Genomic DNA, 144,179 nt, shown 5'->3' on the forward strand with positions numbered 1-144,179 from the left:
CGTGCTTCCGCAAGGAGACAGTGGTATGGCGGTGAGAGCCAATATATGGGCGTGACCAGCGTAAGTCAAGAGGCTTGACTTATTCAATGCAAAATGCATTCCTGCGTACGTGTTTACTTTCCTGGAGGGCTGATCATTGGGGCAGAAGCAGCAGCCAGCCCTCAGGCGTGCAGAGACGCCTATCTGAATTAGAACCACTAGGCACTCAACCATTTAACGGACGGTAAACTGGCTTCGAATCCTTTTTCATCTGAAAACTGTTGGAATCTTTTTGAGCAGCTGCCATCGCATGGATATTGATTTACCTTGTTAAACGTGTGTCCTGAGCCCCATCATAATGGTTACACTGCACCTTGGAAGTAAGTTTTCTGTGAGTTGCATACAAACGCACGAGAATGCGCTCGTCAATTTACTGTGTTAAGCTGTTCGTTCCGGTTTTGAGAGCGCATCGAGAATTGTCTCATGCGTATGTAAATTCTCTCAATTCTCTTGCTAACTGCAACTGGCGAACAGTTGCCATACTTGTTGATGGTGCGTAATTCACGGAAGCTTCCTGTGTTATGTTATTCTTTTAGTAATCCGTGTTCTTGAGAGTTTTGTCTCAAAATTTTCCTCCCTGGTTTGAATTTTATGACTTGTCCATGCTGTGAAGCTGATCTGTATATGCGGAATCAAACTGTCATGTGCGGGACATTTGTACAGTATTTTTTTTTTCATAAAACACGCTTATGTAATAGTGACTGTAGGAAATGTTAAAGCAGTACTACATGACTAAAATAGGAAACATTCTTTATTTTTCTTGCTGTAAATTACTATCTTGTACTTCTATATATGCTTCAAGAGATCCATTTTACAGATGTCACGTGCAGGACATTACACGAAGTACAAAATGCACATGTCAAGAGTAAATAAAAAATTCTGCTAATCGAAAAATCTTACTGAAATAATACATTTTTTTCCTAAGAATTTGGAGCGTCTCACATCATATAAACAAAATACTGCTAAAATTTGTGAGTCTTGGAAATTAGAAGAAAAAAAGAAAACAATTTATTTCTGTTCCATTTCTGTGGAACAGACATAAGACTGTGGGACAGACATGTATGTGAAGGGATCAGTTAAGTATATTCCAAGACCAAACATGTATAGTTTATGCAATATGTGTGATCTAGTGACGCAGAAGGTCCTAGAATAGGGTTTGGTAAACAGATTTTATAAAAATACCGACATAAACAAAATGCAAAATTTAAAATTAACAATTTTAAGGTTTTTAGGTTCAGTTTAACATGAAGTGAAAGTAGATAATATAAACAGTGGCAATTAAATAAATTCCACGAAGTGGAAGTGTCCACTGTTGTTTACAGTTTCTGGTATTGTAATTTTCTTCATAATTTCATTATGATTGCAATAAATCCAGTCAGGGTGAAATGGCCACTTGAAGGTTCAAATGGTTCAAATGGCTCTGAGCACTATGGGACTCAACTGCTGAGGTCATTAGTCCCCGAGAACTTAGAACTAGTTAAACCTAACTAACCTAAGGACATCACACACATCCATGCCCGAGGCAGGATTCGAACCTGCGACCGTAGCGGTCTCGCGGTTCCTGACTGCAGCGCCAGAACCGCGCGGCCACTTCGGCCGGCCGCCACTTGAAGGTAGCTGGGCCAGGTTTGTAAATAACTGGTATCTTAATACCCTCAGAATCAGTTTTACAAATCTCTCCAAAATATTTGTCCATTGTATGCCACAATTACCCAGTCACCAACTGAACAACTCTCATGTTGATTGCACTTCCAGGAGTAAATTTCATTGCAGTCTAAGGAACTCTTTTTACGTATTATTCCTTCTTCATTTATTTTAGTCACATGAGACTGTGACATTCCTGTAATTTCAGGAAAATTTTTCCAATGATTCCCTAGTTGAGTGTTTTCCTTATTTGTCTCCTGATCCACATGGAGTATGGTACTATTTTTGCAAACATTGTTTGTTGCTTCCTCTTCTTGGGCCATGCTCTTCTGGCGTACTAGACGCCTAAAATTTCCACCAACTCCATCTACAACACCTCTCCATTTGAAGTGGCAAAATATTGCCAAGTAAATATTGCCAAGTAAATTCTTGGAATGCTTTGCAAACAAAAACATCAAGGTGTGTAGCCGTGAATCGATTTTTAACTTCAGAAGATTGGCCATCATTCCAGATTATCACCACCTGAGAATCAGATTCAAGTTGATCTTCACATATTGTATCATACAGTGTATTCATACATACAGATATTGTGTCTTTGTCCTTCTGTGTGGCATTTGAACGTCTGGAATAAGTTTTACACTTTCCCTTACAGTAAGTAGCTGCAGTAAATAAAAGAACACTTCTTCTAGATCAAAATGCACTCAGAATGTCATTTAGATACTTGCAGGAGTAGCAAAATATACATGAAGGATTATTTGGTATTCTTTAATCCCTTTCAGATCGTGCAAGTTGTATGCGTTCAATGTTCACGTGATTCAGCATTATAAGAATGTGTTCTATGAACAATTCAAACAATTCGTCCAGACATCATTCCTTAACGCTTGAGATTTTCACTCTGCAGCGGAGTGTGCGCTGATATGAAACTTCCTGGCCGATTAAAATTGTGTGCCGGACCGAGACTCTAACTTGGTATCTCTGCCTTTCGCGGGCAAGTGCTCTACCAACTGAGTTACTCTGCAATATCCTTTCTTCCCGTAGTGCTAGTTCTGCAAGGTTTGTAGACGAGCTTCTGTGAAGTTTGGAAGGTAGGAGGCGAGGTACTGGCATACTTGAGGCTATGAGGACAGGACGTGAGTCGTGCTTGGGTAGCTCAGTTGGTAGAGCACTTGCCCGCGAAAGACAAAGGTACCGAGTTCGAGTCTCGGTCCGGCACACAGTTTTAGTCTGCCAGTAAGTTTCACCCTTCCCTACAGTGGAGCTGAAACATCCCAGTATCATCTTTTCTCCGTTCTTTCCAAGCTATTACTTCTTCAGGCTCAGTTGGAGCCACAAGTTTACTCCCAGAACTACATGAGGGACATTTATTTTGCCAACAACCAGAATTTAAAGTAGACTCACACAAATGGGATTTCCAGGAGTCGTCACCATAGTGGTATTGCAGACTTCAAAACTAAATTCGCATGAATTTTTCGCTTAAATTGATCAGAATGAAGAGGCTTCAAAAGAAGAACATTCTGTGATCCCAAGGAGCAAAAGTTTGAAAAGCCTAAATGTAAATCTGGAGTACATTGGTCCTTAAAGATCTGGAAGGCCTCTTGCATAAGTATTATCAAATAACACTACTGCAAATTTCGTTTCTTTCCATTTAACCAAACACACATACTATGTTTCATCTCTGGACATTTGTATACAATATCATGGCAAAAGAAGAGTCCGGCAACTTGGGAATAATCTTTATTGCGATTACAGGATATTTTATTGTGCTTTTCATTTGCAAGGGCCAGGCCAACTTTCTTTGCCAGTCCTTCAACTACAGTTACCTTTCTCTGAAGGGATGTGGGAAGAGTGTGGACAGATCATGACCAAGCCTAGCCGAATGTCTGACGATATCGGTATGGTGATATAGTTGGCGTTAGGATGGTCAGAAGTATAGCATTCCTCTTTTTTACACTCTGAAGGCGCTTTCGATCTTGCTCCTTCTTACAATGGCCCTGGAGTTCCAGTTCTGTCTTAGGTTGTTTTTCATTTATCTTTTTCTTCTTCTTTCTGAAACTGGATTTTCTTTTTTACGATGACTTTTAATTTTCCTCATCCTGGCTGCGCTGGTTGATCTGACATTTCTGTCAGAGCGTAAACCAAATTATGCTTTCGAACATATTAAAATTTAGGAATTTATTTAAGCTAAATATAGATAGGAGTAATTTCATACCCTCATAGCACTATCTAAGTAAATTTAGTATCCCTTACGTACATTCTTATGCATACAGTGTCGCATGTGGGACAAACGTAAAATTAAGGTATACTTATGACTGTAGTTTACACATAACTAAACTACTGCTGTCATAAGTCAGTACTTCCACTACTGTCTTAGGAAAGAGGGCAATCCTTATTTTCAACTTTTTCCTCCAGAAGCAATTTGAAGCATAACTTTATTTTTGTTACGTGCTAGACAGCTTGTGTAATTGAACTCAAAATCATATGGTAATAACCTATAGATATATCCATAAAAGAGGCATGCTGCGTATATTAATATTTACCATATTCAGAAAGTAGAACCATTTTCAGTGTGTCACACCCCAGGTGTGGAGCTGTAACACTTGGAGGTATATTAGTTCAATGCACACAACTCATCTGATTGGTAGCCATCTTTAACCTAATGCTTTCAATCGATAAAATGAATACTTCCTTAAGTACTATGTAGGGCACTACTGCTGCTATATTACTCTTCAATACAGTTCGTAGCACTCAAAAACATTTTTTTTTTAAATACACATATGTTTATTGCTTTTCATGTAATCACCCATCTGCGTGCCTGTGTACTTTATTAATATAATTTCGGATGTTGTAGGGGTATAGCATTATTATTACTATTGTACAAATATGGTTACGAAGCTCAGAACGGGACCTCTGTGTACAGACCTATGGCCTGCTATCAGGGCTCATTTGACAACTAATTCAAAACAAAGAGCCCCATGATGTAATATTTTATTTCTGAATACAGCGACTAATAAACTTAGCTGTTTCCATTCGTTAAAGTAGCTGGCCACCTAATTCAATTTGCGTGCTTCTATGGTAATGTTTGAATGTTTGAGCCACTTTTTGGGAGAGCTCGACCCTTTGTGATATTGCCGCCGTTTCCTGTTGTGGTCTATTGTGGTGCTTCCCTCTGCTGCCCCAGTGAGCGAAAGTTAATTTAAGGATTTTTTATGTATTTACTCTTACTGACCTTTCAATGATGATAACTATATTTATTTTAAAAATTGATTATAAAGAATTTGGTTTTATTTTTAAAATATTAAATTTGCTTGTTGCCAAGACCTTTTGCTTGATTTCTTAGTTTGTTTCCAGAATACGTTATGCTTAACTACTGTATCTGGGTTGTAAAATCCCAACGTCGTGCATTACTTACTCTATTTTTGTTTATTATCGCTCTATGGTGCTTTATCTAAACGTAATTGTACATGGGATTTGATTGCTCCTCGTTCTGGTTAAAAAAAACTAAAATAAACTTTTCTAATACCGCTGTCACGAGGTTTTCAGTGTCTACCTAATAACTGACTGTTCTCAGTGAATTCCGACTTACAACTATTTTCCTTACTCTCAGTGAGCCTCCCCTGTATTCCAGTCTGGCGTACTCTGTATGTAAAGCATAATTCTGTGGCACATCACTTGCTGCAAACTTTTAATTGGCCATCAGGATTGTTTTTTAAGTCATTATTCATTAATTTGTCAGAATAGTTTGGTTATGCATGTTTTTCAATGTTTCTGTTATCCATTAAGGTTGTTATTAAGCCTGTATTTTGCTGTATGCTTGAATTACAGTAGCTAAATGTCCTTGTAAATTACTTTCTCAGTGTAGAATTATAATTAGAATTTATAATTATGTATGATAATAATAATTTATAATTATATGTAATAATTAAAATTATAATCATCATTTATTTTGCCTTACACGCTGTTTTCTCAGGAAGAGTGGCTTTTCTGACCTTACGGATGATAATGGAAGCAAGGCTAAAGGAAAGCCAAGACACGTTCATAGGATATGTCGACCTAGACAAAACGTTCGCCAATGTCAAATGGTGAAAGATGTGCGAAACTACGAGGAAAATAGGGGAATCTATAGAGAGAGACAGGTTATATACAAAATTTACAAGAGCGAAAGATGAAGAAAGAAATGATCGCATTAAAAAAGGTTAAGACATCGCACCGAAGGACCAATGTTGGAAGTAAATGAAAGGTTCAAGAGTGGAATTAAAATTCATTGTGAAATAAGATCTGTGATAGGATACACTGATGACAGCGACGGGGCGGTAAATAAGAAGGACTGCGGTTGAAGCGTTTTCACATGAAATGTGCATATACAAATGTTGGTTAAAATGTTATTGCAAATTTTTGGATCTCACATAAGTCTCAGGGGATGATTGTCACACTTGGTGCATTAGTAAACTATTTCACACAGGTATAGTTTTTGCTAGGGAACAAGAATTAGACGATCATTATACTAAAATCAGTTTTTCACGACACAGTTCAATCACTGTTTATTGGAGCTTTACTTTTCTTTCACACAATAAAATTAGCACTGGTGAGACGGTTTATAGTTTTACTTTAATAATAATTTGACTCCGAGCCCCCAATAGCAGTAATGTAGGCTCCTATAAACGAAAACTACTCAGTCAGTTCGAACATAAACACAAGTCCCACTGTCCTCTTTGTTCTAACAGTTTTGGCGCGAAATCACAGTTGGCCACATGTTCACTTACGACGAAGTATACCTCGTAAATCGTACTCACCCCCCCCCCCCCCCTTGTTAAGCAAGTACCAATCTCACCAGTTAAGGTTACAAATTTTTATACATACATCCCTCGACAGATATAAGTACACGATCGGAACCGAGATAATAAGTACATCTTATTACTATGTTACACAAATTTTTAGGATTATTCTATCACCCGTAAATCAAGTTTTAGTTTTCGCAAAATTTCGCCACTTGGCGCAAATTTGTTTGTTGACATCTGTGCTGCAAAGTTTTAACATAGAACTGCATATAGCACCGCTTTTAGACGTAATCTATAGCGATTTACACATTGTGCTGCTCAAAATCTTCATATCTATAACAATTAATTATGGGCGATAAATATTAATAATAATTTGCAAACAATGAAAACTACTGCAAGTTAAGTGTATAGTACAAATTAACTAGTTTAAAATACGTGTGATGCCACCCAAAATATTATATAGTGCCGTTCTTTACGTCATGAATTTACTATTGAATTTTATAAACACTTTTCCCTCAAACTTTGTTTATTGCTCTTTACGGGCTTCATTATTTATGAATCTTAACATATGACTACGGCACTCGACCTGCTATGACGAAACGTTTTTAATGAGTGCTCGCTCATCCCTGCAAGTTGGTTTTACTATTTTTATTAATCTTTCAGTATTCGTGATACTAACCGATTTTGAGGTTACTACAACTTTTGCGTCTCGTGACTTTAAATAAAGACCGATCTTTCAGAAGGTGCATATTGCTGACCACAATCCACTGCCGCATCGCTCTTTACCGTAATTTACATAGTTTTCGCGTAATGTGCGAAAAACCAAACAATGCCCCAGGCTGCAGGCCTCGTGGCCGCCCGGCAGCAGAGACATCACATCACACCATCTGTTGCAAATCTCGCGCGGGCGCGCCACGCGCTTCCGCGAATCATGCACCATGTCGCGCTTGCTCTCCATAAAGCAATCCTTGCGTACTAGAAATATTCATCTAGTAACGGGGGTTTGTACCGTCACATGACACAGCTATCCTAAGTGAAAGTGAGGGCGAATTGCAAGTTTAACTTAATGGAATGTACAGTCTAATTAGTACAGAATGCAGAGTAAATCGAAGACATGCGAAAGTAAAGAAAAGGAGCAGAAATGAGAACAGCGAAAAAGTCAAGATTAGGGTTGATGGTCATGAGGAAGATGTAGTTAAGGGATTCTGCTACCTATGCAGCAGGATATCCTATGAAGGATGGAGCAAGGAGGACGTCAAAAGCAGACTAGCAATGGCAAATAAAGCATTCCTGGCCAAGAGAAGTCTACTACATTTCTGAGAATGGATGTTTGGAGCATATCATTGTATGTAGTGAAACATGGGCTATGGTAAAACTGGGAAGGAAGAAAATCGAAGCATTTGAGATGTGGTACAGCAGAAGAATTTTGAAAATTTGGTGGAAGTTCTGCACAGAATCGGAGTGGAAAGGAACATATGAAAAACCGTGACAAGAAGAAGGGGCAGAATGGTAGGACATTTTTTAAGATATCAGGGGATAAACTGTGTGGTACTAGAGGAGGCTTTAGATGGCAAAAACTGAAGAGGAAGGAAGAGATTGGAATGCATCCCAAAATAGTTGCGGACGTAGGTTGTAAGTGCTTCTGTGAGATGAAGAGGTCAGCACAGAAGAGGAACTCGTGGTGGGCCACATTTAGAAGACTGACGACACAAAAAGTACTTTTATTGGCCCAAAATCCTACCACTCATCACATCAATTTCTTATCTCTTCGGTGGTAGCAGAGCATGGTTACATTAGAGAGGCAAGTTTCTGGCCTGGCTAGTGTAGGGAAAGGAAATTTTTTCTGTGTACAGTGCTTTGCAATTGGAAAAAGACTGTTGTGAAACAGTGGTCGGTTATGGATCCGAAAGACGTCCTGGGAATCTCGTATCTGAGTAAAAACCAACTGAAGTATGGATGTGGAAGGCAGTGTGGTTGAGCTGTCAGTGCCTGCGTGGAGAACTAGGCTGTAGCCTCGTTGTTGATAAGGTAAGTGACGTTTGCTCTGTGTGTGGTAGCCTCCTGGTGGGTGCGCTAGCCAACATCGGGTTCCCACAGAGCAATGTTCCTACGTGCACCCAGGTGTCAACTTAGATAAATTGGGTTAGAGTGATGAGAGTGTTAATTTCAGTGGAGGAAGCGTTGGCCTGCACCATTTAGTTCTAACCTACAGTTGGACAGGACTGAAGGGCATTATAGTCAGTCTGAACCTAAGGCAGCCATCCAGATGGGTCTTTGGTGCGTGATTGCCCCTTAACTCGGGAGAGAGGACGGCTGAGCTGACGGTGCAGTTCACTGTAGGAGCCTTCATGGAATAATATGAGTCTTTAGTTATGTCAAGGCTGTATTGTGAATTGGTCTGCCTTTCATGTGCACTACCATAACTAATGAGCTGTTTTATCCCTCATTAGACTCTGGAAGCAACATACCACTAGTAGGTTCGACGTGGTATAATAGATATGTCCGTATTTGCAAGTTGCCGGCGATGCAAAGGTCACACATGTCATGTCAAACTGTTAACGGGAAGCCACTACCTGGTGTGGGCAAAGCTCTCCCCATCTTAGGATTCAGGAACTCTTCTAGTCTATAGAATTTACTATGCTTAATGGGTTGTGTATGGATATATTACGCAGCTGTGATTTCTTAGATCAGAGAAAATGCATATTTCATTATTTAGATAGGACTTTATGTTTCAGTTTCGGTGGAGTAAGAAGTACCTCTTGTGTGAACGAGGATGCCATCACGACGTGTGTTGTGCCATGGTGAAGAGGTCGCCCTATGGTCTCATTTGGACAGAGAGCAGACCTGGACTCTGTTGGAAGCAGAGCCGTGGATCGCGCTACATTTATCCGACCGAGCCCCTTGCGACCGACATGTCCGTCCTGTTTCCGGTACCGAGGGTAGTCGAGCTCAGGTGTACTTAGTGAGCGAGTCGCGACCTGCCATCGAGGCTCGTTCGGGCACATTGCCGAACCTGGGTGTCAACAGGGCTTGGTGCAACCGCGAAACAAGAAGCGCTGGGGAGGCGGGACTGACTGCCTACACACGTGCGGAGTACGTTTCGAGGTGCCAGCACTCCTTTGAGAATCATGAACGCTTGATATGCTAGAAACGGAGCGTTTCCAAAGAAAAATGTCGCACATTGTAAAATGATGTATGTACGAGTAACAAAAAAATACGTACTGTAACACAGAAGTAACTGAATTCAAAGCAAACAGTTTAATAGACCCAATGCTCTTCTAACGCTTTACATTTCACCTGTACCACATCAAAAGGGCTGATGACGCTTTTGCACAGAAGGTAGATCTCGTACGCAATATTAAAGTATTTTACGCTCATCTGTTGCTATTGTTGTTGTTGTGGTCTTCAGTCCGAAAACTGGTTTGATAAAGCTGTCCATGCTACTCTAGCCTGTACGAGCATCTTCGTCCCATAATAACCTACATTATTCTGAATCTACGTACGGTATTCATCCCTTTGTTTCCCTCTACAATTTTTACCCCCACATTTTTCTTCAGCTCTTAACTGGTGATCCTTTGATGTCTCAGATTTTGTTCTATCAACAAATCCCTCCTTTTGATCAAGTTGTGCCATATATTTCTTATTTCCTCAATTCTTTTCAGTACCTTCTCATTAGTTACTTGATTGACCGACCTAATCTTCAACATTCTTCTGTAGCATCACATTTCTAGAGCGCGCTTTTCTCATGTGGATTCCAAAATTATTGCCTATTACAAGCAACTGCAAATACAGTTGTCATTACCATGTTGGTGGAGCAGTTTTTGAAATTTTTCCAAATCCCTACAAATGTTCCTTAATTTTATTCTTGACGCTGTCGTCCGTAGTAAGATGAATTATTACTAGGAAATGGTGAAGGGTATCGAAGCACTCTATATGATAGTAATTTAGACATATTTTCCAAACTGAATAGACTTTAATAAACGTTTCATACGGTCTTGCACATTACACAGGTTCGTGTTTGGTCCGTGAAGTAATAAATTTCAACTGTTGATATTTTAACAAGATTTCTGTCAAGCTATAGTTGGAAGCTAGACTTTGCCTAGGGAAAGGTGTACCTGGCGAGGAAAGATAAACGTCATACAGTACGAGAACAGTTCTGCTGTGATATAATCATCTTACATCCGTATTAGTCAATAAAAACTTTTAAATACTGAGGTTAGTATTACAAAAATTCACTAGTTAGGAGGATGACCAGTAATAAAATTAAGCACTTCCACTGTGTCGTAAGGTAGTGAGGTTTTCCCACGCAGGTAACAATAAGTTGATTTAATAATTACAAACAACGGGGGAGATTTAAGTAACCATATTGTTGCTGATGTTACGGCCGTCAGTTACTTTAATACACTGTATAACCAGAGAAACTGGTACACCTGCCTAATATCGTATAGGACCCCCGTGACCACGCAGCCGTGCCACAACACGAAGTGCCATTGTCTCGATTAATGTCTAAGTAGTGCAGAAGGGAACTGACGCCATGAATCCTGCTTCGTATTGCGCAGTCATTGAGGGTACACGAGTGAGCCTTCAGCTCCGAAAGCCCATATCGATTATGTTTCGTTGAATGGTTTGCACGCTGACACTTTTCGATTGCCCAGCATTGAAATCTGCAGCAATTAGCACTACGTTAGTACTTCCGTCACGTTGAACGATTCTCTGCAGTCGTCGTTGGTCCCGTTCTTGGAGGATCTTTTTCCGGCCGCAGCGATATCGGAGATTTGATGTTTTACCAGATTCCTGATATTCGTGGCACTTTCGTGAAATGTTCGTATGGGAAAATTCCCACTTCATTGCTACCTCTGAGATGCTGTGTCACATCGCTCGTGCGCCGACTATTACACCACGTTCAAACTCACTCAGATCTCGATAACCTGCCATTGTAGCAGCAGTAACCGACCTAACAACTGCGGCAGACACTTTTTGTCTTATATGGGCATTCCTAACCGCAGTGCCGTATTCTGCCTGCTTACATCGTATTTGGATACGCATACCTGTACCAGTTTGTTTGGTGCTTCAGTGTACCAGATCGGAGGTGAAGTGCTGCGTCGGCAAAAACTGTGTGAAGTTGAAAACAGCTTGCAAACGGGCCACAGAAATTTGGTTTACGCCTGAAACACTGTGATGCCTAGCGGGCGAGAGACTTGATGAACAGCCGAGCCTCAAGGGTGCCCGGGCGCGCTTGGGATCTGGCTGGGCACCGGTCGGCGCGGCGAACCCTGGTGCAGCTCGACCAGCTGACCGGGCAGCGTGATCGAGGCTCACCCTCCAGCCAAGCCTACGGTCCCAGGTGGAGTGAGCAGGCTCAGTGCACGCCTCTGGTTGGAGGTCTTGGGTCAATATGCGACGGTACTGACAGACAGCTTGGGAGTGATCGATAAGATTCAGTACATGAATTTCCTCATCACAAGTTGTCTCCCAAGAAAGAGGAACTGCACAAAATTATTGACCAACTTGTGGCTGATGGCATGATCATACCTTCACTGTCGCCCTATACCTCGTCAATCTTTTTAGTACCGATGCCAACGGGAATGAACTGCATGCTATTGTTGACTACCGTGTCCACAAATGAAAACGTCATCAAGTTGTGCACCACTTGAAATATGCTCGAGTATAATTGAGTCCCACTTTGGTTGCCTATAGGAGTGGCTATCCTGTCTCGACTGTTGTATTCTGTACTCAACGATCTCAAATTTAAGTTCACATATAACTGTTGGCCAGTGTGATGGTTTATAGCAAGCTCTTTAATCAACATTTCAATTATTTAGGGCAAGTTCTATGCCACCTAGGTGAAGTGGGCTAATGGTGAAACCATCTAACTTTAACCTGGTTTATATTTCGTTTTTAGGTCACATTGGTTTCGCCGGGTTTATTAGAGTAGATCATGAGCAAATCAACGTGCGTACCTGTTCTCGCAGCCAGAAAACAAAGTTTATTTGGTCACATTCATCAGCTTGGTGAGTTAGCCACTCCCTTAACCACTTGCGGAGGAAAAGAGAAAAATTCCAACGAGGTGAGAGAAGGCCTCCATCGTTGCTTTAAAGGCAGCCTGGCCTAACAAACCTGTGCTAGCTATACCTGATTCTGATGGTGAATTTGTCCTGCAGATGGACGTGTTATTCTGGTATTAATACTATGTTCCTCACAGAAAGTGACCTTCTATGAGTTAGGAGGGCTGTCCATACCATTTGGTTTGCAGTTATTTAAATTTAAGCTGAGCACGAGTCGCTGTTTAGGAACCGAAGACAGGCATTGCCCTGATGTTAAGGAGGCCACATAAGATGGGGAGATTAGGTATGTGGGCTCTTAGGATCTCAGCCTTCTATTTACAAATGAAACACATAAAAGGAACGGATAATCAGGTGGCTGATGCTCTCCTTTGTGTGTTGCAGCACAAGGAGGAGGTGACGGGTTCACTCACAGCACCGGAGAGTCAATTTGGGTAGGAGCAGTCGTCAGGGAGATGCCAGGACTGCTTGGGAATGCAGCAGAGAAACAGGATGCTGAGCTTCATCTACATGACATAAAACAGTTCAGAGTTGGTAAAGAAGTGTGGAGTGCACATTATATATGGGGATGCTGTGCTATCGAAACCACTATGATGGGAGGGAAAAAATGCACCTACCCTCAGAATTGATTTGCCCCGCATTCAGGTATTTCCATTATTGTGTGGGAACCACTGAGGTGTTACAAAATGGTTATGAAAATTAGCGAACGTCGAACTTGATCCACCTTAAATGGCGGTGATAGGAAATTAGTTGGCCATTGTCAGGTCTGTGTGAGACCTAAGTCCATCCCTAGTACCCAGATGGGTGTACTTAGTTCCAATAGGTTGGAGCACCCAACGCACAAACTCTTCATTGACAACTTACTAAACATACCAAACAAGGTAACCAGTATGTGTTAGTACTGGCTGACACATTCTCACTGTATATCTCATTGCTGCCATACAGATCAGGTACCACTGGCGATACTATTAACCCATATCTTCCCTGTGTTTGGGAGCCCAATGAGCCAGGATTATACAGGGTGTTACAAAAAGGTACGGCCAAACTTTCAGGAAACATTCCTCACACACAAATAATGAAAAGATGTTATGTGGACATGTGTCCGGAAACGCTTGATTTCTATGTTAGAGCTCATTTTAGTTTCGTCAGTATGTATTGTACTTCCTCGATTCACCGCCAGTTGGCCCAGTTGAAGGAAGGTAATGTTGACTTCGCTGCTTGTGTTGACATGCGACTCATTGCTCTACAGTACTAGCATCAAGCATATCAGAACGTAGCATCAACAGGTTAGTGTTCATCACAAACGTGGTTTTGCAGTTAGTGCAATGTTTACAAATGCGGAGTTGGAGATGCCCATTTGATGTATGGATTAGCACGGGGCAATAACCGTGGCGCGATACGTTTGTATCGAGACAGATTTCCAGAACGAAGGTGTCCCGACAGAGAGACGTTCGAAGCAATTGATCGGCGTCTTAGGGAGCACGGAACATTCCAGCCTATGACTCGCGACTGGGGAAGACCTAGAACGACGTGGACACCTGCAATGGACGAGGCAATTCTTCGTGCAGTTGACGATAACCCTAATGTCAGCGTCAGAGAAGTTGCTGCTGTATAAGGTAACGTTGATCACGTCACTGTATGGAGAGTGCTACGGGAGAACCAGTTGTTTCCGTACCATATAAAGCATGTGCAGGCACTATCAGCAGCGGATTGGCCTCCACGGGTACACTTCTGCGAATGTGTCAATCCTCATTTCAGTGCAAATGTTCCCTTTACAGATGAGGCTTCATTCCAACGTGATCAAATTGTAAATTTTCACAATCAACATTTGTGGGCTGACGAGAAACCGCACGCAATTGTGCAATCACGTCATCAACACAGATTTTCTGTGAACGTTTGGGCAGGCATTGTTGGTGATGTCTTGATTGGCCCCCATGTTCTTCCACCTACGCTCAATGGAGCACGTTATCATGATTTCATACGGGATACTCTACCTGTGCTGCTAGAACATGCGCCTTTACAAGTACGACACAACATGTGGTTCATGCACGATGGAGCTCCTGCACATTTCAGTCGAAGTGTTCGTACGCTTCTCAACAACAGATTCGGTGACCGATGGATTGGTAGAGGCAGACCAATTCCATGGCCTCCACGCTCTCCTGACCTCAACTCTCTTGACATTCAGTTATGGGAGCATTTGAAAGCTCTTGTCTACGCAACCCCGGTACCAAATGTAGACACTCTTCGTGCTCGTATTGTGGACGGCTGTGATACAATACGCCATTCTCCAGGGCTGCCTCAGCGCATCAGGGATTCCATGCGACGGAGGGTGGATGCGTGTATCCTTGTTAACGGAGGACATTTTGAACATTTCCTGTAACAAAGTGTTTGAAGTCACGCTGGTACGTTCTGTTGCTTTGTGTTTCCATTCCATGATTAATGTGATTTGAGGAGAAGTAATAAAATGAGCTCTAACATGGAAAGCAAGCGTTTCCGGACACTTGTCCACATAACATATTTTCTTTCGTTGTGTGTGAGGAATGTTTCCTGAAAGTTTGGCCGTACCTTTTTGTAACACCCTGTAGTCCTGCGATTTCAAGAAATTCTGTTTCATCTATGATCTAACAATTATCTCTTATTATCAACAATCATCGTTAGCTGAGCGCGTTAACCAGAATTTAAAGAGTGACCTATATATTTTCCGCAGTAGGTCACAGTATAATTGGGATCAGTTCATTGGTTTGATTAATTTTGCTTTGAATGCTGCCATACACGAAATGCGTAGGATGATCCCTGCTAAGCTGTTATTTTCCCTTACCCCACAACTGTCTAACTTGTGGAACATTAGTAAACATGGCATAATAACCCTAAAGTCATCAAGGAAAACTGAGATGCTGCAAGGACCAACATTCAACTTGCACACTGGAGGGAGGTTGTCGGTACAACAAGGGAAGGCGTAATTTTACGATTGACGGATTTTGTCTCTGTAAAGAGCTAATGGGTGTAGAACAAAATGCCACAGAATGTGGTTTCCAAATTGCTGACTCGGTTTGTGGAGCCATACAAAATAGTGCAATTTCTCAAGTAAGTTTCTTAATCCAAGATCAGTCCACTCAAAAGAGTATAAGATCACATATTATTAAGGTTCACTTCTGGTAACCAGGATACTGGGGAAACTTCTGACACTCCGCCAAGACCGCTCTGACTGAATGGGTGAGGATTGAGCCATGCATGAACCATTTCTGAGCTGTGTTGTGCGATATCTATAACAGCAAAACTGCGGGAAGTTCTTTGCCTGGTTGAAAGGTTGCGCCGAAAGGCGATATAGGAGCGTGCACGGGATACATAATGAGGTTAGAATCATTTGAGGCACAATGTGTGAGCCGTTTTAGGTTCGTCGTTACTGTGGACATGTTTACCATCCTGGTGGACTGATCATTAGGGCAGAAGCAGCAGCCGGACTGGAATACTGCTGGTGCGAAGACAACCACCTGAATTCGAGACAACAGTTACTCAACTATTTAATGTAGGGGAGCCTCGCATGGGATTTGCTTCTCATCTGAAAGCTGTTTGAATCTTTACGGTGAGTATCTACTTCTCTCATTGGGCAGCGATTTGAATTTATTAAAGAAGTGTCCTGAGCTGGTGTCATCATGGTTACATCAAACAATGCAGGTGTGTTTTCTGAGCCTTGGATGCAATTGGGCAAGAATGTGCTCGTCCGTTAATTGTAGTAGGTTTCTGGTCATGTGAATTCCCTAAATTTTTCTGACAAATGGCCCAGGCGATCAGTTGCAATAGAACTTATTGAAGGACAGTTGCTCTTTGGTGTTCACAGAAGCTTCGTATGTTATGTGACTATTATTTCAGTGAGCAGCACTCTTAGAGATTTGTCTTAAAAGTTCTTTGCTGGTTCGCAGGAGAGCTTCTGTAAAGTTTGGAAGGTAGGAGACGAGGTACTGGCAGAAGTAAAGCTGTGAGTACCGGGCCTGAGTCGTGCTTCGGTAGCTCAGTTGGTAGAGCACTTGCCCGCGAAAGGCAAAGGTCCCGAGTTCGAGTCTCGGTCGGGCACACAGTTTTAATCTGCCAGGAAGTTTCATATCAGCGCACACTCCGCTGCAGAGTGAAAATCTCTTTATGTATGCTCTTGTCCACGCTGTCAAGTTGATTTGTACTTGTGTGTTTGTCTAAGTAGGAGCTTAATTCATTAGTAATTTCGTATATCGCCTTGGAGCATATTATTATTATTACTATTGTAGAACATATTTGGTAAAGAAGCTCGGAAGTTGGCCTCACAGCAGAGTCCTCGTGTCTCGTATCACACGCATCAAGTGACAACTAGTTCAAAACAAAGAGCCACCTTGACATACTGTTTAATTTCTGAGTGCAGCGTAATTTATGGATGCTTCAGCCTCATTCTGAGTGAACTCGAGCTCCTGTGATCTTGCCACCATTTTCTATTGTTTTCTATTGTTGTGTCCACCTTCTGCTGCCTTGGTGGGCGAAAGTTAATTTAAGGATTTGTATTTAATTTTTTGGCCGTTAAACGGTGTTAACTATTATTTTTTAGATTGATTATCAAGAATTGCATTTTGTTTTTAAAAATTTAAAATTGTTTATGGCCATATGACATTTTTGAGATTTATTAATTTGATGACAGACAAAGTTTATTTAAGTACCCAGATTGTATAATCCCATCAGCAGAGTGTATTTGCTACCCCATTTTTGTTTGATATTGCTCTAAGCAGCTTGTATTAAGCCTAATTGTATGTAGCCTTTGATGGTGGTTGCTTTTGGTGACTAAAATTAAGCTTTGCTAGTACCACTGTGAGGCAGTTTTCAGTCTCCAACCTGTAACTGGCCATTGTCGCAGAATTCTGACTTAAAATCATATTTATCATATTTCTCAACCTTTGTGTGTGTTACCTACATTCCAGTTTGGCATTCTCTGTACATTAAGTCCAGTTCTGAGGCACCCCGATGACTGAAAACCTATAATTGGTCACTGGCTGTTAATATTGTTTCTTTTAATTATAATTTATTCATTTTTCACAAGGCCTTGATCATTTTTAAAATTTTGTAGATCTGCAATTTTAAAAGTCCCTGAAAGCTTTCGAGTTCTTACTCATAGTGAGCTTGTATTTGTCTGTGGTGCTCAACAATTACTAGCTATTTTTATAAACTCCTTTCTTGGTGTAGAATTGTTATTTTTATTTATTCTACATAACTGTAAAAGGTTCGATATTACGTGTTTCCTTTTGTTTATTTGGTGGTTCTGAATGACGACACGTTGGTGTTCACATTTTTATATATTTCTGTTTTCCCAGTTCCTTACCACTCACCCTAGCAGCTCCCTATGGCTTCACTTTCCCAATGTGTTCCTCCACGTCGGCAACGTAAATATTGCTGTATCATCTGAGAAAATACGTTTCCATTTCCCACATTGTGGTAGGTACTATTCTTTCAGGATCTACAGAAACGGTGTCATTGTGGTACAGTTAGTTGTTCACAGACGTGAAGCGGCGCCTTAGACATCAGGTGCCGAGAGCAGCACGCACAACGTGTGCAAAACGTGGGTTGCAGCAAAATCATCCCCTATGAGTTAAGACACCGCAGGTCTTCGCAACCCTGGGTCTCGGTGGCAAGGCCGGCACAGGGTGTCAACAGCACTCTAACCTGATCACCAGGCGGAGTACACGGCTACAGTATAGGTCGGTGAGAAACCGCATCTCTGCATGCATTCACCAAGTCACGTGCCAAAAATAACGCTTCATGTATCCATCCGCGAGGCGCCTATCTTGCCGCCTCAGGGACTGGCCACACACACTTCTGGAGGGCATACTTCTTCCTCAGTAGGAGCTCTAAGCGTTCAGCAACATGCTCGTTGAGACTTGGTGTAACTGTAATGTTGCTCTTCTAACCGACAGCCTAGTGTCAGACTTGAAGTTTCCATCCTCGTCTGACTTACTTATTTTATTATTGTTGATTTACCTCTTCAGCGAAGTACATCATAAGCTTTGTTGTTTATTCTTCTTGACTGTATGTTGGATTTGGACTTTGGTTTTAAACCTGAAGTGAAACCATTTTTCCGTTCTAATCTAAAGTTATTAAGGTCCCAAAACTCTGCTCATTAACGAGTTGTTTTTAACATAATGTTCTTAAAGACTTTTACAAAATTTTCACTGAAGCTTGTGTAGCTCTTTCAAGTACCACGGAACCTATAAATTTACTACGTGTTTCTGGAAGTTTAAGTGGCTCGCTTATTTACGACCATCTTTTATTTTATTTCACTTACTTAAGGACTAACATCAATTTTGTTTCAATATTTTTAAGAACGACACTTTATTTTGTTTCATTTTGGAAAATATTTTTGTAAAAATTTTGTTCAATCAACTTTTGTTTGTTCTTTTTACTCCGGCTGTTTATTTTTGCGCCAGTGGCCGACAGACCAAGATGCTCATATTTAGCGAGCGCATCTACCAATAAAAATATGTATTTTCGCAGAAACCTCCTTGGACAGTGCTTTTTAGTAATCCACACACGGAACTACATTCGGTATGTCGCTTTATAACCAGAAACTCACCTTAAATCGGAATATTCACTTTTTTTACAAGCTGATACGAGTCACAGCCCTTTACGATTATTGAAATCCTTTTCTGTTGGGTGGTTGGGTTGTTTGGGGAAGGAGACCAGACAGTGAGGTCATCGGTTTCATCGGATTAGGGAAGGACGGGGAAGGAAGTTGGCCGTGCCCTTTCAAAGGAACCATCCCGGCATTTGCCTGGAGCGATTTAGGGAAATCACGGAAAACGTAAATCAGGATGGCCGGACGCGGGATTGAACCGTCGTCCGCCCTTTTCTGTAGTACACTCCCATTCCATATCATCAGTTCTGTACAAGTTTTTGCTACAGTCGTGGCGAACGTGACAATGGTATATTTTTATCACGTCCTCTACTAACTCCATTGGTAGGCAAACCTTTCACCTTCTACTGAACACTTTCCACTTGAGACAGATGTCTCTTTTAACTGGACAAGTTACAACTGTCTCTCTCGACATCATTCTATAATTTCGTGTTGAGCCTTTTAATGTTATGTTTGGCTGCAGGTACTGTGCATTATAGCCTTCCTTCCAGATTTCTGGACGCATGTCTGGTTACTATGTGTCATCAACCCCATTAAGAATTCATCACTAAGCCACAAAACGTGAACGTCACTGGCGCCCTTCACCGGATTACACTTGAGCTATTCAGCTAGCTCATTTTTTTCCTTTACTGATTTCAATTTAGAGGTCGTGTTCTTGAATGAACATTGCCCAGTACATGATGCAGTTGCTTACGAATCTGACTGACGATGGGAACATTAACGCCCTGCGATCGGTACACAGATATGTCTGTCATTACATCATTAACCTCTGAACCACTTTACATCACACACTTTCGCCAGAATTTCTAATTTCATCGTGGAACACCGCGTCTCGATATCCTGTAGTTTTCGGCTGCGCTTCGCTATTACTCTCTGGTTACCTTGCTCATCATCGTGTTACAGACATGCCTCAATGACTGTAATGTTTGCAAAGTAATAGAGGTGGATACGCTTTTTGTAGTCTACATATGCCAAACATGCAGTCACCAAACGCTTCCTCGACTTTATGAAAAGTCTCCTATTGCTCCTTTCTCTATATCCGTCTTCCCTCTTGTTCTCTCTCTGTGATCTTCTCATTTCTTAGCCTAATTTCTTTATGCGAAATTTCAAATCCAAGAAATTAGACACAGTTTTTATACTTGGCTTAAGCATAGCTTGAAATAATATGGTCTCAGTGTGACTTCACGGGGTCCAAGAACTTCGGAAATGTTATACGAATGTCGCAAGTGATAATTAGACGTAGGTGACGCAGTTATAATGTCGTCAATACATGCCGTGGAGAACGCTTTAGTTCTAGCGTCAAGACTTCGTTTATTGCTCTCAGGGATGTAAAATGTAGCTCTGTTGTACTGGTTCTTTTCGAACTTTTGGCTTGACTTGTCTGATTCCATTTGGTTGAACCCTGATGTAATGTCTTGTGGAGTCAATCGAGCTTTCCCAGAGAACTGCCGGTGGATGTCCTGTATATGCTGGGGCAGCGCTCCGTTTCTTTCTAAGCATTTTTTCAGTTTTCTTGAACCCAAACAACGTCGAATACTCCCATCCTTTTTGGTACAATCGCGAACGCGTTTACATATTGTGATGTGGTACGTCACATTATGTTCGTTTTCTCCCTACTTGTATTGGTTTTCTTGCTTCTCTGATTTGGCAGAATGGGATACGATCTCGCTCTTGCGCCTTTACTTTCATTCACACCAAATCTGTGCGATGTTTCCTCATTTATCGCCATTACATACGTAAATGTCTTCTAATCACCTCCTGTAAGCAAATACTTTCCATCTCTTGCAAAACATCATTCTTGTCGACTACTTCCGCTAAAACATCAAATACTTTGCCGTTCTACGAATAGTTTCCTAATAAAATACTTGTCGCCCCTTGGTCAGGACGGGTTACAACTATGAATCTCGCAATCATGCCCTCGTTTCGCATCCTCGTTCTTCACTTACCATACACCGATGTCATCACTTTCGCATTTCCTTTACTGAATCCAATTTCGAGGTCGGGTTATTGCATGAACATCGAACTTATAAAATAGATTGTGCAGAAGGCTATTTTCCCAGTTTATCACAACTTTCTTTTCCGATATCGCTGCCAGTCAGAGTATCTGCCGTTAAATCATGTACTACAAATACCACGGCATCTCTATGGCAATCGCAGTTTTAATCTAATCAATGCTTGCGAACTTGTCATCCAGTTTTTGTCTCTATATGCTGGTAGAAAAGATGTGCCTCTTGCAGGCATTTGTTTGTAATTCTTGTTTGTAATCTTTATTTCCTGAAAATATGCTGTTGATTATCGCTTTTACTTTCGATCCAGTGTCAGCGCTTGTACTTTAATGTACACTACTGCCCATTAAATTTGCTACACCAAGAAGAAGTGCAGATGCAAAACGGATATTCATTGGCCAAATATATTATACTAGAACTGACATATGATTACATTTTCACGCAGTTTGCGTGCGTAGATCCTGAGAAATCAGTACCCAGAACAAACACGTCTGGCCGTAATAACGTCCTTGATACGCCTAAGTATTGAGTCAAACAGAGCTTGGATGGCGTGTACAGGTACAGCTGCCCATGCAGCTTTAACGCGATACCACAGTTCATCAAGAGTAGTGACTGGCGTTTTGTGACGAGCCAGTTGCTTGGCTACCCTTGACCAGCCGTTTTCATATGGTGAGAGATCTGGAGAATGTGCTGGCCAGGGCAGCTGTCGAACATTTTCTGTATCCAGAAAGGCCCGTACAGGACCTGCAACATGCGGTCGTGCATTATCCTGCTGAAATGGATGGTTTCACAGGGATCCAATGAAGGGTAGAGCCACGGGTCGTAACACATCTGAAATGTAATGTCCACTGTTCAAAGTGCCGTCAATGCGAACAAGAGGTGACCGAGACGTGTAACCAATGGCTCCCCATACCATCACGCCGAGTGATACGCCAGTATGGCGGTGACGAATACACGGTTCGAATGTGCGTTCACCGCGATGTCGCCAAACACGGATGCGGCCATCATGATGATGTAAATAGAGCCTGGATTCATCCGAAAAAAAAAGACGTTTTGCTATTCGTGCACCCAGGTTCGTCGTTGAGTACACAATCGCAGGGGCTCCTGTCAGTGATACAGCGTCAAAGGTAACCGCAGCCATGGTCTCCGAGATGATAGTCCATGCTGCTGCAAACTGTTCGTGCAGATGGTTGTTGTCTTTCAAACGTCCCCATCTGTTGACTCATGGATCGAGACGTGGCTGCACGATCCGTTACAGCCATGCGGATAAGATGCTTGTCATTTCGACTGCCAGTGATACGAGGCCGTTGGGATCCAGCACGGCGTTCCGTATTACTCTCATGAACCCACCGGTTCCATATTCTGTTAACAGTCATTGGATCTCGACCAACATGAGCACCAATGTCGCGATAAGATAAACCGCAATCGCGATAGGCTACAATCCGACCTTTATCAAAGTCGGAAACGTGATGGTACGCGTTTCCCCACCTTACACGAGGCATCACAACAACGTTTCACCAGGCAACGCCGGTCAACTGCTGTTTGTGTATGAGAAATCGGTTGGAAACTTTCTTCATGTCAGCACGTTGTAGGTGTCGCCACCGGCGCCAACCTTGTGTGAATACTCTGTAAAGCTAATCATTTGCATATCACAGTATCTCCTTCCTGTCGGTTAAATTTCGCGTCTGTAGCACGTCATCTTCGTGGTGTAGCAATTTTAATGGCCAGCAGTGTAGTTCTTGTAGTGTATTTGTCATTTCAATACAAGATATATCCGCCCCGATAGCTGAGTGGTCAGAGCGACGGTCTCTCACACCAAGGGGCCCGGGTTAGATTCCCGGCTGGGTCGGAGATTTTCTCCTCTCAGGGACTGCGTGTTGTGTTGTCCTCATTATCATGTCATCATCATCAGTGGAAGGCAACGCGGAACCACCACTGGAATCCCTTAACTAGACACTCATGCGGTGGACCTCTCCGACGAGGCTTCCCCCATGACCATACCTGCAGTAAAACAGAACATAAAGTGTGTTTGTACAAGATATACTGCACGCAAGTGGAACTTCATCACTGGTGTAGCCATGTGAAGGATTTGGAGGTAGTTTATACGAAACTGGAACTGGTCCATATTATTAGCGAGCTTCAGAGTAAAGTCATGAAATTGAACATGAAGTTGTGTGTGCTAGAGCTCCAATTCATCTAATGATTCTGGGCAGATCATTCCATCTGGTGAAGAAACCGTGGAAGGAAATAACGGTCCGCGAGCTAATGATCTTGAGATTCTGCGGGATGTAGTCCGATGTTTATCGTTCTTGGTTGCTTTCGAAGAGAATGCTGAGGTTCTTAAAACGCAAAATGTTTATGTAAGTATTTTATCTCCTATATTTTGGGTATTTAAGGCAAAAGATTAATGTTATTTCCAAGAATTGCGGTGCACTTACAGAGCTGCATCACCTTCGTGTGGAGGAACTCAGGAAACATTGCAGCAGTATATGCAGCAAATTCAGACAGCTAGGACCACTTGGAATACTCAGGTCACTGAAGGTGACATAGTAACTAATGTGTAAGAAACTACGCGGCCAGAACATAGTTCCCGCAATTTTTTCCGAGAAACCAAGGAATTTTCCTGAATTGGGCAAGTTAGTGGCTGATATGGAAAACATCAGGGTAGGTAATGAGAGGAATGATGATACGGAGACTAATAAATTTGGGGTCTCTCCATAAGAGACGTGAGAAGGTAAGGGAAATGTTTTCCGCAGGAGAGCCATTTGTTGTAGTCGCCGTACAGGTTGACATTCTGCCCGCGATTGCCGTTTAGAAGTAAGGCAATCTGGGAATAGTTGAGGCGAGACGAAAAGAAAGGGGCACCGGTTTAAAATTTTTCCAGAAAGTTGTAAAAGGTTGAGCTGTGGACGGCAATGAAGCGTCAACATCCCTGTCTGAGCGCCATCGTCATCTGAGAACCCGCGTGTTCTTTCTTTGATTCCAGATGAGGCGTCTCGAGTCTTGATTGTACTTGAAACGCGAGGTATCAAAATTTGTGTAAGGTCTCTTCATTGGAAGCGGGGACCGAAGCACATCGATTTGTCACTGGTCAGCTGTTACCTTTAGTTGGTGAGTAGGTGTCATTGCCAGATTAATAAATTATCGTTGCAATAAAATTACTGATAGCTAAACGATTAAACATTTGCCTCCTCCAGGACTGCGACTGCACTGACAGGCACCTTCACTTTAAATTTCAGCCGAAGTACTAGTATAAATCCTATGATCATAGTGAGGATTCAGGAGCATATAACGTGTCCAGTGCTCGGGATGAATTTGATCTTAGTTATTTGTCCACTGACTAAGTACAGCAGTTACTTCAAATTAGTGAGACATCAGGAGCATGTAACATGTCCAGTAGTTTGGATGAATTTTAACTTAGTCATTTGTTCGCTGACGAATACAGCAATTACTTCAAATGCTTGGAAAATTTCGTAATGGTCTCACCAAGAAATTGGGGGTTACCAATAAAATCATGTACCTGATACCATTATCTGACCAGGTATTGGTGCACCAGGCCAGTTATCGGCTATCAGATCCTAAAGTGAAGACATTGCATCAGCTTATGAATCAAATGTGGGGTGACGGTGTGATTAGGCCATCTACATCGCCGTAATGCGTCATCTATGTTTTTGCTGCTCAAGCCTGATGTGTAGCATACAGACCAGTCGTCGATTATCGGGCCTTAAATCAAAAGGTTGTGCTAGATTTGGTTCCCATTGCCGAATCTTCATGACAGTTTTAGAAGGTTTTTTGGAGCGTGCTCCTTTATGTTGTTGGATTTCGATCGAGCGTACAACCAAATCTCACTGACTGAGGGTTTCAAATCGGTTGTCGTATATTTTGCCGCTTGGAAAGAGTATAAATTTAATTCGACCCATTTTGGTTTTTCAACTAGAATTTTAGTTCTTTCGAGACTTTTGGTTCCGGTTTTGGATGATCTAAAATTTAAAATGGTTTACAATTATTTGGACGTTGTTTGCGATAGCAGGACCTTTTCTGGGCATGTACGTCAAGTTTTCATGCGTCGGAGAGGTGCTGGTCTAACAGTGAAATCTAATAAGGTGAACCAGGCCAAGCAGGAAAATTTCCTAGGAACGGACGAAGGCGATTAGGGATTTTACTGCCCCCAAAAATAAAAAAAAAGGGTCTGCTCGTTTCATAGGCAGGATTGTTTTAGAAGATTTGTGCCCAAATTTGCTCAGCTACCAACATCCTTGAATCAGCAGCGCAAGAAACCAAAATCCTTTGATTGGATGGAAATCAGCAGACCGCTTACGATGCATTAAAATCCTCAGTGAGTAATGCTCGGATCTTTCCTACTTCCAACTTTGATCATCAATCTATTGGGCAAACTGATGCCTGTAACTCAGGTGCATCGGCCTATTTGCTTCAGAAACAAGATAGTAATAGGCCCCAGTTGCCTGTGATTCTAAATTGTTACCCCCGGCCAAGGCGAAATATTCAGTCCGTGAACTCGAGGCACTGGCCGTGCTTTTCGCATTAGAAAAGTTTAGAATCTATCTCGAAGGGGCACAACATTAAAACAGACTCGCCATTTTTTTAAAGCTCAACCCTTAAGAATTCATAGAAACACTGCAATACATGCGTAAATACGATTGTTCCTTGAAACGTAATAGCAACAGCTGAGTATTACTTTAAACGAGCAAGACCCTACCAGAACTTATGTAGTTTTACTAGACAACATGTTATTTCACTACTGGTCAATTGAGGTGCCGATTTTTTTACTTAATCAACAAGTTTAAAACAATTTTAGATATACCAGCACTCAATAATGAACAGCTCACCGCGTTTTCTTACGTATAGCTGCAGATTCGTCATCAAGTGGTAGGATACTAAGATGGAAAGCCCAAGCCCCGTTATCATGTCACATGTGACATAACTGACATGTCAAACTCGTCACTTAAGAAAACATTAGTTAATCATTAATAAATATATATAAACATACAACTGCACTGCTTAAATCGAACACACACCATATGCCCAGACGAACGGTTAACCCCAGGCGACGCTCCAGCAAGCTCTTCTCAACACGCACTGCGTGGCGAGAAAAGCCAAACACCACGCCTCGTGCCAGAACCCAAAACCTTTCCGCCGTCTCCGACCGCAGCACTCCAGTAATACCACGTTCAATGAACATGCGCACCAAATGGGCACCAACCTCCTCACAGTTGTAACAGCAACCGACAGACCACATAAGAAGTGCTGCCTTGACGCTGCAGCCTCAAATAGCCGAACCCGCGATGAACAAGCGACTCGCAGTCGGCCAAAGCGAAATCAATGGCAAAGATGATACTACAAGAAAAAGGTACTGTCACCTGCCGCGTGACGTATCAACTGTCAGTACTGGGGTACTGTCATGCGGCGAGACATGCAGTGAGATTCTCTCCAGAGTCTCACTTCAACATTATTCCTTATTGTGGAGCACTGCTTTAACTTTAAAGGCACGGGAAACTAAGGCTATAAACCCACCCTGTTGTGTTTATATCAGTTAATGGATGTAAATGTATGTGTCCATTCTGATGACAGAACCAGTTGGTAGTGCCTGAGAAAAATGTCCACGGTTGGAAGTTAACATTAGGGTTGAATCAAGACATTAGTTTTCTTGCCTTGTTATTTTAATTTGTTTCTCGTGCAAGTGTGAGCCAGTCTCTGTTGATTAGTACCAGGTTCTCTTTTTAAAATTCAGCGGTTTCTCCAGGCATATGCCCCAGACCCTTCAATCAGAGTTCTTTAACAGGTAGTGATTACTATCAGATTGATGTTACGCTTGTTCCTATATAAGCAGCCAATAATCCTTAACGCGTAAAGCCGTCCTACAAAAAGGTTATCGACTAGATTAAAGACGAGGCAAATGGGTGTTGTGGAGTCAGTACGTCTCCACTCAAAAATGTGTGTATAGTGTACAGACACTGATGATACTCACAGGCAGTGCAAGGGTGTACATCATGCAGCCTCAATGCCTCTCATGACAGAAGAGTATTTGAAGTGCTTGCATGGTGGTCTTGGCATTACTCCGTCTCCTCCTCCAGATATGGTGTGCCAAGTCACTTTTACAATCGTGTTGTTTCTCCAGAGGTCAGTTTTAACCAAGGTGATCTGCTTCACGTTTATTTAGAAATGTACATTGAATGATGGTCTTACAATTAACATCATTATATAAGGGCACCGCCCCCCTCTCCCCCACTTACTGAAAGTAAGAGTGTCCATTTTTCAGCCTGTAGGGCTTCCATATACAGGGTGGTGCATTGATAGTCACCGGGCCAAATATCTCACGAAATAAGCTTCAAACGAAAAAACTACAAAGAACGAAACTTGTCAAGCTTGAAGGGGGAAACCAGATGGCGCTATGGTTGGCCCGCTAGATGGCGCTGCCGTAGGTCAAACGGATGTCAACTGCGTTTTTTTTTAATAGGAACCCCCATTTTTATTACATATTCGTGTAGTACGTAAAGAAATATGAATGTTTCAGTTGGACCACTTTTTTCCCTTTGTGATGGATGGCATTGTAATAGTCACTAATTTATAATTACGTGGTATCACGTAACATTCCGCCAGTGCGGACGATATTTGTTTCGTGATACATTACCTGTGTTGAAATGGACAGTTTACCAAAGGCGGAAAAGGTCGGTATCGTGTTGATGTATGGCCATTGTGATCAATATTCCCAACGGGCGTGTTCTATGTATGCTGCTCGGCATCCTGGACGACATCATCAAAGTGTCCGGACTGTTCGCCTGATAGTTACGTTATTTAAGGAAACAGGAAGTGTATAGCCACGTGTGAAACGTCAACCACGACCTGCAACAAATGATGATGCCCAAGTAGGTGTTTTAGCTGCTGTCGCGGCTAATCCGACAATCAGTAGCAGACAAACTGCGCGAGAATCGGGTATCTCAAAATCGTCGGTGTTGAGGTGCTACATCAACATCGATTGCACCCGTAACCATATTTCTGTGCACGAGGAATTGCATGGCGACGAAATTCAACGTCGTGTGCAGTTCTGCCACTGGGCACAAGAGAAATTAGGGACGATGACAGATTTCTTGCACGCATTCTATTTAGCGACGAAGCGTAATTCGCCAACAGCGGTAACCTAAACCGGCATAATGTGCACTACTGGGCAACGGAAAATCCACGATGGCTGCGACAAGTGGAACATCAGCGACCTTGGCGGGTTAATGTATGGTGCTGTATTGTGGGAGGAAGGATAATTGGCCCCATTTTATCGATGGCAATCTGAATGGTGTAATGTATGCCGATTTCCTACGTAATGTTCTACCGATGTTACTACAAGATGTTTCACTGCATGACAGAATGGCGATGTACTTGCAACATGATGGATGTCCGGCACATAGCTCGCGTGCGGTTGAAGCGGTATTATATAGCATATTTCATGACAGGTGGATTGGTCGTCGAAGCACCATACCAAGGCCCGCACGTTCACCGGAACTGACGTCCCCGGATTTCTTTCTGTGAGGAAAGTTGAAGGATATTTGGCATCGTGATCCCCCGACAACGCCTGACAACATGCGTCAGCGCATTGTCAATGTATGAGAAAAACATTACGGAAGGCTAACTACTCGCTGTTGAGAGGAATGTCGTTACACGTATTGCCAAATGCATTGAGGTTGACGGACATCATTTTGAGCATTTATTGCATTAATGTGGTACTTACAGGTAATCACGCTGTAACAGCATGCCTTCTCAGAAATGATAAGTTCACAAAGGTACATGTATCACATTGAAACAACCGAAATAAAATGTTCAAACGTACCTACGTTCTGTATTTTAATTTAAAGAACCTACCTGTTACCATCTGTTCGTCTAAAAATGTGAGCCATACGTTTGTGACTACTACAGCTCCATCTATCACAATGCGAAAGAAGTGGTCCAACTAAAACATTCATATTTCTTTACGTACTACACGAATATGTAATAAAAATGTTGATTCCTATTTAAAAGAACGCAGTTGATATCCGTTTGACCTATGGCAGCGCCATCTAGCGGGCCTACTATAGCGCCATCTGGTTTCCCCCTTCAAGACTGACAAGTTTCGTTCTTTGTAGTTTTTTCGTTTGACGCTTATTTCGTGAGATATTTGGCCCAGTCACGATCAATGGACCACCCTGTATATATATGGTTAATAATGTTGTGTTTCTTACGACTGGTGCCTATTTGATGCCTAGTTCTTACACTTCCTCAGAGCTAAGTTCGTGGGCCAAATTTCACCATCTAATGTAGATCACCTCATTCAGAATGGAGTCTACATACATTACTACAAACAGAAACTGGAAATTTCTCTATCCGAAGATCAGTAAACCGAAATATGTCTCATCTACAAAAACTATTTAACTCTTGGTTGCAAAACACCCACCCACAACCTCTCTGCAAAGCATCACCACTGTGCTGAACTTCAAAATCTAGTCCTCTGCAACAACTGTAACCAATTTCAAGTCATCTACTCCTACAAAAGGAAGGTTAAGACCCAATCAGACTCAAAGTGACCATCCTGAATTGCCCTGCTGGCACACCACTTCACGCAAACAACGCGTTACGTCCTGTTCTAGCTGCTGAAGGCGTCATTCGCTTCATTACCACTATCTACAAAATATCCAGGCATTTCAAAGACCTTGTATCTTCCATCAAGTCACTCTGGTTGCGTGTATCAAGTCCCTTTCAAACATCACAATTACATGTTTTCTAAACATTTCTAAACTTTCTCCACTAGACACTCTCATATAAATCTTTCCAAACTCAAACTTGCGCAGTACTTATATCCCCACAATACGGAATCTCACACCACAGCATAGCTAGAACACTTCGTTCACCGCAACCCTCACAAACCACAGAAAATAAATTTTTCTCCACGCGTACTTTTTCAAAGTCAATTCCCCTTTCTCATCATCCAACTACTCTCCACCACTATTTTATCCAATCCATTTGGTATCTGGAGGTGGCTATCAAGCAGAATCAGCACCATCATCATTTAGCAATTCAGAAGCACCAAGCACCTCACCGAAATCTGTCAGCTCCATCGAATCAGCATCACGCTCTATTTATTAAAACTTGTATCACCATTCAGTACTTTTTAGTGCCACTTTTGTGTTTCAAAACCTGTAGGCTGGGATCGGATAAGGATAGAATAACATTTCAGCACACTTCATACGAGATATTCTATCCCAGTGTTCGCCTTCAGCAGTTAAGAAAGCATCAGAAGACTGAATCTGGAGTTTGCACGGCATTACATCCTAAAGAATGTGTAACGTCTTCATACTTCTACCATTTCGCTCAGTTTACTTCTCGAATTACATGCCTTTACAGGAGTACCTCTGATGCTCTAAAGTGGCAATTGAAATATTAAGCCTCTAATAATCATTTTCATTAAACACATCGCAATTCATAACCTTCATATTGACTTTATATTAATCTACTCTGGCTCAGTTATTTTTCCGCTTATATTACCTCGTTACAATTCAAGGGATTATTTAACTGGGTCGACGTAATCCACTGACGTGCCGAATTTTTAAAAGCTCATAACGTAAACCGCACACAGTGAAATTAATCGAGAGCCCATTAACAGTTTTATTGGTTTGCAGCCAGTTGCTTCTGATTTGCCAGTATATTCAGAATGGAAACGGAAGCAAAACATTTCATTTGTGTGCTGTTAAGTAACTGAGAACCACTCATCTTGTTTCTTGGTGGTTTTAACTACCTTATGTATAAACCATTCTGATCGGTATTGCCAAAGAGTTTCTGTAGTTGAGCGTGAACGAGCCAACCGAATGGTCACACGTTTGGAAGGATACGAGCGACATTCGAATCGCGAAATTGATTCTAAATCACTATCTACATGACTGCTCTCTAATTCAGACCGAGCGAGGTGGCGCAGTGGTTAGAACACTGGACTCGCATTCAGGAGGACGACTGTTCGATCCGCGTCCAGCCATCCTGATTTGGGTTTTCCCTGATTTCTCTAAATCGCACCAGGCAAATGCTGGGATGGTTCCTTTGAAAGGACACGGCCGACTTCCTTCCGCGTCCTTCTCTAATCCGATGAGACCGATGACCTCGCTGTTTGCTCTCTTCCCCCAAACGATCCAATCCAATCCTAATTCAGACCTAAGCTCTCGGCAGATAATCCAATGAACAACTTTCAGACTACTTCTCGACCACTGAAGTTGACAAAGCGAATATCTCTTTGCGAGATCTGATTTATTTTATTACGGTGATCGTTTCTCAATGTGCAGGGTGTAATAGAATTCCGTTTGCATATTTTTAAGATCATTTTCTTACACTAAAACAAGATAAAAATTTCCATTAAACTTCGGCTTTAAAATGTACAGAATATCTTAAGAGCTACGAACGCTTGATCAGACTTTGCTTCTATGAAAGACATCTCTTCTGCTGTAAGTTCTTTGCCTGCTATGTTCTTGGAGTAGGTTGTTGGATCAAAACAAGAAAAAAATTTCCAGTAAACATGGGCTCTAAAATGCATACTTTAAGAGCTATGAACACTTATCTTCGGTGCTCTGAAACATATCTCTTCTGTTGAATAAGTGCTCATAGCTCTTAAGGTATGCATTTTAGAGCCCGTGTTTACTGTATATTTTGATTAGGTTCCTATCCTTAAAGTCTGTATTTAGTAACACCCCGTACAATTTGGAGCCAAAAAAAAAAAGCATTCGGAGAACAAAGTTGATGATTGAAATTTCGTGAAAAGATCTCGCCGCAACGAAAACAATGTAGCTTCAATTTCTATATCATATCTGTGACACTATATCGCATGTCTCGTAATGATGCAAAACAATCCTCCCTTATTTGAACTTTTTCATGACCTCCTTCACTCCTATCTGCGAATAATCTCTTACCACGCAGCTATACTCCAGGAGAGTACGGATAAGCGCTGTGTAGACAGTCCTTTTAGTAGTTATGTTGCATACTCTGAGTAGTTTACCAACAATACAAAGTGTTTGGTTCACTTTCCTCCTAATATTTTCTGTGTAACGATTGCAAGTTAAAATGTTCGTCATTGTGATCCACAGCTATTTATTTCAAAATAAAACATCTAAATTTATGAAAGTTTTCCTTTTCCCAGTATTCATGGGGAGGATTTTGCACTTTTTATTGTTTAGGGCAGCGCGCAGAAATATTGTCAAAATCATTTTCCAGCTCCTCATGGTGTTCCGATGAATTTACTAGAGGGTAAATAGCAGCATCAGGCGCAAAGTATCCAAAAGAGGTAATCTGATTATGTAGATTAAGAACGGTAGAGAGACAGCGCACAGTAGTCAGACTTTGATTTACCGAGGACCAATAATAAATTTGAAGGATCTCCAGGTCCAAACATATTTCCCAAAGATCCACAGAGCGTCGAGGATATCGGAGAATTCCATATTGGGAACGATCCATTTGAATATAACACCAACGAAACCAACAAGTACTACAGTCAAAATTGCAATGGAAGGAAAAAGGGCAAAAAAATGCCAAATTTGACGACGTTACGGAACCCGAACTTAGAAAATGGTTTGGGCTTGTTGTCCTTACGGAAATTGTGGAAAAAGGCAAGAATCGATGATTATTGGCCAACGAATCCGTTGATAGACACACCGATATTTCGCAAAATGATGTTCCGCAAACGATTCAGACAAACATTATCACTTTTACATTTTTCCAACGACAACAATAAACCGGATAATGCCTACCGGCTTTTCAAAGTGCAATTCGTAATGGAGTATTTTTCCAAAACGTTTAAAGGAACGTTTAATCCAAGTCAGAACATCTCAATTGCTGAAGGAATGATACCGTGGAGTGGACGGATAAATATTAAAGTTTACAATCCGTCGAAAATTACGAAATATGGCATATCCGGATGCTGTGTGATTCGAGTACGGGATATATTTCTTCATTCAAGATACATTCTGGCGCTGGAGCGCCTTTAGCAAAAACCGTGATGGAACTATTGACACCTTCTTACGGAAAGTGGCACCAGTTCTACGTGGATAATTATAACAGGGTAGAACTTTCACAGAATTTGCTTGAAAAGAAAATTCGAGTTTGTGGAACGATACGGCAAAATAGAGGATTTCCGGAAAAATTAAAGCGTGCGAAAGAAGTAAATGTGTTTGAAGCTTGTCAACAACGGAAAGGTGACAAGCGGCCGGCGACAAGTCAAATAATACGAATTAGCGCTGCTGGAGCCAAGCGAATAAATTTGTACGAGATATGCGGACGGCAAAGTGTTAAAGACAATTAGCAACATTCAGGATAAATAAATTATTCTTTTATATAAAGGGTGTATCTCAGAAAACTGCATTACGCATTACATTTTCATGTGGGTTACATTTCATTAAGAAGTCTTAATTTTTTTCCAACAGACTACAGCAATTCCTCTTTTTTAAGCGTAGTCGTTAATGACCCATTCCTAGAGGCAATGTAGATTTCATTAGGGGTGCCACGCAAAGTGCTCAAAACACTTACAGTAGTTACTACTGAGGGCCTGTACCCAACAAGGAGAGTCTGTTTCGACCAGATACTGTAGATTACGCTGTACGTCAGAGGCAGTTATTTGGAAAAGTGAAAAATTAGAACCGACCTGGAACCTTCCACTGCAGTTTCAGAAAAGAAGTTTCTCCGGGTATGCTGGCCAACAGCGAGAAAGTTAAAGCAAAATTTCTAACGCATACTGGCGCCAATAAATGAAGTAAACCCATCTTTTGTCGTAAATTTCCTTCGTGGAAGCTAATGCTGAGGAACGGGTAGCTTTGAGATGTGAAGTGAATGCACAAAAGAAGAAACTAGGCAAGAAGTAAGCTCCAGCAGAAATCTTTGGAAAACAGGCGGATATTAAACTATATTGACGAAAATGACGGATGCTGAACAGCAAAATTATGTAACTAATTATTCTGTAGAAGCTCGGAAAAATTGTAAGATATACTTCCATAAACTGTTAGAAACGGACTGACACATGTGTAAGAAAGCAACAAACTACTAAAGAATCCCCGTTAATTTAAGTAATTATCTGCAAATGGAAAAAGAATCACAACGACTAAGACTATATACATTACGGGAAACGAGAATGTAGCATCACATGCAAAACGAATCAGAGCGTTAAAATCGACGTTGTATGGGATTGTAGCATGCATATTATTTTTAATGTGAATCACAGTTTCCCTCACCATGTAGCATGAAACGGTACTCATACCGCTGAGACTGTTCGTACTTAGAGCGTTACCCTTAAAAGATACACGAAAGTAAGGCACTATGCAGCAGGTTGTAAACCATTGTTCTCTACTGCTGACCGTAACGTTTCTGTGACAAGTAACTGCAATTGCGCCCACACTCAAAGCGAAAAAGTTTTCTGTAATACATAGCAAAAGTTCACATATGCTAAAACACTTCAAGGCAAATGGAAAAATAACGCTTTTACGCAATTTTGATACAATTGGATGATTTTATACATACACAGATCTGAAAATAAGGGACGGCCGGTGTATCCGAGCAGTTCTAGGCGCTACAGTCTGGAACCCCGCGACCGCTACGGTCGCAGGTTCGAATCCTGCCTCGGACATACAGGGTGTTTCAAAAATGACCGGTATATTTGAAACGGCAATAAAAACTAAACGAGCAGCGATAGAAATACACCGTTTGTTGCAATATGCTTGGGACAACAGTACATTTTCAGGCAGACAAACTTTCGAAATTACAGTAGTTACAATTTTCAACAACAGTTGGCGCTGCGGTCTGGGAAACTCTATAGTATGATATTTTCCACATATCCACCATGCGTAGCAATAATATGGCGTAATCTCTGAATGAAATTACCCGAAACCTTTGACAACGTGTCTGGCGGAATGGCTTCACATGCAGATGAGATGTACTGCTTCAGCTGTTCAATTGTTTCTGGATTCTGGCGGTACACCTGGTCTTTCAAGTGTCCCCACAGAAAGAAGTCACAGGGGTTCATGTCTGGCGAATAGGGAGGCCAATCCACGCCGCCTCCTGTATGTTTCGGATAGCCCAAAGCAATCACACGATCATCGAAATATTCATTCAGGAAATTAAAGACGTCGGCCGTGCGATGTGGCCGGGCACCATCTTGCATAAACCACGAGGTGTTCGCAGTGTCGTCTAAGGCAGTTTGTACCGCCACAAATTCACGAAGAATGTCCAGATAGCGTGATGCAATAATCGTTTCGGATCTGAAAAATGGGCCAATGATTCCTTTGAAAGAAATGGCGGCCCAGACCAGTACTTTTTGAGGATGCAGGGACGATGGGACTGCAACATGGGGCTTTTCGGTTCCCCATATGCGCCAGTTCTGTTTATTGACGAAGCCGTCCAGGTAAAAATAAGCTTCGTCAGTAAACCAAATGCTGCCCACATGCATATCGCCGTCATCAATCCTGTGCACTATATCGTTAGCGAATGTCACTCGTGCAGCAATGGTAGCGGCGCTGAGGGGTTGCCGCGTTTGAATTTTGTATGGATAGAGGTGTAAACTCTGGCGCATGAGACGATACGTGGACGTTGGCGTCATTTGGACCGCAGCTGAAACACGGCGAACGGAAACCCGAGGCCGCTGTTGGATCACCTGCTGCACTAGCTGCGCGTTGCCCTCTGTGGTTGCCGTACGCGGTCGCCCTACCTTTCCAGCACGTTCATCCGTCACGTTCCCAGTCCATTGAAATTTTTCAAACAGATCCTCTATTGTATCGCTTTTCGGTCCTTTGGTTACATTAAACCTCCGTTGAAAACTTTGTCTTGTTGCAACAACACTGTGTTCTAGGCGGTGGAATTCCAACACCAGAAAAATCCTCTGTTGTAAGGAATAAACCATGTTGTCTACAGCACACTTGCACGTTGTGAACAGCACACGCTTACAGCAGAAAGACGACGTACAGAATGGCGCACTCACAGACTGCGTTGTCTTCTATATCTTTCACATCACTTGCAGCGCCATCTGTTGTTGAAAATTGTAACTACTGTAATTTCGAAAGTTTGTCCGCCTGAAAATGTACTGTTGTCCCAAGCATATTGCAACAAACGGTGTATTTCTATCGCTGCTCGTTTAGTTTTTATTGCCGTTTCAAATATACCGGTCATTTTTGAAACACCCTGTAGATGTGTGTGATGTACTTACGTTAGTTAGGTTTACGTAGTTATAAGTTCTAGGGCACTGATGACCTCAGATGTTAAGTCCCATAGTTCTCAGAGTCATCTGAACCATTTTTTTGAAAATAAGGTTGCCGGGGAATGGGAAAAAAGAAACAGAGACCAAAATGAAAACAACACGCTTTCAGTATCAGAAATTCCTTCAGTACTATCAATTTGTGCCAGCGCCAAACATGCTGGATATGCCTGTCAAGCAATAGAATATCGGACTTCAGGATAAATTTAATATTCACCATGTCAAAGAAGGCAGGCGTTCAGAAATCCTCTAATGCCGTTCACTCAGTTCAACGTCATGAATGTAAAACACGAATTATCTACAGAAGATAAGTAAGTTTCATTTCAAGAGAAACATAGGAATACACGAAGAATTGATAAGTCATATCTCTAGAAGACATGCTGAGAAAAGGCAAGACCACGTATATACCCCTTTTAGTTTCAGAAGAACCTTTTCACAGTGATAACTGTCACACCGTCAGGGATAAAATGAAAAGAGTGAAATATTTACATCTTGTATGGGAACCAGGAAACGTTTATAAAATCTAATATATGCCACGAAGGAGTTCAAATGGTTCAAATGGCTCTGAGCACTATGGAATTTAACATCTGAGGTCATCAGAGCCCTAGAACTTAGAACTTCATAAACCTAACTAACCTAAGGACATCGCACAGATCCATGCCCGAGGCAGGATTCGAACCGGCGACCGTAGGGATTGTGCGGTTCCAGACCGTAGCGCCTAGAACCGCTCGGCCACTCCAGCCGGTCCTGAAAGAGTCACATCGCTTTGAGAAGAGAGTGAAACAAGCTTGCCGTATTTTCCTCGTGTGATTCAATATGTGCTCTGAATAAACAGTAAAGGAAACTAACCACAGATTTCGGAAAGGAATTAAAGTTCCGTGATAAGAAATGGAAACGTGAAGGTTTGCGTATGAATCTGTAATTTTGTCAGTGACAGGAAACGACTTACAAAATGAGTTGAATGGAGTGGGTAGCTTACTGAAAAAGCGTTATAAGAGAAGGAAAAAAAGTAGTTAAAGCACAATAGACAGTTGTTGCGTGAAATCTGGTAATGATAAGTAAATTAGGTTAGTAAATAACACACTGAAAGTGGCATGCGGGTGTTTATGCTGTATTCCTCAGTTAACGTGATGAATAATGATGATTAATGCAATGAAAGCGAGTTCCCCTTAAGGACCCATAGTACTAGTATTCGTTACGTGCTGGTATCTCACTTACCATCTAAGAGAAAGGACAATTTAGTGAAACCTATTTCCTGGTTGGTCGATCTGAAGTTCGGTAATTTGATTTCTGTTCGGTGGCTCTAGATCGTATATAGGACCTAATTCAATTATTGTTCATATGTCTTCTGACAAAAATAGTTCAAATGGCTCTGAGCACTATAGGACTTAACATCTGTTGTCATCAGTCCCATAGAACTTGGAACTACTTAAACCTAACTAACCTAAGGACATCACACACATCCATGCCCGAGGCAGGATTCGAACCTGCGACCGTTGCAGTCGCGCGGTTCCGGACTGCGCGCCTAGAACCGCTAGACCACCGCGGCCGGCTGTCTTCTGACATCTTGGCATTCAGTGGAAGTTAGAAAATGATAAACACTGTTTCAATCTCTAGGAATCTCGTGACTGGGAGAGAGTTCATGATATTTATCAAAAGTGCGTTACCAGTATTTTGCCGTTTTCAATATTTTATGAAGAGTTGTCGGTTTTTAGCAGAATAAAGGACTGCGGGCTGAGCAACAGAAAGGCAGATAGAGAATGAGGCAGGGGGAGAGAAAAAGAGAGAGAGAGAGTGGAAGAGCTGGAAAGGGAGGAGAAGGGGGAAAGGACAAATCCGAGCCAGTCTGTGTACCCCTGTGATACCATAGCGTTCATTAAAAAGTCACGACTCACCTGGTTGGATGCGATATTTTATCACCAGTGTTGATTATTCTGATGTTTGCAATAAAGGATTTGCCTCTGCTCTTTAGTTTGAGCAAAGTCTTGATGAACTGTTTCGTGCATTACCTCTGGCTAAATGAGAAAAGCATTATCTCCGGCTTAGTAATGCAGAACACAGTGTTAAGCAGAAAACAAGACTACTGCGGCCTTCAACAGCAGGAAATTACCTCAAGATGGTGAGAAACTGGGCAGGAAATGAGTAGGAGAAGGAATTTATTTTCTCAGTTCCAAACCATACATTTGTATGACACATTTCTCTTCTGCAGAGTACATTACAGTCGTTGAAAGAGTGAGAAAAGAATTGTAACTGGAGAAAACTTTCTTATTACGTTTGTTACCGGCCATAAAATCATTAAAACTTTTCTGTAGAAGCTTGAAGAAATAGTAAGACGTACTTTCCTAAATTGTTAGAAATGGATGGCAACATGTCTAAGAAAGCAACTAATACAGGGTGTATACGACCCGGAACAACCGGGAGATCCGGGAAAAACCCGGGAATGTTTTCATTCGGGAGAAAACCGGGAAAAACCCGGGAATTTTTTAGAATTCCGGGATTTTTTGTTTTAGTTTTCAGTTAAATTTTGGTTATTTTGACTGGTAAGAAATAATATTCAAACAAAGGATATTACTGTATCCCGCTACTGCAGAATAACACTGCAGCAATAAAACATGAACGAGAGAAGAAAACTAGAATGAAACGTAAGTTGCAAAGGAAATGCGCCATGTACAACAAAACACAGTGCTCATACAAGCATCTGCCAGCAGCAAAATGTGTCAAAGGCTTTAGGAAGACTATGCAATGCTTTATAACAACACATTGCCTCCGATGAGGGTGAAGTCACAACTGTTTACGTTAGATTCGTTCGAGCCGTTGCGTGTGGGCCCATGCGCATGCGCAGTTGAGTCGCGCATGTGTCGTACCTTCTCCTGCTTCTGGCTACAAAAGTGTGGCTGTTAGCTGTATAAGCAGAAGCAGCAAGATGCTAATCGGAAAAATTTTACTGTCGTGCGCAAGCTGCCATGTTCACTGGGAGCGAACCGGGGTATCTGCCCCGGGCGGCAATTTCAGTCAAGCATTAATCGCCTTGCAGAACAGTGAAGTTATTTTTGTCAGTTTGCTAAAGAAATGTGGTTTTTATTAACCTTTTCCGCTGATGCAGTCAATTTATTTGTAACGAAATGTTTAATTCCACACTATTGGCTAGTTTCAACTGTTCTCTGCATTTCAAAAGAGCATGTTTTCGTCTTCTTGCAAATATGGCATATGCCATAATAAAGAACCAAAAATGAAATAATACAGTACTGGTAGACCAAGAAAATTTACAACGGAATCTGGACGTACGAATGTCCACTTTAAAGCGAAAATGCACGTTATTACAGTTCATGAAGTTTCGATGATCTTGGAATATCCTCAGATGTCTTGTTTTTTTTTATGATATAACGTAAGATCTTTTAATGTTTTACACGTACGAACATATGGACTTCTTGTGTCATCGTAGCTGCGCAAGCGGTGTGACGCCTGTTATCTGGCGCTCTCTGGCAACTGCTGAAACGAACCTCTTTCTAACAGGTCGCGAGAAAATAGTGCGAATGATTGATTGAAAAGTGTTACTTTCAAAGTAAGTTTCCTTTTGCGCAAGATGAACTATGTGCGATGAATTTCTTTAATCACAGAGAGTTTCACTCTCATTTAAAAAGTAACTCTTTGAGGATGACCATTTAGAAAAATTTGGAGCCCAGAAGATCAGACATTTATGTCGTTATTAAAAATTTCACTGGCACAATTGTGTGATGTATCTTGAAGTGTAACACGCGCAAAGAAGATCAACATTGTACGTGAAAGTTTAGTTTCTCTTGCAGCTTGTTAATCGTTGATACCAATGTTGTATGTGAAAGCTTTTCTTTTCTTGTATCAACACTATGTATATTAATTTAAACCGTTAACTTTTCCTATTTGTGTGTACGCGCTACTTAACTGTCATAATGCTATTGGCTGACTACATGACGTGTCCTAAGCTTTGAATATTCGCTGTATCGGCTGACGAGAACACGTGACATGAGCTACGACTGGCTTACAAAAGCGCGATGCAATCTCGATAAACTGATACGTTTTACAGTTCCGAGGAAAAGGATACTGTCACTTAACAAGGAAAAAGTGTATTTTCACGCGGGAGAAAGTGTAACTGGGGAATCCGGCAGAAACTCGGGATTTTTTTTTTCCTTGCCCACGTATACACCCTGTAGTTGTCAAAAACTCTACATTAATTCAAGCAATCGTCTCCAAATAAAAAATGACCACATGGACTAAGGCTACATACATTACTGGAAATGAGAATGTAAGTAACATTACATACAAAACTATTCAAAACGTTAAAATCTACGGTGGATGTGATTGCAGCATGCACCTTGACTTTAATATGAATCGCAATTTTCTTTGTGATGTACCATGAAATTGTACTCATACAGCTAAGAATGTTTAGACTTGAAGTGTTACCCGAAAATAAAAATCACGAAATTAAGGCAGTATGCAGCAGGATTTAATCCATTGTTCTCTACTGCCGACCGTAATGTTTCCGTAACACGTAACTATAACTACGTTCTAACTCAGATGGGAGGACTGTTCTGGAAAAAAAAATTATAAAAGGTCACACATCCTAAAAAATTACTATTACACATAAACGCTTGTCGACACCAATATCGACCGATCTTAGCTCGAGTCTAAGAAAACAGAATGTGCTTTATACCCAGGTTTACTAATAAGTAGTGATTCATTGCCCAATGTCAGTCAGGAAGAGATAGGGCAGGAAACATTTCCGAGAAATGTCACAAACCAGCATGTTCTGTATCTAGTGCTCTTTGGAGGAAGACGTCGCTTTTGCTCATCCCTGCACTCCATGTACGGAAACTTGCAATGACTTTCCGAACTACGTTACTGATGTGTATATATGGGAACTAGTAGTAAATCCGAAACTCCTTAGGAGTTGCAAAAAAAAAAGATGAATGTTGCAGAAAGTGCAGTGGGAAATGTATATTATTACACATGGCGCGAATGTATGACTATTAATAAATGTATGTATATTTTTAAAGGTGACGTTACCCTAGCATTCTGTCTCTTACTTACAAAACGTTTTCCTTCTGTTAGTTCAGAAAACATCTCACGAAGTGCAGCTATTCGTGTGTTTACTGTAGAGTGCACGTTGCAAGTGGGCCACTTGCAAATATCGGACGAGATGAGGTGTTCCCGAGTATCTACTATCGAAGCTTGATGTGCAGAGAGTTCATTAATTAAAAGCGCGTCCTCCACGCAGACTCCATATCGCCCAATGCTTGGACTGGAGAATGTTTTCGCTTGATTACTGGTCGGGTGCAGGAACGTGGCTGAATTCAACACGTGTTGTCACCAGATTTTCACCTTCTTTTCAAATGGTGGCCTGAGCATGCTGGTTGTTGAATCTACATGGGAATTTAGCTTCCTGGTTTGTGTCATGAGCTCTCAGGTTTTCTCGGTGTGATTGATTAATGGTGTGCTTCGGGGTGTTCTTCCGACTTAATGTTTATCACAATATTTCGATGATCGATCCAGCCGTATTCTTTACGTGCTGCGAGTTTTGCAGTTATGTTTACTCGCTACCTGGACACGAAACAGACTGTGAACTGAAGCTAATCTCGGCCGCTATTTGTAGCCGAGTTCGATTTCCGAGCTACTCTCTTTGAAGCTCTTCTGTTTTTCAGACATAACCGTGATATTACGTGAGGCGCAAATCCTCTCTCCTTTTTCATGATGTGGTGGATGTGATGGCTGGAGAGATTTTAATCGACTTATTGCCGTGCACCAAGGATCATTTCAACTGAAACCCGTTATGCTGTAACAGAAATTTGGATTTTGCACCACGAAAATGATCTCATCGAATTTCATTTCATGATTATATTGGAGGCAGAGCTAGATGACAGATGATTTGCTTGGTTCTGTGACAGCATATTTAAGGAGTCTATTGAAACAAAGCTATCAGGAAAACTAATAACAGGGACATAGGTTTCAATTTAAATAACCTTTGGGGTCCGGCACTCAATTTATTAAAATCTTCATAGCCATCACATTCCCTCAATAAAGCAATCTACGAGAGAATAGTCAATCGGGGTAACTTCGTACCACTTTTTACAATCCTCTGAAAATGCTGTACACAAAATAAATTATACATCGCAGCATACATTGCAACATTTTACATCTACAGTTACTAAGTGCTTGAAAAAGTGAAAATGTATAGTGGCTATGACCTATTAGAATAGAATTTCAATTTTAGTGTTGGTACAAAGTCACACTGTCATTCAGATTAACTTTAGACCTGCCTCTATACAGCTGCTTTGATCTGTGTTTGAACCCAGTTATAGAATTCATGCTTACGTTTCCCTCTATATTCTTAGACCCTACATTTTTTTCCATTACCAAACTGATTTTTCCATGATGTCCTACGATGTGTCCGATCCTTCTTTTTGCCCAATTGTGCCATAAATTTCTTTCTGGCCCAATTCGCTCAGCATCTTATTAGCTATTCGATTTCAATGCTGAGTCATCAACAAGTGTCAGCGTGCGAACCATTCATCTAAACATCATCAATGTGGGCTTTCGGAGCCGAGGGCATATTAGTGTACCCTGCATGACACAAAGCCTTACGCCTTGCCTGGGCCCGTCAACACTGACATGGGACTGTTGATGTGGGAAAACGTGTGCCTGGTCGTATGAGTCTCATTTTAAATTGTATCGAGTGGATGGACGTGCATGGGTGTGGAGAGAACCTCATGAATCCGTAACCCTGCTGTTCAGCAGGAGACTGCTCAAACTGATGGAGGCTCTGTAATGATGTTGTGCGTGTGCATTGGGAGTGAAAAGGGGGCCCCTGATGCGTCTAGATACGACTCTGACAAGTGATACGTATGGAAGCATCCTATCTGATCACGTGCATCCATTCATGTCCATTGTGCATTTCGACGGACTTCTGCAATTCCAGTAGGACAATGCGACACCCGTCACGTCCAGAACAGCTGTAGAACGGTTCTAGGAATACACTTCAGAGTTTAAACACTTCTTCTGGCAGCCAGACTCCCCAGGAATGAACGTTATTGAGCATATCTGGGATGCCTTGCAACGTGCTGTTCAGAAGAGACCTTCACCCGGTCGTACTCCTACTGATTTGTGGAGGGCCCTGCAGGGTTCATGGTACCGCTTCCTTCCAGCACTACTTTAGATATTATTCGAGTTCATGCCACGTCTTCTTGCGGCATTTCTGCGTGCTAGCCAAGGCCTTACATGATATTAGGCAGTTGTTCCAGTTTCTTTGGCTCGCCCGTGTACATACATGTCCTTTTCCTCCGTTCCCCATGTGTCGGGGAATTACATATGCAGGCCCCTTGGGTTATCCTATTGTGCTATTGACGCCTATTTGCGTCCTGAGTATCCGAACTCACTACTGCGGGCTTGTTACTCCCATATCTCGGTGAATAAATGTTTCGAATACAGTACTACCCAGGTTGAGGAACTAAAGGGGTGGAAACTGTTTCCGATAACAGTTTTTTCGGCTAAGCCATGAACATCTAATAAATACTATGATATTTTATTTCGTAACTACAGTACTTTTCTTTGAAAAGCTTTGAAAGGGAAAAACTGTTTCTACAATTTCCTGGTTTGCAAGTTCTTGCGAAAGGTCCTTAATAACCCACGTTGCACCTGTTCAAATCTTCGCATGCGGGAATTATTTTTACCATTTCGGTTAACGATTCAAAATTTCATATGCCGTCTCCTTCAAGAGCATCATGCAGTTCAATTAATCGGGCAGATAACGTAACTAAGGAAGAGATACTGAATAGAATTGGGGAGAAGAGAAATTTGTAGTTCAACCGGACTAGACGAAGGTATTGGTTGGTAAGACACATTCTGAGGCGTCAAGGGATCACCAATTTAGTGTTTTAGGGAATAAACTGTAGAGGGAGAACAAGATTTGAGTACAGTCAGTAGATTCAGAAGGATGTAGGTTGCAGTAGTTACTCGGAGATGAGGAAGCTTGGACAGGATGGCGTAGCATCGAGAGCTGCTTCAAACCAGTCTTGGGACTGAAGACCACAACAACAACAACGACACAGTTACAAATTACCCATTTTTGTTTTTTTCTCTTACTCGTACTGTGAAATTTCCTTCTTTCCAAATGTTATGGCTCTACGTCAACGGAGAGTACTCTAGAGATTTTTATGAGTGAGTATATGTGACACAAGTGGCCGTATCTTTTGATTACGTTGGCTATGATGCTTAAATTTCGTACACCGCCAAGGAACTGTGGTCCTTAGTAGCTGACATAAATTTCAGTTCAATACCTCAACCCGTTCCTACGAATAAGGAATTTTAACAGTCGGACAGACTGTAACCGGAGGCAAAATATCAGGAAGGGAGAAAACTGGAAACTTTGTTTTTGGCAGCTTAGTTCTATGATTGTAGCCCACACAGTTTCCACCTTGTTGATACCCTGGTGCACTCGAGTAACGCACTCTTTTCCAGAAAGACCAGCCTGACGATCAGGCCACCAAATATACACTATCTCGTATAATAATTATGCGAGTCTTTCTACATACGTTGGGACTGTGGCGCAGGGCATGAGGCCACTAGCGTGTGACCGGCGGCTGTGCTACTCGTATGTTGGAAGTACTCCAGTTTATGCTCACGTTCTGACACTGGTGATCTTATCTCCGCTGAGATTTAACAGCCCGTTACTCTACCCTGCCACACGTGACCGCCTACAGCTACCATTGGAGATAAGTGGTCATTAAAGCTCTCTGTGCACACAACAGCCTACATCTGGCTGGGAACAGATTTATCTGCTATTTTGCACGTCCGCTTCGGCCGTAACCACGTACACAGGTACCCAGTAACCCATTAGAGCATGTTCCTACTATCTGATGATGAAATAACACTACCGTTAACAACCGCCCATCTGAGACAAGGGAAATGCATTATCGTCAGGCCTGCAAACTATCACATGGTGCTTCTCATTTCGTTCATTGGTACTGAATGCCAGATTTAGAGCTTCTGTTGCTAACTAATAACTTTTACATTGTGCTGATTTGGCTGATACTTAAACGGTTAAGAGATAATTAAACAGTTTTTCTCTGTTATAAAGTTTTATTCTAAATAGCCCAATTACATGTTGCATATAGCTGAAAATTCTGAGAGGTGGCGTCACATAAGGTTTCTCAGTATTCCCAAAACTGATTTATCACAAAAAATTTTGTGTGTTCAAGAGGCAACGAAGAATGTCGGTAAGTCTGGATTTGCTGGCGGATAAAAAGAGATTGTAGCCTGGAAGCAACATCAAAATAATTAGAGCAAAAATGAATTGACTTACACGAGCTCGAGCCCAGCCAGGCTTCCTAGCACAAACCAAGACAATGCAAAAATGTCAGTTAGTAAATGTTTATATTCAGCCTTGACATAGAGATGGAAACTTCCATTTATAGAGCATATGAACACAGACGTACTGTATGTGTATTATTTTCTACTGGAGAGAGATACGTCTGCGAAATCGGCAATACAAACATACGTAATTGTGAATAAATTGAGCACATTACCTTACTCCATTTTGGCCTGATACAGCAACAATTGGTTCAGTGTTACAAAGATAAAAATAGTATTTATTGCAGGTGTTTTTTTAATGATAATCAACCGTTCTGCATGGTTAGCGCATCTACAGTTTATCTGTAATTAGTAATAGCGATCTTGCTACGTCACAGTTTATTCGCGAACCTGTTTAGCACTGATCAGTCGGATATACTAAGCTAACTGTGAGTAGTATAGAGATTCACTTGCCGTGAACACGTGAAACCACATTAGTTATATTTAAAAGTCAATAATATGATCGTGTTAAAGTGAAGGCCGTAATCGCCGAACATAAACATAGGAAAACTTGAAGCGGCAAGTGAAAACCTCTAAGTTAAAGGTGTAAAATCACAACATTAATAAATTTAATTCGCTTCAGTTCTGAATTAGGATCCTAAGAAAACTCACCAAACCACAGCAACATGCAGTGCGAAGATTTCAGTCCCTTTTTACTATCTGTGACGTCACTCGGTGCTTTCACTAAGTTTGGTTCTCAAGTCATTCTATGTGTGGCCCAGTCGCCTCAGCATATACGTTGTCTAGAGTAGTATTTATTACTTTGATCTGGGGAATACTGAACACATGATTCACGACCACTTTCTGTTGATTACCATATCCTTCGTAGCAAAATCTAGAGATCGTGTGTAGCTCAGCTGGTGAGACATAGTCCATTCTTGTCTATAGTCACAAAGTTCCGTCTCAAAAGAAAATTTGTTGGTTGCTTGATTTGCGAGGAAGGGGCAGAGGGGTAGATAAGATAGCGAGGTCACTGGCCCCATCGGATTACGGAAGGATGGGGAAGGAAGACAGCCATGTCCTTTCAAAGGATCCAGGGAGATCACGGAAAACCTAAATCAGGATGGCCGACGTGGATTTGAATCATCGTCGTCCCGAATGCGAGCCCAATGTGCTAACCACTTCGCCACCTCGCTAGGCAAAGGAAACTTGCACAGTTTTATACGTACTTGGATTTCTCTAGTTTTAACGTAAGTCCAGTTATTGCCTTAATTTTCACGTCCTGGTTAGTGGAAGATTTTCACATTCGTCCACCAATCCATTGAACGGGAAGCATGTGATCTTTCGAAAGGCTAATCTCGGAAGTGGTGGAAGAATATATTGGCTCTCGTTCATATTTAGGAAATCCATGTGGACACGCTGAATTAAAAAAGAACAGAGTGCCGTAAAGTCTCATCTCACATATATCTGTTTTCTCACGTCTAACACCCGTAGTGCAATATCTTTCAGACGTTAAAATTGGTCACAATACATTCCATTTAAGCCACACGTGATTGGTCTGGTCTTTGGTTCTAGAACAGTCTACTTGTTTGGCATGGAGAAATCTACATGGAAAAGGAATCGCATATTTGTATTGATAAGGCCGAAATTGTCATTTCGGGAAAAGTAGAGGTAGTTAACATATGTTTTGTAGCACAATGTTCCTCAGATATCACACTAAGAAAAGAAATTCGACAACGCAAAACAGCGCAACATGCTCCAAATTCTTAATGAAAACAGCAAGACGAAAAATTAGTATAGAAGACCAAGCACTGAGAAATCGAATTACAAAGAGTGTAAGACTGTGTTGTTTCCCGCCTACTCTCTTTACTCTGTACATCGCAAAAGCAAATACGAATATAATATAAAGGTTCGGGACTGTATTTACAATTCACGGTGAAAATATGTCAGTGATAAGATTCCCTGATAACATTTCATATGGAGAAGGATTTTATCATGGTAACAGCTGTATAGATTAGGGGAACGGCAGGTATTGGGCTCCAGTAGAATAAGATTTTCAGACAACAACTACTTTTCCTCCCCCCATGAACCATGGACCTTGCCGTTGATGGGGAGGCTTGCGTGCCTCAGCGATACAGATAGCCGTACCGTAGGTGCAACCACAACGGAGGGGTATCTGTTGAGAGGCCAGACTAACGTGTGGTTCCTGAAGAGGTTTCAGTAGTTGCAAGGGCAACAGTCTGGATGATTGACTGATCTGGCCTTGTAACAATAACCGAAATGGCCTTGCTGTGCTGGTACTGCGAACGGCAGAAAGCTAGGGTAAACTACAGCCGTAATTATTCCCGAGGGCATGCAGCTTTACTGTATGGTTAAATGATGATGGCGTCATCTTGGGTAAAATATTCCGGAGGTAAAATAGTCCCCCATTCGGATCTCCGGGCGGGGACTACTCAAGAGGATGTCGTTATCAGGAGAGAGGAAACTGGCGTTCTACGGATCGGAGCATGGAATGTCAGATCCCTTAATCGGGCAGGTAGGTTAGAAAATTTAAAAAGGGAAATGGATAGGTTAAAGTTAGATATAGTGGGAATCAGTGAAGTTCGGTGGCAGGAGGAACAAGACTTCTGGTCAGGTGATTACAGGGTAATAAACACAAAATCAAATAGGGGTAATCCAGGAGTAGGTTTAATAATGAATAAAAAAATAGGGGTACGGGTAAGCTACTACAAACAGCATAGTGAACGCATTATTGTGGACAAGATAGATACGAAGCCCACGTCTACTACAGTAGTAGAAGTTTATACGCCAACTAGCTCGGCAGATGACGAAGAAATTGATGAAATGTATGAGGAGATAAAAGAAATTATTCAGATAGTGAAGGGTGACGAAAATTTTATAGTCATGGGTGACTGGAATTCGGTTGTAGGAAAAGGGAGAGAAGGAAACGTAGTAGGTGAATATGGATTGGGTCTAAGGAATGAAAGAGGAAGCCGCACAGAGCACAGAGCACAACTTAATCACAGCTAACACTTGGTTCAATAATAATAAAAGAAGGCTATATACATGGAAGAAGCCTGGAGATACCGACAGGTTTCAGATAGATTATCTAATGGTAAGACAGAGATTTAGGAACCAGGTTTTAAATTGTAAGACATTTCCAGGGGCAGATGTGTACTCTGACCACAATCTATTGGTTATGACCTGTAGATTAAAACTGAAGAGCCGGCCGCGGTGGTCTAGCGGTTCTAGGCGCGCAGTCCGTAACCGCGCGGCTGCTACGGTCGCAGGTTCGAATCCTGCCTCGGGCATGGATGTGTGTGATGATCTTAGGTTAGTTAGGTTTAAGTAGTTCTAAGTTCTAGGGGACTGATGACCACAGATGTTGAGTCCCATAGTGCTCAGAGCCAGCCAAAACTGAAGAAACTGCAAAAAGGTGGGAATTTAAGGAGATGGGATCTGGATAAACTGACTAAACCAGGGGTTGTACTGAGTTTCAGGGAGAGCATAAGGGAACAATTGACAGGAATGGGTGAAAGAAATACAGTAGAAGAAGAATGGGTAGCTTTGAGGGATGAAGTAGCGAAGGCAGCAGAAGATCAAGTAGGTAAAAAGATGAGGGCAAGTAGAAATCCTTGGGTAATAGAAGATATATTGAATTTAATTGATGAAAGGAGAAAGTATAAAAATGCAGTAAATGAAGCAGGCAAAAAAGGAATACAAACGTCTCAAAAATGAGATCGATAGGAAGTGCAAAATGGCAAAGCAGGGATGACTAGAGGACAAATATAAGGATGTAGAGGCTTATCTCAGTAGGGATAAGATAGATACTGCCTACAGGAAAATTAAAGAGACCTTTGGAGATAAGAGAACCACTTGCATGAACTACAAGAGCTCAGATGGATCCCAGTTCTAAGCAAAGAAGGGAAAGCAGAGAGGCGGAAGGAGTATATAGGAGGTCTATACAAGGGCAATGTACTTGAGGACAATATCATGGAAATGGAAGAGGATGTAGATGAAGATGAAATGGGAGATACGTTACTGCGTGAAGAGTTTGACAGAGCACTGAAAGACCTGAATCGAAACAAGGCCCCCGGAGTAGACAACATTCCATTGCAACTACTGACGGCCTTTGGAGAGCCAGTCCTGATAAAACTCTACTATCTGGTGAGCAAGATTTAGGAAACAGGCGAAATACCCTCAGACTTAAAGAAGAACATAATAATTCCAATCCCAAAGAAAGCAGGTGTTGACAGATGTGAAAATTACCGAACTATCAGTTTAATAAGTCACAACTGCAAAATACCAACGCGAACTCATTGCAGACGAATGGAAAAACTCGGGGAAGATCAGTTTGGATTCCGTAGAAATGTTGGAACACGTGAGGCAGTACTGACGCTACGACTCATCTTAGAAGCTAGATTAAGGAAAGGCACACCCACGTTTCTAGCGTTTGTAGACTTAGAGAAAGCTTTTGACAATGTTGACCTCAATACCCTCTTTCAAATTCTGAAGGTGTCAGGGTTAAAATACAGGGAGCGAAAGGCTATTTACAATTTGTACAGAAACCAGATGGCAGTTATAAGAGTCGAGGGCCACGAAAGGGAAGCAGTGGTTGGGAAGGGAGTGAGACAGGTCTGTAGGTTATCCCCGATGTTATTCAATCTGTATATTGAGCAAGCAGTGAAGGAATGAAAAGAACAATTCGGAGTAGGTATTAAAATCCATGGAGAAGAAATAAAAGCTTTGAGGTTCGCCGATGTTATTGTAATTCTGTCAGAGACAGCAAAGGACTTGGAAGAGCAGTTGAACGGAATCGATAGTGTCTTGAAAGGAGGATATAAGACGAACATCAACAGAAGCTATACGAGGATAATGGAATGGAATCGAATTAAGTCGGGTGATGCTGAGGGAATTAGATTAGGAAAAAAGACACTTAGAGTAGTGAAGGAGTTTTGCTACTTGGGGAGCTAAATAACTGATGACGGTCGAAGTAGAGAGGATACAAAATGTAGACTGGCAATGGCAAGGAACACGTTTCTGAAGAAGATAAATTTGTTAACATCGAGTATAGATTTGAGTGTCGGGAAGTCATTTCTGAAAGTATTTGTACGGATCGTAGCCATGTATGGAAGTGAAACATAGACGATAAATAGTTCGGAAACGAAGAGAATAGAAGCTTTTGAAATGTGGTGCTACAGAACAATGCTGAAGATTAGATTGGTAGACCACGTAACTAATGGGAAAGTATTGAATAGGATTGGGGAGTAGAGACGTTTGTGGCACAACTTGACGTGAAGAAAGGAACGGTTGGTAGGACATTTTCTGAGACATCAAGGGATCACCAGTTTCATACTGGAGGGCAGCATGGGGGGTAAAAATCGTAGAGGGAGGCCAAGAGATGAATACACTAAACAGATTCAGAAGGATGTAAGTTGCGGTAGGTACTGGGAGATGAAGAGGCTAGAGTAGCATGGAGAGCTGCATCAAACCAGTCTCAGGACTGAAGACCACAACAACAACAACAACTTTTATTTTCCAGAGGTCGCCACAAAAGATATTCGGCCTAGTCTCTGAAAATAAATCTTCCAGTTAATTTAATGCTGCCGGCGGAGGTGGCCGAGTGAATCTAGGCGCTACAGTCTGGAACGCGCTACCGCTACGGTCGCAGGTTCGAATCCTGCCTCGGGCATGGATGTGTGTGATATCCTTCGGTTAGTTAGGTTTAAGTATTTCTAAGTTCTAGGGGACTAATGACCTCAGAATTTAAGTCCCATAGTGCTCAGAGCCATTTGAACTATTTTTTAAATGCTGTTTAAATAAAGCACTCTAAATCAATCAACTGAAACTAAATAAAGAAGTTATTTTACGTATCTCGACGGTTCAGACTACTGCTTGAACTAGGCAGTTACAATTATCAAAGAAATCTGTATTTGCACGCAGACAGCTGCCACCACCCTTCACAGAGGATTGGGGTACTTAAAACTCTAGTACATAGGGCGCGCACTATCTCTGACGCAGAGAGTCTACCTCAGGAATTGGAACATCTGAGAACTGTATTTCGAAAAAATGGGTACTCAGAGTGGCAGATTTAACGTGCTCTCCGCCCAACCACTACAGCAAAACCTGTGGAGATGGATGAAATCACGAGGGAGGAGGTAGGCACTGCTTTTATTCCATATACAGGCGCATTCTCACGGAAAATCGCCCGCATTTTGAAGAAACACCGGGTCGGAACTGTGTTTTGTCCTCCGAATAAAACTCGTGCACTGGTGGGTAGCGCCAAAGGTGACCTCGGTTTGAGGAAGGCCGGCGTGTAACAGATTCCGTGTCAATGTGGCAAGTCGTATATTGGTCAGACGATGCGTACCGTCGAGGATTAATGCCGTGAAAACCAGAGGCACACTCGACTGATGTATCCGAGCAGGTCGGCGGTCGCTGAACATTGTTTGTAGAAAAATCACGCTATGGAGTATGAACGCACGAGGATTCTGGTACAGACGTCGAGATACTGGGACAGCGTTGTTAGGGAGGCCATGGAAATTCACACCAATGACGACCTCATAAACCGTGACTGTGGCAATAATCTTAGCCATGCTTGGGAACCAGCGATATGATTAATCAAGAGTAAATCGAGCAAACGTATAGTTGTGACGAGCACGGTGGACAGAGCCATCACTCCGACGTCATCTCAGACGCCGTCGCAATCTGTTCCACCGCGCGACCGTGGCGCGGGGCGCAGACAACGGAGGGAGCGCACCGCGGGCGGAGGGTATTTAAATCGGCCGCCGCCGCGACCGAACCCAGTTCCCTCTGAGCAGCCATAGCGTACGGATCTCCGTGCCGGCACGTTGACAGGAGCTTAGTCTGTCAGTTCACCTGATGATGGCGACATGTATGATCGCCGAAATATTGTGCCCATTGGACACTGTACACCGGTAGTACACCCGTGGATATTTTGATAATTTTAAAACCAATAAAAGAAAAAGTAACACACTTCAATAATAGCTTTAAAAATTCGGTCACTAAGAAAAGTTGTAGACCGAAAGGTTTCAAAAACAATAATTCGGAATCAGGTCCTCTGTAACAAAGATACCCAACATCACAGTAATTACTTAGGACAACATAATTTTAGGTATTGGGCCGCGTCATTTTAAACTACCAAAACAACTCAATTTCCGACGTTTCGACTGACTTGCTGTGGTCCTCTTCGGGACAGTTCACTGTTGTATACCGGTATATGTCTTCCTTTACATACTATCAGTTTCGGTTCTCTGGTGGCTACCGACATCGTATGTCTAAGATGTTACAAGATAATTTGAAGACATCCTGTTGTACGAGTCATGCTGACAGCCAGAGCTCACTGGATTCGTGACACACAACAGAAACGGAACGAGCTCAAAACAGATTCCGTCCGGATAGGTACAACAACAGAGACATACAACGAGCCATGGGGTACAGCGGAGACTAAACAGACAAACGTAAACAAGATGGTCTTCCTGCTGCTCGCTTATCTTATGTGAGATGCGTCAGGGAGGGTGTAGGCAAGGCTCTGGATCGCACATTAACCTATACTTCAGTGCGGCGGCAAGATCCGAGATTTTTTGAAGCCCTCTAAGGATCCCGTGAATGCTCTCCCCACTGCAAGTGTCTACGTGCTTAGGTATGAATGCGTAGGTCTAAGTTGGTGAAACCGGGATACCCATTAGGACTCGTATGAACGTTACGTATGTCCGGGACAGAAGAGAAAGTCAGCTGTAGCAGAACACCACCAGGGATATCACGACCTATCACTTTTCAAGAACCTCGCGTGTGACAGCCGTGGTCGCAGAAAAGGTTCATACGAGGGGCTACTGGAATAATTAAACTTACTAACAACATGAACTAGGAGGATGGCTACAACTTACTTGCCGCCTGGCTGCTGGCGATTCCAGCCCGGCGGGCCTCGTGTGTTCTCCGGCAGGCAGCATCACTTGACCCTGGTTTAACAGTATAAACAGCGGCCGCGAGAGAACTGCTGCGCTCATTTAACTCCATGCTGCAGGAAAACTATCCGCTCGACACAAGCTGCCGATTTGCTATTGCCTTCCAATCACCTACGAGAGTTTGCCTACCAATCTTTTACCAGAGTAGACGGGCAACAGACAGCCGATACGTTACATTCCACCAGAAACCTAGTAGAGCAGCCGTCCAACCATCCACCAGGGAGGAACATCCAATAGCGTACCGTACAGGCTACGCTCTAGAACAACTTCTGTAATTTTTCCAATGACATCTCAGATATGTAGCCACTAGATAATCGAAAATGACTGCATATGAAGAAAGATGTTTACCAGTACACAGCAGTGAACCGTCCTGAAGAGAACCGCCGCAAGTCTGTCGAATCATCGGCGATTTAGGTTTTTTAGTAGTGTACAATGACGTGGCCCAATACCCAAAATTGTTTTATCCAAAACTGATACCGGCCGTGGAAGCCTGCAGTCTTACACATGCCTGTTAGTTCGGTCCCGTACTGAAGGTGTGCGTACCTTACAAGTTATTGTACCATAAGCGCCAATGGGCTACTTGGGAAGTTACAGATACGACATGCACTTAAATACTTAAGAAATATAACCAGTCAATGGGTATTAAAAAGTGAAATGCGTGCCAAGAATAATTCTTAGCGACGGCAGTTCACTGGACTTAATAATCGCGAGGCACAAGTACCATCAGTAGACTACAGAGGTTCAATAATATTGACATATGCAAGACTTTGAAACGAAGAGGGTTGCGAAAAATGATCCTCGTGCTCACAAACCCAGTTCTCTGTGCTACGAGCATAGTGAACAAGGATACTATCGTCTAGGAACACAGCATAATCATTTGGAACAAACATTGCACTATCGGATGGACCTGATCAGCGAAATTGGTTGCATAATGCTTGACACTAATACGAACTTGCGGAATAACCATGGAGCCCATGGAATACTATGATGTAGCTTCCCAAATCGTCAACGAATCTCATTATGTTTCACTCTTGGGACTTAAACTCAGCCGCAATTTGCAACAGTATGAAAAAAGATACATCTCATCAAATGACTTTCTTCCATTGATCCGTTATCCAGGTTTAATGGCTTCGGCACCACCTCTTCCTGTTACAGGCACATGAATCACTGATGAGTGCGTTTGGGATTCCAACTTGCTCTTCAGTTCCCAGCATATGGAGTTCCCTTCGCGTTGTTTTGTTGCTCAGTAGCTTCATGAGAGCGGCATTCTGTTGTGTCCTGAATTATCAGCTGTCATCGTCTTATTTTTCTTCACAAGTCTCTTCAATGATCATCTGTCACTACCATTCAGCACACATTTTCGTACGCATTGTGACGTATCGGATGGTGTTTTCCAGCTTAACCTGAATGTGGCATAGGTCTTCGACGCGGTGCCTCTTGAAACACCAAACATTTAGGCTCTCTATATTACAGAAGCAACCACTATAAGGGGTCATGTTCAATGTCACTTACCTCCGACATAATGCGCTACACAGAATTTTATTCTGAACACGACTAACCCTTCAAATGGATTGAGGTCACCACAAAAGCACCGGCCATTGTCAGATGCAGCTGTGCGACCAGCAGTCTTGGCTAGCGTCCACATTTATGTTCAAGTTTGCATTTCTTGCTGTGTTTCTCTATTTTTGTTCAACCCCTGTACATTTCTCTTGTTATGTATGAATGGAAGGGAGAGGTGACACCTGTTCCAGCACATAGCCTGCAGCTCTGGAATAGCATGAAGTCGGCCGCAGTGCCTAACGCTCCCGTCTGACTGACGGAGCACCATCAACAATTTCACAATCCCTTACTTCGTGAGACACTGCCTAGATGTTTGGAATTTAATTCAGGACAGTACCGTAAAACTTGAGCAGGAAATTAATGCCACAGTCTCTCCTTCCCTTGCAGTCCAATTACTGAAAATTTTCAACCACCGGGATTCGAGCCGGCTTACCCATGAGTCGAACGGCTTCACAGAAGCGTGCATTAGCAACCTTTGCTACGGAGTTGGACACAAAAGGCAAATTAGACCAGTGAATGGGGCATTCGATACAAAAGACGTCGACTAGTAACAAAGATTTGGTGGAACACCTAAGGAGCCCAGTATCGAATTTCAAATGAATTACCAACAATGGAAAATCCGGAAAGAAGGGAATCGGTAGTGTGCTATAGAAGGACGTTCAACGTGAGATGGACAGATAAGCAGTGTGGGGGTTCACCGTAGATTTGATATTTTATAGTGATAGAAAGGATTCTCTCAAATGAATTTGCGATTGTCTTCACCTCGACTTTTTCTTTACGTCTGGAAATGGACATGATTTAAAGAGCCTGGCAGAGAGCAATGGGTGAGGCATAAGGGAATTAGGTCAGACTGCCACGTGGCCTGTACCCCAAATCATTGTCGAGTCGTCTGCACCGCTTTGAGGCCCTCTGTTGTCGCCGCACAGTGCAGTATGCAGAGTTGGATGTAATCTGCAAGTCAACAGGGTGGGCTGGGGCCACGTGCTACGGCCAGAGAATTGCAGCGGCCGTCCGGCCCCAGCCACTGACGGCGACCAGTGGAAGAAAACGGCGAAGGCTGAGGCGCAATCGAAGCGGAAGTTGCCGGTGTCGGAACTCGCTCTGCCCAGGCAGCATGCGTCAGCTGCCAGCCCCGCGGTCACTTGACTTGATCCGCCAGGCTACACGTCAAGAACACGTACCTACAGAAGCGCCTCTCACCGCAGACGTCTCACCACTTCACTTCCGTACTACCACCTCTTAGGCTCATTCACAGTAATATTTGTGAATACTGAAACCACGGTGAATGGTATAATTGCACGAAATGAGCTCAGCATCATAGATTAAGTGCAGTCGAATCTACATAATTCCAAATTCTGGATGGCTAATAAAAATAATAACCAAGACTTCGATTTAACGCGAGTTTCCTCTGCTCAAATCGGAATCAGGCAGAAATCGTTGTAGGAGTATAAGTTAAAAATGGTGATGCAATTTCAATAACAAATATTTTTGCAAATTCAAGCAGAAAGTAACAACTAGAAAGTTATATTTTCCCCAATTTTATTCTTTTTAGTATTTTAGTATTTCAGCCGAAAGACGCATAAAAATTTCTGAGAATTCATAAGAATTTAGACGTCTTTCATTCTGAGTCATCACTTCTTACATTGTCTTCACAAATCTTCTTCATCACGAAGTTATGATCTTTTTTTTAACGTTAGTGGTCCACTAGTCACATACGGCGAGCCCTTCAATGGCCAGTTGCTTTTTTTCCTTTTTTTTGTCATATCCGACACAAGTCAAACTAAGACTAGCCCAGAGAATCTTTCTTGCACCTTTGGATAGGCCACCAAAAGTAAGTCTTGTATCCCCACTGCAGATCATGTAAGTTGGGTTGCCTGTCGTAAGACACAGGAAATATTCTCTGGTCTAGTTTTAGTTTGCCCACTCTGTATGTTCTAATACCTGTACTGACTAATCCATTTCAATACATGTTCTTATCTTTTCCATTCTGGATGATCGACAGTTTGGATGAGAGAATCCCGATACTATCCGTTACACACTTCTTACTCTACATTCCACGGGCTCACTTAATCTATTCTTTTCTGCGAAACTCGGACATATGTACTTCTTTGAATTCATTATTACAACTTATTTATATACCGTGATGAAACATCCGTTGAAAAATTTTACAATAAAAACAATAATATCAGGAACATTATCCTCACCAATGTGTCTCAGCATGTGATTGCCTAATTAATAATACATAAACATGCATTTCAAAAGCACACAAGGTTAAATGTACAGAAGCAAATAAAATAAATTGGATATTTTGTGTTCCCCCCCCCCTCCGCCCCCCTCCCCCCCTCTCCCCCCATTAACCATGGACCTTGCCGTTGGTGGGGAGGCTTGCGTGCCTCAGCGATACAGATAGCCGTACCGTACGTCCAACCACAACGGAGGGGTATCTGTTGAGAGGCCAGACAAACCTGTGGTTCCTGAAGAGGGGTAGCAGCCTTTTCAGCAGTAGCAGAGGCAACAGTTTGGATAATTGACTGATCTGGCCTTGTAACACTAACCAAAACGGCCTAGCTGTGCTGGTACTGCGAACGGCTGAAGCAATGGGAAAGAACGGCCGTAATTTTTCCCGAGGGCATGCAGCTTTACAGTATGGTTAAATGATGACAGCGTCCTATTGGGTAAAACATTCCGGAGGTAAAATAGTCCCCCATTCGGATCTCCGGGCGGGGACTACTCAGGAGGACGGCGCTATCAGGAGAAAGAAAACTGGCGTTCTACGGATCGGAGCGTGGAATGTCAGATCCCTTAATCGGGCAGGTAGGTTAGAAACTTTGAAAATGGAAATGGAGAGGTTAAAGTTAGATATAGTGGGAATCAGTGAAGTTCGGTGATTACAGTGTTATAAATACAAAATCAAATAGGGGTAATGCAGGAGTAGGTTTAATAATGAATAGGGAAATAGGAATGCAGGTAGCTACTACAAACAGCATAGTGAACGCATTATTGTGGCCAAGATAGATACGAAGCCCACGCCTACCACAGTAGTACAAGTTTATATGCCTTCTAGCTCAGGAGATGACGAAGAATTTGAAGAAATGTATGTTGAGATAAAAGAAATTATTCAGATAGTGAAGGGTGACGAAAATTTAATAATCATGGGTGACTGGAATTCGGTTGTAGGAAAAGGGAGAGAAGGAAACGTAGTAGGTGAATATGGTTTGGGGGTAAGAAACGAAAGAGGAAGCCGCCTGGTAGAATTTTGCACAGATCACAACCTAATCATAGCTAATACTTGGTTCAGGAATCATAAAAGAAGATTGTATATGTGGTGTCACCGCCAGACACCACACTTGCTAGGTGGTAGCCTTTAAATCGGCCGCGGTCCGGTAGTATACGTCGGACCCGCGTGTCGCCACTATCAGTGATTGCAGACAGAGCGTCACAACACGGCAGGTCTAGCGAGACTTCCTAGCACTCACCCCAGTTGTACAGCCGACTTTGCTAGCGATGTTTCACTGATAAATTACGCTCTCATTTGCCGAGACGATAGTTAGCATAGCCTTCAGCTACGTCATTAGTTACGACCTAGCAAGGCGCCATTATCATTTGCTATTTATCTTGTGATGCATGTACCGTCAAGAGCTATGTTCACCTCTTATGGATTAAAGTTTATTCCAGCAGCTTAGTACTTTATTTGCTAGTCTCAATTACTTTACCTGTTCCAGACCTCACGCCAGCCTGCGTGAGCTTAAACGAGTGCCTTTCGGCTTCCTCTCATAGTGACTTGGCTGTCTTGCCAAGTCACAACAGTATATATGGAAGAAGCCTGGAGATACTGACAAGTTTCAGATAGATTATATAATGGTAAGACAGAGATTTAGGTACCAGGTTTTAAATTGTGAGACATTTCCAGAGGCAGCTGTGGACTCTGACCACAATCTATTGCTTATGAACTGTAGATTAAAACTGAAGAAATTGCAAAAAGGTGGGAATTTAAAGAGATGGGATTTAAGGAGATGGGACCTGGATAAACTGACATAACCAGAGGTTGTACAGAGTTCCAGGGAGAGCATACGGGAACAATTGACAGGAATGGGGGAAAGAAATATAGTTGAAGAAGAATGGGTAGCTTTGAGGGATGAAGTGGTGAAGGCAGCAGAGGACCAAGTAGGTAAAAAGACGAGGGCTAGTAGAAATCCTTGGGTAACAGAAGAAATACTGAATTTAATTGATCAAAAGAGAAAATATAAAAATGCAGTAAATGAAGCATGCAAAAAGGAATACAAACGTCTCAAAAATGAGATCGACAGGAAGTGCAAAATGGCTAAGCAGGGATGGCTAAAGGACATATGTAACGATGTAGAGGCTTATCTCACTAGATGTAAGATAGATACTGCCTAAAGGAAAATTAAAGAGACCTTCGGGGAAAAGAGAACCACTTGTATGAATATCAAGAGCTCGAATGGAAACCCAGTACTAAGCAAAGAAGGGAAAGCAGAAAGGTGGAAGGAGTAAATAGAGGGTCTATACAAGGACGATGTACTTGAGGACAATATTATGGAAATGGAAGAGGATGTAGATGAAGATGAAATGGAGATATGATACTGCGTGAAGAGTTTGACAGAGCACTGAAAGACCTGAGTCGAAACAAAGCTCCAGGAATAGACAACATTGCATTGGAACTACTGACAGCCTTGGGGAGAGCCAGTCCTGACAAAACTCTACCATCTGATCAGCAAGACGCATGAGACATGCGACATACCTTCTGACTTCAAGAAGAGTATAATAATTCCAATCCCATAGAAAGCAGGTGTTGACAGATGTGAAAATTACCGTACTATCAGTTTAATAAATCACAGCTGCAAAATACTAACACGTATTCTTTACAGACGAATGGAAAAAACTGTAGAAGCCAACCTCGGCGAAGATCAGTTTGGATTCCGTAGAAATGTTGGAACACATGAGGCAATACTGACCCTACGACTTATCTTAGAAGCTAGATTAAGGAAAGGCAAACCTACGTTTCTAGTATTTGTAGACTTAGAGAAAGCTTTTGACAATGTTGACCTCAATACTCTCTTTCAAATTCTGAAGGTGGCAGGGGTAAAATACAGGGAGCGAAAGGCTATTTACAATTTATACAGAAACCAGATGGCAGTTATAAGAGTCGATGGACATGAAAGGGAAGCAGTGGTTGGTAAGGGAGTGAGACAGTGTTGTAGCCTATCCCCGATGTTATTCAATCTGTATATAGAGCAAGCAGTGAAGGAAACAAAAGAAAAAATTGGAGTAGGTGTTAAAATCCATGGAGAAGAAATAAAAACTTTGAGGTTCGCCGATGACATTGTAATTATGCCAGAGACAGCAAAGGACTTGGAAGAGCAGTTGAACGGAATGGATAGGGTCTTGAAAGAAGGATATAAAATGAACATCAACAAAAGCAAAACAAGGATAATGGAATGTAGTCGAATTAAATCGTGTGATGCTGAGGGAATTAGATTACAATATGAGAGACTTAAAGTAGTAAAGGAGTTTTGCTATTTGGGAAGCAAAATAATTGATGATGGTCGAAGTAGAGAGGATATAAAATGTAGACTGGCAATGACAAGGAACGCGTTTTTGATGAAGAGAAATTTGTTAACATCGAGTGTAGATTTAAATGTCAGGAAGTCATTTCTGAAAGTATTTGTATGGATCGTAGTCATGTATGGAAGTGAAACATGGACGATAAATGTTTGGACAAGAAGAGAATAGAATCTTTCGAAATGTGGTGCTACAGAACAATGCTGAAGATTAGATGGGTAGATCACATAACTAATGAGGAAGTATTGAACAGGATTGGGGAGAAGAGAAATTTGTGGCACAACTTGACGAGAAGAAGGCATCGGTTGGTAGGACATGTTCTGAGGCATCAAGGGATCACCAGTTTAGTATTGGAAGGCAGCGTGGAGGGTAAAAATCGTAGAGGGAGACCAAGAGATGAATACACTAAGCAGATTCAGAAGGATGTAGGTTGCAGTAGATACTGGGAGATGAAGAAACTTCCACAGGATAGATTAGCATGGAGAGCTGCATCAAACCAGTCTCAGGACTGAAGATCACAACAACAACAACATTTTATCTTCGTCTCACTCTAAAAATGGAAACACCAGATTCTCTTCTCCGCTTACCTCACTGCCCGAGCCGTCTACCTGAGCCGCACACCCGTTTACGAACTAACGGTCATCGAAGAGGCAGCTCATGTGACCGGCGATTACAGCCTTACGAAAGGAACGCCATGAGAAATTAACGTCGATAAACGGAGCAGAGAATCTAATGTTGCCAGTTTTAAACTAAGATGAAGACGTCGTGTCCAAAAAATGTTATTTATATTTATATTTTAACGTTGTGTGCTCCTGAAGTGTGCTGTTACGAGCTGAGGTTAACGTTCCTAGTTCTAGGGACCGCATGCTAAAATATTTAAGAGGATTACCTTAACCATGCACGATCTTATAAAGTTATGCACTTTTATTTTATATGTCGTAGCCAGCGTACACCACCCATCTACGGTTTTAACTTCTGGAGGAGACCGAAAAGGTTCTATAACATTTAAATATCGTCATATGAGTGTCAGAATTACCCTTTAATAAAAGTACTTCTCTGTAGAAGACATCCATGTCCATACGTCCGTAATCTCCAAACATACTCAGTGAGGAACTGTTCTTTACATCGAATAATAGGGCTGCTGTTGTTACAATCGTTTATAGTTTTTAACTCAATAATTGTTCCACACAGAAATTTTCCCGTAGTACCATCATAGTCAAATACGAGGACTATTCGAAAAGTAAGGAACGATAAGTCGCAAACCACAGTAAAATCAAAATTGTTTTGTTTGCAACAGTTAGCTACAACTTCCAGCTACTTATCTCCATAGTCGCTGATCCGACTTAGACGTTTGTCGTAGCGTTGTACCAACTTTTCCATAACATCATTATACAATGCAGCCGCCATTGCTTTTCGCCAATTTCCTACGCTGGCCTACAGCTCGTTGTCTGTGCCAAAATGTTATCTTCATAGCCAGCGGTTAATGTGAACAGATATGAAACTCAGAGATAATTACGGGCTGTATTGTGGGTAATCAAACATTTCCAATTGAAAACGATGCAGGAGCATCTTCATTGCCCCCGCTGAATGCCGCTGAAAATTGTCTTGACGATGAAACAGTACGACAGTTATGTCATGTTCGCTGCTTACCTTCAGGCGAAATTTCTCATCAGGCCCTCATATTTGGCGGGAAACACTATTGTTTTAGGTATTTTATGTGCTCCCTGTGTGGTCAGAACTAAAAAGAACGACGTAACGCGATCGACGGACATACTAGAGACACTGCCCAACATACCTGTGCAAAACGTCATCGGATTTTCACTGTGTTTTCTATTTCGCGACCGAATGTTCCTCACTTTCCGAATAACCCTTGTATCACTTATTACATTAACTATGTTCGTTATACCAGTTTTGCGGATAACAGCTCTAGCTGAATCTGAACTATGATGAGGTTGCTGTCGGAATGGATGTGCTGCGTTGCGCTCTGACATTAAGTAGACTTCGACGCAGCGGCGGCTCTGGAACTTTTCAAGGGCGTGTTTTCTTTGACGTATTTCATTAGTAAAGGCTTCTGAGAGCGACTGCCTTTTGCTTGTGGTTCTATCATGAGATACAAACATTACCATGCAATATCACGTTTTTTGAGACACAACAGCTGGGAAAACAGTGGGTGTCGCGGAGAGTTGAATGACAAATCACTTATCTGAACAACTGACAGAACGTTCGAGTTAGCTTATCTTAGATAGTCGCAAACTTACAATAATCGAGTGTTTACCCTGCGGTTATTCATGATGACTTCTTCTAAAATCTATTCTACCAAACGACACAGATTTTCTGTACTTTATCAACGTTTGCTTAATTGACTCAAAAATTTCAATTTATCGAGAAATCCGTTTTCTCGACATTGGATTTAGCCTGAGTACACTGCACATGAAGAAACACTAATAGTAATAATTATACCGAGTGAACTCAAATTCCATCGGACAGATATCGGAAGTTCTTAGGCGATTTTTTCAGAATATGTCGGTACAAGGAGTTCTTACGCTCTAGTGCCTCGTTAGTAAGTTGTTACTTTCAGTTTGAGTTCTTACCCCGTTTATCTTTGTACCTGCATTGTACCGAAAATATTGGCACAATAAAGCAAATATTGATTGCTGTGCGTTGTGTCTCCTGTTTCGAGATCCCCTTTTTCCATTCACACCCGGTACCTGCTGTTATCGGTAGTTATGCCTACAACACTCTTCGTGCTCAATGTTACGTGTAGTACCACTCGGTTCCATCTCGAGTCTGTTTTTCCAGCAGCGTTATTTGTGTTTGGGCTGGAGCATAAATTCGTAACGTTTTTCTGTAAGTTTAATAAACATAACTGATACACGTAACAGAGAATTTAGTCAACAATAATATTTCTTCTTTTATATTTACAACAGTCCATTTACGATACCCACGACTGTAGAAATAACATGAGGCGAAGTATTCATGAAGCTATGTTCGGAACGCATTTTACCCGGAAAGGTAGTTCCTAGAAGGCTGTGCGATAGAGACAGGAAAAGGTGAAAATCCTTGTGCGCAAACTCAGGTGAATCAGGTGATTGCGGAGTGACTTCCCATCACCTGTTTAGGGTTTATTTTTTTGTCAGTGTAGCGGAATGCGGCTGAGCGTTATCGTGGAGTACCATCACTTCATGCAGTCTTCCTGGCCGTTGTTCTTAGAATGCGTTTGCAAGACGTCTCAGTTGTTGACAATGTTTGTCAGTAGGGATGGTTACACATAGGGGAAGTAATTCGTAGTACAATACACCGACGCTGTTCCACGAGATGCTTAACATTATCTTTTGTGGACGAGCGCAGGCTCTGTATACAGAATTGTTCTGTGTTTAGTCCCAACCGTTCTTCCTCATGTTAGGATAAAGATACCATTTCTCGTCGCCAGTAACGATATAGGATAGGAATGGTCGGTGTTGTTCACAAGGCAATTGCTGAGGAGCAAGTAAAGCTGCACATATGGCCACCAGCTGATTTTTGTGATTTTGGCTTAGAACATGCTATACCCACACACTCGATTTTTGAGCCCTTCCCATTGCATACAAATTTCACACGATGGTGGAATGATGAGAGTTCAACACATTTGGCAGATGTCGAGTACGCTGATGTGGATAATTGCTGGTTAATGTGTTTCAACGGTCTTCATCAAACCCCGAAGTTCCTCCAGGACGCTGATGGTCACCGATGTCAAAACAATCCCTCTTAAAACGTGAAAACGATTCTTTTGTTGGGCTCTGTCCCATGGTGTTATTCTCATACAAGGCGCTAATGTTTCTGGGTACTTCCGCTGCTGTCACCGCTCTATTGAACCCTGATAGAAGAGTACGTCGGAAACGTTCCGATTCCTCCACTTGGTACTCCATTATCTAGCGTCCACAGCTCCAGTCACTACATCGAAATGACAAAATAACAATATGTAAACTGAAATAGCAACCGTAAATTACAAATAAAAATGAAAATCGATAAATACAGCAGCAGTAACCGGAATACCAGCAGGCAAAACAAAAACGCTACGAGCTGATGCACCAGCCTAATACTCTAAGAGTAATACGCAACTGTTGAAATAGGTTTTCTGATGAAGATTAAGCCAAAATGGACTTCCCGTATAAGTTCACAGAATGGAATGGGAGAGAAGCGTAGCGATGCCATACTGAAATTTTCCTACAGTACTTTTGCGTCTGAAATGGAAATGTATCCAGATCATCTTTAATTCCGTGTCACGGCTTTGAGAGACTTCGATAGACATGCTTCACAGTTTCACCTAATGCTGAATTTTCTAACTCACAGAAAAAGTAATACTATGAAAGACTTTTTTCTTAGCTTATTCTATTCACAAAATATTTCAGAACAAATAGTTCAACTCAATTAGTTTCTCGGCTAAGCATGTCTTCTCGTTTATCCGGTGGCTTCTTAACTCCCTGACTTTGATACTTCATTCGGAACTTCGTCTTTGGTACAAAAATTACCCGTTTCTTTTCCCAGAAAATGTTACCCTAAAACTATGCTCATACAAGACTCATATACTGTACTACCACACATAATATATTTTTGGAGATCCACTTATTTCCTTTATCTTAATGATAATTAGGGATTGAATTCTTCCTGCAGTTTTATGCTTCCTTGTACTTCCGCTCACTCAAAGCCGTTTCCCAGTGCCCTGCGGCATTTCATGGCGTTATCTGAATCTCAGTAACTTTGTACACAGTATATATGGTTCTACGCTCATGACAGGAGAACCATGCGACAGTATTTCATTGGTAGCAGTCTGCCTTGGCTTAAATAATTTCTCCCTGGTTTCACAGAGCACCGCGAAAGATCAGCACTCATACGACATTTCCTCTTACCCTCAGTACCTACTATATTGTAAGTATCATCAATTTGACGCACCTCCTGACTCTGTCATACCTTCCTGAAAGAATTTAATCCTGTCAGCCCAGTCCTTGGCCTTATAAACACGCTTCTTCCCTCCCCACTTTTGAGGAGTCGTCGTCACCACAGGTGGTGTCTAAGCAGCATCCTTCAGAAATAAATACATCCGTACCATTTAACCGAACCCGGCGATTCCACGTGTGACCAATTCGCCGATGTATATGCCGGAATCGCGTGTAATCGAACCAGTTTCAACGTTACGTAGCAGGGAAAGAAATGCTTTTCAACAACGAACGTGACATGATTTAGCTGTATGATTGGTTAATATGGAAGTAATGATATGCAGAATGATTTCTGTATTCTGTAAAGTTGATAGCGCTACGGAAAGTGAAGCCGTTTAACGGTCGGATTCGCGGCAGCCTGCACGTGTACCGATACCTGCCGGGATCGCCTTACAAATGAAGAAGAAACTTCGCCCCTCACTAGCTGACTGTGTAGCGCTTACCAGAAAAATACAACTTTTGTTGCTCAGTAGAGCATTTTCATTAAAACTCCACTACACTACATTGTTCTTACTTATATTAACAACAGCCTCTAACACAACTTTTGACAGATGTTACCCAACGGAAAACTATTATTAGCAAGGCCCCTAGTAATGTTTTAATCTTCCCTCCAAAGCAAGGTGTTGATAATAGGGTTCGATTTTCAGAAATGGTACCCCACACAAGTTATTACACACACAATACTTTATATGTCGTACTTGGATTTGGTTTTATCCGCACCCCTGTAGCAAAGAGCTTGCAGTTATGTAGCCATACCTTACGAGAGGTCCACTGAAAGAAAACTTTATCCACGAATATTGTTTTGGTTGACGGTTCTGAAGGAACAATTTCAATGCTTTATTTTAGTTTATCTTTCTTTAAATGTTTCGGAAGTAACCTTACGTTAATGACTTCTGTGGCAACAATTCTACTTGGAAACAAGATGGAGGCAGACCGAGATTTTCTTGCATGGCTTAAAAGCGACCATCTTTAAATAATTAGGTAAATTTAATATTCTGCTAAATAAAATTTAAAGATAAGAGATCTCGTTAAATTGAACTTTACAATAGCATATCCAAGCGACCATACTTCTTGTCTCTTCAAATTGAAAGTAAACAATTATTGTTGGAAGTTCCTCGTACGAGGGAAGTCAATTATTATCCGCAATTTATTTATATTTTGGTTTATTTTGATAGTACTGTCATTTTACGGTGATGACGCATGCTTTGTTTATTTGTTGTTAAATGTTTGCAATTTTCAAGCTGCTAGGTTAATTTCGTTATCGCTGCCGTGCTTTTAATCATGGCTGCTCTGCTGTCTATTTGCACCAAAGAAAAGTAACGTTCAGTAATCCGTTCTTTGTGGTCGGAAGGCGTATCAGGGGCCGAAATTCATCGAAGACTTTCGGTACAGCACAGGAACAGTGTTTTGCCACAACGGAGTGTCTACGAATGGAATTAAAAATTCCGAAGTGGTCGCACAGGTGTTACGCATGATGGAGCCGGACGATCGTTTACTGCCACAAATGAAGAAACCATTGAGCGTTCACGTCAAATGATTCTCTTAGACAGACGATTAACTATTGATGAAGTGGCCCATCTTATGCAAATTAGTCACGGTTCTGCTACGAAACCATCCACAACAGACTTGGCTTTCATAAAGTTTGTGCAAGATGGGTCCCAAAACAACTCACACAGTTTCAAAAACGAACGCGCCTGGACAGCTGCAAAAAGCGTTTGAATCGCTATGGTAACGAAGGGGACAACTTCTAAGACAGGATCATTACTGGTGACGAAACGTGGATCGATCGGTACGAGCCAGAGAGTAAATGGCAGAGTATGGAATGGAAACAGCCAAATTCGCCGTGCAAGGAAAAGTTCAAGACCCAACCATCCGCAGGAAAACATGCTTACGTTTTTTGGGACGCACAGGGTCCAGTACTGGAACACTATAGGGAAAGGGGCACAACAATAAACAGGGTACGTTACAGTGAGATGCTTACTGCCAGTCTAAGACCTGCAATTCCAAGCAGACGCCGAGGATTGATGTCAAAAAGTGTTGTGTTGTTGAACGACAATGCCTGTACGCATACTGCTGCCCACACTGCTGAAACGCTCCAGAAACTCAAATTTGAAGTACTGAATCATCCTCCATATAGTCCCGATCTTGTCCTTCAGACTATCACTTGTTTGGTCCACTGAAACAGACATTAAGGGGCCGTCGATTTGCCTCGGAAGAAGCAGTGAAAGAGGCGGCGCATTCCTGGCTCGCGGCTCAGCCCAGAATCTTCTTTTATGACGGCATCATGAAGCTTGTACAGCGATGGACCAAGTGCGCTGAGACGCAAGGAGACTTTGTCGAAAACTGATGTTCTTGTAAGTTTCCTATTTGATTACAATAAAATTTTATAACTGCTTTGCTGATAATGAGACTTACCGTCGTATATGACACTGAAATATTGTCGTAACACCAAAATTAGCCCTCATATGATGTCTGGTGTATTTTTAGACCCCAAGGTTCGTTTAACTATAAGTAAAATGTTTTAATGTGGGTGTAGACTACTCATCCTTCAGATACGCTATTCACGGACATCTGGGTAAAATGAAACTTCCTGGCAGATTAAAACTGTGTGCCGGACCGAGACTCGAACTCGAGAACTTTGCCCTTCGCGGGCAAGTTTCATATCAGCACACACTGCGCTGCAGAGTGAAAATCTCATTTTGGAAACATCCCTTGGAAACATCCCCTAAGCTGTGGCTAAGCCATGTCTTCGCAATATCCTTTCTTTCAGGAGTGCTAATTCTGCAAAGTTCGCAGGAGAGCTTCTGTAAAGTTTGGGAGGTAGGAGACGAGGTACTGGCAGAAGTAAAGCTGTGAGGACGGGATGTGAGTCGTGTTTGGGTAGCTCAGTTGGTAGAGCACTTGCCCGCGAAAGGCTAAGGTCCCGAGTTCGAGTCTCGGTCCGGCACACAGTTTTAATCTGCCAGGAAGTTTCGTATCAGCGCACACTCCGCTGTAGAATGAAAATCTCACCCTTTAATGTTGTTTATTCACATTCTTTCAGTCGTCGAAACTGCTTATGCTGCTCAATGCCGAGTGTTGATCTCACAACACCGACTACACACTTAGCCCGCCAACACTCTGTCAGTGTGTGTCTTTAGTTCCCAGCCGTAGCAGGCTGGCCTTAGCGTCAGCTGCAGTCACCGTGGATACGTCACTCTGCGTCTTTGCCCAGCGGCACAGGGGAAAAGAGTCCTTAGTTCGAACTCCGCCACATGCAGGAATAGCTGGTTCCCAGGGCCGAGGACCTATGGAGTCGGTAGCTGCACAGCTGCCGAGTTCCCAGGTAGTCTGATGGTGGTCAGTATTTCGAACCTCGCAAGGGTGATGGTGGGTGCCTCATAGCTGCCGTGTTACATGACAGACTGGAAGCAGTAGCATTGCCGAGATGTTCGAAGACATCCGGGTGGACCCAGGAGGGAGGGGGGGGGGGGTTAAATTTAGTGGTCTGAACGTGCGGAAGACGTTACGTTTCTGTGTTACGTGGATGTATTGGACAGAGGCCAGTGACCTACGCGTGGCTGTCGCCACAGGGCAGTGGGTTGACATGGAGGGGCACTGCTGATGATTAATTTGGGTCTGGGAAATGATGATAAGGAACCTCAGGCTGCAGAAGAAGAAAATGTGCATGCTAAACTGCCACCAGGTGAAGGTGACAGTGGAGGTGCTATACTGTGCTACTGCTAAAGACTCATTCTTTGAATGCTGTAATTTATGACTGCAATTATCTGTCACCTTACTTATGTCATTTCATTGTAGCCATTTTTGTTACTTGAAAGAGCAGTTGAACGGAATGGACAGTGTCTTGAAAGGAGGATATAAGATGAACATCAACAAAAGCAAAACAGGGTTAATGGAATGTAGTCAAATTAAATCGGGTGATGCTGAGGGGATTAGATTAGGAAATGAGACACTTAAAGTAGTAAAGGAGTTTTGCTATTTAGGGAGTAAAATAACTGATGATGGTCGAAGTAGAGAGGATATAAAATGTAGACTGGCAATGGCAAGGAAATCGTTTCTGAAGAAGAGAAATTTGTTAACATCGAGTATAGATTCAAGTGCCAGGAAGTCGTTTCTGAAAGTATTTGTATGGAGTGTAGCCATGTATGGAAGTGAAACATGGACGATAACCAGTTTGGACAAGAAGAGAATAGAAGCTTTCGAAATGTGGAGCTACAGAAGAATGCTGAAGATAAGGTGGGTAGATCACGTAACTAATGAGGAGGTATTGAATAGGATTGGGGAGAAGAGAAGTTTGTGGCACAACTTGACTAGAAGAAGGGATCGGTTGGTAGGACATGTTTTGAGGCATCAAGGGATCACAAATTTAGCACTGGAGGGCAGCGTGGAGGGTAAAAATCGTAGAGGGAGACCAAGAGATGAATACACTAAGCAGATTCAGAAGGATGTAGGTTGCAGTAGGTACTGGGAGATGAAGAAGCTTGCACAGGATAGAGTAGCATGGAGAGCTGCATCAAACCAGTCTCAGGACTGAAGACCACAACAACAACAACAGAGCACTTGCCCGTGAAAGGCAAAGGTCCCGAGTTCGGGTGTCGGTACGGAATACAATTTTAATCTGCCAGCTAGTTTCATATCAGCGCACACTCCGCTGCAGAGTGAAAATCTCATTCTGGAAACGGTGTGTAGTATTTATTACTATATCACAGTTCGTAGTACAACAATTTGAAATTTTTGCAGTGGGGTTAGAAAATACCCCAGGTATACAATATGTGATTTTCAGTGTTGTATATGAGTTTTGTCACGAAAATAAAGCTTGGTAACAGTGCACCTCATAAACCGACATTCATTTTTACATTGTTATAAACAATGAATAGAAAATACATTCACATGAATTGTTACAAAAAATTCACTGCTTGGAATTGAGTTTCCCGGAAGGAAGATATGGTGTTATAGTTTATTCGTCATGGTTAATGATATTCGTTTTGTAAGGGGCTACAGTCTCCAGCAGGCTTTGGCTGATTTACAGAAGAGTCATGGTGATAGTGAATCAATTTTTGGAAACCAGAATGACAGTGATGCTGATGGAGATATCATAGAGGAAGATACACAGGTCTAAGATAAAGTGGATATGAGTGACTGTGTAGAAGACGATAAAGGTATTCAGGTAACGAGTGCAACTACTTTTGTGTCTAGAAGTGGACAGATAATATACAACACAATACCACCCAAAGAGGGCAAGACGGTTTCAAGAAATGTAACACGTGGAACTGCGCATATTCCACGACACCGTAGACAACATTTAGAGATTAGGTTAGACTGTTTCAGACTTTTCATCACCAACCACATGTAGAGTGTAATAGTAATGCATACCAATAATCACAAAATTCTGTACCCACCTCTTCAACGCTGGATTGAACTTGATTCTACAGAGCTGCAGGCATTCTTTGGTCTACTAACAATGGCTGGCTTGCGTAAAGCACGTGGGAAGCCTTTGAGTGAATTTTGGTGAGAAGAGTATGCCTCACCTATTTTTCTAACTTTTCAAGATTTCGTGATATTTTGAAGTGCCTCCGGTTCGATGATAAACTTAGAAGGGAAGAAAGAAAAGTTGCTTCTGTATCAAAAGTTGAACCTATAAGGGCTGTGTTTGGAATGTTCGTTGAAGCATGCATTTCGTGTCATGTCCGTGGGCCTTATATAACAGTTTATGAGCATCTGTGAACTTCCAGGGGACGGTGTCCATTCAAAGTGCACATTCCTTAGAAACCTGGAAACTACGGGATAAAAGTGTGGCCTGCTGTAGATTGTGAGACCAATTCTGTCATAAATGCAGAAGTGTATACGGGGAAATCTGTTGAAGGAAGGGGTATAAATCAAGGGGAACGAATGGTACATGATTTAGTTGATCACCTGAAGGGAAGTAGTAGGAACATTACCACTGATAACTTTTTTACAAGATTTGATTTGGGACAAGAACAATAAATTGTCACTTCTGGGAGCTCTTTGGGCCAACCGAAAAGAGATACCAAAAGAAATGTTGCCATCAAAACAGAAGCGTCCATTATAGACCACTTTTGGGTATGCACAGAATACTGTTTCAGCTTCTTATGTTCCTAGACAAAGTAAATCAGTCCCATTGTTGTCTACTCTACACCAAACATTTGATGCAAGTGAGCATCAGCACAAAAAACCTGAAATGACAATGTTCTATAAGTCAGCAAAGTCAGGAGTTGATACAGTTTATAAGATGGTTAGACATTATTCAGTGAAAACATTATTCAGTGAAACGTGGAACAAGAAAGCGCCACTTGCTGTATTTTTTGATGCACTGCATTTAGCTTGTCTTAATGCTTACGTTCTGTATTGTAAATTTTTACATGATATGAGAACTCAAAATTAAAGGAGAGAATTTCTCTCAGAACTAAGAAAATAACTAGTCAAACCTCACAGTGAACGATGAATCCTATCTCTCCAGTGCAGAAAACAACGCAGTCGTTCAGCAATAATATCTTCAGGCTTCAAGCATATTCTGAAGGAAAAACAACACGATAACCAGGAATCCGATGCTCCAAGTCTGGAAAAAAAACGTTGTGAGTCCTGCCCAAGGTCAAAGGACAAGAAAGTGAATTAACAGTGTGAGAGGTGTCACAAGTTTGTCTCTAATGAACACGCTAGGATAAATGTGTTGTGTAATATTGTTCTTTATATGACACGGAGCTCGAGTGGGAGTGCATTTCTAACAAAATTCCATAAGTAATGTTACACATAACATTAATAAGCTATAGTACTGTTACATAGTGCATGAGTTATGAATATTTTGTGTTGAAATAATTTTTGGAAATATACAAAATATGTTATCATATTTCAAATAAATGTAGTAAATAATTACAACTTATATGTAACTTATTTATATTAAGAAACTATGGAGTTGTAATATCAACATCGTGCATATGTTTCTCAATAAATTATAATTACTTTTGTGGGCATATTTCAAATTTTATCTCCATAAATTTGCTTGAATCCCTTTGGGGTTAAATAATTCCCTTGGCATAAAATACGTTCTACCAGAGCTGATACCATGCGAGGGTTAATGAACTATGGTCGATCGACCGTACAGAGTAACACAAAATTTACATTTATCACACTATCATGGAACTGTGGATTGGTATTTGACTTTGGGAAAATAACTACTGCACATATTTTTAAGGAAACTATATCAGAACCTTGGCAAACCATGCAGTTGATTGTAACATTCTGATACGCTGTTAAAGACTGTTAATTCGAAAATATCTTGCCTGATTCGTTGCACTCGTATCGATGTTGAAGGTGGTGCTTGCTATGTGAAAATTTGCATGGGATCCTCACGTCCCTAGTGGTGGAATTAATTAATAATTACTGCCCCCTTGTGATAGCCATGTTACCTTGCTGCATCATCATCATCGGCTCCGTATTCCATCTTATAAAATCAGTTGAATATTCTTGCTTGCGGCTGCAAAATAAACTGGAAACCAATGCAGGGACTATAAACCATATATTAAGCACTTTCACGTCTAATTTGTATTGTTTCATACTCACATCGCCAGACATGACACGCCATGATGCGTGAACTGTCAAGACTCGACTGCTACTACCTCTGGTTTTCCGTTCTTTTCCTCTGTTGCGGTGCTCGCATCCAAGGTTATCCAAAAGATTGAGGGAGGAAAACCAATAGTGGATTTTTATCCTCTAAGGGCTCATTTTATTTAAATGAATTACACATTATGATCTTCTTAGAATGTTACAGTCAGTACATTTGTAGCTTATATTCATTTCTAGATTTTATTTTTCATAAAAATATTAATTTTTCACAAAATGCTCTTTCGTTCCTACTAACATGTATCACAGACATTGCTCTTTTATTATTATTATTAGTCGTAAAGCTCCCAACATGGAAGACGCTAAGTAAAGATGGTTCACTTCTGGGGCTTCTTATTCTTCTTGTTTGCCCACCAGGTCTTCATTCTTTGCGAGAATTCAGCTTTTCTTTCTTCGCTCCATTTTGTTCCAGTTCTCGGCGCTTTTGTCTCTGGTTTGACCTCCCATTTGTCAACTTTAAGTTTGAAATTGTTTCTTTTGTTCATGTCTTCAGTAGTAATGTTGGCTAATTCCAGATCTTTCTTTACATTTTTGATCCATTCTCCTCCATTAACAAGGGATGCTACGTATCTTACTATTTTTTTTGTAAGTCTGTGATCGGGAAGTCTCATTATGTGGCCATAGAATTTTAGACGCCTCTTCCTCATGTCTATCTCTATGTTAGAATATTCTTCAATTTTAGAATTTTTCTGTAATCTATACCCCTCTTTGGTCCATCTTGGTCCCAGAATTTTCCTAATGATTTTCCTTTCCTCTTTCTTCAGGTTTTCCATATCTGTTTTCCTTTTAAGTGTCAAGGTTTCGCTGGCATATAGCATTATTGGTTTAATTACCGACTTATAATGTTTAATTTTTGTATTTATAGATAGACATTTTTTATTGTAAATGTTTTGGACCAGCCCTAGACCCCTACGAGCTTTTAATATTCTTTCTTGTTGTGAGTATTTTTCAGAAATTATCTCTCCTAAATATTTAAAGTATGGTACCCTCTTAATTTCTCCATATTTGGTTTGTAACTTAGAAATTTCTAGATTTGTTGTTGTAAACACCGTTTTCTCAAAAGATATTTGTAGACCAACTTTTCCTGCACACTCTTTTAAGGTTTCTATCTGTTTGACTGCCGTTTCACTAGAATCTGCTCTTTTATATGATGGCATAGTTATAAAGTTTCCTTAACACTAAACATAAGATCGATCATTTTCAATCGATGCTGCTTAAATAAACAAAAATATTTAGATGTTTAACTGTATCATCACAACGACTTCATAATCCACAAAGTTTTCAAAAGAATTAACATTATCAATAGCTTCCTGTGCGTCCTTAGGAGCATCTACAGCAACATTACTCTCTGCAGTTACACTCAGCAGTAAATAAAAACCGTTGGAATATGTACTTCCCTGTACACCTGGACCAAGCTCCACAGCCTCTACACAAAGTCCATTCCTACTCAGTTGGGTCAATATTACACCACTAAATTCAGCATCACATATATTGTTATTCATACACTCACTTTATTCAGAAATGTCTACATTCACTTCGTCTGGCTCTGAGGCTGATCAGGACTCTGCATTTTCACACATTAGAGCTGACACTTTCACATTATTCTCATTAACTTCTACTACGTTGGTATTCCGTTCACCAGTTAAACTCACAACATGAACTTTTTCCCACGACTTTGTGCTTCTGCGCAAGTATTGCTCATTGTTCTTCTCCCATGTCTTCCCAATAGCCTCATACTTCTTATCGCCAGAGAAACATACTGGTCCTTGTTTTAGCCCATAACTGGCCGTATTCTTTCCGCCTCTTCTTCGCTTACTTGGGAGTAACTCAACTGAGCAAAGCTCTGTTCTCTTCCACCTCCTATATTCAGTTAGCTAATTTGCCTTGTCTGAACTTACCTCAACAATCTGTGCCGCCAAGGTTTGCAACACATACAGCGGTATCGATAACGGCATATCTTGCCCTAGATTGATTACACATTGAAAAAAAAATGTCAAGAGAACGAAGTAGATCGGTTAGAAGTGTACTTCAACGCAAAACTAAAATAAAACTTCTCACTATAACTTATTCTTTCTGCCTGACTGGCGAGCCAGTGTGGCTTGCATGTTGTGGTCGATTCTTATTTTTATATCTAAGGTGTTGTACTGCCTTCACGGTCCTGCCTCCTTGGCCGGTTTTGTTTTTAAAATCGGCGCGGAAAGGAGTGAGGAGCGAATGCTTGGACGCTAGGCAGTGATTGTGTTTGTGGCACTGAGCGTGTAAAGAGTGTACCGAATTGTCGGTCGTTCTGTGCCGAACGTGGGAGCTTGCTGGCCTTCTGGACCGAGTTGTGGCTGTGTGGCGTTATTTGACCGCCTTATGTTGGAGGACGGGCAGTTCTGTGCAACTCGGCGGGAATTGCTAACTGAACCCAAAGTGCTCTTTTGCTGTTATCAGCCGCGGGCGTAAAGTTGTAACTCAGCACATTAACAGAGTGTTTCCGTCCACAACAGCTCGCTGGTCCTGTATTGCTGCTCACGGTCGACTTAGGCAGTTGTGACAGTGTATAATTAATTAGCTATTAAGCTTGCTAGTTATTAATTTTGCGTTAGGCTTGCCGCTTTGGTGGTTGGGTACTGGCGCAACCTCTCAGTGTTAATGCTAAGTCACTTTTGTAAACTTTGATTTTCAAGTGGTTATCGGTTATCAGACAGTGGTCTGTACCCTGTCTTACGTACGGGGAACATTTTATATTATATGCTAACCGATTTTAATCACTGAGCCATACAGTTGTTTTTCACTCCTCAAAGAAGCAGCTTTAAATTGTCTCTACTCTCTATAAGTTATTTTCGCATATTTATTATCATTCCCACTGAAAGTTTTAAAATAAATGTAAGCAAGTTATCATTTACTTACAAGCACAGCAGTTGAAAACAGTTTTTTTCAGTACTCGCTGATCTCTATACATATACAAGTGTATATATTTGCAGGCTTCTTTATTACTAGTAAGTTCTTGTAAGCTATCTCTTATGTATATACAGGCTACGGTTATGCGTTCATCTTTGCTGTGAATCATCCTTATTATTACCCACGTCTCTTTAATATTTCCCATTTTTAAAAATAGAATTGTACTACACTTAAATGTTCAGTATAGTTGTATCAGTTTAAAATAATTTTGGTCATAAAATATCATGATAAATGATGTTCAAAGGTGGAAAACAACCACAGATTTTTTGACAGTTCTCAAACTGTCATCTCAGTTTACTTTCCTCACTATAACGTAAAACTGACATTCAACATGTGGGAAAACCCACTGATTCCCACGGCAACGGCAGTAGAAGGGGACCATAAAGCTGTGCTCTTAACATTAACCATATTCACGCTTAGAGCTCCCGCCACCGTTGTGGAAGTGGCAGTGACTAGTTATGTTCCAGAGTAGTCTGGGTCTTCTTTAATCTTGTAGAAATAACTTCTGTCAATCGCAAAGGGCATAACGTCAAACTGCATCGCAACATCGCCCCTTTTTCTCCATCTGAGTTTATTTCAGCCAATCGGACATTTCGTGCCTGCTCCTGACACTTAAAAGTTACATGTGTACATCATGAGTGCACCACGGGTCTTCCACATGATCAACTGCATCACTGGTCTGTTTGTATCCATCTGTAAATTCCCCAGCATAGTTTTTTAAAGATTTTTCCCATAACAAGCAATGTTGTGCCACTACCTGCTTCCCTCGCTGTATCGCCCGGCACGTTCATTGTCCCTCTCGCCGCAGGTCACCAATCACTTTTTAGAAGCATTCTATTGTTCTCGGGCCGTGACGACGCAACTCTCGTCTGCCCCCAAACTTAAACATTTCCTCCAGCAGCTTATTTCCCTTTTGCTCATTGACTTGCAAGATTTGGGTTCGGTGTGTTAACACTGTCAAATTGAGTCATCTCTTTCCAGTACATACTGTACATTTTGATAGGCAAATCTGCTCATTATCGCCAAAGTATGTCACATGACATATTCATCTGATTGATTGATTTTAACAGGAGAGCTAAAACAGCTTAGGTCTGACCCACCACTGCCTGCCCCGAAACTAGGTTTATTGTGCGGTATCCCTCGCTGTATATCTAGTAAAGCCAACCAGTGCCCTTAAATACTGCAAGGAGTTCCTCTACCAGTTTTTTGTTAGACACAATTTCATCAGGTCTCGTTGTCCTGAAGATTCTGTATCTTTTACTCTCCAATGCCATGCATTCAAAGGTTAGGTGTGATGCAGTTTCTTCACCCTCATCACAGATCCTATATTTAGGGTCCTTAGGTGATTTTTGAAGTTCCCATGGCCAGTCATCAGTTCAGTCATTAGTTTGATCTCTTTGCTTTTCAATCCCAGGATTACAGAGTTTCTTTTAAAACATGGCTTGGGCATCATTACCTTACCACGTTTTTGTTTATGGATCTTGGTCCAGTACCTTACGTGCTGTTTCCTAAGCCAGTTCCGTAGTTCTAATTTGATCATAGCCTTGGTGATTGTCGATACAGCTTCCGGTCCTATAAATGGAGTTGTTGCCCCCATCCTAGCCAATCTACCGGCTTGTTCTTTGCCTCAGATCCCTGAGTGGCCAGGTACCCACACTAGGTACTCCCTATTGCTCCCCCCTATCTCCACCCTGTGACAATCTGCAATAATCTTAGATCTTGTTGCACGAGCTGCCAATGATTTCGGGGCTGCCTGGCTGTCTGAATAGATGTAGATGCTATGCTCATTGTAGCACCTACTCATATTTCCTCCACACATGCGCTGATAGCAGCAATTTCGGCCTGGAATACAGAGGCCAATTTTCCTATAGAGATGCTGCTCTCCAGTCTTGGCTGAACCCCGTACAACCCTGTCCACACATGCGCTGATAGCAGCAATTTCGGCCTGGAATACAGAGGCCAATTTTCCTATAGAGATGCTGCTCTCCAGTCTTGGCTGAACCCCGTACAGCCCTGTCCCAACGCCTTGATCTGTTTTCGACCCATCAGTGAACCAAACGATGTCGAACTGTTTTCTCCCACTGCTCCCTACTTGCAATTATGTTACAAGGCTTAGCGAAGCAGTTGGGAGTTATTGTACAGTCAGCCGGCATTTCCTCAGCCATACCTATATTTACCTCACTCACGATGCTAGTATGAGATTCTGGATATCCGAATGAGACCCAGTTTTTGCCAGTTTTAAGTCTGTATGCCCCAGCTGCTGCATCCATCTTAACCCAAAGGTGAAGTGGAGGCATATCCAGCGTAGTTTCCATTCCAGCGGCTGGTGTGCTGCTAATTCCGCCTGTTGTGGCTAAGCAGGCCAATCTCAGCACTTTAGCAAGCTCTTTAGCAGCAACCAGCTGTTCTACCTTCTTCCACCACACTAGGCCCCATAGGAAGTCCTAGGTCAAACCACTGTGGAGTATATCCAGTACATACACCTTGGGCTTAGGCCCCAGTTTTTGCCACAAGCACCCCTAGTACTGACTAAAGTACTTTTTGCCTTGGAGCAGATACTCTTAATATGAGGGGTCCAAGTTAACTTCTCATCCAAGATTACCCCTAGATATTTCACTGTCCCCTTCATAAGCAGAGTTTCATTGAAGAGCTTTAGATTCCAACTTGCATGCTGAATATGTCTCTTCATAAATGGCAACACAACAGTTTTTTTAGGATTAAATCTAAGCTCCTGTTTAATGCACCATTTTTGCACAATGTCCAAACCTCCTTTTGCCATATTCCTGACTGTGTCAGTGAATTTGCGAAGTACTACTTTGACAAGGTCATCTGCGTATCATTGGCAGAAGCATTGCCTGGAATTTAGTTCCTCAATAGAGGAGACAAAACTCCTCCTTGTGGACACCCTCTAGTGGTCTTAATTACCATCTTTTCATTCATCACGGTAGTCTCTACCTTCCTTCCACTAAGCATGGCTCTTGTCCACCTACATATAGTGGTCCCCAGGCCATGCACTTCTGCTGCCCTTAGCGTGGAATCGAAGGTCGTGTTACTAAAGGCCCCCTCGATATCCAGAAAGATGCAGAGGGCTATTTTTGGAAGTGAGGTGCTTTTTCTACCCTCCAAACGAGTTGGTGGAGAGATGTCTCACATGATTTACCTGGTTGGTATGCGTGTAGGTTCAGGTGTAGAGGGACCCTACTTAGCCTCCCCTCCCCTACATATACATTGACCAGTTTTTCCAAAGTTTTGAGAACGAAGGAGGCAGACTGATTGGTTTCATATCCTTGGCCTTGGTATAATCAATTCTCCCTGGCTTTGGAATGAAGAGAACCTTCACTGCACTCCAAACATTGGGAATGATTCCTACTGCTAGTCTAACCCTGAAAAGCCTGCATAGGACTCTTATAAGCTTTCCTTCTGCCCGTTGCACGAGAGCTGGAAAAATTCTATCTGGGTCAGGTGACTTGAACGGTTGGAATGTTCCCACCGCCCACTGGATTTTGTTGAAGTTCACACACTCCTTGGCCGATTTCCAGTCCTCTCTTCGAGTGCCTGAGAACCGGGGTCACATACTGGTCTGTGTTATGCGGCAGAGGAGGCGAGTTTTGAGGAACAGTTCCGGCATCTCATGTGCAGTCTTTGTATATTCCTCATCCTCCTTCCCCAACGTACCTCCTGGATTAGTTGGTACTCTAGTGAGAATCTTGTGAAGTCTGGCTTGTGCAGCCGTGCTTTCCACTTCCTCACAGAATGTCTTCCAGGATACGTCCTTTGCTTGTCTTATTGCAAGATTGTAATCGACAAGGACCTCACGATATTTAGCCCATTGTCCTTTACGTCTCGCAATATTAAACAGTCTCCATAGCCGTTTTTTTTACGTTTTCAATTTGTTATTCCACCAAGGAACACTCCTATTTGTGCACTTCCTCGTGATTGTGCAATTGTCCCGATGTGAGGTCATTATGGCAGAGGTAACAGCCTCTGCTATTTCCTCAAATTTTATTGGCTTCCTTATTGTGGTTTTAATTTCCGATAAGCCAAGTAAAGGTCCCTCCTATATGTCTCCCAATCTGTTTTCCTGGGACTTATGTAAGTCACAGTCTGTCTGATTCCCATTTCAACCTTGAATTTAAGGTAGATGTGGTCCGATGAGGATGGCTCCAACTCCACATGACATTGTTTGACATGGCTACCCATCGTCATGGAATCAAATGTTATGTCAATTTGCCAGCCGGTGTGGCCGAGCGATTCTAGATGCTACAGTCTGGAGCCGCGCGACCGCTACAGTCGCAGGTTCGAATCCTGCCTCGGGTGTGATGTCCTTAGGTTAGTTAGGTTTAAGTATTTCTAATTACTAGGGGACTGATGACCTCAAACGTTAAGTCAAATAGTGCTCATAGCCATTTATGTCAATTACTTCTTCTCTTCTGCTATTCCTGAATGTAGGTTCATTGCCCCTATTCAGGACCTCTAGGTTGTTAGCTAAGAGGAATTCGAGCTAACAACCTAGAGGTCCTGAATAGGGGCAATGAACTGTTGGTGTCCTTGCTGCCTCACACTAAGTTGTGGGCATTGGCGTCGCACCCCACCACCAGTTGTTCACCTTGCCGATGGCAAGTTTCCACCAGTCTCCTCACCTCCAAGGGAGGGGGAGAACTGTCTTCGTAAGGAAGGCATGCTGAGGCCAAAATAAGTTCCCTCCTGAAACCTTCCTCACATTGCTGCATTTTGATGATCACAAAGTCCCTAGGGCAGAAATCAATCATTGAGATGAAAGAAATGCCATTTCTAACATAGGTGCATGCTCTGGAGTTTCTTAGATTCCTAGCATAGATCAGCTTACCTCCAGCGCCTCCGAGGCCCGATACACCCCCTTTGTATAAATAGGGTTCTTGTATCAGGGACATGTCCACTTCCTGTCTCCCCAGGCAGCGGTAAGGGCAGCTGAGGCCCCTTTACTGTGCTGCAGATTAATGTGCAGCACCTCCAGGCTCTGTCTTACTCCCATCTTTGAGGTGTTTGAGAACCCTGACAGTGACCTGCGAGAACCCTAAAAAAGTTTCAGGTCCTGTTCCCGCATCGCCTTCAGGGACTTCTCACCAACCTCCATAACCAGGGTTCGTCCTTCTGGAGCAACCTTCTGGTTTATCACTCTCCAGTCTTCTGTCGGGACGTTTGGGTTCTGGGCTCCTATCTTCCCGAAGAGAGTCTTGGGAGAGACTTCCTTAAGGATCTTGGGTACCCATAATGATATCTTTGCGGAATTAAGAAGCTCCACTACTGTCTTGACCAGCAGCTTCGCATCTTCCCACAGGGATATTGTGGGCACCTTGTCCTTGAGCCATTCTACTGTATGCACCCCCTCACAGACAAAAATGAGTTCACCACGATCGAGATAGATCCTCCTTGAAGTTTGGACTTGAGCCAGTGTCCCACCACCATCGTTTCAAAGAGGGCCATCTGTACTAGTTCCTCCTGCAGTGAGGTGATGGCCACCAGTGGATAACCTTCCTGGATAACTGCCATCCTAAGAATCGAGACTGCAGTACTATAGATCTGTTTCCCCATTTCTTGCCTCAGTTATTTCTGGGCTCGCTTATCCAGGGAGGAGGGAGTGCTTGATTGCTCCCTTATCCGCTTACTACCTGTCTTTGATATTGTGGGGGTCTGCGTGTCTCCTTCAACGTGAGACAGTTTTCTCCTGGGGGTCTTGGGTTCTAGTCCCTTTACTTACCTCCACTTGTGTTTAGGAAGCCATTCTTTTCCTTCCTTTTTCCTCTGTTCCCTTAGTAGATTCCTCCTTTGGTCCCCAGCCAAGTCTTTGATCTTAATCTGATCTAGCTTCTCGGTTACAGTTCCCACTTCTGGCTCAGGTCTAGACCCTGATCCACCAGTGGAAATGCCTTCCATTGGTTCAGTCCCCAATGTTTGCGTATCAGACATCTCAATTTGCCCCTCAGTTTCTTTTTCTGTAGTCGTGTCCATGTTGGTCCCACGAGATTTGGGGTTCTAGAGGGTCCGCACCACGAATACCCCGCATGGTGTAAGGCTAATTACTCAGGAAGGTTGCCCGGTATCCCTGAGGCTCTGTTTGCGACACATCTTCCCATGTGTCTCGCACCCCTCAGCACAGATCGCATCACACCTTGGGTTGGGTCAGGGAATAGGGTAGGACTAGTAGTGGATAGGGAAGAAGGGACGTTGTGGGACAATCTTAGTGTGATCCATCGGCTGAGGCCTTTCCAGAAGTAGGTCCTCTTCCTTCGGCATAGCCCTCAGCTTCCTGCGGACACGAAAGCCTCTCCACCCGCACGGACAGTGCTTCGTCAAGGTTGTGTCCCCTGGAGAGGACATATTTATCTACTTGTTACGACATATAAAATCTCATGTAAGGTGAGAAATTGACATTCTTGAAGCTGCCACCTTACACACTGAAACAGTTGAGATTGAGGTTCTGAATTAAGTGATATAGACATAAACCGGATGTTACTTGGACGACAGCAGCTATCGAAGCCACGAGGTGTAATCGTGGGAAATTGTGACTTCATTCGCCATGTTTCTCGTCTTTTTATCTCTTTCAGGAATCCTGCTTGCGGTGTAAGGTGTCGCAACTTTGGGTTAGCGTCTTTCACATTGTATGCGTCTAAATACGTTCTATTGCATACTGAATATTAGGTATTGTTCCGTTCTACTTATTTTATTTATTTCTATTCATCAGTCGTATGAATGGTTTCATGTGGCTAGTCTTGCATTCCTCTCCTGTGCCAACTTCTTCATCTCCGAGCAGAAATTGCAGCCAGTATCCTTGATTACTTGCAGGATGTGTTTGAATCTGTGTCTTCCATACAGTTTTTATCCTCCACGGTTCCCTCTAGTGCCACAGAGACTATCTCCTGATGTCACAAGAGATGTCCAGTCATCCTGTCGCTTCTTCTTCTCAACATTTTCCATGTGTTCCTTCTTTCGCTGATTCTGCAGAGAACGTCCTCATTCCTTACCTTATCTGTCCACCTGGTTTACAACATCCTTCTCTGGCACCACATCTCAAACCTTTCGATTCGTTTTAATTCTGGTAGTTCCAGTGTCCATGATTCATTACCATACAATGCTGTGCCCCAGACGTACATTTTAAGTAATTTCTTCCTCAACTTAAGGCCTAAGTTTGATACCAGTAGACTTCTCATGGCCAGGAATGCCAATTTCGTCTATGTCAGTGTACCTTTTACGTCCTCCTTGCTACATCCATCATGTATTATTCTACTGTCTAGGTAGCAGAATTCCTAATTTCATATACACTCCTGGAAATGGAAAAAAGAACACATTGACACCGGTGTGTCAGACCCACCATACTTGCTCCGGACACTGCGAGAGGGCTGTACAAGCAATGATCACACGCACGGCACAGCGGACACACCAGGAACCGCGGTGTTGGCCGTCGAATGGCGCTAGCTGCGCAGCATTTGTGCACCGCCGCCGTCAGTGTCAGCCAGTTTGCCGTGGCATACGGAGCTCCATCGCAGTCTTTAACACTGGTAGCATGCCGCGACAGCGTGGACGTGAACCGTATGTGCAGTTGACGGACTTTGAGCGAGGGCGTATAGTGGGCATGCGGGAGGCCGGGTGGACGTACCGCCGAATTGCTCAACACGTGGGGCGTGAGGTCTCCACAGTACATCGATGTTGTCGCCAGTGGTCGGCGGAAGGTGCACGTGCCCGTCGACCTGGGACCGGACCGCAGCGACACACGGATGCACGCCAAGACCGTAGGATCCTACGCAGTGCCGTAGGGGACCGCACCGCCACTTCCCAGCAAATTAGGGACACTGTTGCTCCTGGGGTATCGGCGAGGACCATTCGCAACCGTCTCCATGAAGCTGGGCTACGGTCCCGCACACCGTTAGGCCGTCTTCCGCTCACGCCCCAACATCGTGCAGCCCGCCTCCAGTGGTGTCGCGACAGGCGTGAATGGAGGGACGAATGGAGACGTGTCGTCTTCAGCGATGAGAGTCGCTTCTGCCTTGGTGCCAATGATGGTCGTATGCGTGTTTGGCGCCGTGCAGGTGAGCGCCACAATCAGGACTGCATACGACCGAGGCACACAGGGCCAACACCCGGCATCATGGTGTGGGGAGCGATCTCCTACACTGGCCGTACACCACTGGTGATCGTCGAGGGGACACTGAATAGTGCACGGTACATCCAAACCGTCATCGAACCCATCGTTCTACCATTCCTAGACCGGCAAGGGAACTGGCTGTTCCAACAGGACAATGCACGTCCGCATGTATCCCATGCCACCCAACGTGCTCTAGAAGGTGTAAGTCAACTACCCTGGCCAGCAAGATCTCCGGATCTGTCCCCCATTGAGCATGTTTGGGACTGGATGAAGCGTCGTCTCACGCGGTCTGCACGTCCAGCACGAACGCTGGTCCAACTGAGGCGCCAGGTGGAAATGGCATGGCAAGCCGTTCCACAGGACTACATCCAGCATCTGTACGATCGTCTCCATGGGAGAATAGTAGCCTGCATTGCTGCGAAAGGTGGATATACACTGTACTAGTGCCGACATTGTGCATGCTCTGTTGCCTGTGTCTATGTGCCTGTGGTTCTGTCAGTGTGATCATGTGATGTATCTGACCCCAGGAATGTGTCAATAAAGTTTCCCCTTCCTGGGACAATGAATTCACGGTGTTCTTATTTCAATTTCCAGGAGTGTACTTTGTGACCATCAAATCTAATGCATGATCACCAATTTTGATATTGAGTTGCTCTCTACTCTCATTCCTGCTACTTCTCATTACCTTTGCTTTTTCCAGTTTAGTCTCAATGCATATTCTGCACTCATTAGACAGTTCATTTCGTACAAAATATCTTGTAATTCATCATCATGCTGGCTGACTACAAAAATTCATTAGCGAATCCTATCGTTACAACCTGTATTTTAATTCAACGTCTGAACCATCCTTTTATTTCCATCATCGTTTCTTCGATGTATAGATTGAATAGTAAGGGGTATAGACTGGGTCCCTGTCTTACACCCTTATTAAGCCGAGCACTTCGCTCTAGATCTTCCTGCCTTATTGCTCCTTGTTGGTTCTTGTACATAGTGTATTATACTTGTCTTCTTGGATACTACGAGTGTTCACTATATTTCGAACATTTTGCGCCATTTTACATTGACGAATGCTTTTTCTAGATCGAGAGATCCTATGAACGTGTCTTAATTTTTCTTCAGTCTTGCCTCCTTTATTAAGCGCAACATCAGGACTGCTTCTCTGGTAATTTTACCTTTGCTAAAGCCTAATTGGTGGTCATGTAACTGATCCTCATTTTGTTCCACTCTTCTGTACATTATTCTTGTGAACAAGTTGGATGCATGAAATGTTAATCTTACTCTGAAAATGTCTCAAAGATTCTACACAACAACTTGAATAATCTTTTGGTTCCCACTCTCCTAATGACTTTAGAAATTCCAATGCAATTTCGTCACTTTAATACTGGGTCCCCTATATCTTTCATATCTACTCCAATTTCATCATCTATCAAGTCATCACACGAATTCTCTCATTCATAGAAGACTTCAATGAACTGTTTCCATCTATTGGCTCTCTTCTCTTCGATTAACATGGAACTCCCAATGCAGTCTGAACGTTACCACCCTCATTTCTAGTTTCACGGAGGGTTGTTTTGACTTTTCTGTATGTGGGGTCAGTACTACTGACGATCATTTCTTTTTCGAGCTCTTCGTTTTTTCCTGCAGCTATTTCAACTTGGGTGTCGAGCACTTCCTATTTGTTTCATTTCTGAGCGATTTATATTTCTTTATTTGTATAGAATGTGTTATCGCGCTGACGAGACCTTCCTATCACATTACGTCATTTTGTTGGAGTGCCGCGTGAGTAATTCGTTCAGTGGGCGAAGGCGTGGTACAATATCTTTGTAGAAGGGCTTTTACCAAGACTGGAAGCCGTTCCACGCTGTACATAGCTATTCTTATTTATATTTGACAATCGATTGTGCTCACACTCTGACCATCCTCGGGGCATAAAAGACGTATTTAACAGTGAATTCCACAAGTGCAGTTACTAATCAAGATCTAGAAAATCTCCGTTATGGTAGCACTTGTGTTACCACAATTATGCAGTTCTGCATTCCATTGTAAATCTCTATTGAAACGTGTGCCAGTGGGGTTCGGTGAACATTTCCGTGAAGCTTTCACGCTTTCAAAACGAACCGGTAATGATACTCACAGCTATTGTTTGGGTGTTCCACTTTTGGTTTTTGCATATACTGTATGGTGCGTATACAACTATGACGAGAAATATTTAAGTATCAGTCAAAAGAGAGTTTCGTGAGTTACTTCCCTTGCCTGTGTATCACACTTTCTGTGAATCTGGCTGGTATCAGCCACCTGCAATCAGTTATTTGTGGCCATTCCATTGTAAATCTTTCCTTACGTTTACTCCAAGATATTTAATTAATTTAACTCTTTCCAGTGATTGTTCTGCAGTCGTGAAATAACAAAAGTGATGGGCGATTCTGGATGTTTATGCACATCACGATACCTTTCTTGTGTGCTAACGGTCATCTGCCAGTCCTTGAACCAAGCGTCGGTCTTCTGCATGTCTTCCCACGTTTCGGTACGGTTTTCTAGCTGCACGTCTTCCTGCGTGCAAACAATGTTATCCACACAAAGCCTCGTTCTCATGAAACTTCCATTGTTAAAGACTAGCTCATGTATACAGGATGTTTAGAAAAAGATTCGGTACTTGGAATGCGATAGTATGGACTAACACTAGAAAAGTTTCAAGTAAACATGCGCTTCAATATTTATACCTTAACAACTAAGAGTTCTTGTTCATCTTTGCTACTGTTAAACACATCTCTTCTACTGCAAGTTTTTTCCTATTACGAACGACCTAGGGAAAGCAGTAACGAAATCAGTAGACGGATGACACCACTTTATTCGGTTAATAAGAAACAGCAGCGATGCTAATGCAACCTGCGTCCTATTATATGGCTTCCATTTGCCAGACCATAACAAAGATCAAGTTCGTCATATGACATGCGAAATAATACACTTCCATTATGCTGGCTGCGAAGATAAAACTTCAGTGTAAAACTGTTCTAACAACTTCTCAAATCACAGAATACTTCCATTAGAACTCATGTATGTGGTGCACTTAAGAACACAAAGAAAGTGTTTATTGCTTGCTGTATTCCATAGGCAAAAACAAGGGAATGTGACTGCATTGTGTTGTTCATGCGTAATAGCAAAGACCTAAGATGCATTTCATGATAGTGGAGATGTAAAAGTGCTCATAGATCTTAAGATACACTTTTACAGCCCATATTTACAGCATATTTTTTCATACTTTAGTCCGTACTATCATCTCTCAAAAGTTGGAATACTTTTCTTAATATCCTTTATATAAAGTGTGAAAAGTAATAGTAGTGTAATATTCCGTCAGAATTCGCTCGAGGCTACTTTCGCATATGAAGACTTCTGTCCATGAGGAGTGACACGCTGTATTCTGCTTGCCAGTAGCGGTTTGTTTTAGTCACAAAACTAATCTGATATTCCACACGCTCGCATTTTGTTCAGTGGTTACCAGCGAGGAAGTGTATCGAACACCTCTCAAAGAACATGACATGAACCTGGGCTGGGATGACTGTCAAGAATCGTTTGTATAATGCTGAGAACACGTAAGTGCGTCTTAAAGTAGCTACAATATGCGATCAGCGGCAATGTTTTCTGTAGTTAAGGTGACTTTTCCTTTTGTTGGAAGAAGATGACGCACCTCCCAGGAATGGAATCGCATTTTCTACCTACCGTCGCTTCTGGCGAAATATTCACCGGCTACAGCTACAGATTTTCGGATTCCCTGACATAGCTAGAAGTAAAGATGTCGCTATGATCAGTTTACAACGGTTTTAGCTTTTCCTTTGCACTCTGTAATTTCAACAGTAATTAAAAATATCTTCCCCACATTGATTGTAAACGTTACACATTTTCTTCTGAACGTATGGATCATAGTGTTTCGTAATTTTGCCTCTTATATGGTAAGTCTACGGGGTTTATTCGGTAGTTCGAAAATGGCTCAAAGTTGGTCTATTTATTCTTCAAACAGAGCATTTACATATCAAATGAGTCTACCATTCCAGTATTTTCACTATGCAACAACAACTGCATCGTCGTCTAGAACCATTCCATTGTATTGATTTTATGATAGAAAATTGTTTTGCCATGTTCCTCTCGTATACAAGCATATTGTTTTGCACATACAGTTAAGTAAACATACGGTATGAACAAGAGCTGGTTATTTCTCTGGAAAATCTACGCAATAAATAAAATATTTTCCGTTTTACAACATGATTAAAAATAAGTTACAGAATAAACCCTATCAGGTCGATTTCTCAGCTAGTGCATCCTAGATAAAAGAGTCGCAGTCGTCCTGTAACTGATATTGGAACAGTTCCAATGATCTCTTACACTGTTTCGGTCCGTGTTTAAAAAGTGCTCGTATAAGCGTCTCTTAGATTTTTTTAATCATTATTTTAATAGGAGAGAAATTTGCCCTACATCTTAACGGCCAGATACACTGTATATTTTCTCCTCTCATATCGTAAGAGGATAAAAGGGACTTAATCTTTACTCGAGTACGAAGCGTGTAATTCATTTAGTAGATTACTTTAATTTACAAATTACTCAGGAGCCCGGCTACGGACACGAGAGTAAATTTTGTGTCGGGCTAATCTCCTTGCCAAGGTCCCGATAAATTTGAATCTGATTAACTGGAAATATCTTCGGGAGGTAGCAGTGTTCTCACGTGGCATTAAATAACATTTTTTCAAGCAAGAAAACATTCCACGAAGAATATGTTACAAAAATGTGTTGTGTTGCTAGGAATATTTGATTGAAGAAAGTTTAAGATGTTACGAAATGATAGATGTACTGCACAGAACTAAAACAGTGACCAAAACATCAAAATTATATATTTAGTCTGAGTAAGGGGCTGTGACTATTTTTTTGCCACTTTTACCACAATCGCCATAGCTTGTGATGTGAAGTCTACCAGACCGCTTTGCTTTATTTTTCCTCAGATTTACAGAAATATCAAATGTGATATCCCGCACATGTACAATAATACAGCAACTAATACAATACTGTTAGTCAAAACGTGAGTACACAGTATTAATTTTCTACAATAATATTTATTTAATAGTTCGTTATGAATCACGTATTAAATAAATATTAATGTGGATCATTAATAATGTGTAATCACATTTTTAATATGGCTGTGTTCCTCCAAGAACCGACAGAACATCCCATAAAAATTATCAAAGTCCTGTATGTTGACAGAACTGTGTGTATATGCTTTATACAAATTGCTTTAATTCGGCTGAAAAGATTAAGAGAGAATTGCTCGTATTGATCCCTACCTAGTACTAAATGAGTTAATAAAAATATTAACTAATTTATTGCCTATTTAAAGACGAATTGATGTAGATTATCCATTAGAAACTATATATATGATATTATATTGTTTCCTTTTTTATAGTATTGCAGTTATTTGTTACAGATGATGCAGAACAGTGGTGTTCTGTAAAGCTGAATTTCCTAGCGCACTTGCATGATCCAAGTGTATTGTGTTTTGGAGTCCTGCTTATCGTAATAAAAAGTTCACAATACTACTTGAACCTGTTTTCTTCTCACTAAACCTTAGTACGGACATTGTTTAATGCAACATCTTCCCTTTCAGTTTTGTAATCTGAATATCACCACATACCTCCATGCAGAAGTGTTCCTCACATTTGTCAGCATCACATCCGTTATTTAGCCACGAATGTATTACAGAACCGAAGTCTGGATCATTTCGCCGAACGCTGCTACGCGTGGGCTTACCTCCACTCGACATGAAGCAGCTTGTGAGGTGCACCATTCAGACCGCACCTGCAAATAATAACGCCACAGTTCTCACTCATTAACAGCTAGAGATAACCTGTAACCTCAAACAACGCTCAAGGGCATTAGTGCATAAAGTAGATAGAAGTGAGGGACAGCAAACGGAAAGTAAGTTGTCAATATAGAACTTTACAATTATTGACTGCTACAGGAGACCGTAACTCACAAGATAAGGGTTAAGCTTCACACATTAATTTCATTCGGTGGTCAGCATCAGATCATGTCACCGTAAGGCATCACATTCGCTTATAATAGTTCGATGCTACGACTTCTTTCTTGCAGAAATTTAACATAGGGTAAATAACGAGATGGCTGGTCATGTCGTTAAAACTTCATTTATACTGAACGGTCGTAGGTCGTGCTTCTTTGCACAAAGAGGTTAATGTGCACTACAGTGGTGATTTCCTGTATAGATCTTCTTTGATGCAGAATATGAAACATATACGAAAAAAATCCTCTTGAGATTTGCCGTTTGATAAATGTTAATTCATCAGACACAATAAGTGCTACAGGCAATGCAGGCGACATTCTAGTGGAATCTTCCTGATCTGTGTGCCCACTGCGCCAACTATCTTCATATTTATTGCATCCGTGGGTGTAAATATGTGGATGAACGCATTTATACTGAATAGAACAGTGGTTCCCAACCTGGGGTTAGTTACTCCCTCAGAGATAAAATGAAATTTTCTGAGGGGTAAAAACTTACCGCTTAGACTTTCTTTCAGTCAGGAAACCAAATTATTTTCAAAAATCATTATTATTATCACAGTTTTGTAAAACTCTAATATTGAGTTTTACCTTTTCTCAATTAGTAGCATTGTTGCGGAGGAGGGTACAGGTTCCTCACATAGTCCACCGACTGAACACATGTGTTGTGCTTTCTCCCTTACATCGATGATGATAAAAGTGAGTCATATACGCTATGTGATCAAAAGTATCCGGACACCTGGTTGAAAATGACTAACAAGTACGTGGCGCCCTCTATCGGTAATGCTGCAATTCAATATGGTGTTGGCCCACCCTTATCCTTGATGACAGCTTCCACTCTCGCAGGCATACGTTCAGTCAGGTGCTGCAAGTTTTCTTTGGGAATGGCAGACTATTCTACATGGAGTGCTGCACTGAGAAGAGATATCGATGTCGGTCGGTGAGCCCTGGCAAGAAGTCGGCTTTCCAAAACATCCTAGAGGTGTTCTGTAGGATTCAGGTCAGGACTCTGTGCAGGCCAGTCCATCACAGGGGTGTTATTGTGGTGTAACCTCTCCACCACAGGCCGCACATTATGAACAGGTGCTCGATCGTGTTGAAAGATGCAATCGCCATCCCCGTATTGCTCTTCAACAGTGGGAGGGAAGAAGGTGCTTAAAACATCAGTGTAGGCCTGTGCTGTGATAGTGCCACGCAAAACAACAATGGGTGTAAGCCCCCGCCATGAAAAACACGACCACACCATAACACAACCGCCTCTAAATTTTACTGCTGACATTAGATACGCTGCTAGATGACGTTCACCGGGCATTCACCATACCCGCATCCTGCCATCAGATCATCACATTGTGTACCGTGATTCGTCATTCCACAGAACGCTTTTCCACTGTTCAGTCGTACGATGTTTGCACTCCTTACACCAAGCGAGGCGTCGTTTGGCATTAACCAGCGTGACGCTTGGCATATGAGCACCTGCTCGACCATGAAATTCAAGTTTTCTCACCTCTTTCTTTCTACAGCTTAGTTAGATGCTACAGTTGGTGATAATGTGAGGGAGTTCGAGGGTAACAGACCGAAGTGGGAGTGGGGAAGGGGGTGGGGAGGGGCGCTTGTAGCTAATATCTAATTGCATTCAGTGGTAATGATCCAAGAAAGATTAGGAATCACTGCTGTAGAAGGACTAAAGGATAAATATACTTGTAAATATGTGGTGCCTGTTCTTCCGAACATGTCTGAAAGCACAAACACCGTTTTATCCTGTGTTGTTGTTGTGGTCTTCAGTCCTGAGACTGGTTTGATGCAGCTCTCCATGCTACTCTATCCTGTGCAAGTTTCTTCATCTCCCAGTACCTACTGCAGCCTACATACTTCTGCATCTGCTTAGAGTATTCATCTCTTGGTCTTCCTCTACCTTTTTTACCCTCCACACTGCCCTCCAATACTAAATTGGTGATCCCTCGATGCCTCAGAACATGTCCTACCAACAGATCCCTTCTTCTAGTCAAGTTGTGCCACAAGCTCCTCTTCTCCCCAATTCTATTCAATACCTCCTCATTAGTTATGTGATCTACCCATCTAATCTTCAGAATTCTTCTCTAGCACCACATTTCGAAAGCTTCTATTCTTCTCTTGTCTAAACTATTTATCGTCCACGTTTCACTTCCATATATGGCTACACTCCATACAAATACTTTCAGAAACGACTTCCTAACATTTAAATCTATACTCGATGTTAACAATTTTTATTCTGCAGAAACGCTTTCCTTGCCATTGCCAGTATACATTTTATAACCTTTCTACTTCGACCATCATCAGTTATTTTGCAGCCCAAATAGCAAAACTCCTTTACCACTTTAAGTGTCTCATTTCCGAATCTAATTCCCTCAGCATCACCAGACTTAATTCGACTACATTCCATTATCATCGTTTTGCTTTTGTTGATGTTCATCTTATACCCTCCTTTCAAGACACTATCCATTCCGTTCAACTGCTCTTCTAAGTCCTTTGCTTTCTCGTAGTCACTATGAATCAGACCACAAGGGAATTAAAGACATCAGGTACCAGATGGCATTGATTTATATCAATGGGGAAGTTGAAAATTTGTTCCAGATTCGTATTCAAAGCTGGGTGTCCTGTTCACTGGGCAGATGTGCTGACACCACTGCACCATCAAGACACGGAGTGTCCCGCAACTGCACGCTCTCTGGGACCGCTTCGCGACAGCAGATTTAAATGTCTCTTCTGTGGGGATGAGGTGCCAGGTGCGATGGATGAAGACCCTGTCGTTACCACCACATTAGCATTTATTTTAATATGTTTTATGTGACTGACTTTGTCGATATTAGAATGATGTAAAGTTATCGGATGGGGAACTGTGGCGTATCTCCGACTTTCCATACTTCAAACATTCACATCTAAGAGAGAGCGAGAGCGGATGGTAAATAACTTTTTTGTTGAATAACACCAGATAATATTGTGTAACAATCAGGCATGGAGTAGTACATCTCAATACGTCAATAATTTTTAGTATTTGTTTTATAGAGTTGACAAGCACTTAATTTTAAAAGATGATCACATGCAGTTCTGAGGTGGGGATGATTTATATAATTCTTCTACTGCAGCACAGAGGCTTTTTTTGCACAGTGATGTTCATTTAGCACTTTTTTCCTTGAGCTTGGAACCAAGTATAAGAACATCTCAGAGCACCCAGAAGTAATAACGTAAATTCACCATTTTCAGATCATGTAATTGCACACAATCACCACCAAATGAACATAGAGACTGTTTTAAAATTCTTAAATATAGTAACAGACAATACTAAAAATTAACAAGAGAAGAAAGCTAGCTCATCCAAAAACTGTCATATCAAAAATCAAAGACAGAAGAGAAGAATTTTCTAAATAAATGCTCATCAAAGTTAATAAAACCCTCTTTGCGACAATAGAACTACTATATAAATGGCCCCACCCCTAAGATTACATATTATCTCCCTCTGAAGTTAAATTCCTCTCTCCCCATATATCATTCATTCACTCTACCTGCCTATCCAAAACTCCCTCACTCCCTATATGCCTTTCCTCTCTCTCTCTCTCTCACTCTCACTCTCTCTCTCTATCTCTCTTTCTCTCTGTCTCTCTCTGTCTTGGACACAAACACACACAGGAGCTAAACATCACAAACGTCAACAACAAATCGGCGCACCACATCCCAAATAAACATGCCACAACAAATAAACCCCAAACATAAATAACAATACGAAATGGCGACGGAAATTCAGTGCTTGACGAACAAATCTTAGTAAATACATGCGTAGCGAACACAGGGAAATAGGTATGTTTCCTAGACACAAACAATGGAAAAAACACTATAACACCAGAAACTGTAAGTATCAAGCTAAATATCACTATTCTCAATCGTAAATGCATAATAAATAGAAAAATAAAAAAAAATTCATATTGTCACATGCCAAGCTGTAGATTGAGTAGTACATATAATGCTACCAGCGTTAACAATCAACAGCCTCACGTGAGGTATGTAAACTGATATATACATCCACTTTGTGCAATTTTGTCATATGATGACATGGTTGGAGACCGTGGCGCCTAGAACCGCTCTGCTACAACGACCAGCTTTTTGCAATATATTTGGAAATAAAGTGGATGACAAATGTTGATGGTATTGGGCAGCAACCAGCCACCAATTTTCTTTCAGTTCCTTTATTCAAAGGATACCGTTACTGGTTTGGAATCATTATGATTCATCTTCAGACGGATACATGCTTTCCTTATAACATGTGGTGCGTTTTTTTACAGATTACTTGTCGTGAAATGTTGGTTTGGAGTATTTGTTTTCATAACATTTGTCCAACAGATGTGAATACATTTCCACTGCTTTCTTCTTGTCGTAAAAAACGCACCACCTGTTAACTGGAAAGCAGTTAAGCTGTCTGAAGACGAGTCATAACGATTCGAAACCGGTAACGGTATCCTTTGAATAGAGGAACTGAAAGTAAGTTTGTGGCTGGTTACTGTGCCAACACCATCAACTTTTGTGCATCCACTTTATTTCCAAATATATTAGAAAAAGGTGTCCGTTGTAGCCGAGCGGTTCTAGGCGCTTCAGTCAGGAACCGCGATGCTGCTACGGTCGCAGGTTCGAATCCTGCCTCGGGCATGGATGTGTGTGTTGTCCTTAGGTTAGTTAGGTTTAAGTAGTTCTAAGTCTAGGGGACTGATGACCTCAGTTCTTAAGTCCCATAGTCCTTAGAGCCATTTGAACCATATTACAAAACTAGAACCGTTAGACGTATCGTAAATGAACAATATAGGATACTTCGACTGAGTGGTATATGTATCAGCTCTGTACAGTACGCGAACTAATGTATAGTATTTACAAAAAGTCGCTCATTTTACATACGTAAATAATTTGTACCAAAAGTTGCTCTAGAGGTTGACCTGTAACAACAATTTTGCAGAGGGAAAATAAACATTTAAAACCACTCAAGTTAGCACAAAAAGTGCTGAAACATGTCTGGGTGAAAGCAAAACGGTATCTTGCATGAGGCGGATTCCTCTCCAAGTTACGAATGAAATAATATCATCAGGTGCAATTAATCCATAGGGAATGACTGGACGGAAGATGTGAGGAAATAGAAAAGGAAATATTTCTGAGAAAGACCAATTCAGCACATATGGAAGAATAAATATCATTTTGCGAATTTAAAACTTATGAGGTTAGCATTAAGTGTGTAGATGTTATTCCATTGTTTAACCCAGATCGGAGAATGCATATATGGAGGAAATACACTGAGGGTCCTCTATTATGGGCAGAACTGTGTGCTACGATACAAAAAGAAACGATAGGAGAATTGAAAGACATAAGGACTCGGATGTTTGAGCTGATTTTGACTGGGATTTCGAATCCTTGCGACTAAACAGTAGGATAACAATTATTTGGAATGTTGTAGCGTAGGTCGCGGTATGTATTTAGCAGGCAAAATAAAAGGTATCGTAATTACCTATCCTACCTGGCGGCACATGGCAAACAGGGAAAATAACTTATTCTGAAGTTGTTGTAAAATGCAATCTATGAAATGAATTAAAAGGTTGCTGGTTCGTTTCTCTACTGTGAGTGTGCATATATTGTCTCTAGCAACTGCCCTTCCAGATTAGTAAATTGATATGTAGCACAAAATCAGTTATTTGAAAAATCTTGACGTTAATTCGCATTTAAAGTCTTTCTTTGATGTAATATGTAACTCAAGGAGTGGAGGAACTTAATGATTAAACTGTACCCGCATATAATGTTTAACGCACTCACACTTTACATCCATGTAAACACATATACCTTTGAAACCAGTAAGTCATGAAACGCAGCCAAAGCAGAAGAGGATTTAAAATGGCCTCAAAGAGTTTTGCAATATTTTTCTGCAACCAGTGAATAATATCAGAAGGAGTCAGAGACGCATATTTAGCGCTTCACGCTCTTAAGCAAAGCTACGTTTTCTCTGACGAAAATTAAATGCAACTCGAATAAATGACATTTGGCTAAAATATATTATATTGCCTGTAGTGGTGGAAGGCTTATTTTATGGAATGTAGCTCAATGTTCTATTGAATAATTGCTACGTATATCATTTCCTTTGTTGCGGTGAGGTTCATTTTATTGTTTTATTTCATTGAGTGGTTTGATTATTTTTTGCTAAAACAGGGTTGTGGTTACAGGTTTACCTGTCTAGAAACATTTTTTTTTCGTTTATACGGTAGTTTGATCTTGCATCATTCTTCATATTGCATTGAAGTGTCGATCTACGTCGGCATATTTTTACGAACCGTAAGGTCGGATTTCTCGTGAACTTCGGATCAATATTAGCTACGCCTCTAGCGTTTTTCCTTCCAGATAAGAATACAAATGCATACCATATTATCAACTGTTTGAAAAATCTTGCTGTTGCTTCGCATTTAAATTCATTTTTTGATATGCTAAGTAATTTAAGGAGTGAAGAAATTTAATGACAATTTAGTACAGGCGTATGAAGTTTAGCGCATTCACACTTTATTCCTGTATAAATATATGTAGCTTTGAAATCAGTAAGTCACAAAAGACAGCCCTAATAGATTTGAGAATTTAAAATGTACGTAATGGGTTGATAAAAAATTTTCATCAACCAGCAAGTCATCTCAGAAGACGATAGAGATAAATTTTTAGTGCTTTAAGCTCCTATGTGAGGCTACAGTGTCTCTGAAAATAATTAAATGGAACTCGAATCAACGACATTTCGTTACAATGTATTATAATATGTGAGATTAATGACGGAAATGGCAAGCTTTCGACTTTTACAGTTAATGAAGACTCTATGAGACTGGTCACATACCACCACACTATTAGAAGAGTATCACCAGCAAAATCTCAATAACACAAAATAAATGTGCTACCACACAATCAGCCTGTCAGGCTGCTGAGCAGAGTAATACATAGATATATGAAAAATGAAATTAAATCTCTAGTGAGTGACGAAAAAATTTCGTTTTAGGAAAAATTACCAGAGAAGCAGTTCTGGTGTTACTCTACTGACTGGAAGTAGGGCTTAAGAAGAGACAAAAGATTCCTATAGAATTCGTTAGCACTGGAAAAATAGTTGGCGCTGCAAAGTAGTGCAGGATACTAGAAGTTCTTAGAAATATCGATAAACATTGTAGAGCAAGAAGATAATAAACAATACCTACAACAGCCAAAAGGAAATTGCTCTTAAAAGAGAATGTAAGGCAAAGATGCAGTCTTGCTTCCCTATTCTTGCTTCCCTACTCTTCAATCTTTTCAGAGGGGAAACAGAGTTGTTGTTCTGGTCTTCAGTCCTGAGACTGGTTTGATGCAGCTCTCCATGCTACTCTATCCTTTGCAAGCTTCTTCATCTCCCAATACCTGCTGCAGCCTATATCCTTCTGAATCTGCTTAGTGTATTCATCTCTTGGTCTCCCTCTACGATTTTTACCCTCCACGCTGCCCTCCAGTACTAAATTGGTGATCCATTGATGCCTTAGAACATGTCCTACCAACCGATCCCTTCTTCTAGTCAAGTTGTGCCACAAACTCCTCTTCTCCCCAATTTAATTCAATACCTACTGATTAGTTATGTGATCTACCCATCAGAGAGGGTAGTAAAATAAAAGTTAAAAATCAAACTAAAATTTAAGATGAAACAGTGATAGGAATTCCGGACAATATAGATGTTCTATGTTTAGCGAAGAAAAGTTACAGGACATGTGGAAAGCCATGATCAATCTACTGAGCGCAGTATATGGGCGAAGAACAATCCGAATAAAGGCAAACCGAAAAAAATCAAAAGGTGAAGATGTGAAAGAGCTCTGCTTCGTAAGAAATAAAATAAAGAATGACTCATAGAGAAATGAGACGCAAGGAGGAGACTATTCGGTAAGGAGATTTCAGGCCACGCTCAATGTAATATACTGGTGCCAAACGCAGTCCTGAGGAAGTAATCCTGAGGAAGAAATATCTCTGAAAGTACATCTGGAAGACTGCGTTGTATAGAAGTGAATCGCTTAGTGTGGGTAAATAGAAAAACAAAAGACGTGTTTTTGATTAAGTTAAGAAATAAGAAGGGGGCCACAGGGTAGCGGCGAGGAAACAAAGTAGACGAAGTCTCTGTTTATTCATAGTGGATGCGGAACAGCGGCTCGCAAAAATTTATCAAGTTAAATCGGCAAACAACCGAACGTAAAGTAGTTATTCTATTGTGTTTAGACAAACAGTTTCGGCATTTCCGTAAGCCATCTCCAGACCCCATATGCCCTTCATGTATAGACTTTCACATGTATCGACATTGGATCTCTGGAGCTACCAGTATGCCAGTATCTGTACATCTGAAAGTCTATACATGAAACGCATACGGAGCTTGAAGATGGAATATTGAAAACCCGTAACTGATTGTCAAAATAAAATAAAATAACTTGTCGATACGTACTGATACTTGGTGACTTTCCTTGGCACAAAGCGGAAGCAGATTCGCGATGATAAAAATTAAGTTAAGACAAATGCAATAACTTCCGTGGTACGGGCTAGAGCTGTAGACGGCTGAAATTGCTAGGCAAGACAGAGATTGGAATACATCTGCCAGATAATAAGGGACGTTATGTACAAATGCGTCAAGAGACTGAGCCAGGATATGAAATCGTGATAAGCCACGTCAAATCTGTGTTGAAGACTGATGACCAACAACTAAATAAATAAATAAAATGAAACGCAATGACATATTCTTGGACATAGAGAAATTCCAACAATCCGATAAACAGTAAACAATACTGTAATATTGTATGCTGTTGTACTACTGTAGAATGATTACACACGCTGAGTTACATAAGCAAATGAACATATAGTGCGCTTCAGCAAGATTCCACTGAATTTATTCAAGCACTGTGTCCCAATGAAAGATTACACAGATTTAAAATAGCATTTACTTCAAAGGCATTAACAAGTTCATTAATGGCAGATTTTGGCTGTAATCTTCTGCTGTGTAAAAGTAATTGGTATAATGTGCATGGTATTACCTGCTATAGAAGCAAAGAGTGTAAAGTTTAAATGAAAAAATCATTTGCCAGTGCATGATACATGAGCAATGTTTGCTTATTAAAGGAAATTCTATTTGACAGAACAGCAATTTCAGTTTGTATAATTCGTTTAATAACAACCTAGTAAATGCCACGTAACTTCGACGCATAAAATGAACGACTCGAGGCTGCATGTAACACTGTGGTAGCAAGTTCCCTAGTGAGACTCATGCTGTAGAAATATTATTGCACGCGAGATGAGATTTAAATTACCTTTCATGGCCATGGATATGACGGCAAAAACCGTTATCACGTGTGAAATTTAACTACTGAGTGTGCAGAGAAGCTTGGAAATGTGTTTTCCATCGGGGAAATTCTGTTAATTACATCAATATTAATTGTGGCAGAAGCTCTGAAATAAAGCCATTTAAGTTAATACGTGGCTTTGGGCTAGAGGTACATTTTTACAGCAGGGATATTTGATTTCTCAAATTCGTAACTAGCGATGTGGTGCAATACGAGTACAAGCAGCCGAAGTTGGTTACGCGGGTGTTACAGGATATTCGGATATTCCTGTTACAAACTTCTACGACTTAAATAGGGGATTGAGTAAAGAACATTTTGAATTGGAACGCATATCCAGAAACGTACCGTTTTCGTGCTACAGCCTTTTGAAAACATGTTTGCTAGGTCGATAAGCGACAGGGTAGTCAGCGTGGGAAAGAAGGTGCTTATTTCCGATTGGCGGTTGTCATCTGACGTCTATCCTACCTCTCCGACATGCTTCAAGCCTCATTCACGTGTCTGTGAACATGGTTCAGTATACATTTACAGAATACACCAACATGGTCCTTCTGTATGTTGTATGGTGAAGCTCAAGGAATTGGAAGAGCTGCTCGTCACCTTTATGAAGATCGGTATCCACAATGTGTGACTCCATCCCATACCCATTTCACCATTAGAACTCAACGGATTCGAGAAAGGGGTACCTTCACCGTCAGCACGTGTGACTGTTGGTCTCCAAGGAGACGCCGAACACCTATAGTGGAAGAGGCTGTACTGCACAACGTTGGACAGAACCCGTCAACGGGTACACGAGGAATTTCTTTGGTTATTAATGAATGGAACTGTAAATCAAGTGATGTACTGCTCCCCCCTAATAAATTACCTGCGTAAGTGGTCACGTTAATAAAATCGTTTCAAATGATTGTATCAAGACAAAAATACGTTTCCGGATATGGGTATTTACTCAAAAGATTGTGTATTCTCTCTACCCTGCACGTCCTAGAAGTTTGTAATGGGAATTACCGAACACCTTGTCTACCTTGAAGTACAAACTACGGAGTACGTGTAGTTTCCCTACGGTCAGGGTTTCGTAAGTCATATAACATTATATTTCCTCCAAATAGCTTTTGGTTCGCCGATGACATTGTAATTCTGTCAGAGACAGCAATGGACTTGGAAGAGCAGTTGAACGGAATGGACAGTGTCTTGAAAGGAGAGTATAAGATGAACATCAACAAAAGCAAAACGAGGATAATAGAATGTAGTCGAATTAAGTCGGGTGATGCTGAGGGAATTAGATTAGGAAATGAGACGCTTGAAGTAGTAAAGGAGTTTTGCTATTTGGGGAGCAAAATAACTGATGATGGTCTAAGCAGAGAGAATATCAAATGTTGACTGGCAATGGCAAGGAAAGCGTTTCTGAAGAAGAGGAATTTGTTAACATCGAGTATAGATTTCAGTGTCAGGAAGTCGTTTCTGAAAGTATTTGTATGGAGTTTAGCCATGTATGGAAGTGAAACATGGACGATAAATAGTTTGGACAAGGAGGGAATAGAAGCTTTCGAAATGTGGTGCTATAGAAGAATGCTGAAGATTGGATGGGTAGATCACGTAATTAATGAGGAGGTACTGAATAGAATAGGGGAGAAGAGGAGTTTGTGGCACAACGTGACAAGAAGATGGGACCGGTTGGTAGGACACGTTCTGAGGCATCAAGGGATCACAAATTTAGCATTGGAGGGCAGCGTGGAGGGTAAAAATAATAGAAGGTGACCAAGAGATGAATAAAATAAGCAGATTCAGAAGGATGTAGGCTGCAGTAAGTACTGGGAGATGAAGAAGCTTGCACAGGATAGAGTAGCATGGAGAGCTGCATCAAACCAGTCTCAGGACTGAAGACCACAACAACAACAACAACAACAACAACAACAAGCTTAAGAATTACGTAGCTGATCATAATTATGTAAGGAATGTTAGTGGCACCAAAATTAGTCCGCACACATTCAAGGATGACAAAGGAAGTGAAACTATTGGTAACAAAGCAAACCCAGATATTGCTGAACTCTATTTTGAAATATTCCCTTAGGAAGGAATATAGGAGGGGGGAGGGGCTACCTCAGAGTAATTGTCCATCGCGACAGATATAGAAAATAGATGTTGCTGTTTCAACAAGATTCCCTGGCCTGATGGAATCCCTGTCGCATACTATGTTGAATTTGTGAAATATAAAGCAGATTCACCGAAAAAAAAATGCCTATTAAAGCCTGTTTACAAATTTTCAAGAGACATTACGAAATTTGGATTCTGGGAATATACTACAGCTTTCTATGTATCGCTCCCATAGGCGCTTCGAATACATAATTACTCTAATTACGGCGGGCAAGCAGAGTTTAAAGTCATTCTTCCCGCACCCTACACAGGAATGCAATGGCAAGCAATCTAGCATGTGGGTAAATGCGTATACCCAGATCCAAGCACTTCAGATCGATTTTCGGAGTATGTACGTGAACATGCAAATGTGTTTCGACGCTGGTCTGTAAGGTATTTAATCTTCGCATATTACTATAGACATTCTTTGGAGCTCGCATTTTTTTTTTTTTTTTACCGTTAGATACCCTACAAGTGTGCTCGAACATTCTGTTGCTCGTCATTAGATCACCGGTACAGGTTCTTGAACAGTTGCGATCTTATCATATCCGGTGTCAGGTTATATGCAAGGTCCTCTACTCCTCCATCCCCCCTCCACCAGGAAACCACTGGGAATTTATCAAGGTCAGCCCAGGTAGACCCTCACACACCTTGGGTGATTGTGCCAGTTATCGAGAGTGGTCATCTGATATAATATTAGAGTAAAAGTCCCTCCCTATCTCATCCAATGAGAGTACAATAAAATGGCGGGACGCCCCCCCTCCCCTGAACCAAATGAGGACCAAGCACTCTTCCTCCCACTTCCCATCTACATCTTTTATAACTGGGACCCCTGAGCGGAAGGATTTCACTCTGGAGCTGGGCAGTATGGCGAGAGGGCTGTTAGTTAATAATAAATTACATTAGGTTATGTCTGTTTGTTAACAGCAAGTTAATATTACAGTATTCCAGAAACCAGCAGGGACCACACCTTGCAACGTGTGTAAGTACCCTCATTATTTCACAATTGTACGTATTTATCCAATTTTACCACATTATTACGTATTTTCCCCAATTTTACCTATGTGTCACCCACTTTCATGATTCCTCCATTTTTCCATAATTTTACAACTACAATAATTTTAAATTTAACGAATTTTATTCTGATGCTCTCAGCTAATCAAAGTCCAGCATCAACCTGATTATTTATTATTGCTAGTGTGTGTGACATCCTGAACGTGTCAGGAAGGAAACGTGTTCTATGAAATAACGGCGACATAGTAAATTCTGTAAGCACTGCAGCCGTACTGATTACAAGCCAAAGGTACTGTTTGTATAAGAAATATCACATCGTGATAGATACACCCCCTGAGAAGCCACCATCACGTTACTAGACTGTAAAATTCTGATATTTCCACGCCCTGATTCCCGGGTTCGATTCCCGGCGGGGTCAGGGATTTTCTCTGCCTCGTGATGACTGGGTGTTGTGTGATGTACTTAGGTTAGTTAGGTTTAAGTAGTTCTAAGTTCTAGGGGACTGATGACCATAGATGTTAAGTCCCATAGTGCTCAGAGCCATTTGAACCATTTGAACAGTGTGTGTACTATAGCGTGTGGCGTGGTGTGGTATCGGTGTTTTGCAATTTCAGGCAGGACTACAACAAAACCAATTACTTATTATTAGCGTAACACGAGGCTTTTATTTAATCACTGCTTCTTCTGGCTAATAGTCCTTATTTTGTTAAAGAAATCTTCATCTGGGAATGTGTAGCAATGTTGCCTGTCAAGCAGTGTAAATGCCATTAAATTCATGTGCAAAAGTAAACTCATACAATTTACCGCTACTGTTGTTCGTGGTGGCAACACTTTCCTTAAGCAGAGTGGTTTTTAAACACAGTACCATACGCGCACAACGCTAATGTATTCGTTCCTGTCAAAAATATTTCTTAAAAGTTCTTACGAAATACTCAGGCTACATAGATTAGTAGAGAAAATTTTTTATCACGTAAGATGATGTTTGCGCTATATTTAAAGATTATTACAATCTAAGTGGAATTTATTACATCTAAGTGGATTGTGGGCCACCAATACACAGTAATTCTCGCAATAATTGACCACCACGATTAACTTCTGTTTAAAAATCCAATTTAAAACTGACGCTGCAACAATTCACTAACATAACGGCTAACATAAGACAATCACTTATCAAGTCTGGTTCTGGCATTGTTTTACTATTAACAAATAAAATACATTTAACCTTTTCGGTACCTCAACTTTATGCATTAACATTTAAAAATATTTCGCAACGTTAATCCCTTATTATTCAGCATTTTACCAATAAACCGCGCTGCAGATCAATAGCGCTAATGGCTGCACCCCATTGTAGCTGAACAGAAAAGCTTAACATTTATATAGGTCGAGAATCATATTAAAATAAAAATTCAACCAGACGTATTGATTTCAATGACACGAAAACTCTATTTTTCAAATATTACTTAACAACATAATACAGTTTTTCCAGACCTCAGTGTTACAAGACATCAATCACCTTCGATCAGTACAACAGTTCAAACCAGAAGAAGGATTATTCTAAAAGGATCATAGATAACAAAAGTTGGAGATTTTCATTATCTTTTTCCTGAAGTATTGTCTGAGATACATGTTTTTACAGAATATTAAATTATGTCACTGAAAATAATTAATCATTATTTTAGTAGTAATGAAGTCCTTTTTTTTATTAGTATCACGAGAATGTTCACTCAGATTCCACACACAATTATGTCGTAAATAATTTTCTGAATAAATATATGCCTGTATATTACAAGCGCTAAAGGAATTCGCACCGAGAGAGCTCATCATTTAAAATTATGTCGTCAGTAGAGTCGCCAAATCCCCGAACGTCTACTTGTGTACATCCGTGAACACCGGGATAGGAACGGCCGACGAAGGTATGTAATTATTGCTGTAATCACCTATGACTTGATTTGAGATGGATAAAGGCACTGATGCTGCTGCATCAAGCGAGAGATCTCCAGCCCACGTTAGTAGCGGGAAGGCATATTCCATCACGTCAGTGAAAATATCAAAGACAGCTACAAATGCACACCTACATTACGAGTAACTTCTACGTGCATTCGTTCGACAGTGCAGGTCCAACAAGCCAAGTAAGATTCCGGTAATGTATGGATCTCCTCAAGCGTCCGCTGCCAAATTCCTGGCCACGGATTGTAATCCTCTCCAGCGTGACACAATTGGTGGCTTGCGCAAAAGGCACTGCTATGAAATCAGGCATCCCACCGAATCACAGGAATCGAGATGACACGGTTGTAAAATGTTCTAATGTGTGTGAATTCTTAAGGGACCTAACTGCTGAGGTCAACGGACCGTAGACTTATTACTTAAACTAACTTATGCTAAGAACAACACAAACACACACATGCCCGAGGGAGCACTCGAACCTCCGACGGGAGGGGCCACGCAATCCATGACATGGCGCCTAAAACCTCGTGGCCACACCGCGCAGCATATGGTTGTGATTCTTCTGTTAAGAGGCATGTGCAGCCCATTTCTTTCCAGCAGTTACTGTGCGTGAATTCTTTGCTATCTGAATCCCGTTAGTGGTAGCTTAATTGTAATTAAACGATGTGAGAATCGACCGATGGTATGCACACTCTACAGCTCTGTAAGGTCGCATTTTATCGTACAGCAAGGAAGGTGCTGTGACAGCTGTGAATCTATGTTTCTGTATGTAGGAATAGTTTATGTTTTGCTCCACTTTGCCCATTGCTCAAGTTCATGTGGGTGTGGCGAGGACGTATGTACTATTCGATTAATTGCGTTACGAGTCTTGTAGTGACGTCGCACATTAATATTGCTAGAGTTACATGTGTTTTTATTCCGCCTGGGTGAGCGTGGAGTGTGGTTCCATGATTGTGTTTATGAATCTTACTGCATCAGGAGCAAATTAATAATGTTGCAGTTTTAATTTGTATAAATATGGTGTTGTGGCAAGTTATCAGTAATACATTGGTTCTAACTATTAATGTGTACAACGAATGCAAAGTTTCAATTGCAATAATTTCTTTTTACACCGTAACGTACTAACTGGCCTGCATGTGTCTGTGGAACTATATGGGTGAGTAGAAATTAAATTCATAGGGATGGCCTTAATTGAACTTTTCGGTAGTTCATGTAGAAGACTAATAGCAAAGTCACATATACAAATAACATTGAAGAGTTTAATTTTGTTTACATATAGTAATTCTTTTCGGTAGTTCATGTAGAAGACTAATAGCAAAGTCACATATACAAATAATATTGAAGAGTTTAATTTTATTTTCATATAGTAATTACAGTTACATTTCTTCATTCCACCTGGGAGTGCTGTCTGGCTGAAAATTGGGCCACTCACGCATAAGTGACGGTTTTGAAAGATGCATTATGATTGGTCCAGAGAGAAAGTGGGAGGGGTGCTTAAACTGCAAAGTCGATCACAGATTTACGCTGGTGAACATGTGGGTCTCGGCGAGTTAAGACTGATTTACTTTGGTGGCATGATAGATTTCCTAAGAGAGCCTTTTGCGCCAGCCACCAGGTCGACCCTCAGTGGGTACGATTACAATACACACTATTTAAATAGAGCAAGTTTCTCTATCATTCCTGGCCTGCTGTAGTGTTAGGCAGACATGTGGAGCTTTCTCGTTCGCAGTCATGGATTTGGTGGCAGCCGCGGCTGGTCGAGGAGTTCCATAATCTAATGGTGTCTCACTTGGCTCGTTCGACCTGCAGTACCCATCGAATGCTAGGGAGAGCTCCTCGTATGTATTTGTCGCAGTCTGTGACGTGTCCACAGACGTGTTGGGATCTGTTTCTCCAATATTAAACTGGACGGAAGGTCCCTCTATAGCAGTCTCAGTGAAATTTTCGACGAGCAGTCGAGAGGGAGATGATAACAACTATAATTACGCATCTTTCTTGGCCATTGCTAGATCGATGTTCGTGGCTGTACACCACAAGCCGTAGATCAAGGGGTGGGCTACCCTGAACGGGACATTCTTTTCATTGGTGAGCTCTGTAGTCTTGTATGTCTGGTAGTTCTGTGCTATGCATGCAGTACTTTTGGTAGAGCATTAAAATTTACTATGATGTCAAACAGTTTAGTAACGAGTTGGTTGAATAGTAGGCGGCTTATGTTCCGCAGTACGTGTAGTACACTCCTGGAAATTGAAATAAGAACACCGTGAATTCATTGTCCCAGGAAGGGGAAACTTTATTCACACATTCCTGGGGTCAGATACATCACATGATCACACTGACAGAACCACAGGCACATAGACACAGGCAACAGAGCATGCACAATGTCGGCACTAGTACAGTGTATATCCACCTTTCGCAGCAATGCAGGCTGCTATTCTCCCATGGAGATGATCGTAGAGATGCTGGATGTAGTCCTGTGGAACGGCTTGCCATGCCATTTCCACCTGGCGCCTCAGTTGGACCAGCGTTCCTGCTGGACGTGCAGACCGCGTGAGACGACGCTTCATCCAGTCCCAAACATGCTCAATGGGGGACAGATCCGGAGATCTTGCTGGCCAGAGTAGTTGACTTACACCTTCTAGAGCACGTTGGGTGGCACGGGATACATGCGGACGTGCATTGTCCTGTTGGAACAGCAAGTTCCCTTGCCGGTCTAGGAATGGTAGAACGATGGGTTCGTTGACGGTTTGGATGTACCGTGCACTATTCAGTGTCCCCTCGACGATCACCAGTGGTGTACGGCCAGTGTAGGAGATCGCTCCCCACACCATGATGCCGGGTGTTGGCCCTGTGTGCCTCGGTCGTATGCAGTCCTGATTGTGGCGCTCACCTGCACGGCGCCAAACACACATACGACCATCATTGGCACCAAGGCAGAAGCGACTCTCATCGCTGAAGACGACACGTCTCCATTCGTCCCTCCATTCACGCCTGTCGCGAAACCACTGGAGGCGGGCTGCACGATGTTGGGGCGTGAGCGGAAGACGGCCTAACGGTGTGCGGGACCGTAGCCCAGCTTCATGGAGACGGTTGCGAATGGTCCTCGCCGATACCCCAGGAGCAACAGTGTCCCTAATTTGCTGGGAAGTGGCGGTGCGGTCCGCTACGGCACTGCGTAGGATCCTACGGTCTTGGCGTGCATCCGTGCGTCGCTGCGGTCCGGTCCCAGGTCGACGGGCACGTGCACCTTCCGCCGACCACTGGCGACAACATCGATGTACTGTGGAGACCTCACGCCCCACGTGTTGAGCAATTCGGCGGTACGTCCACCCGGCCTCCCGCATGCCCACTATACGCCCTCGCTCAAAGTCCGTCAACTGCACATACGGTTCACGTCCACGCTGTCGCGGCATGCTACCAGTGTTAAAGACTGCGATGGAGCTCCGTATGCCACGGCAAACTGGCTGACACTGACGGCGGCGGTGCACAAATGCTGCGCAGCTAGCGCCATTCGACGGCCAACACCGCGGTTCCTGGTGTGTCCGCTGTGCCGTGCGTGTGATCATTGCTTGTACAGCCCTCTCGCAGTGTCCGGAGCAAGTATGGTGGGTCTGACACACCGGTGTCAATGTGTTCTTTTTTCCATTTCCAGGAGTGTATGTTTGGTGCGAAAATTGCAGTGTTATCGAATTTTCAGTGACCTCATCGTTTCAAAAAACGTGTTCGTTTCTAACAAATGCACTATGACGGAACGCACACCAGTAATAAAACGGTGTCTTAGTAACAATAAATAAATCGGGGCCATGCTGCCTTGTGATTGGCTACGGGCATCGGGCCGTCGACACGACGGGATGTGACCCCCATGTGATGCTGCGACACGATTCAACTCTGTGACACGACGTCGTGATGCGACATAAAGCAATGTTGAGTGATATCGAGGCAGAAATCATGCAACGGGTAAAATGCGAGAAGTTGTGGAAATCACGTGAAATCGTGGAAAATACTAAAAAAATACGAAAAGTTGTGAACGGTATGTAGAACTGGGTAAAATACGTAAAAATGTCGAAAATATTGATAAAAACGTAAAATTGTGGAATAATGATACATACACATCTGCCAGGGTGTGATGGCTGCTGGTGTCTCTAAGGACGTAACTATAATTTGTTATTAACAAGTAGACCTCGAGTACGTAACCAAACAGAATTTGTTATTAAGAAATAGACGTAGCATACAACCTATATCACCGCTCCCCAGCTCCAGAGTAATTCCGTCCCGAGAAGGCCATTAAGGCCTAATGGTACTGACTGGCCACCGTGTCATCCTCAGCCCACAGGCGTCATTGGATGCGGATACGGAGGGGCATGTGATCAGCACACCGCTCTTCCTATCGTAGGTCGGTTTACGAGACCAGAGGCACTACTTCTCTATCAAGTAACTCCTGAGCTGAGTTCTCCTCGCTTGCCACCAGTGCTCGGCAGATCGGACGGTCACCCACCCAATTGCCGGCCCAGCTCGTCAGCGCTTAACGTCTGTGATCTAACGGGAACCGGTATTACTACTGCGGCAAGGCCGTTAGCTCCAATCGGGCGTTAGGGTAGGTAGGGGAAGGAGGAGGTGCTTGACTGTAACATTAGCTTAGAGAGATAGTGAGGGGCTTGCCGCCAATTTTGTGTCTTGTGACCACTTTCGTTAACTCGCGTGGATGCCTAAGATGTGTGCGAGTTCCTGGGTGTAATTACTTAATTCCAAGTGGCTGGCGGAGGGTGGCGGGAGGGGGTCAATGGGGTTAGCCTTTATTACAAGGAGTCCAGATGTGATAAGATAACCATCTGTTCCAGACCACTACTGATAACATACTCCCATCTGCTCTATTCACCGCTCTCGTCTGTTGGAGCCTAATCTCAACTACAAGCCACTGATCGTCTATAAACTAACAACTTACAACTGACGCACGGTGAAAAACAATCAATGAATCGCCTTTATTTATGCCACAAAGACTTAGAAAACATAGAGCAACAGGTGCTCTGCTGCACATAAATCATTGTTTGGAAGTTCATCCTTTGAATCTATAGCTGTTCGCAGTCGTTCCAGCTGTTCCTCCCCGGACAGGTAATCTGATTGATTATTGGTAATCTAGAAGTTGAACACCACTGACAAAAACAAGTGTAAATGAATCATGCTGTATTAGTAACCATAAGAACTTCTGTACGGTAGCGTGCAATCTGCAATAGTCTGCAGTGTACACTTAAGGGTAGTGAATTTCATATTACCAAAGCTTCACCTTGTGCCGAAAAGCTACATAACTTAATGCATTTTCGGAAATTTCCTGTACGCAGCTATATGGGTTAGGAGGTCGAAGTGCAATCATATTTTACTTAGGCGGCTGTGAGGCAAAGAAGATATGCTGCTCTGAAGGCAAAATTGACATCGCTTGTCTATTCTGATCAATTACTGTCACCTAGGAGCAGAGAAGTTACAACCTAAACAAATTTCATTAGCCAAATGAAGATTTTTTTTTTCTGGGTCATCGGTCTTCTGACTGGTTTGATGCGGTCCGCCAGGAATTTCTCTACTGTGAGAAACGCTTCATCTCAGAGTAGCACTTGCTACCTACGTCCTCAATTATTTGCTGGATCTATTCCAGTCCTGTCTTCCCCTACAGCTTTGTCCTCTACAGTTCCCTCTAGTACCATGAAAGTCTGGATCTATTCCAGTCCTGTCTTCCCCTACAGCTTTGTCCTCTACAGTTCCCTCTAGTACCATGAAAGTCATTCCCTGATGTCTTAGCAGATGTTCCGGTTTTCCCACAGTCCATGTTCCACTACCATACAATGCTGTGCCCCAAACGTACATTCGCGGAAATTGCCTCCTTAAATTCAGACCTCTGTTTGATACTGGTAGCCTTCTTCCGGTCAGGAATGCCCTGTGTGCGGTGCTAGTCTGCTTATGATACTCTCCTTGCTTCATCTGTCATATGTTATTTTAATGCCTCGGTAGCAGAATTCATGAACTTCATCTGCTTCGCAACCATCAATCCCGATTTTAAGTTTCTCGTTGTTCTCGTTTTTGATACTTCTCTTTACTTCCGTCTTTCTTCAGTTCACTCTCTGTCCATATTCCATACTCATTAGACTGTTCATCCCATCCAGTAGATCCTGTAATTCTTCTTCACTTTCACTGAGGATAGCAAAGTCTTCAGCGAGTCGTATCGTTGATATGCTTTCACCCTGAATTTTAATTACGCTCGTGAACCTTTTTTATATTTCCATCACTTCCGTTGACTGAACTGTAGGGGGAAAGATTATATCTCCATCTTACAACTTTTTAGTCCGAACAGTTAGTTCTTGGTGGTCCACTCTTATTTTTCTCTCTTAGCTCCCGTACCTATTGTATATTACCCGTCTGTCCTTATAGCTTACCCCTATTTCTCTCAGAATTTCGAACATCGGTCACCATTTTACACTGTCGACCGTTTTTCCCTATGAACGAGACTTGATTTTTTTTTCGTCTTGCTTCCATTATCAGCCGAACTTCAAAATTGCCTCTTTCGTGCCTTTACCTTTCCTGAAGCCAAACTGATGGTCATGTGACACATCGTGAATTTTTCTTTTCCATTCTCCTGTTTATTATTCCTGTCAGAAACTTGGCTGCATCAGGTTTTAAGCTAGTTGCGCGATAATTCTCCCACTTACTAGCTCTTGCAGTCTTCGTAATTGTGTGGATAATATTTTTCCGAAATTCAGATTTTCTGTCGCCAGACTCATACATTCTACACACCAACGTGAATAGTCGTTTTGTTGCCACTTCACCCAATGATTTTAGAAGATTCTGATGGAATGTTATGCGTCCCTTCTGCTTTATTTTATCTTAAGTCCTCCAAGACACTTTTCTGTTCTAGTAAATTATACTCTTTTAAATTCTATTACCAGATCCTCCGTCTCTTCTAAATCGGCACCTGTTTCTTCTTTTGTCGCATCAGACAAATTTTCCACTCTTAGAGGCGTTCAGTGTACTCTTTCCACCTATCCGCTCTCTCCTTTGTATTTAACAGTGGATTCCCCGTTGCACTCTTAATGTTACCACCCTTGCTTTTAATTTCATCGAACATCATTTTCCCTTTACCACAAGCTTAGTCAGTCATTCCGACAGTCATTTTTGTTTCGATTTCTTCACATTTTTCAACCAGTCATTTTGTCTTAGCTTTCCTGTGCTACCTGTTTATTTCATTCCTCAGTGACGTGTATTTCTCCGTTTCGTAATTTCCCTGAACAGTTTTGCACTCCCTTCTTTCATCGATGAAATGAAATATTTCTTCTGTTACCGTGGTTTCTTCCTAGTTATCTCCTTTGTACCTATGTTTTTCTTTCCAGCTTCTGTGATTGCCTTTTTTTAGAGAGATCCTTTCCTCTTCAACTGTACTGCCTACTGAGGTATTCCGAATTGTTGTAACAATAGCCTTAGAGAACTCCGTGTGCATATCATCCTTCCTTAGTACTTCCATATTCCACTTCTTTGCGTTTTGTTTCTACCTGAGCAATGTCTTAAACTTCAATCCACTCTTCATCACTACTACATTGTGATCTGAGTCTATATCGACTCCTGGGTACGCCTTACAATCCAGTATCTGATTTCACAAGCTCTGTGTGACCATGATGTAACCTAAGTGAATCTTTCCGTATCACTCGGCCTTTCCCAAGTATACCTCCTCCTGTTGTGATTCTTGAGGAGAGTATTCGTTATTACTGGCTGCTATTTATTACAGAATTCAGTAAGTGTTTCTCCTCTCCCATTCATTGTCCCAAGCATATACCGTGGATAGGCAAAATAATGTGAACACCTGTATTTACTTAGGAACGGTTTATTAATAGGGGGTAGGACGCCCATTTGCCTGTAATGCAGCTGCGATTCTTCGTGGAATACTGGCATATAATAATTGTACAGTCTCTAGTGGAACGCTATACTACTCTTGGATCAGAACCTCTTCGGTCTCCTGTAGTGACTTGGGAGGCGGAAATCTGCTCCAGAGTCTGCGCTCCCACACCGCTCACAAGGGTTCGATAATGTTCAACGCCGGGGTCTGTGCTGGCCAGGCAAGACGCTATAGTTCAGTTGCACGCTCCTCATACCACGATTGTACCGTGCTGGTTGTGGGAATGGATGCATTATCGTCCTGAAATATGGCACCATTGTTGGGGGACACCATTTGAATCATGGGGTGCACATAATCAACTAAAATGTTTACAAATTCGTTGGTTGTTCAACGCCGGGGAATGTGCTGGCCAGGGAAGAAGCGATAGTTCAGTTGCAAGCTCCTCATACCACGATTGTACCGTGCTGGTTGTATGAATGGAAGCATTATCGTCCTGAAATATGGCACCGTTGTTGGGAGACGACCTTTGAATCATGGGGTGCACATAATCAACTAAAATGTTTACAAATTCGTTGGTTTTACACGGCCTTTGAGGGTAATGATGGGACCAGCAGAATATTATGATATGGCTGTCCACACCATCACACTTACACCTCCATGCCTAACCGTTCGAATAAAGCAATCAAGATTGTAGGCATCTTTTGGCGTTCTGCAGACGTAAACATTCACCTGATGTTGGAAATAACGAAAACGTTGACTCGTCAGACCATATGACGTGTTTCCAGTCATCAATGATTCACCGGGCAAAGGGCGGCCCTACACGATATTATGAGGTATCCCATGACTTTTGTCACCTCATTGTATTTCATAATAAGAAACATATTTTTGCACTTAGCGTAACACAATTAGAGTATTGAAGCAAACCGAGAAATATTATCTGATTCTAGGATACCAGTAAGTATGAAAATGGAAAGAATTATGTTGAGACGTTACTATTACAAGTAGCACTGTAGACAAACAGGAACAATATCACTCGATCCCAAAGCCAGCCATAAATAGTTGCAAACTATTTTTATAAGAAACTTCTATCCATGTTTCAGTACAATCACTCTTCGAACCATATTTTCGTAACAAATAAGAAAAATTGTGAAGAAACTGACATGGAAAGTCCTTCACACCTTTGCCGGCCAAATACTGTGAGGGAGATTTTGAGGAGAAGGGTTGAACTGTAAAAGTTTTAAGACTATCATGTTTTGGAGGTATGTGGATCTCAAGTTTCGTGGTGTGGCTCTACGGCGAGGAGGAACTTCATGAATTCTTTTACCACTTGAATCCGATTTGTGCGAACATCATTTTACCATTGATATGAAAGATGAGGAATGTCTCACCATCTTGGACGTCTAGGATCATGGTAAAATCGATGGAACAAAGGGACATGATGTTCTTTGTAGGCTGACACTTACGATTATGCATCAGCGACTAGACAGCTGTTATCATACGGTGCTGGTCAGTCGTCACATGCATACGCTTTGATACAGAACACTTATGACTGTTGATCAAGGTTGAAAACATTGCGTTAGTCCAGCAGACTAGATTAGGGTTCAGCAAAGATGAGTAAAAGTACTAGCAAACTATAAGATTGTTATTTTGGAATTTTGTTGAGCAAGGTGTGGTACTTCCAATATTAATGTGTGTCGATCTGGAAACAACGAATCAGTTTTACTTGTGAACGGCAACGCCACTTTGACAGCTAACAAGATGGGTGAATTCGAGAGTTAGTATACACACATCACATCCACAAACCGGTTGCTGGAATCCAACCATGATAGCCCACATTAGTCTAGAGTGATGGGAAGCGCTACCAAGTGGAAACCAGCTGGTCAAGTGTATACAAATTGGAAACTGCTCAATCGAGTTGGTCGAAGGGGACGGGATGGGGTTAACAAGCTGAAACCGGTCTGTCCAGGGTGGACAAGTTGGATGGAGTAGTACAGAAGGCTACTATTTTGAATTCCCTGGGAGTTAGTCCCGTTGCAGGAAAAAGATAGGTGATCGGCGAAGCACGTCTGAAAGAAGATCATGAACTACTTTCGTAAAGAAAAGAAACAGTGAGACGAGGGGAATGCTTCATAAATTAAATGGGTGCGGTTTACTCCGATTCTTGTAAGGAAAGTGGATTAATTGTTCTGCATAATTCGTACTTGGCCCTCATTATAAAATGTATGTTTTGTAGGGTTATGGGGCACAGTTCTCTTTAATGTGCAAGTATGCAATATAGCTGCCATACCTTAATACATTATTTTTGAGTCATCATTCTACTGACTGATTTGATACAGCCCACCATGAATTCCAATCCTGTGACAACTTTTTCATCTCAGAGTAACACTTGCAACCCACTTCCACAGTTATTTTCTGGATGTGTCCCAATCCCTATCTTCCCCACAGTTTTTAACCTCCACAGTTCCCTCTGTACCTTGGAAGTTGTTTCCTGATGTTTCAACTAACGTTTTTCCTTCCTCTCCCTTCTACTTGGGCCGGCCGTTGTGGCCGAGCGGTTCTAGGCATTACAGTCTGGAACCGCGCGACCGCTACGGTCGCAGGTTCGAATCCTGCCTCGGGCATGGATGTGTGTGACGTCCTTAGGTTAGTTAGGTCTAAGTAGTTCTAAGTTATAGGGGACTGATGACCTCAGCAGTTAAGTCCCATAGTGCTCAGAGCCTTCTACTAGTCAGTGATCTCCATGTATTCCTTTCTTCACCGATTCTCCTGAGAACCTCCTCATATCCTACCTCACCAGTACAGTTAATTTTTAACATTCTTCTGTAGCACCACAGTTCAAACTTTTCGATTCTCTTCTACTCCTGTTATCCCACAGTACATATTTTTATTACAGTACAGTGCTGTCCTCCAAATATACATTTTCAGAAATTTCTCCCTCAGATAAAGGCCTTTTGTTTCATATCAGTAGATTTCTCTCGGACAGGAATGTCCTTCACGTCAGTACCAATCTGCTTCGTCCGTCTTGGGTTATTTTTCTTCCTAGGTAACAGAATTTCTTACCTTCATCTCCTTCGTTACTATCATTCATGGTGTTAAGTTTCTGCTCTTCTCATCTCTGCTGCTGCTCATTACTTCTGTCTTCCTTTATTTTGCCTTTAATCCATACTCTGCACCCATTAGACTGTAACTTTTCTTCAGTTTGACTCAGGATAATATTGTCAGCAGCGAATATTATCATTGATATCCTTTCAGCTTTAATTTTAATTCCGCTCTTGAATTTTTTTTATTTCTGTCATTTCTACTTTGTATACAGATTGAACAGAATGGGCGAAAGACTACGTTCCTGCCTTGTATGATTTTTTTAATCCAACACTTCGTTCTTAGTCTTGCACTCTTAGTGTCCAGTTTTGGTTCTTATATATACTGTACATTACCCATCTTTCCCTATGCTTACCTCTATTTCTCTCTGAGTTTCGAAAATTTGTACCATTTGACATTGTCGAACACTTGTTTCAGGTCGACAAATCCTATGAGGGTTTCTTGATTTTTCTTTGCTCTTGCTTCCATTAACAAGTGCAACGTCAGAACTGCCTCTCTGGTGCCTTAATCTTCATATAACCCAATTTAATTTTTTTCCCATTCTTCTGCGATAATTCTCGCACTTGCTGGCGCTTGCAAACTTCGAAGCTTTGTTGATGAAGTTTTCCGGAAGACTGATGATACATCTCCTATCACAAATATTCTACACACCAAAGTAAATAGTCGTTTTGTTGCTGCTTCCTCACAATGATTTTACAAATCAGATGGAATGTTATCCATCCCTTTTGTCTTAATTCATCTGAAGTCCTCTAAAGCTCTTTTAAATTTTGATTCTACTAATGAATCTCCAATATCTTCGCTATCGACTTCTACCCATCATCAGACAATTTCTCAACTTCATAAAGGCTTTAGTGTACTCTTTTCACCTATCCACTATCTCTTCTGTATTAAACAGTAGAATTCTCATTTTCAGACTTAAAGTCACCGTCATTGCTTTTAACTTCACCGAAGGCTGTTTTGTCTCTTCTATACGCTGAGCCAGTCCTTCTGAGAATTATTTACTTTTTGATCTCTTCACATTTTTCATGCAGCAATTTTACGTTAGCTTCCCTGCGCTTCCCATTTATATCACGAAGCTAAATGTTAAGAATTATTATTAGACTGGATATTTAACCAATTATGGGAGAGTATTGTATCTCAGAATTATTTGTTAGTCTGCTGGCATCATATTTACATAGAAAAGGGAAATGACCGTTTTGACTCGATTATTGTAACATCCATGATACCATTTATTAGTTATATGTGGTTGTCTTTCGAAGAATTTTGGTGTGGTATGCATGAGGATTCCAACAGACAGAATCTGCGTGGTACTGAATCCGAGGCCTATACCACGCTCCACTTAATGTGACTATATTGCTTGTCATTAGAAAGGCAGTAAATATCTAACGATGTCTTCGACTGTCTTCTTCTGCTCACCATTAAGTTCTTTTTGTCTGATGCGCCTATTTATTACTGAAAGGCAAAAAATATTTCGCCATTTATATCTATACACTGCAAAAGGAAGTGTAAAACAGCAAAAATATAAAATATAATTAAAATATCACATCATTCTTCGTCTCCTCTTAACGTCTTCCAATGGTCACTGTATAATCTTACGAATAATAATTTTCAGACTAGATTGAGCTACTGGTGATCTGTGTGCTTACATGTTTCGGGGAATCCCACTGACAAATGTTTCCCCGAAGTGTCGTTACTTCACGTTAATTAGTTTTTAGTGTGCCAATTTTTCGTCCACCACTCAAATTGAAAATTTAATATAAACATGACACGCTTTATTTCAATGCGAAGAAAATATTCGTACATCAATAATACTCCTCAGTCTCTAAGAGCGAGGAAGAATCTTATTTTTTATGTGACGTTTTTCACAATTGCGCTACAGTTTAGTCTATTGTTATTTCTCACCTTTTGAACCTGTGCTTTACGTAATATAATACTATCGTAGTTTGTGCTTCATATGTTTGTGCATTATCCAATAGTTTACGGCAGAAGAGCAGTAAAATAGTCAAATAGTGATGGTAGACATAAATAAATTAAAAAAGAAAGAGATTATCACGCACGCTGGACGTAACTGATTTGTACAGAGTGAAACCTCAGAGTAAGGTGTGAAGAATGCTAAAGAGAAGGGTTTCATTGACTCAAATTATCTCTATATTAAACACGTGGCATCTGTGCAGCGTGGAGCAACTACTGTTTGCCAAGGAATTTCCATCGCTCAGCAGCTGCGGTATTTGTCTAACCTCTTTGGAACCTGGAGTCTGGACTTCGCCAAACTGCCAAGGAGGACAGAAGTGTAACGTCGGACCAGAGGAGAAGTTTAACGAGTCCGAACTTTGGGGACACTTGGCTGCGAGGCATTTTCGGACTGCGTGAAACTTAATTACAAATTCTCACCGAGTCTCAGGCAAGAAAACACTAGTTTACTCCAACTCACCTTTTCGTTTCTTCTGATGTTAAGTCAGTTTGAAACTTTGCACCAGTGGTCCTCAGCGCCAAGAACTAACGGTAACGTGGCTCTGTGCAGTGACATTAATAACATTTATTTGACGATTTACTCTACATATAAGTACATTTTACGTGGATATTCCCTTCTAACCTACTGTCCAGAAACATTAACAAAAGGATATATTTATCCAGTCCATATGCTTGGAAAGTTGTGAACTGTTATTGCTTGCTTACCTGTGATCAACAAATAACTCTTCCGTGATATTTTACGATCTGAGGCTAGTTCTTAGCACTGATTAACAGAAACATCTTATCCTCGCAGTATCGTGCTGACGAAAGCACTTTAATGCGGAAGAAAGTCTCGTTTACCGTTTTCCTCCTTTACATCTTAAAGATATGTGCATTTATATTGGACCAGAACATAATGATTTTGTGAAACAGCTTTGACTTTATGTAATTATATTGTAGAATAAAACTCCTCCAACGAGGCTGGTTATTAAATGCAAAGTTCGATTTATTCTCTCCCTATAAGCAGGTTTCAGATTTTGAAGTTCTAGAAACACTGTTCAGTTTGCATCAGGCACTCCAACTCACATTTAGCCATTGCATTTAACTGCGCTAAATATAATAAAGTTATTCAGTCATTGTACGATTTCAATATTAATCTATTCTACTTATTGCCGATGTGTTGCAGTTGATTTAGAAATCTACTATAAAAACTACTTTATCGAGTTGCTCCGTTCGAAGGTTATTTCCCATAATGTTAAACTCATTCTCATTAACAAAGCTGTGTTGGTTCATGTACATCCCATTAGCATTTATTATTTCTTCGTTTGTACAGTCCACGGATCCTGGAAACTCCACTTGGGGTGCACTAGACCATTTCAATGTGCTTCAGATGCCTTACCGAAACTGCCAGTATCACTGACTATTACACTCCCAGGTCGCCCAAATAAGTAACAATATCTGCATGCATAGCTTGAGAATATGCATTACATATGATTAGCCCATACGCTCCCTCTATTGGATTGATGATACACGTAACAGGACTCGACTTTTACTAATTTTTTGAACCATGGTTAAATTCCTTTAGAATTCTGCCACTGCCGGTCCAAATTCCGGGGCCTCATCTCGCAAGTGATGGGGAAGGAGGAGGGGGAGGAGTAACAATTCGTAAAAATACCAGAGTTCATCTGGCTGCGAATAGTAGCATGCTGTGAGAGTCTCTGCCTAGCGATACAGGTGAAACCAGTCAACAGTCTCATAGGTGGAAGAGGAATCCTAGCTCTCAACGGCAGAGAGAGTGCAAAAACCTTAAGGAGAAAACCAAGAAAAATAATCATTTTGTACTTACCATCCGACCTTATCATGAAATTTATTTCCTGCCATATACATTATAAAATATCAATGCAGAACCGAAAGTGTGATAAAAGCAAGCACTACTCCAGGTGGTAACTTTAAAGAGGTATCCATCACTGCTTTATGAAATGCTTCGGGACCTAGGGTTCTGGGGTGTCCTAACACCTGCAATAAGGACGAGTCTGAGCATACTTGGTATTCTTCCAAACTCAAGTTCAGAAGGAAATTCTTCTCAGGCACTTTCAACGTAAACTCATTAGTATAATATTGGTAAACAAAACAGATAAGCATGACATACAAATTTTAGCAGTACAAGAAACAAAACTTTTGTATCTAATGTTACAGAAACAAAAAACCACATAATTTTTAAGGGTAAACTAGGAATAAAAATTATGAAAGACATGTCAGTACTTGGTACCGCCTTCTATATCCATAATAAATTAGTAGATACCTTTACAGAATTCAAATCCTGTTCAGACAGACTCTCCCTTCTCGAAGTTAAATTCAAAAATTAACGTTATACCTTTGTTAACTTCCATTCCCAATTAATGATTGCAAGAAAGAAAATCTAAGTAAAATAGAAACATTGTGGGAACGTTTAGAAGACGAATTTTCAAAAATTCTAAAGTCAAATGCTGTGTTGATACTGGAGGATTTAAATGAACAAATAGGGAGGGGAAGAAACGTTCCAAAATAGTAAGAGAACATCCAGCCTAAAAAAGAGCTAACAAATACCACAAGGCTAATTAATCTTGTAAAACTTTTCAGTTGAAGTTAATGTCAACTTCCTTCAAAAAATTGCCAGGAAAAGCTAAAACATGAATATATCCAAATATAATATTTTGTAGTTCCAGGTAGATCACGTGGCTATTTCTGAAAGCAATATTAAAGCAATCGTGAATGCAAAAGTAACAAGAAACAGGACGTTTGGCTCTGACCATTACCTCATAAAAGTTAAAATAAAACTTGTCGCTAATAACAACAAAAAACAGCCAGCAAAAATTGATTAAATATAACACAGAAAGAGTCAACATCATTAAAGAGACAATAAAACATTTTCAAGAAGAAATTAAAAGCTAAATCAGGGAATTAATAATAATTATCCAAAGAAAACAATAGGAGAGTGGAGAATGTATTTGGATCAACAAATATGAAGAAGAAAGTTTTATGGATTGAAACCCATGAAAAAGCAGTTGCACAAAGAACACAACAGTGTAAATCGTGGAAATGTTCATTAAAGTCTGAGCACCTTGCTGAATTTAAAATGCAAAGAAAAGAAACAGCAAGAATAGTAAAGAGTGCTAAATAATCTTTTGAGGAGTCAAAACTTCTTGACATACAAAAGAGTTTTGTTAAAAATAACTCCCATAACGTCTATCAGAAACTGCTACAAAGCTTGAAGTATTTGCTTCAGAGATGAAAATGGCGAAATAGGCCTAAGCTATACCCAGAACTGTGAAATACTAAGAAAATACTTTGAACAACTCTTGAACTGTAAGGAACTGATATGTAACCTAGAATTTCCAGGTCTTCATGAAAACACAGAAGCAGTCCCGCTACCTACAGCTGAAGAAATTAAAGAACCCTGAAAAATAACAAATCCAGTGGAGAAGACAGTATTACTGCTGAACTTATAAAATGGACTCAGCCGAAAATTATGACAAACCTTCAGTTTATATTTGAAGACATATGGAAAACTGAAAAGATTCCAAAAGACTAGAGACTTGTTCTTATCCATCCTTTGCACAAGGTAAGTGATAAGCTTGATTTAAATAACTACAGAAGTATATCTCTGTCGCCAGTGGGTTGTAAAATACTTTCAACAATGTTACCAAGCAAGGTAGAAGCAAAACTCGAGAGCCACTTAGGAGAATATCAGAGTGGATTTAGAAAGGGCAGATTCTGTACAGAAGACAAGAACTCATTTTCAACCTAAAGTCCGTAACCCATAACACACATTTGGTAAAGTCATTTGATTCTGTTGATAGGGAAACACTAGAGAAAATGATCCGAGAATTTGGCATTAAATCTTTATTCGTAAAACGCTCACAGACTCAAAATCAAAAATCGTCCCCTCCCCTCCTCCTCGCAGTGTAATTGTGTACCACTGTATTCACAGATCATGAGATTGATAAGAGTTGCCCAGAACAGACAATAGACTAACCGCCACTTCTTGCCCACCACGAATCATCATTGTTACAGTTAATGAAAGGAAGACCAAGCTATGCTCGTGTTGTGAATTTAAGCAAAATGTTTGTGAGTGAGATCCTAATCTGACTTACACTAGACATTACTTGAATGGACTGAGCACACTTTTTTATGATGAGACTTCATATTTTTTGCTTTATTCATTGCTTTCGATTGGTGATCATTTACTTTACCGTTGCTTAGTTTCCTGCTTCTTGGTTCTCTTCGAACTTCTTTTCTACTATCCTTCTAACTTTGTCCTTTTTCTTGGAAGTTTATCTTCAATGCCAGTTTCTCCAGCACTGAAGTCAATATGGTGCTTCTCCTTTTTTAGTGTCCAGCTGTTTTTCTTAGTGGAGTTTTGGGAACCACCAACCTCCCCCAATGTTATTGTTATGAGTGCATAAACTACAAATTGACCTCTTCAACGTTTTGCATATTATCTTCCAAGGCATTTTGAAAACTTATGTATCTGTCTGAAACCAACGTTTCTACTGTATTAGGTACAACATTAGGATTTAGAGAGTGGTCTGAAACCTCAAACGTAAGGCATTCCAACTCAGTGAAGGAGTTCACATAAAGTGGATGAATTCCACTTTTTCTGACCCCGAAGATACATTGTTGATGTCATCTCCTTAAGAAAACTTTCACCATCACAATTTCGAGCTTGATAAATGTCACAAACCTGAATTTCTGAGCATCTCTGAGACAACACTGTTTCACTGTGTTCTGCATGCAAGTGTTTGACTGTGCACTTATGACATCATAAACCAAAAAGCTACTATTCGCAGCCAGATGAACTCTAGTATTTTTACGAATTGTTACTCCTCCCCCTCCTCCTTCCTCATCACTTGCGAGATGAGGCCCCGGAATTTGGACCGGCAGTGGCAGAATTCTAAAAGAATTTAACCATGGTTCAAAAAATTAGTAAAAGTCGAGTCCTGTTACGTGTATCATCAATCCAATAGAGGGAGCGTATGGGCTAATCATATGTAATGCATATTCTCAAGCTATGCATGCAGATATTGTTACTTATTTGGGCGACCTGGGAGTGTAATAGTCAGTGATACTGGCAGTTTCGGTAAGGCATCTGAAGCACATTGAAATGGTCTAGTGCACCCCAAGTGGAGTTTCCAGGATCCGTGGACTGTACAAACGAAGAAATAATAAATGCTAATGGGATGTACATGAACCAACACAGCTTTGTTAATGAGAATGAGTTTAACATTATGGGAAATAACCTTCGAACAGAGCAACTCGATAAAGTAGTTTTTATAGTAGATTTCTAAATCAACTGCAACACATCGGCAATAAGTAGAATAGATTAATATTGAAATCGTACAATGACTGAATAACTTTATTATATTTAGCGCAGTTAAATGCAATGGCTAAATGTGAGTTGGAGTGCCTGATGCAAACTGAACAGTGTTTCTAGAACTTCAAAATCTGAAACCTGCTTATAGGGAGAGAATAAATCGAACTTTGCATTTAATAACCAGCCTCGTTGGAGGAGTTTTATTCTTCAATATAATTACATAAAGTCAAAGCTGTTTCACAAAATCATTATGTTCTGGTCCAATATAAATGCACATATCTTTAAGATGTAAAGGAGGAAAACGGTAAACGAGACTTTCTACCGCATTAAAGTGCTTTCGTCAGCACGATACTGCGAGGATAAGATGTTTCTGTTAATCAGTGCTAAGAACTAGCCTCAGATCGTAAAATATCACGGAAGAGTTATTTGTTGATCACAGGTAAGCAAGCAATAACAGTTCACAACTTTCCAAGCATATGGACTGGATAAATATATCCTTTTGTTAATGTTTCTGGACAGTAGGTTAGAAGGGAATATCCACGTAAAATGTACTTATATGTAGAGTAAATCGTCAAATAAATGTTATTAATGTCACTGCACAGAGCCACGTTACCGTTAGTTCTTGGCGCTGAGGACCACTGGTGCAAAGTTTCAAACTGACTTAACATCAGAAGAAACGAAAAGGTGAGTTGGAGTAAACTAGTGTTTTCTTGCCTGAGACTCGGTGAGAATTTGTAATTAAGTTTCACGCAGTCCGAAAATGCCTCGCAGCCAAGTGTCCCCAAAGTTCGGACTCGTTAAACTTAAACTACATATCTGTAACATCTAAAATCGATTTATAAACAGGTATAAGCGTACATTTGGCCAATAAATAGAAAATTCGCCTCACCTGTATATTATATGGAAATTATTACATTTATTCACAGATGGTAATTGTAATTTCTGATCATGAAAACGATATAGTAAAATATAAAAAACATAAAACTCATCTAAATTCCCTCCCTTTGAGTCAAAGATGTATTTCATCAAGGTCAACATACAGAGAGATGAACAAGAAGAAAAACTGTTAATAGAAACAGTTGATATGGAATGTTTCACACTGTACCATGATTCACTGTGTACTACTTCCCCTACACAGTAAAGTTCCGCAATTACTGTAATTATGCTACTATTTTCATTAATATTTTTTCAGTTATGTCAGTCACTGACATCATATAATACACCTAACTCACGTGATGTCTTTCGCCTTGTGAGCCTACTAAGACGTCTTCAAGAACTTTGTTAATTATTTTTAATCATTTTCAAGATCAGTTCTCGCTAGTTTAATTTTTCAAACTGTCAGATACTCTGCATTCAGTTACTAGTGTCCTGGATACTACACAGTTTGTTCTGAAGTCAACTATAACAACTACTTCAGTTATCTCTGCCTTTCCCCAAATTGTCATAACTTCTGTTGTGTATTTTGTCTGCCTCTCCCTCTCTTTATTCATACAAATTACTTAGAGCTTTGAGTATAGCTTTTTCATTACTGTTACCTTTCTAGTTGTTATTTATACACACAAATCAGATAGCTTTTACGTTCCTTACTACGGTTATTATTATTATTATTATTATTATTGTTGTTGTTGTTATTGTTATCATTTGACATATTATTATCAACGAGAGAACCGCGTAGTTACTGAGTGATGCAAAGAAACATTAAATAACATCCTCATAAATTTAAGTTGAGATAAATGTTGTAGAAATGAAAAGAAATTTATAATATTCAGTACATGTTTTAATACAAAAACTTTAACCCTAGTCGAAGACAATAAGGGAATGGAGTTCTGGCTTTAAAACTCAAAAAAAGTAAATAAGTAATTCTTGGAGATCTATTTTAGATTCTAAATACATCTACATATATTAATTATTCTAGAATTTTCTGGTTGCTAATAAATACAAATGAGGAAGAAGTACAAGAATTTCAGCAATCAGCATAATCTACCAATAAACAAGTAAACGTAATGACTGCTGCTCAGAAGTACTTAAGAGAATAAGGGTAGTGGAGACTTCATCGAGAATCATAGTAACAAGCAAAGACGGAGATATATTACCATTCACCATCGGAAAGCAGAGTGAAAGAGCAATGTTTATAAACTGCCTGTCTATTTAGCGATAAGGGAACAAAGTCAGAAAAAAAGCTACACTCAATAGTAGTAAGTAGGAGTCAATGTTGTGGTGGTCGTATGGCCTAAAATGTAAGTTGAATGAAAGACAATAAATCGCCTAATACATGAAACGCTGGAAAATTTGGTAGTGTTGACGATTGGAGTGCGAGTCACACTAGTGTGCTGTGCCATTTCTGTTATGTGAACTCCCCAGGTGACGGATACACTTACGCCGTTATGTTGCGTCGTACACGAATGATGGGCAGTGCGCAGGCGCTGCTGATCTCACGATTAACCCAGTAAATCTGCAACGGCGTTAGCTATGACGTTCGATCCGAGGGGTACGAAGCACAGTGGGTAAAACACCGAATGGGACCACGAGCAGATCAGAATACACACCATACCATACATTGCAAGAAAACGTTTCACAACATTCCCGTTACAGCAGCCACCAGCGCAATACTCATATTTCCAAAGTCCTGTGTCCTAGAGACATATCTGCATGCATAGGATTTTACATTTCACAGATGCATCAATGACACAACAGGAAGCAGTTAATTCTGTTACAATATAATACAGATTGGTTTCCATTTCGTATTAGTCACAGAATTAACCAAAGTATATAATTTAGCTTGCAGATTTACTCCACTGCTTCCTCTTGAGAGTGAAACTATTTCTTTTCCTTTCTTTCCTTTTTTCCATCTAACGGGTTTGATGCAGCGCATCACTGATTTCTCTCAACTGCTGACCTCTTCATCTCATACTACTAGTTCTTGCAACAGACGTCCTCAGTTACTTGTTGGACGTAATGCAATTCCTAATCTCCACTATTGTTTAAACTAGTGACTAGTGACTGCCAGACCGTCCATCGCGGAAATATATTTTTTTCTAATGATGGCACCTTGTTGCAAACAGCAAAAAGACCGTCGTTTTCATTCGGAGTGGGAAACCGATTTCTTCTTCACTTAGGCAATGGACAAAGGTGAACGTTTACTATGCTATGCAAGTGTATCAGTTGGAAAGTAAAGGAACGTCGAAGGTCACTTCCAAGGCGGTTCCTGTAGACTAAAAATAATTTCCTATTGGGTTCTGCTTTAAGGAAAGAAAAGGTAAGTCAGCTAAAACCCAAACTTAATGCTCAAAAATGTATTTTTAAAACCATTAGACAAGATCAGATCAGCTACTGAGGTGTCATTCCGAATTTCAAAAATTATTGCACAGCATACGAAACGATACAAAGATGGTGAATTAATCAAAACTGCAGTTTTGAAGCTTCAAAATCACTATGTAGAAGTTTTAAAAATAAAACTGAAATAATTTCTGCTTTCTCAGAATACAGTAATGAGGAGGGCCGACGTTTTTGGATATGACGTTACTTGAGAACTTAAAGCTGACTGATTCATATACACTACAAATGTAAGTTAATAGGCAATAAACAAATAAAATCATATAAGATTGTTTTAATAAAGTTCTTGTTATTATCGTCTATTTTGATAGGATTAAAAATAATAACTGGCAACCACCGGTTGGAATCTCCTATAGCTCCCTGAAATACATGAGTAATTATTTCTCGATATCGTAAAGCATGTACCTATTCTGAGAAGTTTTTGTCAGTCCGCTCCATGCAATAATAAATAAACTGAATGAAAGAAAATAAAACACTATTCTCGAGTTCCACATCTCTTCTTTTCCGATTTTTTCACAGTCCATGTTTTATTTCCATACAGTGCTCTACTCCAGACGTACATTGTGAGAAATTTCTTTCTCAAACTAACGCCGATTTTTAATACTAGTAGACATCTTCTTGCGTTAAATGTCCTCCTCCATTGTGCTTCTGATGTTCTCCCTCCTTCGATGGTCGTGTGTTTCTGTGCTTCCGCGGATGAATTCTTTATTGTTGTTTATTTTGTGGTCCTGATTTTGGAGATTACGTGTATTTCAATTCCACTTCTGAATCTTTCTTTTATTTCCGTCATTGTCTCTTCGATATTGAGATTGAACAGTGAAAACGAGAGGCCACAAACCTCTCTTAACCATTCTAATGCGAGGACCTAATGCTGGTTCTTCCAGTCTTATTTTTACCTCTTGATTCTTGCACACTATATTGCATACTAAACTGTTCATTCGCTATATCTTACAAATATTTTCCTTAGATCTCTGAACGGATCCTATTTTACATTTTCGAATGCCTTATTTAACTTGACAAATACTATGATGGTGTCTTGATTTTCCTTCAGTCTTACTTCCGTTATCAAGCGCAGTATCAGAATTGCCTGTCTGGTGCCTTTACCGTCCACAATGTCAAACTGATTGAACGTGACATTCTCGGTTTCTTCTTCCATTGTTCTGCGTGTTATTCTTGTCACTACCTCGATTGCATAAGCTGTTAAGCTGACTGTGCGATTGTTCTAGCAAGAGTCTGAATGGCTACCTTTGTAATTTTGTGGTTAATACTTTTTTAACGTGCGGTGGTATATCTCCAGTCTCAAAAATTCAACACATCATCTTGAATAGTCGTTTGGCCGTCACTCTCTCCAGTGACTACGGAAAATACAAAGCAATTTGATGTACGCTCTGATATCATAAGCGAGTTCGTATGCAATGGTTATATCCATACGTGTTATGCTGGAGTTGAATGCAACTTTGAAAATTAATCGTAAACTGACTCATTTTAAATAATTAAACAAGAAGGAATGGAAAAATAGGTTACACATTTTCAGGAAACAAAGAACACAAAGGATTAACACGGTGTCATCAGCAAGATCAGTATCGGCATGGTACTTGTTCAGCTGTAGCATATGAGCGAATGAATCGCCGATGGTGTGGTCGAAGGAAATATACCGGCATTTGTTTGAAATGCTGTAGTTCAGTAAAGAGTATAGACAACGGAAAATTTGTGCCCTTACGTTTCTGAGCTGGTACAATGAGTTAACACTGTGCCATTTCTACCATTTTAATATGTCTAAACTTGCCTACAATTCACTGCAGTGAACTGAGGACGTTCGGTACATAATGTCTACGGAAATCTCATAAGCAAAACTTTCTCGGCAAGTTATTCTGTTGATGATATGGTCTGTTGGTCATGTTTCTTTCGTTCATGTACACGTGTGACAAGTCGGCTGTAATCCACATCTTTTTATTATCATTGTTGTAGAACGCACCATACTTGAAAATGATTGTAATACGTTTGTGTGCAACAAATTGCACTGAAATACGTACGTTGTCACAGGGTATATCTGAACAGCTGAGTAACTGCACAATGCTCTACTTCGTGTATGTGTAATGCTTCCATAATGAATTACTTTCTCGCTACATACGATTACCATAATGAAGTTGGATGTTGTGTATAGTGTTTTCATACGGAACGGAGGTGAAATCTGATTGCTCCTTTCTCTCATATCAGTTGTTAATGCTCGATACCCTCAATTCTTCATAAAATTCTTCACTGATCTGTTTCCAGAGGTTTCACAACCGAGTACTACCAGGAAGACAAAAGACGGTTTCATGTATTCTGTGTCTTTCTTTCCAAGGAGAAGTGAGTATAGATATGTTCGTGTCTACTGACATGAACATTAAAAGCTACGAAGGAAAAAACTGCATGTGTTACATATTCTGTGCTACTTGTGTATGTTGAAAGATTAGTAAATAAATATCGTGCGAGCTGTTACTATTTAAACACAGGCAGACCAATGGAAAGCTTAACATTAGTTAGCGAAGTATAAAATCTGTGACTAAAAGGCAAGTGGTCTTTGACTCCACAAAACAACTAGGTCCGCTGTTAGCATGTGGATATTGAAACGGTGAAAAATGTGACATATACCGACATTCCAATCTTTAGCTGCACATATCTTGTATAGCATCACTCTATTGGCGGTGGACCTAACGTCAGTACAGATCCTTTCATGAAAATGAGGATCGTCTACTGATCCTCACTCCGTCAATGCTCCCAGGATGCATCCAGTCATGTTCTGACGGGTGGAAAAATGCCCTCTGGTGGTCGGCGATTGTATGTGTTGGCTGTGTCAGGGGCGCAGTCAGTGCCCTACCATGTCTTACGTGTGTTTAATACGACTCCTTGTGGGTTTCCCATTCCGTTGCATGTACACATCCAATAGGCTTGCTCTTTGAGCAAGAATATTATTATGCATTACGTGGAAACCAGGTGCACACTCTGATTTAACGAGGCGAGATATCCAGTACGTAACGGGCTCGACTTCAAATTTTCGACACCACTGGTTATCCATAAGTTCATTTATGAATAGAGAAGTTCCTATAAAACTGAGTCCTCTACAATTCATTATTTCACGTGTAACTATTTGTATTATAAGTAATAATATGCCCTGTCAAGTTTGAGGTTAATTTTTACTAAGTTTGACAAAATTATGTATCAGTTAATCGTAACAATGACATTGACAACGATTTTAATCACTTAAAACTCTCTGCCTTACATGTAATCTTTGGACTCCTGGCGGAAAGTTGTTGTGAAATGATGTCAAAGATGTTTTTGATGGAATAAGAAACAGACATGTTTACATGGAATCTGTAGCTTATGGAAGCTAGTTGTGTTTAATGGTATCGTTATGATATTAGAAGATATTAAAATGTTGTTGTTGTTGTGGTCTTCAGTCCTGAGACTGGTTGGATGCAGCTCTCCATGCTACTCTATCCTGTGCAAGCTTTTTCATCTCCCAGTACCTACTGCAACCTACATCCTTCTCAATCTGCTTAGTGTATTCATCTCTTGGTCTCCCTCTACGATTTTTACCCTCCACGCTGCCCTCCAATACTAAATTGGTGATCCCTTGATGCCTCAGAACATGTCCTACCAACCGATCCCTTCTTCTGGTCAAGTTGTGCCACAAACTTCTCTTCTCCCCAATATTATTCAATACTTCCTCATTAGTTATGTGATCTACCCATCTAATCTTCAGCATTCTTCTGTAGCACCACATTTCGAAAGCTTCTATTCTCTTCTTGTCCAAACTATTTATTGTCCATGTTTCACTTCCATACATGGCGACACTCCATACAAATACTTTCAGAAATGACTTCCTGACACTTAAATCAATACTGGATGTTAACAAATTTCTCTTCTTCAGAAACGCTTTCCTTGCCATTGCCAGCCTACATTTTATATCCTCTCTACTTCGACCATCATCAGTTATTTTGCTTCCCAAATAGCAAAACTCCTTTACTACTTTAAGTGCCTCATTTCCTAATCTAATTCCCTCAGCATCACCCGACTTAATTCGACTACATTCCATTATCCTTGTTTTGCTTTTGTTGATGTTCATCTTATATCCTCCTTTCAAGACACTGTCCATTCCATTCAACTGCTCTTCCAAGTCCTTTGCTGTCTCTGACAGAATTACAATGTCATCAGCGAACCTCAAAGTTTTTATTTCTTCTCCATGAATTTTAATACCTACTCCGAATTTTTCTTTTGTTTCCTTTACTGCTTGCTCAATATACAGATTGAACAACATCGGGGAGAGGCTACAACCCTGTCTTACTCCCTTCCCAACCACTGCTTCCCTTTCATGTCCCTCGACTCTTATAACTGCCATCTGGTTTCTGTACAAATTGTAAATAGCCTTTCGCTCCCTGTATTTTACCCCTGCCACCTTCAGAATTTGAAAGAGAGTATTCCAGTCAACATTGTCAAAAGCTTTCTCTAAGTCTACAAATGCTAGAAACGTAGGTTTGCCTTTCCTTAATCTTTCTTCTAAGATAAGTCGTAAGGTCAGTATTGCCTCACGTGTTCCAGTGTTTCTACGGAATCCAAACTGATCTTCCCGAGGTTGGCTTCTACTACTTTTTCCATTCGTCTGTAAAGAATTCGTGTTAGTATTTTGCAGCTGTGACTTATTAAGCTGATAGTTCGGTAATTTTCACATCTGTCAACACCTGCTTTCTTTGGGATTGGAATTATTATATTCTTCTTGAAGTCTGAGGGTATTTCGCCTGTTTCATACATCTTGCTCACCAGATGGTAGAGTTTTCTCAGGACTGGCTCTCCCACGGACGTCAGTAGTTCCAATGGAATATTGCCTACTCCGGGGGCCTTGTTTGGACTCAGGTCTTTCAGTGCTCTGTCAAATTCTTCACGCAGTATCATATCTCCCATTTCATCTTCATCTACATCCTCTTCCATTTCCATAATATTGTCCTCAAGTACATCGCCCTTGTAGAGACCCTCTATATACTCCTTCCACCTTTCTGCTTTCCCTTCTTTGCTTAGAACTGGTTTTCCATCTGAGCTCTTGATATTCATACAAGTCGTTCTCTTATCTCCAAAGGTCTCTTTAATTTACCTGTAGGCGGTATCTATCTTACCCCTAGTGAGATAGGCCTCTACATCCTTACATTTGTCCTCTAGCCATCCCTGCTTAGCCATTTTGCACTTCCTGTCGATCTCATTTTTGAGACGTTTGTATTCCTTTTTGCCTGCTTCATTTACTGCATTTTTATATTTTCTCCTTTCATCAATTAAATTCAATATTTCTTCTGTTACCCAAGGATTTCTACTAGCCCTCGTCTTTTTACCTACTTGATCCTCTGCTGCCTTCACTACTTCATCCCTCAAAGCTACCCATTCTTCTTCTACTGTATTTATTTCCCCCATTCCTGTCAATTGCTCCCTTATGCTCTCCCTGAATCTCTGTACAACCTCTGGTTCTTTTAGTTTATCCAGGTCCCATCTCCTTAAATTCCCACCTTTTTGCAGTTTCTTCAGTTATAATCTACAGGTCATAACCAATAGATTGTGGTCAGAGTCCACATCTGCCCCTGGAAATGTCTTACAATTTAAAACCTGGTTCCTAAATCTCTGTCTTACCATTATATAATCTATCTGATACCTTTTAGTATCTCCAAGGTTCTTCCATGTATACAACCTTCTTTCATGAATCTTAAACCAAGTGTTAGTTATGATTATGTTGTGCTCTGTGCAAAATTCTACAAGGCGGCTTCCTTTTTCATTTCTGTCCCCCAATCCATATTCACCTACTATGTTTCCTTCTCTCCCTTTTCCTACACTCGAATTCCAGTCACCCATGACTATTAAATTTTCGTCTCCCTTCACAATCTGAATAATTTCTTTTATTTCATCATACATTTCTTCAATTTCTTCGTCATCTGCAGAGCTAGTTGGCATATAAACTTGTACTACTGTAGTAGGTGTGGGCCTCGTATCTATCTTGGCCACAATAATGCGTTCACTATGCTGTTTGTAGTAGCTTACCCGCATTCCTATTTTCCTATTCATTATTAAACCTACTCCTGCATTACCCCTATTTGATTTTGTGTTTATAACCCTGTAGTCACCTGACCAGAAGTCTTGTTCCTCCTGCCACCGAACTTCACTAATTCCCACTATATCTAACTTCAACCTATCCATTTCCCTTTTTAAATTTTCTAACCTACCTGCCCGATTAAGGGATCTGACATTCCACGCTCCGATCCGTAGAACGCCAGGTTTCTTTCTCCTGATAACGACATCCTCTTGAGTAGTCCCCGCCCGGAGATCCGAATGGGGGACTATTTTACCTCCGGAATATTTTACCCAAGAGGACGCCATCATCATGTAATCATACAGTAAAGCTGCATGCCCTCGGGAAAAATTACGGCTGTAGTTTCCCCTTGCTTTCAGCCGTTCGCAGTACCAGCACAGCAAGGCCGTTTTGGTTATTGTTACAAGGCCAGATCAGTCAATCATCCAGACTGTTGCCCTTGCAACTACTGAAAAGGCTGCTGCCCCTCTTCAGGAACCACACGTTTGTCTGGCCTCTCAACAGATACCCCTCCGTTGTGGTTGCACCTACGGTACGGCTATCTGTATCGCTGAGGCACGCAAGCCTCCCCACCAACGGCAAGGTCCATGGTTCATGGGGAGGATTAAAATGTATAAGCTGTTTAATAAACAGTGATTCATCGAACATGCATGATCCTGGAATCAGCATATAATCCTCGCACAAACAACACATGTGGCCAAGGTAGTACTTCTCATACGAAAACAACGATGTCATGTGCAAGGCAATCAGGTAAGATATATTTTAGTAAAGCGAACATGCCCTTCAGTTACGTTTTCTTCAGAATAATGATAAAAATCTGTTCAGAAGACAAAACATTTTACAGATGTTATTGAAGAGGTGTGTCACAACATACAGGAAGGAAGTCTGAGGCAGTACTCACACGTGATGCGGTTTGAACAAAACAAACATGTGTAGTAAACGGCGGTAGTGAGCCTCTGTAAATTTCTCTGATTTTATTGTATGCCTGTAAAAGGTTACCGTAAATAATTAAACTTTTAGATTATTAAATGCAGCACTGATATCGGTGATCGTAGTACAACGGTAATTTCTGAAATTTAAGTTCGTGGTCAGTGTGCTATAACTCTTATATTTACACTGTGATTGTATACAGTGTTCCTAAAGTGAAGTTATTTCACACTTTTAGTTTCTGACTCTTAAGTTTCAAATTATGATTCATACATCAGGTGGTTTCCTTTAGTCTAAATTCGTAGTTCCATAAGATTTAGCCGTGGATAACAATGAAAGGTCGCGTAGAATATATTCATTTGTATTCATAATTTAATGTAGTCTGTCACCTTTTGGTAGTTCTTGTCTTCGTCTGCCTTTGCGATTTATTATTTAGTTGTACCTCGACGTTTCTATAAATAGATTCACGCAATGTTTGACTTCTGTCAGCATCTCAAAACTGTGAGCTTCCCAGCATTAAAAAATGCGTTGGAAAATATCCTATGGGGATGGAAAGATACAGGATGAAAATACTTCCGTCATAATGTAATCCCTACATTTGACTAACTTCTCTTAGGAATCGTACATATTGCTACTGGTGAGATTTTCTCTGTATAACGTACAAGAAAATACTCCCGAATTTAGAAAATGAGAAATTTGAGAATGTTCATCTGTAATCTAGCATAAACCAAAATTAAGTATTGTTTTATTGTAGCCACTGTCCTAGAATATATTTTCATTCACTGGCTAAGAAATTTTGTGTTCATTTGATAGGATTTTGTAAAGAATGTTAAATGCATGTTCTCACGAAATTCATATCCATTTAGCATATTGAAATACGTAATGACATGTAATAGTGTCTCTTCTTGTGTCTAGTTTTGGAAGTTGTGCCGGGTTATAGTTTCCCTTTCCGTGCGTAACATTTCAATGACCGACCGAGCCTTCTTCTTTACTGCGAGTTTTGCCGTTACACATAACTCGCTGCGAGACTCCAACTAAATTGTGAACTATTCTTTATCTCGTGCCACTCTTTTAAAGCAGGGTTCCATTCCCGACGCTCGCTACACTCTTTGATGCTCTTTTGTTTTTCAGAGCTCATGCTGATAACCCGTGAAACACCGATACAGTCAGTCAGGGTAACTTTCTCCCAGCCAGAGCATTTTTTTACCATTTAACACTTTTGTTTCAAACGCCTGTTAGTCCCACGACTTTCATTATTTTGTACTAAAAGTAACAAATTTATTACCTCTGTGATCTCTAGTTAGTATTTCAGTTTTCTTTCCAACTTTCTAGAAGCTATTCGTTGGCTGTGAAGAGAGCCTCTGGCGACAGTGATTTAATCTGAACAATGATAAGTTGATACAAATATCTTATATTTCTCAACGTAAATACATAAAACTTAATTAACTCTGTAAGGTTTTACTTCTTATTAACAGCTGATTTCTTTTTGGCAAGATTTATGTTTATACATAGCTTTAGACAGAGAAAGAGTTCTTTGTTTCTTAAGGCAGGTCTAAAGTTAATCTGAATGACAGTGTAACTTTGTACCAACACTAAAATTGAAATTTTATTCTAATGGGTCATAGCCACTATACATTTTCACTTTTTCAAGCACTTAGTAACTGTAGATGTAAAATGTTGCAATGTATGCTGCGATGTATGATTTATTTTGTGTACAGCATTTTCAAAGGATTGTAAAAAGTGGTACGAAGTTACCCCGATTGACTATTCTCTCGTAGATTGATTTATTGGGGGAATGCGATGGCTATGAAGATTTTAATAAATTGAGTGCCGGACCCCAAAGGTTATTTAAATTGAAACCTATGTCCCTGTTATTAGTTTTCCTGATAGCTTAGTTTCGATAGACTCCTTAATTATGCTGTCACAGAACCAAGCAAATCATCTGTCATCTAGCTCTGCCTCCAATATAATCATGAAATGAAATTCGATGAGATCATTTTCGTGGTGCAAAATCCAAATTTCTGTTACAGCATAACGGGTTTCAGTTGAAATGATGCTTGGTGCCCGGCAATAAGTCGATTAAAATCTCTCCAGCCATCACATCCACCACATCATGAAAAAGGAGAGAGGATTTGCGCCTCACGTAATATCAGGGTTATGTCTGAAAACAGAAGAGCTTCAAAGAGAGCAGCTCGGGAATCGAATTCGGCTACAAATAGCGGCCGAGATTAGCTACACTTCACAGTCTGTTTCGAGTCCAGGTAGCGAGAAAACATAACAGCAAAAGTCGCAGCACGTGAAGAATACGGCTGGATCGATCATCGAAATATTGTGATAAACATTAAGTCGGAAGAACACCCCGAAGCACACCATTAATCAATCACACCGAGAAAACCTGAAAGCTCATGACACAAACCAGGAAGTTAAATTCCCATGTAGATTGAACAACCAGCATGCTCAGGCCACCATTTGAAAAGAAGGTGAAAACCTGGTGACAACACGTGTTGAATTCGACAATCTCAGGCCCTTCGTCAGCCACGTTCCCTGCACCCGACCACTGATCAAGCGAAAACATTCTCCAGTCCAAGCATTGGGCGATATGGAGTCTGCGTGGAGGACGCGCTTTTGATTAATGAACTCTCTGCACATCAAGCTTCGATAGTAGATACCCGGGAACACCTCAACTCGTCCGATATTTTCAAGTGGCCCACTTGCAACGTGCACTCTACAGTAAACACACGAATAGCTGCACTTCGTGAGATGTTTTCTAAACTAACAAAAGGAAAACGTTTTGTAAGTAAGAGACAGAATGCTAAGGTAACTTCATCTTCAAAAACATACACACATTTATTAACAGTCATACATTCGCGCCATGTGTAATATTATACATTTCCCACTGCACTTTCTGCAACATTCATCTTGTTTTTGCAACTCCTAAGGAGTTTCGGATTTACTACTAGTTCCCATATATACACATCAGTAATGTAGTTCGGAAAGTCATTGCAAGTTTCCGTACATGGAGTGTAGGGATGAGCAAAAGCGACGTCTTCCTCCAAAGAGGACTAGATACAGAACATGTTGGTTTGTGACATTGAGCTCATTTCGTGCAATTATACTATTCACCGTGGTTTCAGTATTCACAAATGTTACTGTGAATGAGCCTAAGAGGTGGTAGTACGGAAGTGAAGCGGTGAGACGTCTGCGGTAAGAGGCGCTTCTGTAGGTACGTGTTCTTGACGTGTAGCCTGGCGGATCAAGTCAAGTGACCGCGGGGCTGGCAGCTGACGGATGCTGCCTGGGCAGAGCGAGTTCCGACACCGGCAACTTCCGCTTCGATTGCGCCTCAGCCCTCGCCGTTTTCTGCCACTGGTCGCCGTCAGTGGCTGGGGCCGGACGGCCGCTGCAATTCTCTGGCCGTAGCACGTGGCCCCAGTCCACCTGTTGACTTGCAGATTACATCGAACTCTGCATACTGCACTGTGCGGCGACAGCAGAGGGTCACAAAGCGGCGCAGACGACTCGACAATGATTTGGGGTACAGGCCACGTGGCAGTCTGACCTAATTCCCTTATGTCTCACCCATTGCTCTCTGCCAGGCTCTTTAAATCATGTCCATTTCCAGACGTAAAGAAAAAGTCGACGTGGAGACAATCGCAAATTCATTTGAGAGAATCCTTTCTATCACTATAAAATATCAAATCTACGGTGAACCCCCACACCGCTGATCTGTCCATCTCACGTTGAACGTCCTTCTATAGCACACTACCGATTCCTCTTCTTTCCGGATTTTCCATTGTTGGTAATTCACTTGAAATTCGATACTGGGCTCCTTAGGTGTTCCACCAAATCTTTGTTACTAGTCGACGTCTTTTGTATCGCATGCCCCATTCACTGGTCTAATTTGCCTTTTGTGTCCAACTCCGTAGCAAAGGTTGCTAATGCACGCTTCTATGAAGCCGTTCGACACATGGGTAAGCCGGCTCGAATCCCGGTGGTTGAAAATTTTCAGTATTTGGACTGCAAGGGAAGGAGAGACTGTGGCGTTAAGTTCCTGCTCACGTTTTACGGTACTGTCCTGAATTAAATTCCAAACATCTAGGCAGTGTCTCACGAAGTAAAGGATTGTGAAATTGTTGATGGTGCTCCGTTAGTCAGACGGGAGCGTTAGGCACTGCGTTCGACTTCATGCTATTATAGAGCTACAGGCTATGTGCTGGAACATGTGTCACCTCTCCCTTCCATTCTTACATAACAAGAGAAATGTGCAGGGGTTGAACAGAAATAGAGAAACACAGCAAGAAATGCATGCTTGAACATAAATGTGGACGGTAGCCAAGCCTGCAGGTCGCACAGCTGCATCTGACAATGACCGGTGCTTTTTGGTGACCTCAATCCATTAGAAGGGTTAGTCGTGTTCAGAATAAAGTTCTGTGTAGCGCATTATGTCGGAGGTAAGTGACATTGAACATGATCCCTTATGGTGGTTGCTTCTGTAATATAGAGAGCCTAAATGTTTGGTGTTTCAAGAGGCACCGCGTCGAAGACTTATGCCACATTCAGGTTAAGCTGGAAAACACCATCCGATACGTCACAATGCGTACGAAAATGTGTGCTGAATGGTAGTGACAGATGATCATTGAAGAGACTTGTGAAGAAAAATAAGACGATGACAGCTGATAATTCAGGACACAACAGAATGCCGCTCTCATGAAGCTACTGAGCAACGAAACAACGCGAAGGGAACTCCACATGCAGGGAACTGAAGAGCAAGTTGGAATCCCAAACGCACTCATCAGTGATTCATGTGCCTGTAACAGGAAGACGTGGTGCCGAACCCATTAAACCTGGATAACGGATCAATGGAAGAAAGTCATTTGATGAGATGTATCTTTTTTCATACTGTTGCAACTTGCGGCTGAGTTTAAGTCCCAAGAGTGAAACGTAATGAGATTCGTTGACGATTTGGGAAGCTACATCATAGTATTCCATGGGCTCCATGGTTATTCCGCAAGTTCGTATTAGTGTCAAGCATTATGCGACCAATTTCGCTGATCAGGTCCATCCAGTAGTGCAATGTTTGTTCCAAATGATTATGCTGTGTTCCTAGACGATAGTATCCTTGTTCACTATCCTCGTAGCACAGAGAACTGGGTTTGTGAGCACGAGGATCATTTTTCGCATCCCTCTTCGTTTCAGAGTCTTGCATATGTCAATATTATTGAACCTCTGTAGTCTACTGGTGGTACTTGTGCCTCGCGATTATTAAGTCCAGTGAACTGCCTTCGCTAAGAATTATTCTTGGCACGCAATTCATTTTTTAATACCCATTGACTGGTTACATTTCTTAAGTATTTAAGTGCACGTCGTATCTGTAACTTTGCAAGTGGCCCATTGGCGCTTATGGTACAATAACTTGTAAGGTACGCACACCTTCAGTACGGGACCGAACTAACAGGCATGTGTAAGACTGCAGGCTTCCACGGCCGGTATCAGTTTTGGATAAAACAATTTTGAGTATTGGGCCACGTCATTGTACACTACTAAAGAAACTAAATCGCCGATGATTCGACAGACTTGTGGTGGTTCTCTTCAGGACGGTTCACTGCTGTGTACTGGTAAACATCTTCCTTCATATGCAGTCATTTTCGATTATCTAGTGGCTACATATCTGAGATGTCATTGGAAAAATTACAGAGGTTGTTCTAGAGCGTAGCCTGTACGGTACGCTATTGGATGTTCCTCCCTGGTGGATGGTTGGAAGGCTGCTCTGCTGGGTTACTGGTGGAATGTAGCGTATCGGCTGTCCGTTGCCCGTCTGCTCCGGTAAAAGATTGGTAGGCAAACTCTCGTAGGTGATTGGAAGGCAATAGCAAATCGGCAGCTTGTGTCGAGCGGATAGTTTTCCTGCAGCATGGAGTTAAATGAGCGCAGCAGTTCTCTCGCGGCCGCTATTTATACTGTTAAACTAGGGTCAAGTGATGCTGCCGGCCGGAGAACACACGAGGCCCGCCGGGCTGGAATCGCCAGCAGCCAGGCGGCAAGTAAGTTGTAGCCATCCTCCTAGTTCATGTTGTTAGTAAGTTTAATTATTCCAGTAGCCCCTCGTATGAACCTTTTCTGCGACCACGGCTGTCACACGCGAGGTTCTTGAAAAGTGATAGGTCGTGATATCCCTGGTGGTGTTCTGCTACAGCTGACTTTCTCTTCTGTCCCGGACATACGTAACGTTCATACGAGTCCTAATGGGTATCCCGGTTTCACCAACATAGACCTACGCATTCATACCTAAGCACGTAGACACTTGCAGTGGGGAGAGCAATCACGGGATCCTTAGAGGGCTTCAAAAAATCTCGGATCTTGCGGCCACTCTGAAGTATAGGTTAATGTGCGATCCAGAGCCTTGCCTACACCCTCCCTGACGCATCTCACATAAGATAAGCGAGCAGCAGGAAGACTATCTTGTTTACGTTTGTCTGTTTAGTCTCCGCTGTACCCCATGGCTCGTTGTATGTCTCTGTTGTTGTACCTATCCGGACGGAATCTGTTTTGAGCTCGTTCCGTTTCTGTTGTATGTCACTAATACAGTGAGCTCTGGCTGTCAGCATGACTCGTACAACAGGATCTCTTCAAATCATCTTGCAACATCTTAGACATACGATGTCGGTAGCCACCAGATAACCGAAACTGACAGTATATAAAGGTAGACATATACCGGTATACAACAGTGAACTGTCCCGAAGAGGACCGCAGCAAGTCAGTCGAAACGTCGGAAATTTAATTGTTTTAGTAGTTTAAAATGACGCGGCCCAATACCTAAAATTAATTTGTCCTAAGTAATTATTGTGTTTCTAGAATGAAATTTTCATTCTACAGCGGAGTGTGCGCTGATATGAAACTTCCTGGCAGATTAAAACTGTGTGCCGGACCGAGACTCGAACATGGGACCTTCGCCTTTCGCGGGCAAGTGCTCTACCAACTGAGCTAACCAAACATTGATTGGGCGAGGTGGATACGATGAAGGCGAAATTGGTTGATTTGCTTACCATTGACAGTTATGTACCAGACAGATTGAACATTCGTGTCAAGGTAACAGGCGAACACCGCGCGCCATACATGACGCCAGTCAACCTGGGGGAACTTTTGCTCAATCGGGTTAGGTGGACGACCTAATTGGAGGACATTGTATACTGCCTTTGTCTTGAGTAAAAGCTGTCTTGATAAGGTGAGGCGTAGATAACTGAGTTCCAGAAAGAAGTACCGTATATAATGGAACTGGGCCGGAACATCCGAGATGATCACTGGGGCTGACAGTGAGACCGGCGAGTATGCCGACAGGAGGAGACCAGTGAGGCTCGTTGGCCAACGTGTCCATACCGTCATCTGGGAGCTGACAAATAGGGCGCGAGCTCTATCCGGCACGTGAAACAGACCTATCCCACCCCGTTCACGGGGAAGAGTAAGGGTTGCATAGTTAACTTTGAACAACAGCCCAGAGCTGACGAAAGATGCCAACGCTGCCAACATGCGACGTGCCACAGTAAGTGGGAAAGGTAGAATTTGTGCTACATGGGGAACTCGGGATGCGATATATATATTTACATATCGAGCTCGTTGGAGAATATCTAGGGATCGAAGGCGATGGTCCATAAGATCTGTTCTGATCATTAAAAGCAGGCGTCGGCAGTTGATGGTGGTTGAATGCCGGAGATCAGATGAAAAATCTATTCCCAAACAGCGAATGGTATCAACGGTGGTGAGAGGTGTAACGCACTCCACGAGAAGTCCTGTGCCAATGAACATAACTTGTGACTTACGTACGTTTAAAGAGCTACCCGATGCCTCACCATAAGTCGCTATCCACGTCAAAACAGCTCGAACTTCGTCGGCATTACGTAAACAGATGACGACATCGTCAGCATAGGCCGTGCAACAGAATCGGTAGCGATCTATGGACAACCCTACCAAACGTTGTCTTAGTCCACATACACTCCTGGAAATGGAAAAAAGAACACATTGACACCGGTGTGTCAGACCCACCATACTTGCTCCGGACACTGCGAGAGGGCTGTACAAGCAATGATCACACGCACGGCACAGCGGACACACCAGGAACCGCGGTGTTGGCCGTCGAATGGCGCTAGCTGCGCAGCATTTGTGCACCGCCGCCGTCAGTGTCAGCCAGTTTGCCGTGGCATACGGAGCTCCATCGCAGTCTTTAACACTGGTAGCATGCCGCGACAGCGTGGACGTGAACCGTATGTGCAGTTGACGGACTTTGAGCGAGGGCGTATAGTGGGCATGCGGGAGCCGAGTGGACGTACCGCCGAATTGCTCAACACGTGGGGCGTGAGGTCTCCACAGTACATCGATGTTGTCGCCAGTGGTCGGCGGAAGGTGCACGTGCCCGTCGACCTGGGACCGGACCGCAGCGACGCACGGATGCACGCCAAGACCGTAGGATCCTACGCAGTGCCAAAGGGGACCGCACCGCCACTTCCCAGCAAATTAGGGACACTGTTGCTCCTGGGGTATCGGCGAGGACCATTCACAACCGTCTCCATGAAGCTGGGCTACGGTCCCGCACACCGTTAGGCCGTCTTCCGCTCACGCCCCAGCATCGTGCAGCCCGCCTCCAGTGGTGTCGCGACAGGCGTGAATGGAGGGACGAATGGTGACGTGTCGTCTTCAGCGATGAGAGTCGCTTCTGCCTTGGTGCCAATGATGGTCGTATGCGTGTTTGGCGCCGTGCAGGTGAGCGCCACAATCAGGACTGCATACGACCGAGGCACACAGGGCCAACACCCGGCATCATGGTGTGGGGAGCGATCTGCTACACTGGCCGTACACCACTGGTGATCGTTGAGGGGACACTGAATAGTGCATGGTACATCCAAACCGTCATCGAACCCATCGTTCTACCATTCCTAGACCGGCAAGGGAACTTGCTGTTCCAATAGGACAATGCACGTCCGCATGTATCCCGAGCCACCCAACGTGCTCTAGAAGGTGTAAGTCAACTACCCTGGCCAGCAAGATCTCCGGATCTGTCCCCCATTGAGCATGTTTGGAACTGGATGAAGCGTCGTCTCACGCGGTCTGCACGTCCAGCACGAACGCTGGTCCAACTGAGGCGCCAGGTGGAAATGGCATGGCAAGCCGTTCCACAGAACTACATCCAGCATCTCTACAATCGTCTCCATGGGAGAACAGCAGCCTGCATTGCTGCGAAAGGTGAATATACACTGTACTAGTGCCGACATTGTGCATGCTCTGTTGCCTGTGTCTATGTGCCTGTGGTTCTGTCAGTGTCATCATGTGATGTATCTGACCCCAGGAATGTGTCAATAAAGTTTCCCCTTCCTGGGACAATGAATTCACGGTGTTCTTATTTCAATTTCCAGGAGTGTAGCAAGGATTCCAAGGAAAAGGCGTACAAAATTGCTGATAGAGGGCAACCTTGACGTACGGATCGACCTATTATTATCGGTGGAGTGAGTCTGCCATTGTACATAATCCTGGATGAGGCACCCCGCAGAAGGCGCATCACTACCGTGATAACGGCGACCGGGAAACCCATATGGTGGAGAACGGCCGTAAGGAACGAATGGTCAACCCTATCAAAAGCTTGACTAAAGTCCAAAGACGCAAGTGCCCCAGAGAGGCGTTGTGCCTGGGTAACGGCGATCATATCCCTGTAGCGGCATAAAGCCGTGCGAATATTGTTGTCGCCTCCCAAAGATGCTTGGTCTGGCGACACAACATAGCGGGCAACGTTTTTAAGTAGTGCTGCCAAAAGGCGAGTGAAGATTTTCATATCACCGTTAAGGAGGGTGAGGGGCCTATAATCACTGATATTGTTGCCACCGTGTGGTTTATGTACAGGAATAATAATTCCTTCCATGAAAGCGTCCGGCGCAGGTACTTCCGGAGACATCAGTTCCCGACAGATGGAGGTGAAGGTGGACTCTAACAAATCACGGAAGGTGCGATAAAATTCGAGGGGAAGACCGTCCGGGCCCGGGGAGCGATTGATGGTTCCTGCCCGGATCGCATCGCGGACTTCCTCATCAGTCACCTCCGACATCAAGTCAATCGCCGCATCTCCTGGGATACCACCGAAGTTGAGCTGTGAGACTTCCTCGATCAACTCTGGGGAATGTGGAACTGCGGCATAGAGCTGCCGGTAGTGGGCGTGAAGTACATTCCCTATGGCAGATTGGGTTACGTAGCGACGCCCTTCTTGATCCGTTAGGACGTGAATCAATTTTCGGCGTCGATTTTGTCGTTCTTGGATGATATGGTACATCGACGGATGTTCATGAGGCATGCGATCAGCAGTACGAGATCGTACTATCGCCCCTTCCAAATGCCGTCGCATGAGATTGGAGATTTGGGCCTTAGCTTGGTTCATCCTTGTATGGCGCTCAGGGGAGGCTGGCATCGTGGAGCATTCTCGTAGGATCCTGTAGTAAAAGTCCATATTGCTCTTCCTC

This window comes from Schistocerca piceifrons, chromosome 1 (genome assembly GCF_021461385.2).
Source record: "Schistocerca piceifrons isolate TAMUIC-IGC-003096 chromosome 1, iqSchPice1.1, whole genome shotgun sequence".
Classification (NCBI taxonomy): Eukaryota; Metazoa; Arthropoda; class Insecta; order Orthoptera; family Acrididae; genus Schistocerca; species Schistocerca piceifrons.